Source organism: Ananas comosus, linkage group 5 (genome assembly GCF_001540865.1).
Source record: "Ananas comosus cultivar F153 linkage group 5, ASM154086v1, whole genome shotgun sequence".
In the NCBI taxonomy this organism is placed as follows: Eukaryota; Viridiplantae; Streptophyta; class Magnoliopsida; order Poales; family Bromeliaceae; genus Ananas; species Ananas comosus.
In genome coordinates this window covers 1,930,229-2,070,894 of record NC_033625.1, presented here as the reverse complement: position 1 = coordinate 2,070,894, position 140,666 = coordinate 1,930,229, and the positions used below count along the sequence as shown (strand labels likewise).

Sequence of the window (140,666 nt, the reverse complement as noted above, 5' to 3'; positions counted from 1 at the left end):
TATATATATATATATATATATATATATATATATATATATATATAAAAGCTTATTTCTTGATGGCCTATTATTGAAGGAAGTTTTATAAATCTCTAATTTATTTTATTTTATTTTTTGAAAATCCATCGACATCAACCTAATAAATAGGCGCTCTAATTTTTCTTTGGTTTGCTCCCATTGACCCGAAGAAACGTTGAATGGAAGTTGAATCCACACGCACAACAACAAGACTCACAATAGTTGAGTGGAGAGCTCCAAGCTCCATCAAGAAACTTCCGACATGCTGTGATATATTTATTTATATATGTTTTTTTTAAAAATTAAATTAATATTTTTTGTAAATTTAAATATGTTTTAGATCTGTTGTGAGAAAAATGATCCCCGTGTTAATTTTTTTTTATGTGTGAAGCAGTATATTTTTCTTATTGAGTAACACGAGCCTTGTAACTCAAATAAAATTATGATCTTATAATGTTATTATACAAGGGCCGTCTTTTCTTCGATAATTTTGTCATTTTTTATTTTTTTTAATACAAATACTTAAAATGATTTTTTAAAAGCCTAGAGAAGAAGATTTTAACTCTTGGATGGAAGTTTCTATTCCTTTAATCGTCTTTGGGCTATAGACTTGGCATTTTTTTTTATCTATATTGCTTTTAGTTGGATCATTTCTTTTAGGATAGATCTAAAACGAATTCAAATTTATCGACGGATTATTCAGCTCAACAAAAGTCCCTCCACTCTCTTACCAACTCCTTGATATGGCCGACTACGAAGAGAGGGTCAGTAAAGTGATTTTTAAAAATCACGTTATTTCTTTCCTTCCAGATTAACCACCAACATGCTGCTACGGTAATCAAATTTTACAGAATCTCCCCCGACCTAATAATTCTGGTCATTTTACTCCTCGCTCAAGTTTTCTTCATTATAATTGTCTTAAAAGGGATATTTTCCACAAAATTGGCAGCTCATAATTTTCTTCAGTTGACCTTTTGCCCAAATAAAAACAGTGTAATAGTAAAGTGCTCTATAACTAATTTAAAGATCAAGGGGTTCAAGCTTTCTTCCTATTTATTTAAATGGGCCTACACCTCCGAGCTTAATATTTTGCCTTAATGATTTAGAACTATGGTGTCTAAATACATTTAATTTTATATTTCGAAAGGTTCAAAGAAATTTTGTTTATTTTTAAAATAGTGAACTTAATTGGCTGCCTTCTATTCCTTAGCAAACTGTGGTAAACACGATGGATAAATGGGCCAAATTTATATAACATTATGCATGAGAGGTTACATGATGCCTACTTTTGGAAGACATAACATATAATGTAGAAAATTAGTTTTCTGATTACAAATGTAACTACCCAGCAAGTACAATTACAGGCTTATATACAGAAATTATATTTTTACCTAGGCCCTGACAAAAGAGACGCACGAGGAACAAATGAAGAACCCGCACAATCATCTTTGCTAGGTATTGGAGTACCAGTAGCTACAAAATTATACTCAAGGTTCGTTTCCACGCCCATCGCACCTTCCAAAACCTTCACCACTGTAGACATTGAAGGCCTTCTGTTGCTATCACACTGCAGGCACCACATTGCGAGCTCCATCATTTCAATTATTTCTGCCTTGTGCAATTGTAAATCATTCATGTGACTATCAACTAAATCGAGCAACCGATTTGTTTTCGCCTTTTCTTGCAATAAGGTAATCAAATGAATACTCTCTTCGGGTTGGGAATGATCTAAGTTCTTCCTCCCACAGATAATCTCCGTTACGACAATACCGAAGCTGTAGATATCGACCTTCTCGGTGATTATTGAAGTCAACCATTCCGGCGCTAAGTACCCCGGCGTGCCTCTCATTCGAGTAACTACTTCACTCTGATCTCTATCTATTAGCTTCGCTAATCCAAAATCGGAAACCTTTGCATTGAATTTCTCATCTAGGAGGATGTTTTGCGGCTTGATGTCGAGATGAGCAATTTTTTGCCTGCAATCTTCGTGGAGATACGATAGGCCTCTTGCTATGTCCAGGATAATTCTTCGTCGAGTTTGCCAATCAAGGGGGCTGACTTGGTCTTTGTAGAAGATCCATTTGTCGAGCGATCCATGACACATGTGCTCGTAAACCAAAAGCCTGTGCGTCTTCTCTGCGCAGAATCCGATCATTTTAACGAGATTGATGTGGTGAATGCTGCCGATAGTCTCGACCTCGGCGAAGAACTCTTTCTTACCTTGACCTATACCATCCAAGCGTTTGATGGCAACCTTTACGTCGTTTATTTTGCCCTCGAAAACGGATCCGAATCCTCCCTCTCCGAGCTTCTCGGAGAAGTTGCCAGTTGCTTCTTTCAGCTCCTTGAACGAAAATATTCTCAGCATTCCTGGTACTTGATAGAAAATTGGTTCCTCCTCTTCCTCTTTCTTACATTTTCGTACAAGGCGCACAAGAAAAATGGCGAGAAACATTAAACAAAATCCAACTCCTAGCGCACTCCCTAATAGAGTTCTTTTTCTGGAACTTGTCCTGGGAACGGCAGCCCTTTCCGCTGGAGAAGAACCTGGGGATTTCGGGACGTTTTGAACTTTAATATATGCAGAAGAGTTGTAATACTGTACAAATTCGTGTGTCTGCAATGAAAAGAGTTCTGAGGGCAAGTAGCAGGAGCCGTAATAAGAATTATTACCGTACCTAAACAGAGCAGCCTTGCAAGAACAGTTCTTCAAACAGGCCTGCTTGCAACTCTCTTCACTGACACCCTGCAACGTCGGCGCGTCGATGTAATTGAAGTAAGTAATATTGTTAAGAGGTAATAGCTCATGATCCTGCATTGATTGGCAAGTCAGAGGAGTCGACGGCGCACAACCGAGATCAGGTAGCCAATTGTCGGCTAGCTCAAAGTAGGCTGTGAAAGGGCAGATGCACTGGCCGGCATCCGAGCAAACGCCGTAATCACCGCATACAGTAGGGTACTCGCATTTCTCCTTACCCATCACATCATCTACAATCACCGCCTCATCATAGTTCCATTCGTAAAGCCGTAAGTGCCCGTCGGACTCCAACCTCATAAACTGAATAGACTCTGCAGCACTGGGCGCAGGTATGGAGATCACCTTGCTGAGATCCGTTAATGAAGTGAAGATTGCAAGGCTGCCATTCTGGAAGGTTACGTAGGTTGAGTTCTTGTCTCCTGGCTTAGGTCTCCAGATTAGATTTGCATAGTAGAGCTGCGGGGGATGGGAGTCGGCATAGGCACGGAGGCCATCAGAGGAGACGGTGAGGTAGAGGCGGCCTTGGGTGTCATTCGCGGCGGAGAGGTTCGCGGTGAGACGCATGCCCTCGGCCAGCGACTGGCCGATGACGAGCGTGTCGGTGGGGTGGTCGAAGGACTGCCAGACGGAGGCGTTGGCGCGATCGGAGAGCACCAAGTTTCCCGCCGCTGTGAGGCTTAGACCTGCCACGTTTTTGTTCGACGTGTTTGCGGACCACACTAGAGTGCCGTCAGCATCCCGGAGAATCAAGTCGCCGGTTTCGGTGAGCTGGAGCGTGGCGTTCTCGCGGACGGGGCGGTCGCGGTTGGCGGTCCAGACGACCCGCGGCGATGGAACGGGGACGTAGCCATAGCCGTGGGCGGCGCTGTAGCCGATGAATACGGAGAAGAGGAAGGCGTCGCAAGCGGCGGTGCAGAAGAAGCCGCAGGCGAAGGAGGGGCCGAATCCGGCTGGGTTGGCGCGGAGAAGGATGGTGCGTATTCCAATAGTGGAGTCCAAGCTCACGTACATTACGGTGTAGTCATGGGGAAGGGAATCGTTGTTGACCCAGGTGGTGGAGAGATTGGTGGTCCTGTACCAGAAGGGCGGCTTCTCGGCGCGGAGGGTACACAGCTGGGGAAAGAACAAGGCCGAGAGGAGGAGGAGGAGGACGCCATGGGGAACTCGCATAGGCGCCATTGATCGTGTCCCTCTAATGAAGCTCACCGTATAATATTTCTCATTCTTTGTTTCCCAGCTGCTTGGACCTTGGGGAAGTCCGCATATCCCCTCATATGATGATGGTCAAAGAATCCAAACGAGGAATGGTCTAATAGACAAGAATATGATTGACACACTTATGGGCACCATACGTTTTTAAGTTTAAGATTTAGATCAGTTTAGTATGCTTAATTACACTTTATTTGCTATCAAGGCCAACATTGTATTATTTATATTTTATCAATTTTTATACTGTATTTTAGATTTATTTTTTTTTTATTTTATATTATTTTCTTTGTTCATATATATTGCTATTTTTTTTTCTTATCAATTTCTACATTATAGTTAGTAATTAACAACTCCATTATTTTAGATGAAATCTACTAACTTTAATGAGAAACATTGGTTAAATAGTAGAAAAAATATAAAATGAATAGGGATGCAAATGGATCCGGGTTGGTGGAGCTCCGCCCCGATCCTCCCCCAATGGGGTGGTAAGTGGGAACAAAAAATATAAAAAAATATAACCCGTCCCGATCCGCCAAGTAAATGGAGCGGGAGGTGGGAGACTCTTTTCTTCCTTCAATCCGTCCCGATCCGTCAAAAATCCGGCTCCCGCCCCGATCCGCCCCGAATGGAGCGGTAATGGGGCCAAAAATAAAATGAAAAGTAACACGCCCCGAATCCGCCCCGCTCGATAAGAAATGGAGCGGGAGGTGGGGAACTCTCCCGCCCCCGGATCCGCCCCGTTTGCATTCCTAAAATGAATCTCTGATGGGCTCATTAATTCTCTTTTTTTTTTTATCAAGTTATCTTTGATTTTTTTTTATTATTTTTATGTCAAAATGAGTTGAATATGATTTGTCACTTTTAACAAGTATTTATTAGCAACTTTATACAAAATTATAGATTTATTGTAATAGTTGAGTGTACTCTTCAAAAGAAGAAACAAATTATATAATAAGAACGAGAAATTTTTTTATAAATTACAGTATAGTATATGTGTAATTAAGCCACATAAAAATGGATAGTATTTGATTGAAGAACCAAAAAAAAAAAAAAAAAAGCACAAATGTTTCAATGCTAACCTTTATGTTTCATAGATAGAACATATTTAATTAACTAAATCTTTTGCTTTAAAATTTTTAATGAAATTTTGGACTCAGTTACATGGTCCTGCACGTGATGCCTTTATGCCAATATAAACAAGAATTTTCAGATCAAATATATGAAAATTAAGATAGTGTCAATAGACAAGAGATAAATAAATAAAACAATCTTAATGGCCTATAATTGAAGGAAGATTTATAAATCTCTAATTTTTTTTATTTTATTTTTTGAAATTCCATCGACATCAACCTAATAAATAGGCGCTCCAATTTTTCTTTGGTTTGCTCCAATTGACCCGAAGAAACGTTGAATGGAAGTTGGATCCACGCGCACAATTATAGGCCCCACAAAACGTTTGAGTGGAGCTCCATACTCCGTTAGGAAATTTTCGAATTGCCGTGACATATTGAATTTTATATATATATTTAAAATTTTAATTTAACATTTTTTTTGTAAATTAAAATATGTTTTAGATCTGCTGCGAAAAAAATGATCTACGTGCTAGTTTTTTTATGTACGAAGCAATATATTTTTCTTATTGAGTAATATTAGCCTTATAACTCGAATGAAATTATAAAAAGCCGGCCGTCCCTAAAGCAAGTGGCAAAGAGTTTCGTGGTTGGTACTCGAAATCCAAGTTCGAATCCTAGTTAATTCATATTTCTAGCTAAGTTTATTTCAAAATAAAATAAACGAAACAGATAGCGTGCTACCTATCTCTCAAAAAACTTTATTATGCTCTTTTCTCTTATAATCTTGTCATTGTTTATTTTTTTAATATTACAATTCAAAAATTATAAGCCCAGAAGAAAAGATTTTAACTCTGGGATGGAACCTCTTTGGATCATAGACTTAACAGGTATAGAATGTATTGTTTGAATAATTTGGCATATAAATAATTTGAATTTTCTCCAGATTAGTGAATTTTCAGTATTTAGCTTAAAATAAAAATAGGAGTAATGCTTCTATACTTTTTTTTTTTGATTACCGTTCATTCACGCGTATTCAACGGCTCAGATTTAGTTTTTTTAAAATTGTGACCTGCAATAGTAGGTCACTTTAAGAGAGGTACCGGTTACCAGGTACCTCAAAAAAGGATATTTTTGTTTTTTAATATATGAACAATTTAGTCATTTTACATCTATTATATTTTCAAAATTTTTATTTTTTTTTTGTTTCCTTTTTCTCTCTCTATCTTTCCTTTCATAATTTGGCATTTCATATAAGAAAAATTTCAAATAATTTGACAATATGATCATTGAATTTAAACTTTAAATAGTAATATGAAATTCCTCTAATTTAAATTTCACTTTTAAATTTAAAATTTAATATTATATTCAAATTTATATTTTAAAAATTTAAGTTTCATATAAATACTTTGAAATATGGTAAACAGAAATAATTGTTTGAATTCTAGTCTTCTGGTTTAGGTTTGGTTTTGGGTTTCGAAAAATTGGTCAGTTTTGAATTTGGATATGGATTTTTGAAATCCGTCGAGTTCGGAAATAAGTTTTGTGATTGTTAGTCAGATTCGAATTCAAATTCCTAACTATTTTTTTTCTCACCAATAATTCTAATCTTTTTAATTTATATGTTTAAAATTATATTTAAAATATTTATTAGCTCTAACAGTTAAATTATCATTCTATTTAAAATATTTATTATCTTTACCGGTTCGAAATTGTTCTTAGTGTTATTCAGTTCAATAGGTTAAAATCAGATTCTTGATAGAATAGGTCAAAGTCTGATCAGTCAAATCAATCGGTTCAATCTAGTTTTTAAATCATTGAATTTAAAATTTAAATAGTAATATGAAATTCCTCTAGAGAAATCTAGTTGTAGAAATCTTACTCTCTAAGTTTTTTATGCATTACGTTTTAAACTGGTGCGAATAAACTGTATTTTAAATCTTGGTAGAATTTTAGTTTTTAAATAGTAATATAAAATTCCTCTAATTTAAATTTCACTTTTAAATTTTAAATATTTAATTTTTAAAATTTAAATTCATCATATTTAGAAATAAAACTATTTCTAAAATTTCTATAATTTAAATTAATGTATAATTTGAGAAACACTAAAACATTTAAAGTAGATTCCTAAATTAATGCCTAATAATTGCATAAATTTGGTTAATCAATTAATTTCCTAAATTAGTGCTAATTAATGCATAAATTTAGGACCTCAAATAAAAGTTTCTTTAAATATTGTATTATTTAATTACCAAACTAACCTTGAATAAAATAATTTTTTTACCTGCTAAGTATTAAAGTTACATTTTTACCCTCTATTAATCAACGGTTAAGATCTTTTTTATTTTTTTTTTAAAAAAGTACCGAATCATTTCTCTAAAAATAGATGCACAAAATTTTGAATTCTAATCTTCCTTAAGTTTTATTTAACATTTCTAATTAACTAAGTTTTTTTGCTTTACATTTTAAAACTTATCTAATTAGCTAAATTTTTTGCTTTAATTTTTTTAACGTAAATTTTCTTAATAATTTTTTGGGCTTGGCCTAGATATGATGTCACATCAAGGAAGAGTAAACTGCACGCCCGCCCACAACTTTTTTTTTTTATTCCTTGCAATTAGTTTTTTTTTTAAGAAAAATGTAGATGATTATCTGCTTTATTCATTAAAAATATGAACTAAACTATAATAGTGAGGTAATAGATCTCAAATGAGACAAATGAGAAACGAAAAAATAAAACAAAACACTAAGTAGCTAGTTTGCCGATGTGAATTCCTCCCACGAGTTCTTCAAATAACTGATCTTATTGATCGCTAGAAAAGGATTAGCGTTTATCTTTCTAAAAATCGTATTGTTTCTGATCTTCTAAATAACCCACCAACAGGCTATTAGTCTGGTCAGCTTAGAACGAGCGGACTGATTTCTAAATCTTGAAATCCACTTATCCCAGATGTGAGACACTTCGTCATTTATTCACGCAATGCGTATTTAGTAAATTCCTTATAGTAACAGTCTTGGAGGGGATTCAATCGATAGACCTGATCTTGCAATTAAATTCTTAATTTACTATGTTTGTCAGAAAAGCTCTACCTTTAAGATTACTATTAATTCTAATAAAAATGGCCACATATTAAGGATTGTTGATTACTTGGCAAATAATTTAGCAAAAAATAGTGAAGAGATAGTTTTATTAAAGTTAGCAGTATTTTTAGTGGCGAGACTTGAGTACAATAAACACACACAAAAAAAAAGAGAAAAAAAAGAAATCTGATTGGAAAAAGAAAAAGTAAAAAAATCTAAAATAGAATATGGATAAAAGTTGGAGATTCTAAAATGGTTCGGTTAACCCCATCCAAGAAAGAGAGTTATTATTTCTAGAGGCTTTTTTTTTTACATTATGAGGACAAATGTGTCGCATTTAAGAATGTGGGCATCTAACTTACTCTTGTAACACTAAACCTTGATTAAGAAACACTAGTTCTCTAAACACGTGTGGATTTTTTATTGTTGAGAATGCGTTATCACTCCTTAACTTTGTTATGTTGAAATTGGCCCGAACATTATTTTTTTAAGCTAAATCTTTGAAATCATTCCTAAACCGCTGTCTCAATTATCCCTGTATAATACTTATGTTGATTATTTATACACGAAAGATATTGAGAAAAAGGCTAAATTGCTTTTTTTTTTGGCTCATTAATAGCAACTTTTAACTTTTATATATCTTGATTTTAAATATTCATTTTATAACTTTAATTACTTGTTAGCTAAAAACCGCAGTTTTCGTTTAAAATTAATAACTAGTAGTTAAAAAACTGTTTATTTTGATACAATTTAATTCAATTGATTAAAATATTCAGAACAAAATATATGAAAACTCGGATATTGCCCATTAAAAAAAGAAAAAAAGAACCTTTGTAACTCTTTTCTTTTTTTTTTTGAGAAATAGGTAGCAAGCTACCTGCTTCATTCATTAAGTCAAATGAACTGAGCATACAGATTGGAAGCAGCTTAGGCCTCCGAGGAGCCGGCAAAAGGAGAAAATTAAAATAAGAGCAAAAAGGAAGAGAAAAGAAGGACAAAGTCACGACAGAAAGAGAAATAGAGGGGGGGTACAAGGGGCTTCAGAGCAATGTGGTCCAATTGCTGATCAGTAGTTTGAGACGTTCTAGAGATCCGGAAACATTGGGCGGCTTTCCGTTGAAAACATAGTTGTTTCTATCCGTCCAGATTACCCACCAAGTCGCAGCCAGAACGATCAAGCGTTGTTTTCTCGACGATTCGACAGGGATATCTGTACTTTCGGCCCAGAGGCCTCTAGCGTTAGCTACACCGTCATTGTTTGTGTCTACTCCTCCGATACTGAGAAGAAGATACCGAACGTAAACACAATCGTTGAAAAGGTGGTCGCAGCTTTCCAACAGGGCTGCGCAGAAAGCACAGTTCTGGTCTACATGCATGCCTCGGGTGAGCAATCTGTCGGCAGTGGGTAGTCTCTTTCGAAGGAGCAGCCAGATGAAGACTTTAATTTTAACAGGGATTTTTAGCTTCCAGATGTGCTGATTCGTTGGGGCACGCAGCCCTGCGTCCGTGATGAACTGGTAAAGGGATTTAACCGTGAATAGTTGATTGGAGGTCCATCGCCATTTGACCAAGTCCGGTCTGTCGCTTGGGCGGAGGTCTCGGAGCAAGTCTTTAAGCATGAAAAACTGTCTACGTCTTTCGGTAGAACGAGAGGTCGTGAAGCCACGACAGATAAATCGCCATCTCCAGCCGCCCTGGTTCCAGCATTTGGAGATCCGGACTTCCTTATTCCTGATGTTCGAGAAGATAGTCGGGAATAGGGTACTAAGAGGGGTCTCTCCTATCCAGATGTCGGACCACATTCTGATGTTTCTTCCGTCGCCGAGCACGTAGGTTACTCCACAGGAAAACACGTCTCGACAGTGGAGCACGCTCTTCCACCACTGCGAATAGGGGACAAAGGCTCTTCCCTCCTGCAGTGGCTTTCGTCTGACATAGTAGAGGGATCTAATCAAATTACACCAAAGGAGGTCTGGGTTGGTAAAGTAACGCCACCACCATTTGGTTATGAGTGCCAGATTCATGGATTTTAAATCTAAGATTCCGAGACCACCTTCTGTTTTACTCTTGCATACCGAATTCCAGTTAACAAAGCAAGCACCACCGGTGATTTTAGAGCACCCCTTCCAGAAGAAGGCTCTTCTGAGCCCCTCCAACCGATTTAGCACCCACTTTGGCGCCTTAAAGATGGAAAAGTAGAATAGTGGTAGGTTGGTGAGGACCGAGTTGACGAGCGTGAGTCTTCCCCCTAGCGAGAGTAGTTTGGCCTTCCAGCCTTCTATTCTCGCCTCAACGCGATTGATGACCACCGCCCAGTCTTCCTTGCGAAGTTGCTTATTGTGGAGTGGTAAACCCAAATAACGAAGCGGTAATTGTCCGACTTGGCATCCCAAAATGTTCGCAAGTCTTGTGGCCTTACTAGGGTTGGGTCCCAAGTAGTACAGTTCCGATTTCTCCTTGTTGATGCTGAGGCCGGAGGCCCATTCGAACATATTCCAAAGGAACAGCAGGTTGTGCATAAAACGTTTTCTTGGTTCACAGAAGAAGATGGTGTCGTCGGCATATTGTAAGAGCACCGTTTGGCAGTCAGTGGATGGTCCGATGCCTTGTAGCTGGTTGTTTCTCCTTGCGGTTTCAGTGAGTCTGGCTAAACAGTCGGCAACAAATAAGAAGAGGTACGGAGAGAGGGGGTCCCCCTGCCGGAGCCCCTTCTTAGGTTTCAACCATTGGGTCGGGACATCGTTTACTAGAATGGCTACTTTGGCGTTGCAGATATATTGCTCGATCCACTCCCACCATATGTCACTGAAACCTAGCCAGTGTAGAATACATTTGAGGAAAGACCATCGGACGTTGTCGAAAGCTTTCTCGAAGTCAACCTTGATGCTTGTGCATTCCCTGCCAGATTTAGAGCACCAGTTTACAAGTTCGCTTGCAGTGACGAACGAGTCTGTCAACAGTCGTTCTTTGAGGAAGGCCGATTGCGTTGAGGAGATAATGGACGGTAGTTTAAGTGCTAATCTGTTGGCCAAGACCTTAGAGATAATTTTTTGAATACCATTGATGAGGCTTATGGGTCGAAAGTCCCTAGCTTTGCGCGCGCCTTAATGGACTAAAGTTGAGGGGTCTTTTATAAATCTCTATCTTTGTGACTTCTATTGACCCGAAGAGACGACGAACCCAAGTTGGGCCCACAGGCACAATTACGAGACCCTCATACTTGTCTTAGTTGGGGATTTCACACTAAATTGGCCACTTGGATTTTATTTTAGTTGACCTTTATTGACTCAAACAATAACAGCACAACAATTTAGATAAAAAATGCATAACTTATATAAACTATAGATTATTTTGAATCGACTATTCAATTTTTAAAAACTTTATTTTACATCTGATCTTTTAACCTGAGAACCAAAAGTATAATTTACTAAGACTCTCTAACAACCACAATCCTAAAAACACAATGATAAGTAAAAGAAAAGGAATGAAACAGTTACAAGAGCAATGCTAGTTTTATAATCACTGTTTGTTCTAATCCTATTAACTCTCTTATTTAACGACCTATATATATATATATATATATATATATATGTATGTTTTTACTAATCTTACGATTTATTTTGTTATTACTAAAATTCACAAAAAAAAAAAAAACCAATCTGGAGGATAGGATTATGATCCTTTGATTAAAAATTGTAATTTCATAAATTTTTTAATTATCGACTTAGTATATCTCTAGTTCCGAACTAATTTCTTTTTATATTGGCGAGAAAATAATAATAAAAAGACCCATAGTCAAACACCTAATCCCGAATCCAGATCTAGAACAACGCGGTTTATCGACCAACCAGTCATTACTTTTTGCCAATTGCAGAAGCAAACTGTTGCTAGACCCGGTCTACAGGATGCACCTTTCAGCTTTAACAGGCTGTTACGGGCACATGTTCAAACCGTTGGAGAGGAAGTTTACTGTATACACTTGTTTCGTGTTATCAATAATAAGTTAATTCTATATTTTTTTAAAAAATATATAAAATATATTTTTTTATTAATCATAATGTGAAGGGCGAACTCAAGGAGAGCAACCTTATTGGTTGGGCATTTCGCGTTTTTAATATTACTGGTGCATTTTCGACTTTTTTTCAATCATTGGGCTCGCAGTTGACGCGGCAGACCCGGTGTAAATAAAAAGCTACGTGATGCGTCAACTTTCCAAATCGGCGGCTTCCACCCATTTGTCGGTTGCATCCAGCACACCACCGACGACATATATGCCTACATCGGGTCCATTATTTATTTCATATTTTTTATTTATCTTACTTTATATTTTAGATGAAATTAAAATATAGGGTAATTTTCAAATATCACTCATGTCACGCTTTTCTTATTTTAATATTCTATAATTTAAAGTATATCAAATTAGTATTTGTAGTTTTATTTTTATCTTTTCATCATTTTTTCATTAATATTTTATTAAATTATATACAAAAAAACTTCAGATACCTACCTAAATTTATCGAATATTTACTTCAGTATCATTTAGTTTTAACTCTGCCACTGATTTAATAAAAAAAATTAGTAGAATCGATGATAAAAAATAAAATTGAAATCACAGAGTACTAAATTGATACACTTTTAAACCACAAGATAATAAAGTTAGTAAGTGTAAAATCATTGAATTTTTTTTCTAAAGTATACGATGAAACAAGTAGCTGGTGTAGAGCAGAAGATTGATACCAGATATGTGCGCGTGAATGCACCGAGAGCAGGCAATGACCATTCTAGCTAGTGTGAATATTCTAATAAAGCAATGTATAGATCGGCTCATGGATCTTGAATTTTCCACCCCACCCACTAATCCACCACCACCACCACCACCACCATGTGGCTTCTCCGGCGCCGCTGCCTCTCCCTCCTCGCGATCGCCTCTTGCTTTCTCCTCAGCTTTCTCCGCGCGCACGCCAATCCCTACGACTATCCGACCGCCAACCTCTCTACCGTGTGGACCAACAACCCCTCCGTCCTCCACCACAACGTCACCTTCGCCGACGGCTCCTCCGTCCGCGCCATCCTTCTCCGCCTCAACCCCGCCGGATTCGGCCCCTCCTTCGCCTGCGGCTTCTTCTGCGTCGCCGCTTGCGACGCCTTCCTCTTCTCCGTATTCATCGGCTACAGCGCCGCCCACGGCTATGGCTACGTCCCCGTTCCATCGCACCGACAGGTCGTCTGGTCCGCCAACCGCGCCCGCCCCGTCCGCGAGAACGCCACGCTCCAGCTCACCCAAGCCGGCGACTTGATTCTCCGCGACGTCGACGACTCCCTCGTGTGGTCCACGAACACGTCGAACAAACGCGTGGCAGGTCTCAACCTCACAGAGGCCGGAAACTTGCTGCTCTTCGATCGCGCCAACGCGCCTGTCTGGCAGTCCTTCGACCACCCCACCGACACGCTCGTCATCGGCCAGTCGCTTGCCGAAGGGATGCGCCTCACCGCCAACGTCTCCGCCGTAAATTTCACCCAGAGTAGACTCTACCTCGCCGTCTTCCGCGACGGTTTCCGCGCCTACGTCGACTCCGATCCCCCGCAGCTCTACTACGAGTACGGCATCACCGGAGCGAAAGCCGTGAACAAGTCGGCGTCCGTCACCTTCACCAACGGTAGCCTGTCCGTCTTCGTTCCCTTCACACAACCAGGCGAGCCCAGTGCGTCGATCTCGCTACCCCCGGCGAAGTTGGCTCAGTACATGAGGTTCGAGTCCGACGGGCACCTGAGGCTCTACGACTACAGCATCGCCGGGTGGAGGGTGGTGCAGGACGTGCTCGATGTGTACCCCGACAACTGCGCTTATCCGACGGTGTGCGGCGATTACGGCATTTGCACGGGCGGCGGACAATGCAGCTGCCCTTCGACTGACTATTTCCAGCAAGTCAACGACCGGGAAGCTAATCTCGGTTGCGAGCCGTTGACTCCTTTATCTTGTGAATTTTCATATGATCATGAATTGTTGCCTCTCACTAACGTCTCTTACTTCAATTATGTCGACCCCGATGCGGCCGCGTTTCAGAGTATGGTCAGCGAAGAGAGTTGCAGGACGGCTTGTTTGAAGAATTGTTCGTGCAAAGCCGCGTTTTTTCAGTTCGGTGGGGGAAATACTACTCATGGTAGCTGCTACTTGCCGTCGGAGATCTTCTCGATGCAGACGAATCAACCGGCGATAAGTCATTACAGTTCTTCTGCATACGTTAAGGTGCAGAGAGTCCTCTCACCCCCTGCTTCTGCCCCTTCGAAAAGCCCGGATTTTACTAAGAAGCAGTCTAAAACAGGAATTGTGCTGGGTATCGTGCTACCTGGAGTTTTCATAGTGTTAATTATCATTGCAATTGTGCTTGGGCTAAGGAGATGCAGCAAAGAGGAAGAGGAGGAGGAGGAACTTTTGGATCGAGTCCCGGGAATGCCAAGGCGGTTTTCATACAAGGAATTGAAAGAGGCTACCGAGAACTTCTCTAGGAAGCTCGGAGAGGGAGGATTTGGGTCGGTTTTCGAGGGGAAAATTGGCGACGAAAAGATCGCCGTGAAGCGTTTGGATGGGATAGGCCAAGGGAGGAAAGAATTTTTAGCCGAGGTTGAGACTATTGGTAGCATTCACCACATTAACCTAGCAAAGATGGTTGGATTTTGTGCTGAGAAAACGCATAGGCTTCTTGTTTACGAATTCATGTGCAACGGCTCGCTTGATAAATGGATCTTCAATGCGGATCGAATCTCCCTTCTTGATTGGCATACTCGGCGCAAAATCATCTTAGACATAGCAAGGGGTCTTTCGTATCTTCACGAAGAGTGCAGGCAAAAGATTGCCCACTTAGACATCAAGCCGCAAAATATCCTCTTGGACCAAAATCTCAATGCTAAAGTATCCGATTTTGGATTATCGAAGCTAATCGACAGAGATCAAAGCCAGGTAATGACTCGAATGAGAGGCACGCCGGGGTACCTAGCGCCGGAGTGGTTGACTTCGAAGATCACAGAAAAGGTCGACATCTATAGCTTTGGTATCGTCGTAATGGAGATTTTGTGTGGGAGAAAGAACTTGGATTATTCTCAGCCTGAAGAGAGTATTCATCTAATTAGCTTGTTGCAAGAGAAAGTTAAAGCCGGTCGGTTGTTGGATATAGTCGATTGTTCCAACAAAGATATAAAGTTGCCCGAAGAAGAAGTGATTGAAATGATGAAACTCGCGATGTGGTGCCTGCAGATCGATAGTAGTAGAAGGCCTCCGATGTCTACAGTAGTGAAGGTTCTGGAAGGAGCGACCGGTGTGGAAACTAGTCTTGAATACGATTTTGTAGCTACTAGTACAGTAATGTCTAGCGGAGACGATCGTCCAGGCTCTTTGTTTGTTCCTCCTGCATCAGTTTTATCAGAACCTAGGTGAATAAAATAATTTATGTGAGCCTGCAATTGCGGTTCCATAGCATTTACATTTAATGCACAAGAAATTGTTCTATAGGCCAAGCAGTATTTTCCAAGCTAATTGTACCATAGAGGTTTTGATTCAATTAATGTGTCCAGTTTCTCAATTTGCTTTTGTATGATTTATACGTTAAACTATATTGTGGAATTTGATTATAACAATATAAAAAATCGAGGTAAAAAAGTATGGTAAATTAAGGTTTGAAGATTAAATATGACGTACCATCTACTTGGAGGACCAAAACTGTAATTTATTCCTAAAAATCATATTTTACTAACCGTTTCTAACGCAAGCGGTAAGGAACTTGGTAGTTGGTATCTAAAAGTCTCAAGTTCAAATCCTAATTGATTCACATTTTCAGCTAAATTTATTTCTAAATGAAGTAAACGAAGTGGGTATATTGCTACCTATCTCTCAAAAAAATAAATATCACAATAAAAAAAATGAATAAAAGTTGGTGGTTGTAAAATAGTTCACTTAACCGCATGGAAGAAACAGAATTGATCTTCTTTTTTTTTTTTTTTATAAGCCCAGGGGATTAAGCCTTCTTATGTATTTAAATTTGGGTCTAAGGATTTAGGCTTAATTTGAAATTTTATATCTTAAAATGTTTTAAAAATTTTGAAATTTTTAAAATTTTTCTCATTCAATATTGAGAAAAAGTGATGAAATTTGCCATGAAAATTTTTTTGTAATCTTCCCAATTGATAGTTGATGAATATGGGCTGCATATCCAACAATCAATCCCACAATCCCTAGGGATAACTAGCAAACAAGATCAGTGCAAATGGTTTTTTTGACTAGACAACATTTTTGGTTTTCAAAGCGTGTGAGATGGTAGTGCTCAAACTTTAATTTATTTATTATTTTTTACTTAAATTTTTTTATTTTAATGCAATCAAACTTATGGTCCAATTAAGTATGTAATAGTGTTATGGTTGATGATTGATAGTAATTAAGATACAATATCACTATCAGACTTAAAACGTATCGATATTTAGTAAATAAATTAATTTAAACTGTGAGACTGCTTCACTATAATAATTCAGAATTGTTTTTTTTAAGAGATAGATAGGATGCTATCCGATTCGTTTATTTCATTTAAGAATAAACTTAGCTAGAAATATAAATCAATTAGTATTCAAACTAAACACCGGGTATCAACCATCAAATCTTTTGTCATTTACGTTAGGAACGGTCTGTATAATTTTAAAAAATTTAAGCTAAAAATTATAATGAATTAAATTTTACTAGTAAAATAATCAGTATCTCATAATTTGAGAACTAAAAGTGTAATTTACTAAAAGTACGGTCACAATTTCTCTGCTCCGGACCATTTACGCCCACCGCTTGCGATCCCAAAAAAGACAGTGAGAAGTAAGAGAAATGGAACGAAACAGTTCCTTTTATAATCAACTTTTTGTTTCTAATCCTATAACTCTCTTATTGACCGACTCATATTTTTTTTTCACTAATCTTATTAATTTCATTTTTGTTATTACTAAAATTCACACAAAAAAAAAAACTACAGGATAGGATTANCATCCAGCACACCACCGACGACATATATGCCTACATCGGGTCCATTATTTATTTCATATTTTTTATTTATCTTACTTTATATTTTAGATGAAATTAAAATATAGGGTAATTTTCAAATATCACTCATGTCACGCTTTTCTTATTTTAATATTCTATAATTTAAAGTATATCAAATTAGTATTTGTAGTTTTATTTTTATCTTTTCATCATTTTTTCATTAATATTTTATTAAATTATATACAAAAAAACTTCAGATACCTACCTAAATTTATCGAATATTTACTTCAGTATCATTTAGTTTTAACTCTGCCACTGATTTAATAAAAAAAATTAGTAGAATCGATGATAAAAAATAAAATTGAAATCACAGAGTACTAAATTGATACACTTTTAAACCACAAGATAATAAAGTTAGTAAGTGTAAAATCATTGAATTTTTTTTCTAAAGTATACGATGAAACAAGTAGCTGGTGTAGAGCAGAAGATTGATACCAGATATGTGCGCGTGAATGCACCGAGAGCAGGCAATGACCATTCTAGCTAGTGTGAATATTCTAATAAAGCAATGTATAGATCGGCTCATGGATCTTGAATTTTCCACCCCACCCACTAATCCACCACCACCACCACCACCACCATGTGGCTTCTCCGGCGCCGTTGCCTCTTCCTCCTCGAGATTGCCTCCTGCTTTCTCCTCAGCTTTCTCCGCGCACACGCCAATCCCTACGACTATCCGACCGCCAACCTCTCCACCGTGTGGACCAACAACCCCTCCGCCCTCCGCGACTACTTCACCTACGCCGACGGCTCCTCCGTCCGCACCATCCTTCTCCGCATGGAACCCTCCGGATACAGCCCATCCTTCGCCTGCGGCTTCTTCTGCGTCGCCCCTTGCGACGCCTTCCTCTTCTCCGTATTCATCGTCGACACCGACAGCGGCGGCTTCCTCAGCAACCCCCCCAATGCTGCCCCGCAGGTCGTCTGGTCCGCCAACCGCGCCCGCCCCGTCCGCGAGAACGCCACGCTCCAGCTCACCCAAGCCGGCGACTTGATTCTCCGCGACGTCGACAACTCCCTCGTATGGTCCACGAACACGTCGAACGAACGCGTTACAGGTCTTAACCTCACGGAAGCCGGAAACTTGCTGCTCTTCGATCGCGCCAACGGCCCTGTCTGGCAGTCCTTCGACCACCCCACCGACACGCTCGTCATCGGCCAGTCACTTTCCGAAGGGATGCGCCTCACTGCCAACGTCTCCGCCACGAATTTCACCGAAAACAGACTCTACCTCGCCGTCTTCCGCGACGGTTTCCGCGCCTACGTCGACTCCGATCCCCCGCAGCTCTACTACGAGTACGGCATCACCGGAGCGAAAGCCGTGAACAAGTCGGCGTCCGTCACCTTCACCAACGGTAGCCTGTCGGTCTTTGTTCCCTTCACACAACCAGGCGTGCCCAACACGTCGATCTCGCTACCCCCGGCGAACCTGGCTCAGTACATGAGGTTCGATTCTGACGGGCACTTGAGGCTCTACGATAATAGCATCGCTGGGTGGAGGGCGGTGCAGGACGTGCTCGATGTGTACCCCGACAACTGCGCTTATCCGACGGTGTGCGGTGATTACGGCATTTGCACGGATGGCGGACAATGCAGCTGCCCTTCGACTGACTATTTCCGGCAAGTCAACGACCGGGAAGCTAATCTCGGTTGCGAGCCGTTGACTCCTTTATCTTGTGAATTTTCATATGATCATGAATTGTTGCCTCTCACTAACGTCTCTTACTTCAATTATGTCGACCCCGATGCGGCCGCGTTTCAGAGTATGGTCAGCGAAGAGAGTTGCAGGACGGCTTGTTTGAAGAATTGTTCGTGCAAAGCCGCGTTTTTTCAGTTCGGTGGGGGAAATACTTCTCATGGTAGCTGCTTCTTGCCGTCGGAGATTTTCTCGATGCAGACGAATCAGCCGGCGATAAGTCATTACAGTTCTTCTGCATACGTTAAGGTGCAGAGAATCCCCTCACCCCCTGCTTCTGCCCCTTCAAAAAGCCCGGATTTTACTAAGAAGCAGTCTAAAACAGGAATTGTGCTGGGTATCGTGCTACCTGGAGTTTTCATAGTGTTAATTATCATTGCAATTGTGCTCGGGCTAAGGAGATGCAATAAAGAGGAAGGGGACGAGGAGGAACTTTTGGATCGAGTCCCGGGAATGCCAAAGCGGTTCTCATACAAGGAATTGAAAGAGGCTACTGAGAACTTCTCTAGGAAGCTCGGAGAGGGGGGATTTGGGTCGGTTTTCGAGGGGAAAATTGGCGACGAAAAGATCGCCGTGAAGCGTTTGGATGGGATAGGCCAAGGGAAGAAAGAATTTTTAGCCGAGGTTGAGACTATTGGTAGCATTCACCACATTAACCTAGCAAAGATGGTTGGATTTTGTGCTGAGAAAACGCATAGGCTTCTTGTTTACGAATTCATGTGCAACGGCTCGCTTGATAAATGGATCTTCAATGCGGATCGAATCTCCCTTCTTGATTGGCATACTCGGCGCAAAATTATCTTAGACATAGCAAGGGGTCTTTCGTATCTCCACGAAGAGTGTAGGCAAAAGATTGCTCACTTAGACATCAAGCCGCAAAATATCCTCTTGAACGAAAATCTCAATGCTAAAGTATCTGATTTTGGATTAGCGAAGCTAATCGACAGAGATCAAAGCCAGGTAATGACTCGAATGAGAGGCACACCCGGGTACTTAGCACCGGAATGGTTGACTTCGAAGATCACAGAAAAGGTCGACATCTATAGCTTTGGTATTGTTGTAATGGAGATTTTGTGTGGGAGAAAGAACTTGGATTACTCTCAGCCTGAAGAGAGTATACATCTAATTAGCTTGTTGCAAGAGAAAGCTAAAGCCGGTCGGTTGTTAGATATAGTCGATTGTTCCAACGAAGATATAAAGTGGCCTGAAGATGAAGTTATCGAAATGATGAAACTTGCGATGTGGTGCCTGCAGATCGATAGTAGTAGAAGGCCTCCAATGTCTACAGTAGTGAAGGTTCTGGAAGGAGCGACCGGTGTGGAAACTAGTCTTAAATACGATTTTGTAGCTACTAGTACAGTAACGTCTAGCGGAGATGATCGTCTACACTCTTTGTTTGTTCCTTCTGCATCAGTTTTATCAGGACCTAGGTGAAAAAATAATTTATGTGAGCTTGCAATTGCGGTTCCATATCATTTACATTTAATGCACAAGAAATTGTTCTATAGGCTATGTTCAATTTTCCAAGCTAATTGTACTATATAGGTTTTGATTTTATTTCTCAATCTGAATTTGTATGACTTATATGCTGAGCTGAGTTAAGACGAAATCAATTTTCCTTTTGTCACTGCTTGTCATTGATTGGATAAAAATAAAATCGAAATCAAACATCTTTCCACATATTGCCTGTTTGGGGATATTGTGAAACAACCGTTGTACTCTAAAAACTTAAACTGTTAGAGAACGGTGTTTAAACATTTTTATATTTAATACTCCCCCTCACGTCTGGGCTCGAGACTTTTTAATCGGCCCATAACGTGGACTTGAATTAAATGAGAGGAAATTAATATGCTAGAAGTCTGACGTGACTCGAACTCAGGACCTCCTGCTCTGATACCATGTGAAACAACCGTTGTACTCTAAAAGCTTAAACGGTTAGAGAACGGTGTTTAAACATTTTTATATTTAACATATATAACGGAAGTTAATAATTGTAGGGAGAGAAACAGTAGGAAACAGAAGAAGGTGATGTACGATATCGACGGAGGTGTATTATGAGGTGCAGTTCTAACTTCATATTTTTCTGATTCATGCTTCAATTTATTGATTATTTTCGATTTATTCCGAGATAAAGCATATTATTATTGCTTAACAAGGAGGAAATTTGAAGATGCGCCAAACATTGATGAGAAGCTAACTACGTAAGTAAGAAATTTAAAAATTTAGCTATAAAAATATTAATTTTGAAAGTTTTAAAAACCAACTATATAGTAGGAAGATATTTTAAAATTTAGGTCTGTGCGACTAAGTAGTAGGAATAATAAATGAATGAAATGATTAGAGGGTAAGAAAAATAAATGATGTGGTGTTAGGATGGGTGGATGAGTGAAATGTCCTAAATACCCTCAAATAAAAAAAAATGGATGGTTAAGAAACTTTTTGACAAAATAAAAAATAGCCGGCCTGGTCCTCAGACTCACAAAGATTACAATAGAATATAGATACCTAAGTACATTGAATTCAAGTGTAGAGTTATTATATTTTTGAAAAAATAAATAAATTGATACTTTCGATTTTTTAATTATTATATTAAAAATTATAGAGTTGAGATGATAGTGTTTCCTTTCTAGAGATTAGTATATAGTTTTTTCAAAATTATAGTATTAACCAAAGAACTAGAAATAATCAAAATATTAATTTCAGGGTTAAAAAATTCAAAGCACCACATGAATGGTACTTCCGAAAGTACCAAATTAGTCGGACTCTTCGATTCATTAATGCTTTAATATTCAACTAGTAGAAAAAAAAAAAAAAAACCAAGCGTCCTTAGCACAAATGGCAAAGAGTTTAGTTGTTGGTATTGATCGGGTTCAAAGTTTAAAGTCTAATTGTTTTATATTTTTAACTAAAATTTATTTTTTAAAAAATAAACGAAATGAATAATATGTTATTTTTATTCTCTTTAAAAAAATAGACAAAAAAAAAATAATGGTTAAAATTTGCAAATCTGCCTTAGCTGCCACGTAAGAGATCTAATTAACAAAACCGCGTGCCGCATGACGAACATTGGAACGAGGTTTGACATCGAATGATGTTAGCAACGTAGGACAAGGAATTTCTTTTTTCCTTTTTTTTTTTTTTTTTTTTTTTATTTTTTCTGAGTACGGGACCAAAAAGAAATCGTTATCTTCAAATCATCATGTATCTGAAAAGTCAAACATGTCCATGCCTGAGTTGTTTTTTTTTTTTTTTTTTTTTGAAAGATAGGTAGTACGTTATTCGTTTTGTTTATTTAATTTAGAAATAAATTTAGCTGAAAATATGAATCAACTAAGATTCGAACTTGGGTCTCGGATACCAACCATTAAATTTTTTGCCACTTGCTCTAAGGACAGTTGATCACGCCTGAGTTGTTTAACTCAAATGAGGAGTGATTGATGTTTAAATGACAAACAATACAACAAGTTTGCAATATAGAAACAAATGATATTCGATTTATAAAAAAACTGCGCACTATTTTTTTAATGCTAATCTTTATGTTTCATAAAGCATATATATCTAATTAACTCTTTTCTGATTTAAATTTCTTTAATAAAATTTTGGACGTGGGTCCTCCACATGATGCTTTTATGCCAACAAAATGCGGCAGCAAGCTACAGTTAATCGCACCACTAGCCGGCAACTTTTTATCCTATATAATTAAAATTTTAAGTTTACTATGTATTTAAATTAAATTTTATTGCTCAATTTTTTGTTAAATATAATAAAAACTATCTGTATACTAAGATTTGGTAATGATTGGGCCAATAATACAGCAAATATACTGACGAAATAATTTTCATTAAAGTCAATAATATTTTTAGTGGCAAAACTTGACTAAAATAACAAATTAAAATTAAAAATATGACCATATATAGTTTAACCGTACATTTCTTTTGAGGTATATATCATATATCCATTTTATGAGTAGAATGATTTTTTCCGCTATATTGAGATAATGAATAGAAAAACTTCACTTTTTTTTTTTTTTTAAGAGAAAAATAGCATGCTACCCACTTTATTTATTTATCAGATAAATTTAGCTATAGTGCTTGAGACAACGCGGTCTTAGAAAACATAAAAGGCAACCAAAATAAAAAAGACAAATAGAAATTAAAATAAAAAACTATACAAATATCACAAAATTGATACTTGTACTCCTCACCGAAAAACTTCACCTGTTGATGGGATAAGATGTATGACTCACTCAAAAACTTCACCTGTTGATGGGATAAGATGTATGATTTACCTTCATTTTCTAGTGTAGTGAATAATATTGATAAAGAAAAAGCTAAATTATGCTTTCCATCCTTAAACTACAAGACACCTAACATTTTTGTTTTCAAACTAATTTATTGTAATTTGTGATTTAAAAATTTAAATTATTATANGATGTATGACTCACTCAAAAACTTCACCTGTTGATGGGATAAGATGTATGATTTACCTTCATTTTCTAGTGTAGTGAATAATATTGATAAAGAAAAAGCTAAATTATGCTTTCCATCCTTAAACTACAAGACACCTAACATTTTTGTTTTCAAACTAATTTATTGTAATTTGTGATTTAAAAATTTAAATTATTATAATAAAGTCTCGCAAGCTAATATGATTGGTTAAATATTAATAAATTATTAATGTAGAAGTAATATAATATTTTTTTAACTATCGTATTATTGATTCTATTTTTTACACATCATTTATATGTTAATAATTTATTAATATTTATCCAACTAAATTATATCATAAAATTTTATTATAATAATTAAAATTTAAAATTATAAATTAAAATAAGTTAAAGCTTGATGATCAAAATGTCCCGTGAGCCATAGTTAGAGGATAAAAAATGTAACATACCCAGTAAGAAATGACCGGCGAAAATGAAAAGGGAGTAATGAGAGAGATATAAATAAGTAATATATTTATTCAACGTAGACCGGGTCTGCCACACATCAGAACTTGATCATCTAAGACCGGGTCCGTCGCTGTTTAGACTTTTTCCTCATTTTACCTGCCCCGTACATCATAGTATCATACAACCCCAACGGAGACTATTGCTTGCACAGAAAAATCAGTACATCACCACGCATATTATCTTATTATTTACAGTCCATTTCACTGTATCTTTCACACGTACCTCTAATACTCCGGACGCTACAATCAGAATGCAACGTCTAACCTACTTGGCGGCAATCTGGTGGGTCATCTGGACGGAACGCAACGACACTATTTTCCGTGAGTACCTCCCTAATGCTACCAGGGCTCTTGAGCGCGTATCTAACTTGATGATTGCTTGGACTTCTATATTTTAAAGTCTCACTTGTTCGACCTATACTTTCTACATTCGCTCTTGTTTCCTTTCTTCTCCTTTTCCTTCTTCTTTTTTGCTTTTTTTAGGAGGCCCTGGCTGCTTCCAATATGTAAGCCTAGTTCATTTCGCTTGATGAATGAAGCGGGTAGCTTGCTACCTCATTCTCAAAAAAAAAAAAAAACAAAAAAAAACAAAAATATAAAAAAATTTTAAGTACTATCTACGTGATTTTATATTTTTTTATTTTAGTATTCTATAATTTAATTTAAAGTGTATCAATTTAATATTTTATAATTATAATTATAATTTTATTTTTTATTATTAATTTTATTAATTTTTTTTATTAAATCAGTAATAATATTAAAACTAAATGGTACTACAATGAATATTCGATAAATCTAAATAGAGTATCTCAAGATTTTTGTATATAATTTAATAAAATATTAACGGAGAAGCTGAAAAAAAAAATACTAACTTGATACACTTTAAATCATATTGTACTAAATTAAGAAAAATATAAAACTACATAAATAATATTTGAACTGTACCCTAAAATATATAATGATGAATCAATAGCTGCTGTAGAGTAATGTCAAAAAAAAAAAAAAAAAAAAAAAAAACTGTATAAATCACCGAGCTAGAACAGGTAATAACCGTTTTACAGATCAGCTCGATCGTTGCTCCATTTTCCCCACCAGTTGAGAACTACCATGAGGCTTCTCCGGCGCCGCTGCCTCTCCCTCCTTGCGATCGCCTCCTGCTTTCTCCTCAGCTTTCTCCGCCCGCATGCCAATCCCTGCGACTACCCCACCGCCGGCCTCTCCACCGTGTGGACCAACAACCCTTCCATCCTCCGCCAAAGCGTCGCCTTCCCCGACGGCGCCTCCGTCCGCGCCATCCTTCTCCGCATCGACCCCTCCGGATTCGGCCCATCCTTCGCCTGCGGCTTCTTCCGCGTCGCCTCTTGCGACGCATTCGTCTTCTCCATATTCATCGTGCACAGCCATGACGGCAGCTTTATCACCAACTCTGCTATCGCATCCCCGCAGGTCGTCTGGACAGCCAACCGCGACCGCCCCGTCGGCGACAACGCCACGCTCCAGCTCACCGAAACCGGCGACTTAGTTCTCCGCGACGTCGATGACACCCTCGTGTGGTCCACGAACACGTCGAACAAACACGCGGCGGGTCTAAACCTCACGGAAGCGGGAAACTTACTGCTCTTTGATCGCGCCAACGCTTCCGTCTGGCAGTCCTTCGACCACCCCACCGACACGCTCGTCATCGGCCAGTCACTTTCCGAAGGGATGCGACTCACTGCCGACGTCTCCGCCGCGAATTACACCAGAAGCAGATTCTACCTCACCGTCTTCCCCGACGGTCTCCGCGCCTACGTCGACTCCGATCCGCCGCAGCTCTACTACCGGAAAGGCATCACCACAGTGAAAGCCGGGAGCAAGCCGACGTATGTTACCTTCACGAACGGCAGCCTATCAGTCTTTGTTTCCTTCAAGCAACCCGGCAAGCCCGACATAACGATTCCGCTAACCCCGGCGGAGTCGGCTCAGTACATGAGATTCGAGTCCGACGGGCACTTGAGGCTCTACGACTGGAGCGCCGCCGGGTGGAGGATGGTGAAGGACCTGCTCGAAGTGTACCCTGACGACTGCGCGTATCCGACGGTGTGCGGCGATTACGGCGTTTGCACGAAGGGTAAACAATGCAGCTGCCCTTCGACGGACTATTTCCGGCAAGTCAACGACCGGGAAGCTAAGCTCGGTTGTGAGCCGTTGACTCCTTTATCTTGTGAATTTTCACATGATCATGATTTGTTAACTCTCAATAATGTCTCTTATTTCAATTACATCGACACCGATGCGACCGCGTTTCGGAGTATCAGTGAAGAGAGTTGCAGGACGGCTTGTTTGAGGAATTGTTCGTGTAAAGCCGCGTTTTTTCAGTTCGGTGGGGGAAATGCTTCTGATGGGAACTGCTTCTTGCCCTCGGAGATTTTCTCGTTGCAGACGAATCAACTGGCGATAAGTTATTACAGTTCTTCTGCGCATGTTAAGGTGCAGAGAATCCCCTTATCCCCTGCTTCTGCTCCTGCGAAAAGCCCGCCTCCAATTACGAAGGACATTGATGCAGGAGTTCCAGTAGTTGTTATTCTAGGAGTTGGAGTTTCCTTAGCGTTTGTTATCATTGTAATTGTGTTTGGGGTAAGGAGATGGAAGAGAGCGGAAGAGGATGGGGAACTTTTCGATCTAGTCCCAGGAATGCCGAAACGGTTTTCATACAAAGAATTGAAAGAGGCTACAGGGAACTTCTCCAAGAAGCTCGGAGAAGGAGGATTTGGGTCGGTTTTTGAGGGGAAAATAGGCGACGAAAAGATTGCCGTGAAGCGTTTGGATTGGATCGGTCAAGGAAAGAAAGAATTTTTAGCTGAGGTCGAGACGATCGGTAGTATTCACCACCTTAATCTTGTAAAACTGGTTGGATTCTGCGTGGAGCGAACGCATAGGCTTCTTGTTTACGAATTCATGTGCAACGGCTCGCTTGATAAATGGATCTTTAGTGCGAATCGAACTCCCGTTCTTGATTGGCATACGCGGCGGAAAATTATCTTAGACATAGCAAGGGGTCTTTCGTATCTTCACGAAGAGTGCAGGCAAAAGATTGCCCACTTAGACATCAAGCCGCAAAATATTCTCTTAGACAAAAAGCTCAATGCTAAGGTTTCCGATTTTGGACTATCGAAACTCATAGATAGAGATCAAAGCCAAGTAATGACTCGAATAAGAGGCACGCCGGGGTACTTAGCGCCAGAATGGTTGACTTTGAAAATAACAGAAAAGGTTGATATCTATAGCTTTGGTGTTGTTATAATGGAGATTGTGTGCGGGAGAAAGAACTTGGATTACTCTCAGCCCGAAGAGAGTGTTCATCTGATTAGCTTATTGCAAGAGAAAGTTAAAGCCAATCGGTTGCTAGATGTAGTCGATTGTTACGACGACGATATAAAATTGAATGAGGGAGAAGTGATTGAAATGATCAAGCTTGCGATGTGGTGCCTGCAAATCGATAGTAGCGTAAGGCCTCCGATGTCTACAGTAGTGAGGGTTTTGGAAGGCACGGTGGGTGTAGAAACTAGTCTTGCATACAATTTCGTAGCTACTAGTACAGCAATGTCTAGCAAAGATGATACTTTGGATTCTTTGTTTGTGCCTTCTGCATCAGTTTTATCAGGACCTAGGTGACAACCTGATCTGTATGGTCTCGTAATTGTTGTTTCGTGGCGTTCATATATAATGCACGATGTAATGTAACCGCTTTTGATTTGTATCTATACTCCAGCTTTAATACATACTACTAGGCTCAGCTATTAGCCACCTCTGCAAATTCTTATAACCTTTAATGGAACTTATAGGGCTGAGGCAGCACAACTTTATCCAAAAAGAAAAATAAAAGAAAATTGTACTGCACCCTCTCGGTTCTAGGTTTTGATTAAATTGATTAGTTCAAATTCTCATTCTGAATTTGTATGATTTATATGCCGAGCGGAGTTTAAAATAGGGTCAAAATCAAACATGTCTTGTGTTAAAACATTTTTAGGTGTAAAATTTGAACAATGAACAAGGCGATGAAGTCACATCTTTCCATTGCCCCGTTAAGGGATATAATGGAAGTTATTGTAGGGAGAGCACCTGATAAAACAGAAACGATGATGTACAATATGTTGGTAAAGATGTATTTCGAGATGACTTGTCAACTCCATATTTTCTGATTCATATCTCAAGTTTTTGTTGCTAATGATCGGCTCGGAGGAATTAATTGGCTCGCTTATTTTCCTTACAAATAAGAACTTACAAAAATATGCAGATATCCACAAATCTAAAATCTAAAATCCAAATATGCCCAAGATTCAAAAAAGAAGAAAGGGAAGGAAATCCAAACAGGCCCTAGAGATTTTGAAGTTATAAATGAATTGTTTTTTTTTTTTTCCTGAGAAAAATAAATTTACATGGGCTTATCCTACTTATTGGGCCTCCCTCCGGCCCACATGCACCAACGAGCTAGCCCAAGTCCACGTAGTACGCCACACGTTTCGGACTCGCACGCACCGTGCCGATATTCGTGCGTGCTCTTAGGACGCCCCTCGCCCCCCTCGATCGAAGCGACGATACCCTCGCACTCGTGCGAGAACGCCACCATAAAAGGCCCCAGCAAAAAAGGCTAAGGGCACCGAAGAAAAAGGCGGGAAACGAAGCCCTCTCCGCTCGAAATTTCTCCCCATCTTTCCCGCGCCCCGCCCTCCTCTCTTCGATCGGGGCTCAGATCCCGACCTTTGTTGCCCTAATCCATGGCGGAAGGTGTAGATCTCGATCTTCTACCCCAGATCCTCTCCCTCGCCTCCGATCGACTCCAAGTGGTGAGTTGATCCCTGTTACAGGAGGTTTCTAGTTGATATTTCCTTGATTTTGATTCGTATTCTATGATTTATGGTCCTATTCTTGTGTATAATCCTATGCATAGGAATGTGTATTTGAAGAATTAGGGTTTGATTCATGCAATTTTAGGGATATTGAAGTGATTCTAAAATGGAATATTAGGATTCTGTTTGGGGAGTGAGATGGGAATCGTGTTCGTGATGACTTGCTAGTATGAGAATTGGATTCGCAGCATTGTTCTTCGTAATTGTTCTTTATTCCAAAATTTTAGATTTCTGTTAAGGTTTCTTTGCCTTCGAACGGCTTATTATTGTCAATTCAGCTGGCAAGCGGAATCTGGTTGGTTGAACGACATGTTTTCAAGTTGAAAGGAGAAATTTTGCATGTTTTAATATCCTGTGATCAGGAAAGAACCTTATAATGTCTTTCACTCCTTACTTGTATACTGTGTGACTTTCTGTTGTTATTACTGTGACTTCACTTTTTATTCTTCTTGCGGTGGACGCCTGTAGGCAATTAATGTGAAGACCTTGGCTCCTCGATCTTTCCTTAATGCTGTAGATGTTATCTATTTGCCTTCAGTAACCAGTGAATTTGATTTGATTTCCTGTGTTTTGCTCTAAGCTTTCGCCATTATGTTGCAGATTACGTATAAGTGGCTCAGTCGCAACTTTTCAATTTCCTCAAATTGCGCCAAGGGGTACACATTTTTTTTATTTTTCACACTCTAGATGTTGTTGTATGTAATATGGTCAGTAATTTCCTCAGTCATTGCTTTCAGGCTGCTTCAGGAATTCGTTAAGAAACATGGGGAAGAGTTAGAAGTGATATACACATTGTCTGGATGGTTAAAGAGCAACCCTCAAACCTACTGTGTCAAGCTTGCTTCAGGTCTTAAACTTGAGGGTAATATGAACTTGTGAGAACAACTTCAACACAAGGCATCTCTCATTTCTAGTCTAGCTTCTAGAACATTCTTCATTCGTGGCTCCATAATTTGAATTTCCTTATAGGCTTTCTTTTTTCCTTAAGCATAATAAGAAGAAAAGAAAAGAAGGATGTCCTCTTGAACTGGTTGATTGCTATCACCTTTGATTGGCAAGTTTTTTTCTTTCACTCTTATATGGAACTTGCTTCTTCGGATTTTGGCCAGGTGAATTTGCAATTGGGAGCACATGTACTGCTCCTAATGGGGCCAAGTCAAAATAAATTGGATATTAGTATCTGTGCTAGTTAATATTGTTCCTTATATTGTACTTATTGGCATTGTTCATGGTCTAAGAATTGACATTGTTTATTGTATTTAGAAAAGATTGCATTTTCATATTGTTCAATAACACCGATTCTCTTTAACAAAAGCTATGGAGAGAAAAGTGTAATCTTATATGTTTAACAAAACAATACAAAATTTGAATTCCTAGCAACTTCGATGCAAAAGTGAGAGGAAAAGTATATAAAAAGTGAAATGGAAGTCAAGCTACATGAATGGAAATCCAACCCTTATTGATGTTTTGCGCTGCGATTGTGGGTTAGCATAGCATGTCACTTATAATCTTCTGAGATATTGAACTCTTTATTTGCTTGCAGATGTGAGGAAGGAATTTAAAGATACCTGTTCAATTCAGGTTTATAGCGTCCAGGCTTGCATCCCAAAGGATGTTGCAGTGCTTTGGAGTGCGGAGTTTGTGCAAGCAGAAGAGCTCTTTAATGAGCCCTCGAATGAAGAAAATTGCTTGAGGGATAATAGGTAAATTATTCCTCTCTTGTTTAGTTATTTATTATAGAAAACCTATAGTCAATAGGTTTTTCATAGCACTTTGATATTTACAAATGTATGTGCATTTTGCACTTATAGCATATATAACCCTCATACGTACATATTCTCATTGGAAATTCCAAATTTCTGTATATAAACCTAAAGTAGGTCTTGTTCTTCTGATATAGGCATTCTAGTTATGCCTTCTTTGAATTTATTTTTAAGTGTAGGTGAAATCAGAACACCTAGAAACTTCTGAAATTTAAAAACCTGCAGCCATAAATTCACTCCAATATTGTGTACGGTCGGTCTATCTTGATTTTTAGATTAATCTTTGTGAAATGTACATAAAATACTTGAAAGAACTTAGTTAAAGAAGTATGATGGTTCAATTCTAATTTGGTGATGTCGCCAAGTTGAAAATCTGACCATTGGAAGAATATGATGTGATTTTGGGTTTAAAAATAAATAGGCAAGGGCTTATGTGCAAAAACTCCTCCATGTCATTGAACGTATTGTTAGCTTTATCATAGTTTCATCTCCGCTTTATTGATCTCTGTGGAATCTTAATTTAGGTTTTGTGGTGTTTCAAATTCCTTTGTCAAGCGTACTGTCAATGGGAAACACGTCAGCCCCACCCCACCAAAGCCTGTGATAGCTACAGGAGCAGCTTGGCAATCTAAATCTAGTAGTATTCTAAAAGACCAGACTGTTCATGTTCAACCTCCACAACAAGGACTATCAGGACAATCGAGTTCAAAGCATGAGTCAACTGACAAAAGTGATATCGCCACTTCAGCAAATATTAACACAGCAAATAAGCTGCCTCCTGTTAAAGAACCAACTGTTGCTGTTCTGACTAGCAAGCAAAAAGACCAAAACGGGAAGGACTCATTAGGAAATACTGGATCGCTAGCTAGTCTGTGGGGTCGTGCATCAGCAAAATCAAAGCCACCAAATTCTGCTACAGAAACTACTAATGATATTCCCAGTGTTTCTGGTAAACAAAGTGGTGTTGCCATATCCTGCCTTGTACTATTCTGTTTTGATTGAATATGAAGTGGTTTCTATGCAAATCTAAAGCTAGCTTGTTATATACTTGCTGATTTTCTTCCTGTTTTTGCCTACTGCTATATTCAGTGACAGCTGAAGCTCAAATACGTGCAAAAGAAGCAGCAAATGCTGCTAGCAGTGATGATGAACATGATGCGAATTTGAGGAGGGAATCAAATCATGCAAGTGGTAGAAAGAGGAGGGTTGTTTTTGATTTTTCAGATGATGATGATGAGGAAAATGTAGTTAGCCTTGCATCTCCAGATTCTCCTAAAAAGCATGTAGCAGCTGCCTCGACTAATGCTGAGAACTTGACTCTGAAGGAAACAAGTTTAGCACAGAAAAGAGAGACTCTGGAGAAAAGGCAAGAGAATGTTAAGGGCCTGAATTCAGACTTGTCATCAAAAGCTAACATGAGTAGTGGGGGCAATAGTAGCAATGGAGGCATTACCTTAAAATTGAAGAATCAGAGTGACAACTCAGAACCAAATGCAAATGAAAATAATACAGATCAGACCACCAATGCTGCTTCTGCCTCACCCAAGAGGAGGAAAGTGTTGAAGACACGGATTGATGAGCGAGGAAGAGAAGGTGCTTTATTATACTCTTTTTTCATGATCAGTTACTTTATCATACTTACCTCTTCAATTGTCTAAGGAATGCTTGTCAGTGGTGTTCCTTGCTCAGGCCTGTATTCTTTCCACTGTGGATATTTCCCTCAAGGAACTTTCATGACTGCCCACAAAAGCATGTAATTCTATCTTATTGCGTACAAGAACCTTGAGCTCATAGGATGCAAAATGATATACTACATTTGGTGTGGGCATGATATCGTTTAAGTATTTCAATGGTGAATTGGTGATTACAATTTAGCATTCATTAAAGCAATTTTATATGAAGCGTGCAGTCATTCAACAGTATCTTTTTAAGGAATCATTCATTCCACAATATGTTGTTTTAGGATGTTTAAGAATATAGATATTGCTTACTAGTTGATATTTGGTATAAGAGAACAGTATGAGGTACCCTTCTTCTGTCATCTGAACTTTATTTTACTTGTCTGCTGAATACTACCTTTTTCATGTCTAGCATCAGTTATCGAAAGATAGTTTGTTAACAATGTCCAGGAAATCTATACTGGAAGTGTTCTTTTTTGTGCCAAGTCATGGACCACTATGAGTTGGAGTGCGAACTTGAATTTAGCTTGTAGATATCTGTGTTCTTCATGATAAAATAAAGTATTTTATGGATTTGTTGGTTCTGGTTTTTGTATGGTGCTTAAATATATTGCTTGTCTTTTTGGGGTGATAGATGCTTTCCTCTTTATCTCTGTGCAAAATGCTGGATTCTTCTTACTGCTGCTAGTTATCTGAAAGAGTGAAGAGAAACTTGAGCAAATTATCCTTTTGTTTGACCAGTTGCTTGCTCTAGGTACTAGACCTGCATATTGATTTGGGTGGTCGTTTCTTGCCACCTCGTGAAGCTTAGGCCATTTAACTGTTTGTGTTTTGTAACACATGTTCAGCCCCATTTATTGGAGTAACAAGCTTCTGCATTCTATTCTGTTATTTTCTGCCTCTATCTAAACATTTCTGGTGTTATGAATCTGAATTATTTCAGTAACCGAGGTTGTTTGGGAGGGTGAATTAGCTCCAAGCGAGAAAACAGATAAGCATACTGCAACCGATAATGCTGGGAACAGGTACTTGTTGAGAAATGCAATATGTAATTTGAGGATATCTTTATATGCTGCTGACATGTATCGCCTCTTATCTTAGAAAGCAAATTTATAAACGTATTCAGCAAATCCATTTAAATTTCCAGTTACCAATCCTTAATACGAAATTTTCTGCCAAAAATTTAATTTTTCTCAGATGTTAATAGATAGGAGCAGGACAGAGAAGTATATGTGATAATCAACTTGTGGTCTAATTATGTTTGCTGTGCTACATATTATTTTACTCTATTTTGAGTCATTTGGATAAACTAAACTTCGTAAGTTCACCTTTTCTTTTCTTAAGGAGAAATTACCTTGTTTCTATCTCTCATGACGGCACCATCTCAACATCCTGAACCTATAACATCATATTTGAAAGGCTTTAATTGTCCTTTGGAATGAAAAAGTTTAAACAGGTGAAATCAGATTTCACCGAGTAATTACCTTATGTTTTTTACTACTACGTAGCAATATCTCTCTTTCAATTTGTTGAACTATCACTATAATTTACATCTTTCACAAACTGTCATTATCAGGCCTACGGCCGCTAATAAACGGCAGGCAGCTGTGAGCAGTAATCTGCCGAGCAAGACTGCTGGTAACAAGAAGCCAGCAAAGGCGGGCGGGAAGGATCCCAAGCAAGGGAACATCTTGTCCTTCTTCAGGAAAATCTGAGTGTATCTGTATGAAGTATCTTCCATAGCTTCAGCAGTCATAATTAATGTGCGGCACTGGAAAATTTTGTGGGGGTGTGTGTGAGGTGCTGCCATAAAGAGGTTGGAGCTTTGGCTTGCGGGAAATAGAGAATCTGCTGTAAGTCGACAGTCGACACTGTTTGAGATAATCTTGTTCTCCAGTGAGATCTTAATGATGATTATTATTATAACAAATCGTGCAGCATATCCATGGCGACTCAATGTTTGTTTTTGCATGACAAAAATATTATGAAATTGTGATATTGTATGGTCGTACTTATACCGACAACTGCTAACAGTTCCACTGTGATTATCAAATAGAGCGTGATCTGAGAATGCATGATATCTACTTGTCATATGATAACACCTAAAAACGTGAACGAGGAAGAAGTCGCAAAGGCTAAGGGCCTGTTTGGTTTGATGTAAAACTGTGAAAAAAAAAATTTCGTGGAAAAAATTTTTTTGGAGGAAAATAAATTTTACGCTCTCTAGCGTTTGGTTTATAAAAAAAAAAAAGAAGTATTTTTTTGTTATGGTTGTTTAGTTGTTTGTTGAAAGGAAAAAAAATTTATAAATAAAAATTATTATATATATATATATATATATATATATTATTGATATATAATAATGATCATATGAATTGAGCTGGAATATTTCTAAAAGCATCAACCTTTTGATACTTTTAAGGGCGTGTTTGGTTCGCTTCTTTTTCACCCTAGAATCGGAATCGGAATGGATTAATCCGTTTGTAAGTGTTTGGTATGCAGGAGTTCCATTCTGATTCCGACTCCCGAGTGGAACGGGGATTTTCCAATCACCCCTTTTTTCAATCCGGCCTAAGAGGCCGGATTGAAAGTTGAATCCGGACGGAATGGATATTTCTTCGGATTAAATTTATTTTTTCAATTTTTTTAATTAAAATATGAGTTTAAATTTAGAATTTTAATTTTAAAATTTAAATTTTAATTTGAACTTGAATTAAAAATTAAAATTTAATCAAGTATTTCGAATCTAACTTATGAATTTGAATTTAAATTAAATTTTAATTTATATAAAGTTTTATTCAAATTTTATTTAAAACTTAAATTAAATTTATTGATTCAAATTAAAATTTAAATTGTAATTTTAAGTTTGAATTTGAATAAATCGAAATTTAGTTTTATATTTCGAATTATCCACTCTCTTCAAAGTTTAATTTTTTTTAAAAAATAAATTTAAAATTTTGACATCATTTCAAAATTTTGATGTAAAACTTTAATATTTAATATTTAATTTAAATTTAAATTAATATATTATAAAGATAGAGTTAATATATTAATCTGATTACGTTTTTTATATTTATCTGAAACAAACACTGACAATGAAAATGATTTATTCTGATTCCGATTCAGGTGATAAACCAAGAATTAGATAATGAGTCATTCCGATTCCTATTCCAGTTTATTTCGATTCCGATTCCGATTCCGACTTCGAACCAAACACGCTCTAAGTTTCTAGCCCTTGGATCTACTCTTTAATTATTAATACTTCTTGGATCAAACACTATTTCACTTACCACCATCTACCACCATCATCTCAACCCTACATCTCTCCATCCAATGGTTAAAAATTCAAAAGCACCACCCCCTTGGTGCTTTTGAGAGTATTCTAGCTCAACTTATGATCATATTACATATATTGATATTATAATTTATACTTATAAAAAATATTTAAAATATATTATACATTAATTAAATATATAATANTTATCTTTATAATATATGAATTTAAATTTAAATTAAATATTAAATATTAAAAAATTACATCAAAATTTTGAAATAATGTCAAAATTTTAAATCCATTTTTTTTAAAAAAATAAACTTTAAAGTTGAGTGGATAATTTAAAATATGAAACTAAATTTTGATTTATTTAAATTCAAACTTAAAATCACAATCTAAATTTTAATTTGAATTTGAATAAATCGAAATTTAGTTTTATATTTCGAATTATCCACTCAACTTCGAAGTTTAATTTTTTTTAAAAAAACATAGATTTAAAATTTTGATATTATTTCAAAATTTTGATGTAAAATTTTAATATTTAATTTTTGGTTTGCATTTAAATTAATATATTATAAAGATAAAGTTAATATATTAATCTGATTACGTTTTTTATATTTATCTGAAACAAACACTGACAATGAAAATGATTTATTCTGATTCCGATTCAGGTGATAAACCAAGAATTAGATAATGAGTCATTCCGATTCCTATTCCAGTTTATTTCGATTCCGATTCCGATTCCGACTTCGAACCAAACACGCTCTAAGTTTCTAGCCCTTGGATCTACTCTTTAATTATTAATACTTCTTGGATCAAACACTATTTCACTTACCACCATCTACCACCATCATCTCAACCCTACATCTCTCCATCCAATGGTTAAAAATTCAAAAGCACCACCCCCTTGGTGCTTTTGAGAGTATTCTAGCTCAACTTATGATCATATTACATATATTGATATTATAATTTATACTTATAAAAAATATTTAAAATATATTATACATTAATTAAATATATAATATAATATATAATAATATATATTTAATACTAAAAAAATAAATTACTAGATATTTATAAATAATATTTATAAATAAAATATTATAAAATAAATATATTTATAAAATCAAAAATAAAATACTATATATATATATATGAGTGGAGGTAGAATATTTTTAGAAGTACCAAGTGGGTGGTGCTTTAAAGTTTTTAGCCCTTGGATAGAGAGATGTGAGGTTGAGATGATGGTGGTAGGTGGTGGTAGGTGGAATAGTGTTTGATCCAAGGGATATTAGTAATTATGGAGTGGATCCAAGGGTTAGAAACTTAGAAGCACCAAGTGGGTGGTGCTTCTAAAAGTATCCTAGCTCAACTTATATATATATATATATGTATATATATATAGAGAGAGAGAGAGAGAGAGAGAGAGAGAGAGAGAGAGAGAGTATTATGCTTCTGGAAGCACGGAGCCTTCTGTGCTTCCAGGTCGTTTTTGATGTTGCGACTTTCGAATTGTAGATCGGTTCCGTTAAATTTGATCTAGAGTATTTGAAGTACCTAAAAAATAAATTATGCGATTTTTCGATATTATTTGCCTAGTGAACGAAGGGGCTCAAAATCAACGGCTGAAAATAAAAATTTTACAAAACGTGATAATATGATATTAAAATTTTAGATTAAAGATATTGATCTTGTTTTATATAGTATAAAGAATTTTTTATCAAAATTTCACGTGATTTGGATATTTCTACATCGTTAAACTTACAAACGGCTCACTACGGCCATTAAAATTATTGATTTTGAGCCCTTTCGATCACTAGGCAAATGATATTGAAAAATCATAAAATTTATTTTTTAAGGTACTTCAAATACTCTAGATCAAGTTTAACGGAGCCGACCAACTATTCGAAAGTCGCAATATCGAAAACAACTTAGAAGCAAAGTAGCCTCACTCTCCCCTCTCTCTCTCTCTCTCTCTCTCTCTCTCTCTCTCTCTCTCTCTCTCTCTCTCTCTCTCTCTCTCTCTCTCTCTCTCTCTCTCTCTCTCTCTCTCTCTCTCTCTCTCTCTCTCTCTCTCTCTCTCTCTCTCTCTCTCTCTCTCTCTCTCTCTCTCTCTCTCTCTCTCTCTCTCTCTCTCTCTCTCTCTCTCTCTCTCTCTCTCTCTCTCTCTCTCTCTCTCTCTCTCTCTCTCTCTCTCTCTCTCTCTCTCTCTCTCTCTCTNGCACCTCGTGGACCGCGCACAAAGAAGCCTCCTGAGCCGCGATGGTTTTCGTTTTCCGCTCGCTGCGAGCGGAAAATGAAAACTTGGGATTTTCATAGAACACGTGAAAGATTTTTTCCTAACAACCAAACATCAATATGTAAAATTTTACATGGAAAGTGAAATTGACATTTGTGTAATCATCCGTAAGCTTAAACCACATTAATCAAGCCTCATCCAGAATACTGTCTAATCAAAACAACGAAATTTTGGAGAGAAATCAACAATATAAATAAAAACAAAGAACAAAAAACCAGTCTCTGCTGAAAAGTAGATGATGTCTAGAACCTGACATAGGCTCCCTGACATACATTCAGTCGCCGCCTCATACATATATATATATATATATATATATATATATATATTCATATCAAAGTTACCACAGACTCTTAAAACAACTTCAAGCCAAACTTCAACTTAGACATCTAATTATGTGCATGTATATACATTTAAAACAGAATGTCCAACAAAATAGCAAAGTATTCATTCATTTGGATTCATATTTATAATTCTATACCCCTTTCACCGAGCACAAATCAAAGAATTCAAGACATACTTACTGCTTAAAAATTTTGAGAGAACAGAACAGACCAGACCTATGGCACCGGCACTGATATGGCTGTCGAAACCGTCAATTCCCCGCTCTCAAAGCTCGAAACCCTTCTCAAGGAACTATTTCTTGCTAGCGTTTGGTCAATCACCCAACTACTACCTAACAACATCATTGTCGGTGCCTCACACTTCTGGCACATTTTAGTGAGCAATGCCGCCTTCCGCTTCGCCCTTTTTGTTCCTGTAAGGAAGATGTTCTGCAGCAGCCCACAAAACCCTGGCATTCGCGCCACCCTGCGAATCATCATTGACCCACCGCGGCGGCACAATTCGTGCAAAGCTGCCACCGCGTTCTCCTTTCCCTTTGGACTCCCCCTCCTCATTAGTCCCACGAGGCTTGTCACCGACCTGTCCACGGAAACCACTGCCTTGGCCACCCTCTGCTGCTTTAATAGCAGCGCCAGTGCCCCCGCCGCCTCCTCGGCCACCAACTCATTTTCAAGTGCCCCGGCCAACACAGTAACTGCCCCGAATTCCAACAAACCGACCCAGCACTCAGGGTGGGTGGAAAGATTGAAGAGAGCCATTACTGCATCCTTCCTCCCTCTCGTAGTGCCTTCCTTTAATAAATTAGCCAGTGATTCTACCGCACCCGGCTCTTCGACGATCCTTTTCTTGTACTCGTGAACCACTGACAAACTAAACAGCGTGGCGGCAGCATTCTCCCTCGCCTCCACCGTCCAACCGTTCTTCAAAACATAGACGATTAGATTCAAGCACCCTTCCTCTTCAATAATTCGGCTCTTGTTCACATCATATATCGACAAGTTGAGGAGCGCGGTCACCGCGTTCTCTTGCGCGACGGAGTTCGAAGATCGGAGTAAGCGGCAAAGGGGAGGGATGGCACCTAATTCGGCAATTGAAGCCCTATTCTCCCTTCCTGTCTTGGCCAGCAATCTGATCTCACGCGCAGCAATGGCTTTCAGCTCATCCGTTCCATCGAACAGTTGGCGAACCAACATCCGAGAGGTCAGTCTATTCATTTCGATCGAGGCCTTACTACTGCACGCAGCGGCGATGCTCTCAGCTGATCCCTCGGTGCCGTCGTGAGATTCGTAAGGTATTCCATAGGCGGCGCACCACTGAGCAATCAAGCTGCGGAGGGCTCGATTAGGAACGAGGCGAGTATGCGTGAGAATCTGGCCGGAATTAGGGCAAGTGTAGTGGCCTTCATCCATCCATTGAATAATCGAAGCACGATCATAAGTCTGACCGGTGGAGACGACCACCGGATCCCTCATCAGATCGAGCGAGATCGGGCAGCACAAGTCCTTCGGTATGGCGAAGGACGAATCGCCGCCACTGCTGAGCAACCTCGTCGTCGTCTTCAGTTTCACGGAGTCATCGCCCGAAGGCTTGATCTTCGGCTCGCCGAAGCCGAAGAGCAGGAACCTACAATACCGGGCGAGAGCGACGGCACCGCCGAGGAGGGGCAAATCGGTGTCCTCCTCAGAATTAAGAATCTGCTCCTCCAAGAACTCGATCTCGCTGCGGCACGCATCGGCGTCCCGAACCCCTAACTGGTCGACGAAGAGCGAGCGGAGATCGTCGGGGTCGGGGGCGTCGCCCCGCGCGAATTCGTCGAGGAGGGAGAAGATGCTGCGGCGGAGCTCCTCGCCGCGGGGGTCGGCGCGGAGATCGGAGTCGTGGCACTGCCTCCGGAGGAGCTCGAGCTGCTCGCGCACGTCGGCGGAGAGGCGGAGGGCGCCGAGGGGGAGCACGTCGAGGAGCGTGGCGATCTCCTGGTCCAGGTCGCGGAAGTAGCCCGAGATCTGGTTGTTGCGCACCACGACCCACAGCCGCGCGGACTGGGAGCAGTAGTCGAGGAGCATCCGGGCGCGGTATAGGAAAATGTAGAGCTCCCTCAAGCAGAGCGTGGCGGAATCGGGCGATCCGCGCGGGAACGGGGACGAGGACGAGGACGACGCGCCGTAGGACTCGCTCAGGAAATCGAAGAGGACGAGCATGACGCTCACCTTGCGGACGAGGGATCGGGCGTTCCTCCTCTGCAACGGGGGGGCCGCCGCCGCCGCCGCCGCCAAGTAGGAGGCGACGAGGCTGCGCGCGGCGGCGGAGAGGGTGCCGATAAGGGCGGCGCCGCCGAGGTCCGCCGGAGCGAAGTAGGCGCCGCCGAGGGGCGATCGCCGCCGCTGATGGGAGAGGAAATCGAAAGGCGACGACATCTGCGAGAGCTAGGATTTCGATCCCTCTCCTTCTCTCCTCTTCCTCCTCCTCGTCTTCGTCTTCCTCGGTCGAGATTAGGGTTTGGTGAAGGATTCGATCAGCGTTTACGCTTTAAAAAAAAAAAAAAAAGGGTTCGTGAATTTTTCGATCGATTAGGTTTTCGGATCTGAATCTCCTCCGCGTTGGTTGTGTGTGCTCGTGCAAATTTTTCTAACGCGAGGAAGAAAATAAGGAAGAGAACAAAAAAAAGAGAGAGGCGGTTTTCCACGGGGCGAACCTTCTTCCGGTACGTAATCTCTGCACTTAAGTAGGCAAATAAACTCAATTTGGCCTTAATATGGTTTAATTAACCATATTGGTAAAGTTCATTTGGCCTTAAAATGGTTTTAATCAACAATGTAGGTTAAATTGTACGGGCACCCTCCAAATACACGCGGTTTCGAAGTTTACATTTTTTTTTTTCCCATCAAACTATATATATATATATATATATATATATATATATATATATATATATTACTTTTAATTAATTTTTTTTTTTCTCTCGGAGCCTGGTTGTCCCACACTTGTAACTTAATTCATCAATCCAATAAATAAAGCGGGTAGCGTGCTGCCTATTTCTCAAAATAAAATTATGTCTTTGTAAAATACTTTCACAGATTAAAAAATTAGAGGACTTCGTTTTCTTTACTTACTTCTGGGGCCAACAGTCCGTGTTCTTTCTACTTTTATATCAAACTTGAGAGCACAATCTATATAAAAGTAATAGATAAAATGATATTAAGGTAGAAGTATAATCTAATATATTTTTATATTTTTAGATCAGACAGAAAAAAAAATTATAATCAATTAATTGTGCTATACAAAATATAAAATTATGTATAAAAATAAATATTATATTTTTTTAATTATTCACTCACGATTGTACGTGATGATCTAGCTCACATTCTTGAGAAATGACTAAAACAATCAAATTGTTTTGCATACATACTGCGACCAACTCAATCTAGAAAGCTTAAAAAAACTAATATTTTAAACAAATAAAATAAAATTTTCTCTATGTTACGATTTGAACAACAGCATTGTCTAGCTCAATCAAGTATTAGATCATAAATTTCTATCACTATATATTCACTACTACATCCCGACAATAAATTAAAATTTCTTATACGAATTATAGATTAAATAAATAACCACAACTGAATAGCTCAGTTAATAGATATTCTCGTTGCTCAAAATAATTATTCACACCAGCACTTAAAAAAAAAAAAAAATAATAATAATAATAATAATAAAGCAAAAGCCAATGAATGGCAGGGGTAATTTGGTAATTTCGGAGAATCATGCTTGGGTAGGTAACGTACGGTGTGGAGTGGTAATTTCGCCGGCCACGTGGAAATGGTGTAAGATAAAAGTCAACGGCTGCGCATGGCGTGTCGTTCGATGCACACGTCTTGTTTTGTTTTGGTTTGGCTTGTTTCACTGCGACCTCTCTTCTTTTATTTATTTATTTATATTATGTTTGAAAAAAACTTTAAATATTATTTTTATAGTTCATATTTTTTCACTATAGTATTATATGATTCAAAGTATATCAATTTAGTATCATATAATTTTTTTTAAATTTTTTTATTATTGATTTTACTAAATTTTTTTATTAAATCAGTAACAAAATTAAAATAAAAGAGTACTAAAGTGAATATTCTATAAAATTAGGTAGGGTATTTAAAATTTTTTGTATATAATTTAACGAAATATTAACAAAAAAACTGACAAAAAAAATAAAAATAAAATCATGTGATACTAATTTGATACACTTTAAATTACGTGATATTAAAATAAAAAAATTTAAAATTACAGAAGTGGCATTTGAAATTTGTCCTTTTTTTTTTATTGACTGTGAATAGAACTAGTAGAATACTAGAATGGCTGTGGGCTGTAGCTGTAACGCATTAGGAGTCGGTAGGAGTCAATTATTAATAAATAAATAAATAAATGAGAGGTAAAGCCATATAAATTTTAATATATCTTCATATAATTAATAAATTTATTTTTATTTTTTACAAGAAATTAAAATTAGTATTTTTTTATTTTTAATATTTTGTTTTTTTAATGAAAATACTATTTGAAAATTGGACGTCGAAATTTAACTCTTTATAGTAAGAAGGATTAAAGGCAAAAATCGAAATTAATGAAGAGGAATCTGATTCTTGGCTCTTCCTTTTGTCCATCCCAAGGTATATATCTTTTGACCAAGCAAAATTAAGATTTATTACTCTAAAAAACATAGAAGGGATAGTCCAAGATTTTTTATTTTTTATTTTTTTAATAAAGGTCGTTCGTTAACAACGTAATTTGTGCCATGTGTAAGTAAGTATCGAATCTATGAACTTAAAATGTGTGAGTAGTCCCTGCACTATCCACATATTGCAATTCCGTTCATATATTTTTCACCAAAAAACTATAAGTTTTAATTTTTTTTTTTTTCAAATATAGCATATAATATTTATTATGTAAGTAGATTTTGTGTTATATCAAGAGTAAAGAATAAATTGTTAATTTTGTGATAAAAATTAGATTTCTATTTCGAACATGTGTAAAGTGCGCTAAATGTGAAAATTAAAGCACATAAATGAATAGTATTCATGTATTTAAAATCGTTTTATTTAGAGATGATGAGAATTTGAAGGATTAGGTAGACACAGTGGAATTGGTTCACCAAATTACTTCTTCGCAACTTGATTAGTGAACGAATATGATAAATAATTTTTATTTGATTATTTATTTATTTATTTATTTTGTATGTATATGCGTGTATGTTGAGAACTGGTCCAATAGAATCTTTCCATCTAGCATTGGCTTTACTTGGAAGATAGTAGTTCCTCTTAAGCACACATTGAAATTAATTATTTTCTCTCTTTAGTAAATCTATATGTCACTAGTTCGCAGGAGCATTCTCAAGTATCGTTGAATATAAATATTAAAAATATCATTTGAGCTGAATCGAATATAATAAAATTTATTGAATATAAATTTTAAAAATATCATTCTCTGTTAACTTAAGATTTTGAAGAATAACGATTGTTTCACCTAATTTAACATAGTATTAGAACTGAAGTTCTTGAGTTTGAGTTTTGTGAAACTCCTACATGTGAGAGAACGTGTGGAATACAAATTTTTAAAACTACTACTCTCTAATAGCTTAAATTTCTGAAAAATAACGACTGTTTCACATAATTTAACAGTTATTTAATTACCTCCGCCCTAGAGTTGATTCTGAGCCATTGGGTGTATGTTTAAAGTTGACCAACCATACAAATGACACAGACATGAGGTTTTATTTATAAGGATTTATCTCGTCAAGTATTAGACTAAAAGGTTTGGACTTTATTAATTTACTTATCAGAGTTCATCTATGATACTTTTACAAGTATCATCCCCATGTTGCTATCACGTTTTTAACCATTGGATCTGCTTTTTGATTACAAATAGCCCTTGGATCAAACATTATTCCACCTACCACCACCTACTCCCATCATCTCAACTTCACATCTTTCCATCCAAGGGCTAAAAACACACAAGTATCACTTGGGTGATACTTGTAAAAGTATTCTAGCCCTACTCTACTTATCATATGTATTTGTACATAATCTTTTTACAGAAGAATTAATATTCTTGGTTGCACTTACCTTTTAATGTTTTATATGAAACCCTTTTGACTAGTACTGTTGCATTCTTAATGAACCGTACAAATTAACTAAGTTTTAAACTGATCTTGAAATGAACAATTTATATATATCTCTGTAATCGTAGCAAATATTTATTATTTTTATTAAAGACAAGTTTGTTCAACCACTAAACCAACAACTGAATCAGTACTCCTACTTAATAAGTTACTGCTATTGTGCATGCATGCTCGGACCGGTTCCATAGCAACTACAACAGGGAAAAAGAACAAATTAGTGACTTGGTGTGGATGATATATAACGATTCCTTTTTGCTTTAACTATAGATAAGGGCCATTTGGAGATGAAACCTTTTTTCTATAATAAATATTCTCGATAAGAATAATAACATATATATATATATAATAAAAACATTGCCGTCGAAATACGAAGAAAGAAAAATTATTAGACGTTATTTAGATATTGGATTTGTAATATATATTACTCTTATTAATTACACCTTTAATTATCATCTCACTAATATGACAAAAATTAACATGTCATATATATACAAACCAAAAAAAAAAAAACTTCTCTTCTTGGAGATCGAATATCTGCATTGCAGTTAGTTCTTATGCCAACATAAAATAAAAGAAGTTTATAAAAAATCAATAATGTAACATCAATTGTAGTCCTTTTCACTGGACCATTCGTTGATAAGTTGATGTATTATTTATTATTATTTTTTTATTAGCATCGTGCTAATGCTGGACAACAACCCTAATTTAAACAATTAGAGAGATTAAATTAATTAGATCTAAATTTCTGATCACACCATCTTCCGGAATAAAACAAAGAACACCGCAAATGCTCGAGCAATTCCCTTTTTCCACGTACTATATATGTCCATGTTTTCTGTTATTTCCTCTCATGTGTAATGCCATGTGTATCTCAAAATACTCGAAAAAAATTAGAGAGGTTCACAATAAAAATCGAAATCCCAATAGAAATAGAAATATAAAGAGAAAAAGAAATAGGCTGAAATTGAAAATGAAATGGTGAAAACTCATAAAATTATTTTGGTTCGTAAGAGAAATTGAAATCAAAATAATATCCAAATTAAAATACAAAAAATTAATTAAATGTTAAATTTAATTTACTCTCCGAATTTGTAATCAAAATTTGAACTCGTAATTTAAACTTAAAATTTAAATTTGAAGTCAAAAGTTAAATTTAGAAGTACATCAACATATCAAACTTATATTAGAATTTGAATTTAAATTCAAAATTTTAAAAATTAAATTTTAAGTTCATACTTCAAATTTATTTTTAAATGTATAATCTATTCTCAAATTAAATATGGACTAATACTTGAATTTAAATAATTATTTATGAAAAAATAGTTCTCAATTTCTTTCCGAATTAAAGTTAATTCTCATTTTCATGATGAAGATTCATTTTGGGATAATTCATTTTTTCTTGGAATAAAAATTAAAATGCTAATCCCTCAATTAATCATTATGATTTCCAATCTAAACCTTAAATTCATTCATATCAAATATGTCTCTATTGACTGACCGTTTCTAGCGCAAGTGGCAAAGAACTTAATAGTTGATATCCGAGACCTAAATTCGAATTCTAGTTGATTCACATTTCCAACTAAATTTATTTCTAAATGAAATAAACGAAGCGAAATATTTGTTTTTAACAGCATCCATCGTAGCGAGCAAATTCTAGTAGGAAACTAAATTGTAATATTGTGACCCAAAATCAAATATTTAAATTTAAAACACTTGATTCTTAATTGCTAAAGAGAATTTTAAGTGCAATGCCACTACAAGCTAAGACACCGTAAAGCAGTGGCCTTTTTCTTCACGTTGCGTTACTTTTTCAAATAATAATAAAATTCATGTTATTTGACACGTCTCTGGTGAGTCACCCCGACCGATTTTCTAACCAAAAACCTGCAGGCTAGAAGAACAATTTGGAAAGGGGTAATTTGCGCTTTGGTCCTCGGGCTATAAGACGCGTGATATTTTGCGCCTTAAATTTTAATTTATTATAAATTTTACGTTGTGAAATTTAATTATAATAATTTAAAAAGTTTGAACAAAATGTTAAATAATAAATTAAAATTTTAGGACTAAAATATCATACGTGCAATAGTTTGGGGATCAAAAGTGTAATTTACCCCCTTTGAAAGCTACGTAATTAGTTTCAGAAGGTTTAGAACGGTGCGCGTACGTTGCTCAATTTGAACCGGCCGACCAAAACCCGCGTGTCTCCATCCACCGTCAAATATTTCGGTTACCATCGTTATCATCGATTCATTTATCACAGATTTAATGCACAGGAAATTATTTATTTAGACCTTATTTGACAATATGATAGTCACAATTATCATGTTTGTACTAGGAAAGATTCAAAAAGTCTTAAAATGTTTACAATTTTTTCTTCTTTAATATGTTGAAATTACGGTTGCAGTCGTCACAACATGTTTTTTCTGATAACAGTTGCAACTGCAATCGCAACTTTACAATATAAAAATAATGTGTTTTTGGCCATTACATTACTAAACTAGGTTTTTAATTGATAATGAAATCGCTAACAATGGTCGATATGTTCCCCATATTTTGAATAGATGGTTAAGATTACTGGTGTGCATGAATCTTCTGTGCCACGGATTACCGGCGACAGTGACTTTGTGTGGGTATTAGATGCTTTCCATGTAATCAATACTTTTTATTTCTACATTTTAATACATTATATTTTTTTTTCTAACTTAATATTATGTTTTAAAAAAGAATGATGCCGTGACCGAAACATCTTACCTGTTATAGTTTAATATTCCCTAAAACAAAATTTTTGCACGCACGGAATATAGCTTGCGATTGTTTTACATCTGGCACACAATATGCAATCCAAAGATGACATTACATGATTCTTTGCTCTTTTATTCCAATTTTCTAAGTATATGCAAACTCAGCAGAAGAAACAAAGGAAAAAAAAGGAAAGGAAAAAAAGAAAAAAAGCACTCTTGAGTTGCAAACTTCTTCGTAGATCACTCAAAGAACAGCTATAGGATAGCGACGCAGATCAGAAAACAATAGTCAAATTGTTTGATAATGTGGGGCTTCTTGCGTTAGACCACTGCTTTGCATTAAAATCAGTGTACGCGTCTTACATGACCTCAGATCAACAAGATTAGTATGTGGTCTTGCACGTGGATCTGATCAGGCCAAAGCCAATTTGGCTTCAAAAAGTGTTATTTGAATAGAGCAGATTAAAAAAGCGCACCGTTTTTGGTGTTAGATTCATATTGTACTTGAAGCAACCCATAAACTATGAAAAATGGAAACTATAATGTCAAAAATGTTAATAAGAATGACACATCACATGCAATAGAACTAGCTTCCTCATTGAGAAAGCTTATATCTGGAAAAATATTAAAAAAATAAAAAAAAAACAACCAAGTAAGCAACTAGACAATTGAGACAACAATTCACGCAAAATCTTTACTAGGCCAATGCAATCGCCAGCTGCTTGAAGATTAAGAAAAGTGAGACAATGCATTAGCACTAAATAAGTGTTTGGTGGTCTTGATATTGCTAATATGCAGTTTTGCATCCACACTCAGTCAAAAAGCATGACATGCAAGATGAAAAAGAGATTCATATTGGTGGCTAAACTAACAACCTTAGTACCTGTAGGCACCCTCTGCACCGCCATATTTGCTCCTAATGTTGTAATGGTCAAACTTGGAAGGATCACCGTAATCCACCGACTTCATCAACTTTGGCTCCGCACCACCACCTGTTCCTAAACCAACCTCTCCACTCTTTTCTCGATAGCGATGCCTCACTCTATCCTTCTGGCCCTTCGAACTTAGCTGAGTCGTGTCTCCGGACGCACCATAAAACTCCCCAAAATCTTGTCTCTTTGAGGATCTATGCTTGCTCGGGAGAGAGGAATCCTTGAATTTGGGTGTTTTGGTACTTTTTTGGGGCTTCGGAGTAGGTTCATTGATAGTATTAGGGGCATGGATAGATTCTGACATAGCTGGAGTGGTCTTTAGCTTATGAGTTACTGGAGTTTCTTCTCTGTCCTCGGGCATGACCAGGCGGTCTTTGAGAGGGGTGAGGTTTGCTTTTGTTTTATTTCGTCGTAGGAAGGGGATGACATTGAGAAGCAAATTACCAATTGCTTCGAGGGTAAATTTGAAGAGATCTGTGAGAAGTGTTCCAACTGACGGCCATCCTGCACCCGGTTCCTCTTTTAGGCTTTCGACGATTAGAGGAGGCTTTTCATCGGTGCTATGCTCCCGTTGTTCATCCTCAGTCACTTGTTTCTGAATTATTAGCAGTTAGTGTGAATAAATATTAGTAGTCAGAGACATATATTAGGTTAAGGATATATAGTTATCCAAATTACTTCTCATATAATCCATAGAAAGTTGATAAGAAGACAGAAACTTGCATAAAACAAGTTCCCATTCAAAATGGAAACTACTTGTCAAAGAGCACCTTGCGGAAAATTGAAGGCCCAAACCCCTGCTGCAGCAAACAAGATACATATCCAGCCAAGACTGCACCAATTACCATTGTCATATCTGGCAAAAGGAGTAAAACAACAGATGAATTAGTCATTAAAATTTAAACCAGGAAGGTTCAAGAAAAAAAAAATTATACCTATCAGGAAGAAGCACAAAGAGATCATTTTTGGCACAAATATAAAGTCTCATCAGAATGTATAACGACAAGAAAATTTTTTTAAGAGATCATGACTAAAAGAATACTTGTTTGTGCATCTGCCCCGAGATGAATCTTTATGCTCATTCAAGTTCCGACTGTATAGAATTCTCCCTCTGATGAACATGAGAAGCATATAGTATCTTACTAGTTCAATTAATATAGGTTGCAACTTACTTGATTCATCCATTAATGCTGCAAACAAAGAAAATAGCTCTACCTTTTGGAAGTAGAAAAGATTTAACTACTTGTTTACAGTGTAAACAGATTGAAGAAAAGAAGCACCAAAGATAGGATGATATCTTTTGATAGTAACCGACGCTTGACCACCAATGAATGGCACATATAGTTGATTTAAGTAGCAAGTAATGTAATGAAGTATACAGGAAAGTAAACTACGGTTGTCTGGTATTGTTATAACAACATGCCACTAATTTCAAGTTTTGTACCGCAAAATGATATCGTTTAATTTACTACTCAATACAACGAACATCTGCTGATATGGGAATTAGTCCTTGAAAAATATATATTGTGAAATATCGAACAAGGATATGATCCATACCTGACGGAGCAATCGAGCTATATTGATAGTCGCAATCCTCTTGCTGAAGGGAGATTTGGCGAAGAGCCGCGTTTCCACGGTCGATAACCAACAAAGAGCAGGTTTTTCTCATATATACCACATCAAAATCGGTAGAGAACTTAGCATCCTCACTCGGCCCATCTCTATATCCCGCGACATTTGATTTTCCTCCAGCAATAGTTGTCACTCCTGCACGAGAGTTTTTTCTTCTTTTTTTTTTTTTTGCACTTAATGCAAAACCAAACTAAACTTGGTTCTATAATTCAAAATAGCACACCTGCTTCCCCGATCTTACGAATGGCGAGATTTGCAGTATCAGCGACATAGACATTCCCCTTATCATCCATAGTGACACCTTTAGGATGCTTGAATCGGGCATCACTCGGTTTACCATCTACATGTCCTGAATATCCTTGAAATGACCCTGCAACCAGTCTTCCTCTGCTATCTACAAAAATTCCCATATCAGTCCACAGAATTGTGTACGGAGATTTTGGAGAAAATAAAATATTTTTATTTTGGCATGTCAAGATTACTTTTCACAGTTGAAACTTTAACTTGCTTTCAACTTTTCCGGACAAAAACATTCTCGATTCATTCTCTCGCTTTCATACATTTTGTTTGTGAGACAGATTTACATTTTTAAATTAAAGTGTAAGGGCATTCCAATTTAAAGATTAAAAGGAGACTAAAGTTGCCAAAATGAAACGGAAAAGATGATCCAAAGTCACAAAAGCTAAAAAAAAGTGGCCTACTTATGCAAAACCCTGTCATATTAGTGTATCAAAGTATGTAAACGAAAAGAGAACATAGCTTTAAACAACATAAAGCAGGTTATGAAGAAGCTTAATTTTTCTCACACTACTACAACTAAACAAGGTATGCAAGCATCCTAGGCAAAAGAACAAACAGGTTACATACAATTAAGCAATGTTATCATAAGCCATGCTAATTCACAAAAAGAAACCTATACAAAGGTAAAGGAAACAACTCATACCTAATCCATGAAACAGGCAATAAAGAAACCACCAAAACAGATACTCAATGGACAGAAACAAAATAAAAACCAAAAACTCACCTCTAATGACTAAAACAAGTAGGACAATAAATACACTTATAAGAAGGGAAAAAGCTGTTAAAAGAACCTACATTGGGAGAGAGGGGGAGTAATCCGCACAATGTTATTGTTCACAGAGTCCACAGCAAAAAGCTCGCCCTCGGGCGAAACCCGAATAGTGTAGGGAACCACCCCCAGCTTGTCCCCCTCCACAAGGGTCTCCACAAAATACCCATTCTCGAACTGTAGAACATTCCCATCTACAAAAAGATCAAACTTTTAAGCAAATTACTCCAAAATCACGAATAACCATAAAAAATTTCGATCAAATCATCACAAAAACAACAGAAAAAAAAAGAGAGAGCTCAAATGCTCGTTACTGCTTACGAGTGCCGCAAATTACCGTTTTGGGATATCTTCGGAGAAGTTCTCGGCCATTTGACCACTGTGGAGAGTTGCTTCAGAATAGCTCCTGCGATCAAACGAGAGCATAAAAACGAGAAAAAGCGAGGGTTTTGATTAGAAGCGAGGAGGGGCGAAATGCGGGAGAAAGGAGACGCGGGTATCTCTCAAATCACCTGTGGGAGAAGGGGCCGCTGCGGATTCGAGGAGGGAGGTGGCGATAAAGACGAGGAGGATGAGGGATCTTCTCCTACTCATGGCGCTTTCGCAGTAGAGCAAAGCAAAGAGAAACGCAAAGGCTCCTTTTCTTCTTTTTTTTTTCTTCTGCCTTTTTTTTTTTTNTTTTTTTTTTTTTTTTTTTTTTTTTTGTGGGCTTCTGAGGAGGCGAGGGTTCAGAGTATGTGTAGTGAGTGTAGGAGTGTAATGGGAACAAAGAAGAGAAGAATCATTTGGGAAAGCGAAGGTAATAATAATAAAAATAAATAATAAATGCCTGCTTGATGGGATGTTTGGGGTCGCGACAAACTTTGGCTTACTTTAGCCCCCGTTTGGTTCGGAGTTAAGAAAAAGTAGCTATTTTAGGAATAGAGTTAAGTTCATGGTTAAAATGGTGTTAAAATTTTTTTGTGTTTAGTTGGAGGTTGGAATTAGTCTAGAATAGTAAAAAAATGTGTTTGGTTGAAGTAGGTGGGATAAAAAGATAATGATTGATAAAGAAGAAAAAGTTGAGCGCTCGGGATGCGTGCGGGGTTAAAGTTGGGAGGGGGAGTGGGGTTAATGATTGATAAAGAAGAAAAAGGTGATGCTCGGCGATGCGTCGGGGTTAAAGTTGGTAGGGAGGGTATAACACCCACTAACCCTTGGGGTGGGGTTTACATAACCCCACCCCAAAAGATATTGTTTGGTATAAATTGGGGGTTAAGCTTTTGGTTATCCAGCCCCTTAACCCCCCACCAAACGGTGGCCTTAGGGTTTTGCTGTAAAACTGTAAAAAAAAAAATCGTCAAAAAAAATTTGGAAAAAAAATTACTTATGTAATTTGTTTGTAGAAAAAAAAAAAATTGGATGATGGTTGTTTGGTTGAAGAGAAAGAAAAATAATTAAAACCTATATAATATATTTTTATTATATATTATTATTATAATAATTAATATACTATATATATTATATATTATAATTTTATATATTATTCTATAAATATATTAATATATTAATAATTAATATATTACATATATTAATATTATAATTTAATATTTAATATATAAAATATATTTAAAATACATTATAAATAGTATATATAATATAATATATATATAGTACATATATTTAAATACTATAAAAATAATTATTATATATTTAATAAATAAATATTACATAAAATATTATATTAATTTGCATATTTATATAAAAATAATATATATATCTATATAATAAATTTATATGAGGTGGATATAATATATATATATATATATATATATATATATATATATCTTATACTATCTATACTATATATAAAAGACAGTATATTCAATTTGGGTCTGTCGACAGACCCATTTTTCGGCGGAAAAATTAGCCCCCATTTTTCTCTTTCCGTACGAAAAATTTTAAATATAAGAAAAAAATAGAAATAGAACAGCAATGAATACATAAGTTCTCTATAACAGATTACTGATGTGAAAATCCTAAAATATAAATTTTTCTATTTAATTTCAAAAGTAAGTTTTCTATAACAGATTACGGGTGTGAAAATCCTATAAAAAATATATTCCCATTTTATTTTAAAATATCTTTTTAGATATTATCTATTTAATTTCAAAATTATATTTTCTTTTTATAATAACGGATTTTATTTTTCGATTTAATTTCAAAAATTTATTTCCTAACATATTTTATTTTTCTATTTATTTTCAAAAGTAATTTTTGCATTAGAGATATGTTAATTATTTTCATTTAAAGCATATCTTTCTTAATAGCGTGATTTATTATTTTAAATTTTTTAGATACATATTTGCAAATCATATAAAATATGGCCTAAAATTAAAAATAATTTAAAAAATTATAATTTTTTCTAATAATATATTATGTGCATTTGCACGTACATTTTACTAGTATAATATATATATATATAAACACGCTATATTTAAATTTGGTCTGTCGACAGACCCATACGTATATTTAAATTTGGGTCTGTCGACAGACCCATTTTGGGCGGAAAAATTAGCGCCCATTTTCTCTTTCCATACGAAAATTTTAAATATTAAGAATAAGAATAGAAATAGAAACAGCAATGAATACGTAAGTTCTCTATAACATATTACTGATGTGAAAATCTAAAATATAAATTTCTATTTAATTTCAAAGTAAGTTTTCTATAACAGATTACGGGTGTGAAAATCCTAAAAGATATTTTTTTATTTATTTTAAAATATTTTTTAGATTTTATCTATTTAATTTCAAAATATATTTTCTTTTCAAGATAACGGATTTTATTTTCTATTTAATTTCAAAAATTTATTTCCTAACAGATTTTATTTTCTATTTAATTTCAAAAGTAATTTTTGCATTAGAGATTATTGTTAATTATTTATCATTTAAACCATATCTTTCTTAATAGCGTGTTATTATTTTAAATTTTTAGATATATATTTGGCAATCATATAAAATATGGCCTTAAAATCAAAAAATAATTTAAAAAATTTATAACTTCTTCTAATAATTATATGTGCTGCACGTACATTTTACTAGATATATATTATATATATTATATATATATATATATATATATATATATATATATATATAGAGAGAGAAAGAGAGGAGAGAGAAGAGAGGTGAGAGGGGTCTACGGACCTCTCTCTTCACGCGCCTCTCTGCGCGGTCCACGAGGGCTGCTCGACCTCGTGGACCGCGCGCTTTTCTCCCCGGCATTGCGCGCGCGTTTTTGTTTTCCACAGAAATTTTTTTTTCAGTGTGCTTTTACACCCTTAGCCAAAATAATGCACGAACATATCTCCAATTAAAAATCTCCTTCCTTCGGAAAGAAAAAAAAAAAAACTTCATATTGATTATAAATTAAAATAATAAATCAAACATAAATCTTTTATATATGTTGTGTGGTTACGGATGTTATCGATGTGTTAATAAATTTGCATGATGTTTTAAAATTCTTGTACGAATTAATTAGAGCATTCGGATAATATATGCCAACTCATTGGCAATACGCTAGTCCAACATTCTAAATGGTCTGCAGCATTATAATATCCGTAGAAATGGTACGGATATCATACAATTACTATTCTTACAAAGGATATCATATAAAGAATTTTGATTGGTTCATGCATATATTTTAAAAATATCATATGAATTTGCAATACATTAATATCCATAAAGAGCTCTTGTGATTAGAAATCAAAACACTAGGAAGCTTTCTAGTGCAGTAGAAAGGAGATGCAAGCTTTTCAACCCTAAGCATAAAAAAAAAATCCAATTTTAGAGCTTATCACAAGTTTATTATAGTGCTTCTTGTTAGTTTTTTATTGTTGGGTTAAAATAGGTCTAACTTTTTACTCCGTAACAATAGACCCATAAGACTAATAAATTGAGTGGCTGTGTGGTCCACAAGAGATCTAATAGCAAGAGACCAACTTTCAGATGAATTGAGTCATGTCGAAACCTGCGAGCGTTGTGACTGAGCTCTTAAGTGCGATGGATGCGTCTTTTCTATCAACACGTGTTTTTGAGATAGTTGGTTAGCGATTGCGATTCACAAGTGGCATCAGAGCCATTCTAATAGGTCGAGCTTTTGACATCTTAGATAACGATTTATCTACCGCACTGCATGATCTGCATCGTGCCGCAGTGCTAAACATACTGTAAGAACTCCTAATAGGTTTTCACTGCAGCAATGGCCCACAATTTTGGGCCAGCAAATGCTTTTTAATACTAATGGGCCATTGCACTGCTTGTCGTAAAATGGGCGCAAATCAACTGTGCAAACTTTGAGACAAAGTCGCGAGCTCCAACCGTACGAAGCTGGCAGCAACCTTGTCTCACCAGCGCCGCCCATTGCAGCGAGTTCCGTCTCCTGCTTTGCAGCGCCAAACTCTGAATCTTTAGAGGCAGCGCGAATTTGTCGAGCACGGCTCGAGTTCATCTCACATGCCAGCTGAAGTTTAGAACAATGGCCCTCCCATATGCTAAAACGAAAGCAGGAATCATGCTTTTCTATATTGAGTGCCTCACGGCCCTCACCCGATCTGAACCGGATTAATGGACCATCCTAATACGATCTAACGTTAGCAAAACATTCACCAAACCAAATAGTTTATTAGTAGGGAGTGGCCCAGGGAGAGAGAACAGAACTAGGATGTAATAATATATCTCGAAACTTTCCCGTGCAAACGACGCGGGTGCCCATAAATTAAACGTAGAGTCAAATAAATAGGTAGATCCTCTGCCGTTTCCGCATTACAGTTTGGTCCTCGCACACTTCAGCAACTTAACTTCAACATGTGATCACTGATGAAAATTTGCTTTTTTACATAACTACTACTACTTTTCTTTGAAATGACTCGATTATTTCAATTTACTTCAAGTGGAGACAAAAATCAAAAACATATAAGTTGTAATAGGATTATAGTTTTATTTTACAGTGAGCATGTGAAAGTTCAGAAACTAACTTGTTTCTCAGATATGAAATATGAACAATATGGGGATACATAAGAATATTTTGCTAGTACAGGGCTACGCTGCAAAGTGATTGATAGGCAAGCTAAGTGGGTTGCAGGTGGGCAAAGAGACGATCTGGTCCACAGCAGTACAGCACCAGTCCCTGCTTTAACTCAATTGGCCTACTCGGCTAAATTAATCATATGTATATTTTTTTAATAAATGGAACCTAATCAGATTAATTTATGACACTTTTTTAAATTTGTAAAACGAATCTAATAACCCCTGACAACCGAGCATGATTTAGGTTCGCTGCCACTGGTCCTGCATTATTCCAAGATTTCTCTACTCCCAATAAACCAAAGCTCATTTCCTTGCTTATTTTAATCCTCTGCTTCATTACCTTTAATGGGGGACATGCTCCTATTAACACGAGAATCCAAATAATGGGGGAATATTGTGCGAAAGTTGGGACCTCGCCACCTCGGTGTTTGCTAGTTTTACTTTTGATTGGTTGTATACTAACTTTTCTAACACTTTTAAATATTATAATAATAGCAAGTACTCGTACTATTGTTTAATCGAATGCAATTTATTCTTAAGTGTTTGTTGAGTAGATTTTGAACATATCATAATTAGTAATTTGTTTTAGCATTTCACATTTCAAATGTAACAACTAATAGGATAAGGGAATTAATACGTCTGTGAGAGCAGAGAAATTTAGATTATGACCATTGAATCACAGATGAAGATTGCGCGGCGCACCTGCAGATCGATGATCCACCAGAGTTTGTAGAGAATCTACCAGCACCTTCTTGCACCTCCTTCCTCCGTTCTTAAAAATTTTTAAAAAAATTAATATCTCCTTCTCTCCGCATTATTATCTTTTTTAAACAAAAGCCAAAACAAAACCTCTGAAAAGCTCGTTTCGAACGGAGCGAAAGATTCTTACCGTTGTCACTACTCTCCATATAATAGCTGGCGAAGCTAAAACCCTCCGTGTAGCCTGCAAGAGAGAACAAATTCCTCAAAGAAGAAGAAGAAGAAGAAGAAGAAGAAGGAGAAGAGAAGCGACAATGGCCATGGAAACGTTGCGCCCAACCCCTCCCACTCACCTCGCCTCCATTAAAAGAACCTTCACCAAGCTCCTCCGCCTCCGCCGCTCCTCCGCCGCCGATGAAGACGACGCCTCCTCCACCATTAGCGCAAAGCTCAAGCTCTACGACGACGAGCTCGAGAGGAAGACGAAGACGAAGAAGAAGAAGAAGAAGAAGCTCCCACCGTTAATGGCGGAGAGGGACGAGGCGGAGTCCCTCCTCGCGGCGCTTTTCGCGAGCGTCTCCGCTATCAAAGCCGCCTACGCGCGGCTCCAGCTCGCGGAGTCGCCCTACGACCCCGACGCGATCCACGCCGCGGACCGCGCAGTGGTCGCCGAGCTCGTGCGCCTCTCCAATCTCAAGCGCTCCTACCGCAGGGACCTCCCCCGACCACGCCCCGATCCCTCCGCCGCCGAGATCGAGGAGCGGCGCCACCTCATCGCCACCTACGAGGTCACCCTCCGAGCCATGGAGAGCGAGATCGAGCTCAAGGACGCCGAGATGGGCTCCCTCAGCTCCGATCTCCTCGGATCGGAGAAGCTTTGCGGAGCCCTAGAGGCGCGGCTCCGCCACGGGCGCTCGATCTCCGCCCTCGACGGCCTCCACCTCTCCGGCCTAAACCCTAGCCACTTCCGCACCGCCCTTCGCTACACCCTCAGGTCCATCCGATCCTTCGCGAAATCCATGGCGACGAAGATGGAATCCGCGGGGTGGGACCTCGACGCCGCCGCGGCCGCCGCTGCCGACGTGCGGCTCCGAAACCCTAGCCACCGCGCCCTCGCCTTCGAATCCTTCGTCTGCCGCGTGATGTTCTCCGGCTTCCACCGCCGCGGCTTCGATCTCCTCCGATCCGAGTGGGATCGCGCCCGCTTCTTCCGCGAGTTCGGGGAGATCAACTCCTCAACGCCGAATCGTGCGCTCGACGAGAGGACCTCGCGATCGCCCCTTGGGCAGTTCTACAAGGCGAAGTACCTAGGGTTAGTGCACCCGAAGATGGAGGCCTCTTTCTCTAAGGGGATGGATCAGAGGGAGATGATGAAGTCGGAGTTCTTCGCCGAGTTCGCAGAGATGGCGAGGAGGGTGTGGCTCCTCCATTGCCTCTTCTTCTCCTTCGACAGGGAAGGAGAGTGCGCGGAGGTGGGGTCGATCTTTAGGGTTAGGAGGGGTGAGAGGTTCTCAGAGGTGTACATGGAGAGCGTCGCGGAGGAGGAGGACGACGACGACGGCGAAGGAGAGGAGGGGAGGTGGCCCACCGTGGGGTTCACGGTGGTCCCGGGGTTCATGATCGGGCGGACCGTTATACAGTGTAAGGTCTACCTACAGTATCGAATCGGACGGTTGTGATTGGAAGCACACGGGGCATCGAACGGCAACGATACGTCTGTGGAAGCAAAGCAACTGGTATGTAATGTAAGGTCCAAATCCAATTGCGTTGGTCCCAACAGCCTGAGTTATGGGTGTAAACAAGCCAAGCTCAAGCGAGCTGATGCGAGATCGCAAGGTTCGATCTCGAGCTAAGAGCTTAGCTCGTCAAACTTTTGAATCAACTCGAGCTCAGCTTGTTGGCTCGTTGGCTCTGTCAAGCCTCCGGTTTCAGGGGTTTGGAACGAGCCAACATTGAGACATATGCTGGTGCGTCTAAGTCAGATTTGGATCAACTGGGCCGATCTGAACCTACTTCCTGTCGCCATCCCTAGCTAAGAAGTGTGTATGATGATGGATAGCACCGTAACACAGTACAATGATATATTTAACCTCTATTCCTTCATATAATATTCTTTTTAGTATGTTATCTATGTTGAGAAATTCTAGCTTTCAAGGGAGAGTTCTTGAGATGATTTTATTAAGATAAGCTTTTGTAATCAGAGAACTCAAATCAAACAGTGCTTGTGCGGAAAATGCTTGTTGAGTCGAATAGACTCAAAATATTTGTAGTTCATAGTATTCTACTTATTTTTCTGTAAATTAGAAATAGCATCTTTTCCGTCGAGGCCGGGCATTAACCGTATCGACTCTCTAATTAGCTTGGCATGCATACCTTCGAGAAAACAAACGATAATAGGAAAGAATAAGTTTATCACATTGATCAGTAATATATATAAATTAAATTAACTAGTTATTTTTGAGAAAGATTGCGGAACTTACAGTGGAATCTTGTAAAAAAAAAAGTCGAGTGGATAAATAGTTTCATGCCTAAAGAGTTTAGCAACAACAACACAGTACAAGGATGAGGATCTTTTGGGATCCCCTTTACGTGCTAGCTGCTCGTATAAATTCAAGGGAAAATAATCTCAGATAATTCGTAATATTAGTGAACTTGGTAATTTTATGTTACTATTATATATCTTATGGTCATTGGAAGTATAAACATTCTGGGCTTCTTTAATGATTTAAAGGTATGGGCTGTGTTCAGAATTCAGCAGAAGTTACGCCGATTTCATATCCTCTTTCCTTTTTTCTCATTTTCAGCTTTCCTGTTCTTTTACCACTCAGGAAGATTTTGTGCACATGCTGAGAACTGGGGAACAAATCAGCTCCGCTTCATTTTAGATGCATATTAGTTCTAGTGTGACATCTTATAGTTCAATACTTGCTGGAGTACAAATCCGAAGGTTAAGTTCTTTCAACAGCAAGTAACATACCAAACTTCGCGCAATGGCTATGTAAGCTTAGTTCATGGTACAGATACTTTGTTGGAATTGTTATGCGCTCTGGGTTACAGGTCAGTTTAGAAGCTGATTACAAGTTTCATGATCTAGACAGATTCATTTCACCAACAACAGCCTGTGATCACCGATGATCTTGACAAGATGATTGAATCAATCCGCTTTCAGACGGGTATCTTCTCAAAATCTTATCCAATCCCGTAAAGAATTTTCAATACCTCTGTAGTCTTTTTTTTGATATTTCTGAAACCATGTTATCCATATCAGCGAGCCACGCACATCTGTGGTATTGTTAGAGCTTCTACAAAGGTGCTATTTTGAGAAGAGCTGTCTGAAATAAGTAGAACACTTTTTTTGATCAACATTGCTTACCAGCTGCGTACTATTTGCGAGCTAGTAAGTGCTAAAATTGAAGCTTCTGTTTCTTTTATTTTCTGCTGAGAGAAGCAGCTGATGCAGAAGCTATATGCCAAATAGCAGCAAATGGAGCAGCAAAAGCAAAGAACCAGAAGGGATTATGTGTTTACAGGTAACAACAAGAGACGAATTATTGCCACTGCCTGATATGAACAATATGAACAAGCTACTTTAATTTCTTATCCTTCAGAAGAAAAGTGGCAACTGATATGAACAAGCTGCTTTTCGTATGTTCTCCTTTTTCTTGACACTGTTGATAACAAACTGATGATGCATGCCACTATATCTTGTGGTTTAGAAATGTTAACTTGAGCATCAGATAGATCAGTTTATGTTTGTTCTAATAGAGTGGTGATCTAGTTTAGTTACTGGTAAAAATGTTAAGACTAAATGGGAAAAATTGATAAATTAGTACCTAACTTGGGTGGCCTAAAACCCCCTTCTTCTCAAATAATTGAACTAACCAAAATTATAAGGCGATCAAAGATTTAAGCCATCATGTTTTGTCAAAAAAGAAGTAATCATAAAAAATCCCTCAAAATTTTATAAATCGGTAGAAAGTGTATACATATTAAAGGGAGTTATCAATAAATAGTTAAGATTTCTGAGTTCCTACTGGATCTGAGACGCGAAGTGCTTAGCGAGGAGAGTGTTTTTTCTATCACAATTACTCTGTAAGTCCATGCGACACGAACCGTTTTTATCGTGCTAGATATCGGCATGACATAGTCTCCGTGCCGATGGTACCGCTCAAGGTCTTCTATTCTTTAAATTAATAAGTAATTTTTTCAGTAAAATTCAAATAATTTGATAAAAATATATAATAAATAGTTAGAATATTTTGTTGCTAAAGAAAATAAATATTTTACGATATTATGTGTTGGCACATATGAATTTTTTGTAACCGGTAAGCATCGGCATAACTTGATATGCATCGTGCCCGTAAGTTTCGTTTCTAGCACGACTTCATGCAGCGGTACTTAAATTCTTACTTTATATGAAAATAATAAAATAATTAGTTTGGATATATTTTTGTGTGGTGTAATTATTGCAATAAAGACTTTTCCCAAGGGAGGATAAGAACGCGGAAATGAAAGAAAGAAAATCCTTTTCAAATAAAAGGATGCCTAAAGTAAGAGAAAACAAAAGGAAAAGAAAGAGAAGAAAGAAGATCATACGCCAAAGACTTATTTAGAAGCATACTTTTAAGCAAGGTCACATCAAGATCTTACACTTCTTTATAAGCAGCTTCAGCAAGATCACTTATCTTTAAACACATTGTGTGGTCCTTGCCATGCAGTAAATACAAATCAAGCTACTTATAATTCTCCTCAGAAGCTCCATATTATAGAATATAAATATCAAAAAATACAATTTTTTTTCAATTTGACAGCTTTACTTTTTAGCAGCAAAACGATTATTTCACATTTTCTAATATCGTTTTGAAATAGAATTTTCCGAGTTTTGAGTTCCCTCAGGTTTGTAATATGTAATAATTTCGTACCTTGAGCCAATATACAAAAATTTGAGCCAATTCAGAAAACTCCTCCGAAAAAAAAAAATAAAGTATAAAATATAGCGGTGACACTGCTTCACCCGTGTCCACGACCAATCAAATTGTGACATTGTAGTTGGCCTATCCCTCAATTTTTTTGTTAAAAAAATATTATATTTTTTCTCAACAAAAATTTGATTGATTGAGATACAAATAATATGATGCCACTACTATATAGAACACCACCTCCCCCAAGTAGTAACCAATTAATTAGTTGATGCACAAATACTATATATATACATGTACTAAAATACTTTTATACTTTTATACAGTTTGAAGTACACCGTACACGTTTGTATGGCGAATAAGTCTCCATATGACAGTTGCAAACTTGATGGCGAATTGCCTCATCATAGGGGAAGTAATAGTCAAAGCCCAAAAAAAAATAAATAAATAAAAAAAGAAAAGAAAAGGCATTTGTGTTATGCACTTGCTTAAAAAGAGTCTAGTGTGGCGCACCCGTGTCGCTCTCGCGGACCAAATTTATGGATTTATGAGTCATAAATGAGCCCGCACTGGACCATGTCATCATCCCCCTTGTCCACCCAACATCTTCTTTATTTTCTTTTCCACGATTAAGACTCAAAATATTTGTCGATACAAGAAATTAATGCCAAGCTTTGTTTCTTTTAATTTATTCCGCACTACGGTGCCTACCAATTGACCTGCACGAAACGCAACTGTTGAGTTATGGTTGGTGATGCTGTACTATGATAATACTTTGATAAAAATCTGCAAAACTTATTTAAATTATGAGTCATTTTAAATTTGCTATCAATTTTTTAAAAGAATTAATTTTATTATCCAGTCTTTTAATTTGTATGAAAATAAACTAATTAAACTTGTAAAGATAAACGACATATGCAATTTATGAAGTCAAATTACTATTGACCGATTTAAAATCAAACAAATTGAAAAATGAGATAGTAAAATTCAAACTTTTCAAAATGATTCATAATTCAGATAAGTTTTATACGTTTTTTTCTAGTACTTTATATATTCTGTATTATCTTAGACTCTTTAAGGCTTACTCTGGTGGAAACCTAATTAGTTTGAGCTTCGAAATCTTAGTTCTAGTTCCTTTCAGAATTTGAAGTTGTTCGTCGTGAAATTTGTGAGACCGAACGAACTCGCACGAATCCGGCCTTCGACTAATGAAATCCGACACGAACTGTCATTCTACGATTAACTCGGATTTCCTGCTGTCCTTTTGCCCAATAAAAAGAATAATTGTGATATCGATACAACCTTTCGAGCACTGCATAAAAAGGAATTCCATGACTATAACATAAGAAAGAGAAAGGAAGCAATAATGTTTGAGCCGTGAGGGCGAAGCAATTATAGTCTTGCTATAATAAACATGAAAGAGACTTGGATATTGCTTCGTTCAATACCAAAGTTCTCTTTAAATTTAGTGCTCAGAAAATTTCTGTACATCGCGCAAGTATTGCTATTATTTACGGAGCAATTCTCAATATTCTCCTATTTGTGTACTAGTTTGTAAGCTCCCAGACATGCATGCACCCATTTTCTAGCGCAATTTCATCAAAGAGTGCTTCAGAGAGGTCTCACTTGAATTGGATTATTTTGGAATGAAAAAGGAACGACGAATCATCTAAAGATATTTGGTTGGTTATTGAAATGGATATCCAATGAAAATCTAAAATTTTTGAGAGAATTAATGTTTTAATTAAGAGAGAGAAAAGTAACGAAAGAAGAGGAGGGAAGATGTTGGTGAAAAAAAAAAAAAATCTAAATAATTAATTTTGGAATGGGCCAATCCAATATTCTAAATGAATTTCACCATTTTCAATCCGGAGTGAAATGAAAGTTGGAAAATTATTCCTTTAAAACAAGCAATAACTACTAATTTCTTAAAATTAATCAATCTCATTCTGATTCCATAATCTAAAAAAAAGAGCTAAACATATTCTTAATATTTGTCTCCGATATTTTAGGCTTTTTTTAAAATTAAAAAAATGGTACATGCTTATGTATTTTTTAAGAACCATTTTTTCATAAAAAATTTACATAATCCTGCGTTACCAAATGTGGGTTGAATATTAGTGATTTATACACAATTTTTTTTATTGGACACCGGTATGTGAAGAGAATCCCAGCTCCCAGCAACTTCCTCTGACCACATGGTGGAAGTTCTTCGGTGTAACGGTTACATACACGAAGATGTGCAGCTGCCACGTGGGGCCCAGTCCACGTGTAGAGGCCGTACGCATTGTGGAAATTTGCCATCGCCCCTTTGGCGTGCGTTTTCCATTGACTTTTTGTGTATGGTTTTTTTTTGCTGTGCTCGAAAGGCTTAAACAAAAAAAATTAAAATTAAAATTGAAATAAAAATTAAAAAAAAAGGTCCACAGGGCATTAGAGTCAAATATTCCACCATATCTTCTCTCTAACCATATTTATTTAGAGTTTATTTTTGATATTAACACTCCTCTAATATTATTTATGACTTATATCACTTTAGAAGAAGACTTCTGGAGGATGGAAGATATTTAATTTATACTTTTCTCCTGTTGGTGGAAGAAAATTTCAAGTCTTAATGAAATTTTCCAATAGGGAGTATCATACGAGCCAGGAAACGGGAGTACTATCGATTTTTAGTCGGATTGTTGGTGCGGGGAAGTCTAACTTTAGTCAGTATTTTCAAATTTGTACGATATGGCAACACGCAAAAATATAAGAGTCGGTGATTGTTTGACGAGTGAAAGGCGGAAATGGACCAAGATTTTAAGATATGACAACATAATTGGATACGGATCTTGGCCTAGCTCTTCAGCGCTTAGGCATAGGATATCCGAATTTACAGTACGACAAAAATCGGACAGAGTATTGTGGCGATGGAGCTCTGATGGTTGATTTATGGTGGAATTAACCTACTCAGCGCTGAGTGATAGAGGTACGAGGGAGCCGAGCAAACAAAATATGGAACCTTCGAATATCGTTAAAAGTAAAAATATTTTGTTGGCTCGTTCTCAAGATGAGGCTTTTGACAGTAGATAACTTGAAGAAGAAAGGGTGGACCGAAAACACAGCCTATGTGCTGTGTGGGATTGAAGAGGAATCAGTGGGCCATTTATTCGCACAATGCGTCTTTACTAGATTCCTAATGGTGATGACCTTAGTAAGTGTACAATCTATGGATTTGGGAAACTATGTGAACCAGGTCCGGAATAGGTGGAAGATTAAAAAAAGACTACAGACACAGTGTAAGGGACTAACTCGACTTAGCATGCTGGTATGTCACTTGGGAGGTCAGGAACGGTGCGATCTTTAAGAAGGCTCAGCCGAACCCCCTACTAGCAGTCTCCAAAGTTAAGCAGTTAATATACCTGAGGGGACAAATCCTCTCACTTTAGCAACCATTCTCTCACTGAACGATGTGATTTTTATTTTTATTTTTTTAGCCCTTCTTACTTGAGACCTTCCATTGCCTCACCACTATAGCTTTGTTCATCCTCCCATTAAATGAAGAGCTAGCGTGCTATTTTTAACTCAAAAAATACATGCATCTAATATTAGTAAATTGGAGCAAAAGTAAAAAAAAGTGTACTTATTGTTTTCTGGTAAAACTGTAAAGAAATATAACTCATTATGATGTATAAAATATATTAGATACTCTTTTTTATTGTATGTATTACAATTTGTTTTTGCAATCTCAAATAAAATCTTAGATATCTATTACTATATACTAAAGTAGAACCCTTTATGAAACTTTTGTGAGAATCTGACACGTAACTTTCTATATGCTTGCCACGTGTAAAACTCTATTTTATTTACTATATTATTAAAAATCAAGTTAAATCAAATTCAAAATTCAAATTTTAATTTTTATCTATTTTAAGATTTAAATTCAAATGTATCAAAATTTAATGGATTATTTGAGATGAATGGTTCAAAATTTTTGGACATGAAAAAATTAGTTAAAAAGATAAAGATCTTTTCGCAATAAAATTCATATTTGATTTAAAATTTAATTTTGAATCACTTTAATATTTAAATTCAAATACGATGATATATTATGTAGGTGATGGATGTGTATGGTAGGTGGATTATTGAGATATTTGAAAAATTCACGGATATTACGTTGCGAAAGAATTGGCGGGTGCATATATTACACTAATATTTAAATTCAAATACGATGATATGTTTAATTCAAAATTATGATAGGTCATATTACTTATGAGAAATTAGTTAAAAAGATAAAGATATTTTCGCAATAAAATTCATATTTGATTTAAAATTTAATTTTGAAATATTTTAATATTTAAATTCAAATACGATGATATGTTTAATTCAAAATTATGATAGGTCATATTACGTATGAGAAATGTTAACTGGATATTATATAGGCGGTGGATGTGTATGGTAGGTGGATTAATGAGATATTTGAAAAATTCACGGATATTACGTTGCGAAAGAATTGGCAGGTGCGGATATTACGCGTGAGAAGGAAAATATTTGAGAAACGCGTAGATAGAAAATATGATATAAATGCGAGGGTATTATTGTCACAAAAAGTGACAGATACTTTTATTTTCAATCATTAGATAAGATCTAATGGCAAAAAATTAATATCTTTATTTTAGAATAAATTATTACTTAGTTAATTATTATATTTAAACCAAATTAAATAAAATTAATTCAAATAAGTTCAAATTAAGTCAAATTATACCAATTAAACAATTATCTAAATCTTAAACTGTAAATACTAATTCAAAATTCAAAATTTAATTTTGATATATTTTAAAATTTAAATTCAAATGCGTTAAAATTTAATATATTATTTGAGATGAATGATTCAAAATTTTTGGACATGAAAAAATTAGTTAAAAAGATAAAGATATTTTCACAATAAAATTCATATTTGATTTAAAATTAAATTTTGAAACATTTTAATATGGCTAAATTATGAAAAACCCCCCTGTTAAAACCCGCTTTTTCACTTTCCCCCATGTCATTTAAAAACCTACACTTTGCCCCATTGTAAAATACAAAATGTTCACAGGGGGGTACGATGTGACAAAATAACCATTTTGCCCTTCGCCATTTTCGTCTTCTCCCTCATCCTCCTCATCCGCGGCGGAGGAGGCCGACCTCGGGCGGGACGCAGGTGGCGAGGCCGTCGTCGAGAAGGACGATCTCGTTGAGAGTGTCGGCCATGCGGCCGATGGAGGGCGGGATGCAGCCGCCGAGTTTGTTGTGGGCGCGGAAGACGATGGAGGCTGGGGAGTCGCCGAGGTTGGCAGGGATGGGGCGGCGGCGGCTGAGGCGGTTGGAGTTGAGGAAGATGGCGTCGAGGGGGCGGTCGAAGAGGAGGTTGAGCTCGTGGATGAGGGTGAGGCCGGCGAGGGCGCCGTCCCGGAAGCCATCGAAGCAACAGGGAATAGGAGCGGAGGGGTATTTTTGGCATAAAAAAATGTTATAACGGAACTCTAATGGTAGGGGGTAAAGTGCACATTTTTTATTTTACAAGGGGTTAAAGTGTAGGTTTTTAAATGACAGGGGGGAAAGTGAAAAATCGAGTTTTGACAGGGGAGTTTTCTGTAATTTAGCCTTTTAATATTTAAATTCAAATACGATGATATGTTTAATTCAAAATTATGATAGGTCATATTACGTATGAGAAAGGTTAACTAGATATTATATAGGCGGTGAATGTGTATGGTAGGTGGATTAATGAGATATTTGAAAAATTCACGGATATTACGTTGCGAAAGAATTGGCGGGTGCGGATATTACGTGTGAGAAGGAAAATATTTGAGAAACGCGTAGATAGAAAATATGATATAAATGCGAAGGTATTATTGTCACAAAAAGTGACAGATACTTTTATTTTTAATCATTAGATAAGATCTAATGGCAAAAAATTAATATCTTTATTTTAGAATAAATTATTACTTAGTTAATTATTATATTTAAACCAAATTAAATAAAATTAATTCAAATAAGTTCAAATTACGTCAAATTATACCAATTAAACAATTATCTAAATCTTAAACCGTAAATACTAATTCAAAATTCAAAATTTAATTTCGATATATTTTAAGATTTAAATTCAAATGCGTCAAAATTTAATGGATTATTTGAGATGAATGGTTCAAAATTTTTGGACATGAAAAAATTAGTTAAAAAGATAAAGATATTTTCGCAATAAAATTCATATTTGATTTAAAATTTAATTTTGAATCATTTTAATATTTAAATTCAAATACGATGATATGTTTAATTCAAAATTATGATAGGTCATATTACGTATGAGAAAGGTTAACTGATATTATGTAGGTGGTGGATGTGTTATGGTATGTGATTATAGAGATATTTGAGAAATTCACGATATTACAGTTGCAGGTGTGGATGTATGGTAGGTGGATTAATGAGATAATTTGATAAATTCACAAAATATTACGTTGCGAAAGAATTGGCGGGTGCGGATATTACGCGTGAGAAGAAAAATATTGAAAAACGCCTAGATAGAAAATATGATATAAATACTAAAGTATTTATTGTACAAAAAGTAACAGATGCTTTTATTTCAATCATTAGATAAGATCTAATGACAAAAAATTAATATTTTATTTGAGAATAAATTTATTACTTAGTTAATTATTTGAAATGATTGTTTGAAAATTATTGATTAAAAATATTAGTAAAAAAGGATAGAGGCATTTTTGAAAGAGGAAAAAATTCAAACTCACCGCTTTTATATATATATTATATATATATAGATATTGCATGTCACTTCCATACTATCACTCATTCTGTAATTTTTACTTCGTAATTTTTTTCCCTACTATCTCCTGGAATTTTCTTAGTTCTTAGATGTCGATCTTTAAAATAGAACATATTATTTTTATTTTATTTTAAATACGAAGCAAATATTAATTTTTTTTCTTGGATGTCTTATTGTTCTCAGGATATGCACTTCGGTATGATTCTATACGTGACACATCTTCTGGAGACAAATGGAAGTCAAGTCAAAGTGATTTGTCTGTATACTATGCCTGAATTTCATCATCCAGAGTGATGAATAGCCTAGAATTAGTTCTTAAATATTAATATTATTTGTAATTTTTCATATCAATTTTAGTTATCATTTTATTTTGCACATCAATATGCAAATGTGAATTGTTTTGCATACCAATTCATAGATAAAAAGTAGGGTTGAATTTTACTTTTTACTTAAGTATTTATTTTGGTCTATATATTTTTTTTCTCTATTTTTTGTACTTTAATATGTTATTATATTATTAAGATTGATAGTATATTTCTTTATTGTGTTAAAAAAATATAATATTAATTAGAAATATTTTTTATCATCACATAATAACTTTTGTTATTTTATATTATTATATTATCCGTTGATCTACGGGTCAAAAACTAGTTAGCTAATAAATTCTTACCTGTAAGGAGATCCCTATCTATTGGGAATTATTTATTATTTTATTGGTCCCAGGCTTGACTTTTAATTTCTTTTTTTTCTTATTGAGTTTTCTTAATTTGTTAAATTAAAAATTCGTAAAATTAAATCGAACGGCTACATAAGCTATTACCCATTAATTGTTATATTTTTATTTAGTAAGTAGTGATTAAAACTTATTAAGAAGAACAAAACGTACTATTGATAAATTTAAGAAATTTCTAATTTTATTCAATAAAATTTTTAAATTTTAAAAACTACAAGTGGAGGAAGTACATAGGAAAAAAAAAAGAAAAAGAGAGGCATTTAGAGAGAGAGAGAGAGAGAGAGAAGGGGGGGTTGTGTGTGTTTATTGTTTACATCATGCTCTACAAAGCGAGGTCCATACATGTCCTTATATTCTTTTTCTTTTATCTCTTTACTTTTTCTTTCTTTAAAAAAAAAAAAATCTTTTTAGTGAGGGCGAAAGGGGAAGGAGACTCAATAGTACCATAAATTTAAGCACCCTTTAGACTTATTAGTTGGCTTTAGATTCTTTACTTGAAAACGAAAAACTCTAAATACTTTATTTCTAAGTTAGATAATGCTTGTTTGTAATTTTTCTCCTCATCCTTAAATTCAAAGAATGACTATAACAAATTTTCTAACAAAATATCACCATATCTTTTACCTTATTGTAATCTTTCTCCTCATCCTTAAATTCAAAAAAAGGCTATAACAAATTTTCTAACAGTATATCACCATATCTTTTACTTAAGGTAAAAGTAAAAATTTGATTCAGGTATCTATTTTGAGAGGAAAAGATCAACTGGTTTTGAGCACCAAATTTTTATGTTAATTTTATATTTCTTTTTTTTTTTGTTGTGAATATACTTAATACAACCGAAAACATCAAATCACACCGGTCACTTTAGTAATAAACTACCTTCATTAAAAATAATAGTTTTATAATCACTAGAAACTAGAATACTGACTTATATATGCATTTCATAAGGACATCTTAATTTATTAGTTTAAGTTTTTGGATTGATTATGCTCTTTAACAACCTTTCTATTTAGGAGAGAACAAGAAAAGCAATTTTTGTGCATCTTGTTCTGAACACTTAGATTATTATTATTATTATTATTATTATTATTATTATTATTATTATTTTGGAAGAAGTAGGAATATATGTGAATAATGTAATTTTTTAGCCAATGAAATAGACCCCAACAACTTTGTTCAATTTGGACATTGCACCAAGTGTAGGTGCAAAATGTCAACAATACAAAAAAAAAAAGAAGCCAAGGAATAGACCCGGGTGGGACCCGAGTTAGAACCATGAAAGTGTTAGCTACTTAACCTATTTTATAACGTGCTAGGACCGGAAACTTAAGTATTCTCATTGATCTCGTGAAGTAAACTTTGGCCTAACGACTTTTATAAATTGCCCCATTATTTAATTTCCCCTCATTACACCCCCCCCCACACCACTTCTTTGAGCATAACCATCAACATGATCACCTTCTTTCTCTCTCCCAGATGCTTCTCCTCGAAGCTCTACTTAGTTCTCTTCTTTCTCTTAGCCATTTCAATTGCCTCGGCTCGGCCCGACCCGCCGTCGGTAACGGTTATTACGGTGCAAAAGAGTTCGCAACTCGTAGATCATGTGAAGCTCAGTCCATTGCATGTCGCACTCGCGAACAGGCATATCCCCCCGTCCGGCCCGAGCGACAAAGGCCACGGCGTGCCGACTACTAAAACACTTCAGTCGTCTTCGTCGCGGCCGTGAATTGTTTGTTGTTGGAATAGACCAGCATGTTGTAGGTGTTCACTAGAATTGGTAGATACTGATTATGTGTATTTATTCTTAGATCTTTTTTCCCCTCAAATTTTGGTCTTCTAAGCTTGGAATTTCTCTCTCCCTTTTGATTTCTTGTTTTATTCTTTATTGTGAGGTTCGTGACAAAATGTAAACATTGTCAAGATGATGCAGAGTAAACGAAAAGAGGTGCAGGGTTGTACATTGATTCTATTCCTTTTTCTTTTATTGGTTACTGTAGTGTTTTTGGGCTTTTAGCAAATGCTCTTAGTTATATAATCAGCAATAAGAAGAAGATACAAATCATTAGTTAAGTCTATATATGTTGTGCAATAATTGGGCTCACAAAGTATCTGGAGGGGTGCTACTGCAATGCGTTTCTATTTATGATGAAATGTGATCATAGGCTTGTGAGGGTATTTTTTTTTCATAAAATAAGAAGCAATATATACTAGGATTTTGCAAGCTGTGGACATTGGATCTCATGCTGGATTGTGCTGCACAAAGCCAAATTTGTAGTAAATGTTTTTTTTTTATTTTTTTATTTTTATTTTTTCTGAGAGAGAGATAGGTAGCATGCTACCGGTTTCGTTTATTTTATTTAGAAATAAACTTAGCTAGAAATGTGAATCAACTAGGATTCGAACTTGGGACCTCAGATACCAATCACTAAGTCTTTTGCCACTTGCGCTAGAGACGGTCAGTAATTTGTAGTAAATGTTAATTTGTTGTTTTTCTGATTGGCTTGAATTAGCTGGGGGGAAATATTTTTTAAGTGGGAAAACTACTTTTGCATTGAAAAAGACAGACATTTTTTCACTTGCTTTTTGTTTTTGCTTTTAGCTATAGTTATTTATAACAGAGCACTTGGTAATTAAAAATGTTTCAAACTTTTGCAGCAGCGAAAAGCAGAAAGCGAATTTTGAGATTCAAAAATGAAAACTCTATACTGAAGGAAGGTGCCTTTCCTAATAACTCTTACAAATAATATTTTGTCGTACAATACTATATCTTACAACTTTATCAAATAGGCGGGTTTAACTTGTAGACTTCTACAAAATTTGGACCACTAGTTGTGTTTTATTATTAGAGAAATGATTTGGTACTTTATTTTATATAAAAAAAAATCTTAACCGTTGATTAATGAAGGTTAAAAATGTTATATAATTATGTAGCAGGTTAAAAGGTTATTTCATGTTAGGGTATTTTTGTAATTATTACTGGGCAAAGTTTTAAGAAAGTTTTGATTAATATCCCAAATTTAGCATTAATTTTGCACTAATTTAACCATTAATTTAAAATTTAATTGATATCCCAAATTTTAGGCATTAATTTTAGAAATTTTAGAATTCTTCTAATTTAGGCATTAATTTAAATTTTAGGAATCGTAAAAATAGTAATATTTCTAAATATGTTGAATTTAAATATTTAATATTTAAATGTAAATATTTAAATAAGAAAATTTTGTGTTACTATTTTAACAAATTTAATGTTGATAATAACAAATTCAACATATTTAATTTGTGTAAGAAACTTTTAAATTTCTCTAGTTTAGATATTAATTTTTTATCAGAAATTAAAAAAAAAAATAAATATAAGTAAAAAAAAATTTAAATTCAATGTTGTAATATTTTTTAATAAAATATCTGTAGATTATGAATATGAAATGATAAAATATATATGGATTACGGATGTCAATGGGTACAGACACCTATAATTTTATCTGAATTTGAATCCAAATTCAAAAGCAAACGCAATCGATTTATTTATACTAAACAGATATAGTTTTGGACATGAATGTCAGAAATGAAAACCTAATGGATTTGAATTCGGATATGGATTTTGATATTTGAATATGTATTTTAAAATTTTAGATTTAATTTAATATATTTTAAAATATTGTAAAGAGAAAATAAATATTTTAGGTTCGGGCTAGGATTCGGGTTTCGCATTTTTAGTTAGGTACGGGTATGGATATGACTTTTTAAAATTCGTTAGATTTGGATTCGGGTTCGGGTTTTTGAAATCCGCCCCGAATCCTACCCTTTTACATCTTTATTGTGGATGAAGAGGAAACACCGAGAGAGAAAAATGAAACAAAGAGAGAATAGAGTTTGATAAAAGAACCAAATACTTTTTTTTGGGGTATCTAGTAACTCGTATCTTTCTCAAAATGACATGTTATTACAGGTCATAATTAAAAAAAAAAAAAAGTAAATCTCAACTGTTGAATAAAAATATGAATAATACAGAAAAATGATAAATACAGAAACAGTACTGTTATTATTAGTGTCAGAACCAAAGAGTGATAGGATGTGAACTGAGAAGTTCACCGCAGCATTAAAGAAGGTGAAACATGCTTCTCTTTTGTCAACAGCATAATGTGTGCCCTGAACGTCAACACAAAATATCCCTTCCTTGCACACGGCTCTTGAATTTTTGCTCACCCTCTCAACCTCTCTCACTGTTTCACACGGCAGCAAGAAATTCCTGCATGGTCACAGATCACCACGTCAGCTGTGGACCGCCCAACCATCTGCCTTTCATCTAAAGAGAAGGATATATGATAGATGACATTGGCGGTCCACGAGCGGAGGTGACGGACACGGTCCAGCCAATAATTTCTCTTCATGAGCAAAGCTTAGTCCACACCAGCTGAGAGAGCGAAGTAAAGCCAATCTCTGTTTCTTTTGGTGCTAGGAATGAATGAATCATCCAGATCAAAGGTGCTGCGGAATTTCTTGTACACTTTCCCTGCATGCTTTATTTTTTTTTAATAGGAAAAAAGAATATAATATTATATATTATTATTTTGTTATATCCTTTAGCCTTAAGGGTGCGTTTGGTTCGAGTTATCCTGACAGGATTACAGGCAATCCTGCCAGGATAACTGTGTTTGGTTAATCCACTATGTAATCTAGTCGTTAATATAGCATTACAAATCGAGCAGGATTACATCAAAAATATTAACGGGAGGGGGGTCGTGTATCTTGCATTACTGAAACCCGTTAATACTACATATTATGTAAAATGACAATTTTACCCTCCAAAAATTCCAAATCTAATTAACAGTATTATTTTCATCTCTCTCTCGCCTTCGTCCCGGCCCTCTCTCTCGCACGCCGCTTTCTCTCGCTCTCTCTCGACGTCTCTCTCTCTCTCNCTTACAACTTTATCAAATAGGCGGGTTTAACTTGTAGACTTCTACAAAATTTGGACCACTAGTTGTGTTTTATTATTAGAGAAATGATTTGGTACTTTATTTTATATAAAAAAAAATCTTAACCGTTGATTAATGAAGGTTAAAAATGTTATATAATTATGTAGCAGGTTAAAAGGTTATTTCATATGAGGGTATTTTTGTAATTATACTAGGCAAAGTTTTAAGAAAGTTTTGATTAATATCCCAAATTTAGCATTAATTTTGCACGAATTTAACCATTAGTTTAAAATTTAATTGATATCCCAAATTTTAGGCATTAATTTTAGAAATTTTAGAATTCTTCTAATTTAGGCATTAATTTAAATTTTAGGAATCGTAAAAATAGTAATATTTCTAAATATGTTGAATTTAAATATTTAATATTTAAATTTAAATAAGAGAAATTTTGTGTTACTATTTTAACAAATTTAATGTTGATAATAACGAATTCAATATATTTAATTTGTTTAAGAAACTTCTAAATTTTTCTAATTTATATATTAATTTTTTACCACAAATTTTTTTAAAAATTTAAATATAGGTAAAAAAAATTTAAATTCAATGTTGTAATATTTTTTAATAAAATATCTGTAGATTACGGATATGAAATGATAAAATATCTGTGGATTACGAATGTCAATGGGTACGGACATCTATAATTTTATTTGAATCTAAATTCAAATTCAAAAGCAAACGCAGTCGATTTATCTGTACTAAACGGATATAGTTTTGAATATGAATGTCAGAAACGAAAACCAGACGGATTTGAATTTGGATATGTATTTTGATTGTATCTGATCAGAATTTGAAACCAACCGGAATCCGAATTTATTTTACGTTATATATAATATATATATAAATATTTGATGTTATATTTGAATATGTATTTTTAAACTTTAGATTTAATTTAATATATTTTAAAATATTGTAAAGAGAAATAAATATTTTAGGTTCGGGCTAGGATTCGGGTTTCGCATTTTTAGTTAGGTACGGGTATGGATATGATTTTTTAAAATTCGTTGGATTTGGATTCGGGTTCGGGTTTTTGAAATTCGCCCCGAATCCTACCCCTTTACATCTTTATTATGGATGAAGAGGAAAGACCGAGAGAGAAAAATGAAACAAAGAGAGAATAGAGTTTGATAAAAGAACCAAATACTTTTTTTTGGGGTATCTAGTAACTCGTACCTTTCTCAAAATGACATGTTATTACATATTAAATTTTTAAAAAATTAAATCTGAACCGTTGAATAAAAATATGAATAATACCGAAAAATAATAAATATAGAAACAGTACTGTTATTATTAGTGTCAGAACCAAAGAGTGATAGGATCTGAATTCTGAACTGAGAAGTTCACCGCAGCATTAAAGAAGGTGAAACATGCTTCTCTTTTGTCAACAGCATAATGTGTGCCCTGAACGTCAACACAAAATATCCCTTCCTTCCACACGGCTCTTGAATTTTTGCTCACCCTCTCAGCCTCTCTCACTGTTTCACACCGCAGAAAGAAATTCCAGCATGGTCACAGATCACCACGTCAGCTGTGGACCGCCCAACCATCTGCCTTTCATCTAAAGAGAAGGATATATGATAGATGACATTGGCGGTCCACGAGCGGAGGTGACGGACACGGTCCAGCCAATAATTTCTCTTCATGAGCAAAGCTTAGTTCACACCAGCTGAGAGAGCGAAGTAAAGCCAATCTCTCTGTCTTTTGGTGCTAGGAATGAATGAATCATCCAGATCAAAGGTGCTGCGGAATTTCTTGTACACTTTCCCTGCATGCTTTATTTTTTTTTAATAGGAAAAAAGAATATAATATTATATATTATTATTTTGTTATATCCTTTAGCCTTAAGGGTGCGTTTGGTTCGAGTTATCCTGACAGGATTACAGGCAATCCTGCCAGGATAACTGTGTTTGGTTAATCCACTATGTAATCTAGTCGTTAATATAGCATTACAAATCGAGCAGGATTACATCAAAAATATTAACGGGAGGGGGGTCGTGTATCTTGCATTACTGAAACCCGTTAATACTACATATTATGTAAAATGACAATTTTACCCTCCAAAAATTCCAAATCTAATTAACAGTATTATTTTCATCTCTCTCTCGCCTTCGTCCCGGCCCTCTCTCTCGCACGCCGCTTTCTCTCGCTCTCTCTCGACGTCTCTCTCTCTCTCTCTCTCTCGCACGAACACCTATCATCTTCTATTGCGTCGTCCTCCCAAGTAATTATCACGATCTCCTTCCCTCCATTCGTCATTTCCGCAAAAAACAATATTCAAATGACTACAAATGGACAATTTTGGAAAAAACTATACTTTTATGTTATGATTACTAAATCTTATAAACTGAACCAAATATATTAATGCTATAAACACTGTAATCTAGTATTACATTACTGTATTAAACCAAACGCTCTAATACAGCATTAGTAGTAATCTCACGCCGAAATCCAACATACCTGGATATGTCGAGATACTTTGTAATATTACATAACTCGAACCAAACGGGCCCTAAATTCCCAGGGAAGTAACGTGAGCTGCGTGGAGATGAAGAGAAGAGATAAGTTTTCTGCGCTCAACTTGCCAAACTCTTTTTCCGCACAATGTGTGTGCATTTTGTTATTCTTAGAAATAGTCTTTTAATAGAACATGAGCAGAGTCCAAGATCCGGTCCAACACGAAATCCACGAGCCCCCACCTAATCAGGACGAATTAATGTCTCGCAAGGTCAAAGTTGGGTATGGGAATGTTATGGTCACGTAACTTTTATTTATACTTATGTACAATTGATATTTATACTTTCATATGTGAGAGTAGTGTTTCCTGTATCCCGTGTAAGTGCCACGAAATATGTATTACTAATATATGTGACAAATTATCTTACTCATCATCATTATCATCATCATCATCATCATCAATTAGTAAAAGAGTGCATCTCACAAGAATTATACACAGGCTCAGAGAACTCCGAAGTGATAATAAATGCACCACTAAATTAAGAATAACTGAATAGAACATATTTGCCCTATTATTTACAGAGAGTTTTATCATTATTTTATGTACACTAGATCCAGAAGAATCATGTTCATAAACCTGTATATGCACCAATGAATGACCTTTTAATAGCAGTCTTTAGAGCCGTACAATTGCTTAATTATAAGCGGTAATCAAGCCAAAGATAAACAGCTCGATCCGAAACAAATCATGCCGGTTCGAAGACTATGACACACGCACGGCGACGAATTCTAAATCAAGGATGATTACTTCTCCAGCTTTTCGAACAGGTCTGATAGGGCGCGATAGAGAATAGTGGCTGCAGGAGGCTTCGGTGTAGAGCCGAGAAGAATGTCCAATGCCTTCATTGGAGCACCATAGAAGCGGGAATTTTCTGAAGACCGGGTTGTAACTACGCTTCCATTAAGAGCACAACCTACAAATGCACCTGCAATCAAAAGCAGCTAGATGAGAGAGAGAGAGAGAGAGAGAGAGAGAGAGAGAGAGAGGAAAATAAATGAGAAGCAGGAATACAAATTCTATAATCTTTTCTTTTGTATCTTCTTTTTCCAGCACACCACTTCCTACCCAAGCCAAACATAAAACGCTATTGAATAACTGAATATTCTCTTTGTTTAGGATATGTTTAACCTAAAAAGAAAAGGTAGCAAAATCACACGCGCCCGCATCCCCTGATTCTGAAGTAACTCATCTGGTAGCCAAATACTTCCCTTATTAAATACTACAGTTAAAATTTTTAGTTGACCATATATATCTCTTATGTGATTTCGATTGAAATAATTTTAATGGAAGTTGCAGCCCGGCCAGATATCAGCATAAGAGAAACGAACAAATTATGATTTTCCCCAAAAGTCTCTATGATGAACATCTGATCGCATACGTTATAGGAGTAGTAAATCAAAGCACACCTTTGCTGCAACTGTAAGTGTAGCATGCGGCATAACCACCGTCACCTGCACGGAGATCAGCCTCAGCTGTTCGTCCAACAATACCAGCAGCAGCACTAACACCAGCCCCAAACGACAAATGTGCATCTCCACTGAAGGTTTTGATGGCATCTTTGTTCCTCAGCACAATTATGAAGTCGGTCAACTCCCCTCCAGCCTAGTAAAACAATTAGCACAAATATGTCATATATTACTACCCTATATTCATGAAAATACAATTCGGTGAATGTAGTTAACCTGAGCTCCCCATCCAAGGCCAAAAGTAGAAATGGCAGAGGGTGCAGACCAGGAACCGTCCTCCCTACGAGCAACAACCAGCCCAGTCCCGATTTTGTATGTTACCATCATCCCAACCTTCACAACAGTAAGTATTGCAAGGCCTTTCGCTTGTTTGAGAATGGAATCAGGGATGGATTTCTCCGGTTTCAACAAGCCCACCTGAATAATGTTAAGCATGTGTTCCATTAAATATAACAAACTCAATTTTAATTCTTTTAAGATCACTCTACTGTCCGTAGAAATTATAGCAGGCAAAAACCTCATCATAGTCATCCAATCTTTTCATTGACAGTAAAGAAATTTTACAAATAACCATTATGAATGACGAATATAATTGAAAATTCAAGAGGCACGAAGACTATCTCTACGGTAGCAATCCTCAGCAAGATTCCAAATCCTTACCAAGGAATAGGCAATCGTCCAACGCAACAGAAATTAGTAGCACAATAAACTCATTCCAGGACACCACCTTCATTACCATTTTTACCTCTAAGTTATAGATTGCATAGAAATGCATCGACCCAAAGAACTAGAGACGTCTAAATCTAGCATTTTTTGGTCATGAGAAGACACAAGTAAATAAACTGTTATGAAATTGAGAAGCCAAAGTAAGAACATTTTCTCGCAAATACTTCATATTTTGAGGGTAACTAACAAGTAGTGTGGTAAAAAGATGTTCTGCAGAATAAGGTCGGTCCATGATTCAATCAACTAAGACATTACATAAGAATATAAGGTTTACCTTACAATAACCACGAATTGTGTTTGCTGCTTTGTATATCTCGTACTCCATCGTCCGTCCCCAAGGGAAGTTCATCCATGATCTTAAGGTGCTGAGGTCAGTCAGATCATGAGTGGGCAGTTGCGATGCACGACTAACCTGATCCATAAGATAAGCCTGCACCCCCTCTAGTCGCACACAGCATACATCACACACCCGCTGAGGCTCGTTAGTTCTAAATTTTGGAGGCAGCAAGCTCCGGCCTTTTGAACACTCGCTGCAAAATAGCCCACCACAAAACCGGCAATGATGCCTAGAGCACATTATGGGATGAAAGCGGACATTACAAAGCATGCAAGAAGTTGACACACTGTCGGGCAACCACTTTGTTGGCTCTGTGTCGAGGATCTCCTTTGCATTACCGAAATTGGCTTCTGACAGTGTCTGGGCCATTTCCTTCCAAGCTTCTGAAAGAAGTTGGGTGGAAACCCACGATATCCCACAATTTGCGAAATCACCAGAAGTGAGAGCCCTTACTTTGCCTCTTGCCGTAAGAATTATTTCAGAAACCACGTCCCACATTGTCATTTCCTTGTCTTCAGCGAAAAATTGGTCCCATCTGATTTCCTCATCAGGAAAGTATCCACCATTAGAACCAAAGCCCCTATGCCACTCCTCATGATCCCTTTCAGTCATTGGTGGGACAGAGACAGGTATCCAAAAGCCGGTTTCTTCATAAAGTGGGGAGTCGTAGTAGAAGTATTTCCCTGGCTTTCCCTTTACAATCTCATGAGCTGTATCTGACTTCGAATTAGAAGCTTGGCCTTCGGCCGTCTCTGAATCACATGATGTATCATTTATCAAAGGAATGTTGTTGGTTTTCTCCTCTGTTATTCTAGGAACCTAGAAAAGTAAGGTCATAGTCAGAGATATTAAAACTGTTTTACCTGCAGTAGAAGCAAATCAACAACTGCCCAAAAAAACTACAACTTAAGTAAACTCAGGTTATAGAAACTACCGTGATTTTCTCATTTTAACTACATCCATGCCTATCATGCTTAAGTAGGAAATGAAAAGAATGGCTTAGCAATGAGAAAAGAAAGTAAAGTGGGCAAAGGACACTTAATTTCGGTACAGAGCTATTGTTTCTGCAATCCACTCCCATACAAACCACTAATTTCGGGAACAACATGTGAACTGAATATGTACTTCAAATCACTAAATTTTTTCCAGTGCTCAGCAGTTAGAATTGCCGCATCTGTGGGAATTCTATAAACAGAGTAGCATCATAACATGCTCCCAATAGAAATCATAAACATAAAAGGGTCATCGAACTTATAAGTCAACTCGATCACTACACAAATCTGTGAATTTTCTTAAACATCAAAACACTAAATTTATACGCTTTGAGAATTTGCACGGGCACAATCAACAGAACACAGTTTTTATGCTTTGAGAATTGACATAAGCATCGCTTCTATTTAACAACAGATATCAAGGGGAATCAAAAGCTACCCAAGGAAATCTACTCACAACCCCAATTCCACGAAATCAACTAGAAATTTAGGCAAATGAATCGGAATTAGAGCCAAGAGAAAGGTAATACGTCACCTCGTCCCCTTCGTCATCGGGAATAGAAGAAGCTCTAGGATCCGCCGCATCCAAGGGATCGGATGGATCCTTCTCCGGCGCCCGTACATCGCAATCTTCGATCACGGGGTAAAGCTTCTCCGATTGCGCCATGAGTTCGCGATTAGGGTTCGACACGACGACGATGGCGATAGCTTAGCTTTGCCCTATCGTCAATGGTGCTCGATCATGGAGGGAGAAGAAGGAGAAGAAGGAGAAGAAGAGCGGATTCTTCGGGATTCGCGCAATTCGAACGAGGGTTTCGATTTGGGGAGGAAGAAACCAACGAAGGAGAGGCGTTCGGTTGAGCAGGAGAGACCCCAAAGACGCAAACTCGGTCGCGGATCGATAAAACCCAGTCGCGGGAGCAACAGTATAATCGAAGCATATTGGGGATCGAACTATTGTGCGGATGGTTTCGCATGCGGTCGCGTGATATCCACCGTTTGATTGTCCAGTGCTCAATCTCTGCTGTTCATTAATGATAATGAACGGAAGAGATTTGCTTGCAGGTGAATCTCACCCTGCCCTAGCGGAAATACTGTAGCTTATAAGAGCCTGGAGATGGTCCACCACGTCATCATGAACCATTTGACAGTTTTCCTCGCGGGGCATAAATAGCTCTACGGTCCACGAATCGCCTAGTGAACTGAGTCCATGCAATGATTTCTACTCGAACACTAAAGTAGGCCCAAGCCCAACACTTGGCCCGGTCTACACCGAGTCTATTGGGCCGGATTAGGCTTCAAGCCTAGCTTTGGTGAGGCTATAGGCCCAAAGCTTAATAGTTGTAGACCGGGTCCATTACCACAACAATAGTTTTCATGGCCCATTGAGGACCAAAAAGGTCACTTATAGGTTCACCCATGTGATCTGAACCTATAAATTGTTCCAGTAGTAGAGATTTGTTAAAAGATCAACATTTATCAATATGTGAATGTTGACTATTTGGTGAAGTAACCGACCGTCCCTAGCGCAAGTGGCAAAGGGCTTGGTGGTTGGTACCCGAGATGCAAGTTCGAATCCTAGTTGATTCACATATTCAGCTAAGTTTATTTCTAAATGAAATAAACGAAGCAGGTAGCAGCGTGCTACCTATCTCTCTCAAAAAAAAAAAAAAAAAAAAAAAGACTATTTGGTGAAGTAGATCATCAATTTGTATATTCCAACCACAGTTTTGTTGCATTAATTATTTTGGAAGATAAAGCAGTAGTTATGCTCACAATCTATAATTAATATGCAATAATGTAAATCACTTGCAAACCCAAATTTTTAAAATTTTAAGAATTTTCATCAATAGTGAACAGTGCTGATTGTTTTCGAATGGGTTTGCATGAATTGTAGAAATTCATGCAAAATTAGTTGTCATTAAGTGGTTGGTATCAAAGAATAGAAAGATATCATGTAGTTAGTTATGAAATGAAAAATAATTTTCCAGTGGACCCTAGAATCAAGGATTCAAAAGGCTAGCACACACCACCCTTATTTGCAAAAGTAAAGTGGAAAAATGTTTGCAAATGCTCTTTTTTGGGATTCCTTTCGCTCTACACTAGTTAAGCGCTCGCACTTCACGACGGATAGACAAATTTGTCTTAAGCATACATCAGTAATTATTAAGCGTTAATAATAACTACACTTGCTTAAATTGAAATATCTTATACACTTAATAATACTTGAGGCAAAAAATCATACCAAAACAACTGCCACTTTGTTAAATTTTAAAATTCAAACCACTTCTAATATTTTTGAATGGAATGATTTTAGTCAAAAAATTAGAGATTTTATCAAATTAATTGATAATTTCATCAAATTTTTAATAATTTCAATCCGTTTTTAATTAGTAAATGAAAATTTGCCAATTAACAATTAATAACTAGTAGAGTTATTAACTTTGATAGAATTTTCAATCTAACTAAGTTAAAAAACTAAAATAGAAAAATAAGAAAAGCCAAAAGGATATTAATAAAAAAAGTTAAAATTGAGGAACCAATTTCAATGGTCCATAATTGAGGGGGTTCCATACATTGTTATCAAAAAGTTAAATTGAAGTATTAATTTCAAATTAATAAAGAGTCGATAGAGTCTTTACCCTTTATAAATGGAATAGAGCAGTTCTATTTATACACCCATAGTGAATAAGTGAGGGAGCGAATTAAGAGAGGAAGAAGGGGCTAAGAGAGAGAAGAAAAATTGGAGTGAGCTTAGGTGTCACTCAACCATGAAATAAGAAAAAAATACCGTGTCGCTAGGATTTAACTCTTTAATATTATTGTATAGATACGTGGCAGTTTAACACTACGAAATAGCTCAACAGAAAAATCAAATATAATCTTTTCCTTGACTATTGTTGAATACAAATATTAAATACACCATTTTCTAAAAACTTAAGTTTTTTAAAGAATAAAATTTATTTTACATTACTTTAACAACGATTAATCCGTAAACAATGAAAAAGAACGGCCTCAAGCATGGATAGAGATGTGCCCTTCTAGAAAAGGAGATCATAGTGCAAAGATTTTCACTTTGACGTGCATACGCCTTAAGTCTTCTTTTTTTCTTTTTTTTCTGTCGATTGATGGAGCATGAGACTACCCCACATTGCCACAATCTTTCTTCATACCATTTTGACGCCGATTAGCCTCCGAAGAAATAGAATTATAGTCTTCTTACATAAAGAAAAGTGTCGTTATTCTTTAAAAAATTAAGCTGATAGAAAATAATTAATATTTTTATATGCTGATATTAATACTTTTCTTCGGGGCTTGAGACTTTACTTTGATACACATCATGTTAAATAATACAAAAGTCATTCTCTAACTAGTGTAGAGACCCGCGCGATACAGCGGGTAGATAATAAAAATAAATTTTTAAAATTTTAATAAAATTTATATTTACAGTTTATAGGAAGTTATATCATATTAAGCACAGTCAATTTGTATGACTAAATTCAATTGTTAAAAAATAAAATTATGGCTAGAAGCATATGAAATACATAAATAATAACTTAACGTTTCTGGCTTAAGAAAATTTTGGGTGGGGTCTCAGGCTCCAGTCTCCACATCATACTTTTTAATCTACGAAAGAAATTTTGCCCACAACAGTGTTTACTCAAAAAAATGGTCATAAGATGAAAATAAAACAAAAAACATCAATCTTAAAAAAACTAATACTTTTTTGGAGCACTTCTCTTACTCATCCAAACCTTGTACATTTTCTTAATTTTCAGCTGGTAGTTGCTTTCCGCGCCGAGTCACTTCTGAATTTTCATTGTAACCTATGAACAAACACCTCATCTGCATCACCAAACTGCGATATCTAAACCGATACAGTCTTGCCATCACATCAACCACAGAAATCCTAATACTTAAACAATTTGATTTACCAAGAAGTCCCTGAGATTCTTGAGAAGCGAGCTCCCGCACAACGTCCCCGCGAAGAGGAGGCTAGGACGCCACTCCCCTCGGCCCAGTGTGGGCGTGCGCGAGCCGCGCGAGGAGGCAGCCGAGNGCGAGCTCCCGCACAACGTCCCCGCGAAGAGGAGGCTAGGACGCCACTCCCCTCGGCCCAGTGTGGGCGTGCGCGAGCCGCGCGAGGAGGCAGCCGAGTGGCGACAGTTCACGGCGAGCGAGGGCTCCAGCGTAGACCGGCCTGCGCGAGCACTTATATGGGCTACGGCTGGACTTTACAGGACAATACTTCTTGAAGGAGACAAAGTTCTTCGTATGCTCTTCTTCTTCATTATCCTGATAATCTTTGTTAACACAATGAGATAGAGAGAAGGAGATGAGTGCGAGGTGAGAGATTAGATGATAATCTTCTTTTTTGCATGGAAAATAACATGTTATGCAAAAAAGAGGGGGTGGGGGGATTAATGGTGGAGGGGAGTGGATTGGAGTTACAAATTAAGCTCACTAATTGATGGAATATGATGAATGTAATTAAATGTAGAGAGGTAAAGGGTTGAGCATTTAGAAATGGAGATGAAACGTAAATTAAAAAAAATGAGAGCTTGTCAAGTCATCATTTCATATTGGGGATTCATATAAGAGTGTAGATAGTTTAAGCTGGAAAAGAAATAGTATTTTTATATTTTAATATTTAGTATATGAAGTAATTATGGTTTGGACTTGTTTCTGTCTATTATTANGCGAGCTCCCGCACAACGTCCCCGCGAAGAGGAGGCTAGGACGCCACTCCCCTCGGCCCAGTGTGGGCGTGCGCGAGCCGCGCGAGGAGGCAGCCGAGGTGGCGACGGTTCACGGCGAGCGAGGGCTTCGGCGCAGACCGGTTTGCGCGAGCACTTATATGGGCCACGGCTGGACTTTACAGGACAATACTTCTTGAAGGAAACAACATTCTTCGCATGCTCTTCTTCTTCATTATCCTCATAATCTTTGTTAACACAATGAGATAGAGAGAAGGAGATGAGTGTGAGGTAAGAGATTAGATGATAATCTTCTTTTTTGCATGGAAAATAACATGTTGTGCAAAAAAGAGGAGGTGGGGGGATTAATGGTGGAGGGGAGTGGATTGGAGTTAAGCTCACTAATTGGTGGAATATGATGCATGTAATTAAATGTAGAGAGGTGAAGGGTTAGCATTTAGAAATGGAGATGAAACGTAAATTAAAAAAAATAAGAGCTTGCCAAGTTATTATTTCATATTGGGGATTCATAACATATCATGCAAAAGAGGGGGTGGGGAGATTAATGGTGGAGGGGAGTGGATTGGAGTTACAAATTAAGCTCACTAATTGATGGAATATAATGAATGTAATTAAATGTGGAGAGGTGAATGGTTGAGCATTTAGAAGTGGAGATGAAACATAAATTAAAAAAAATAAGAATTTGCCACGTCATCATTTCATATTGGGGATTCATATAAGAATATAGAATATAGATAGTTTAAGCTGGAAAAGAAATAGTATTTTTATATTTTAATATTTAGTATATGAAGTAATTATGGTTTGGACTTGTTTCTGTCTATTATTATAATCATCCACTATGGTTATTATGGTAGACTAGATCGACACAATAATCTCTATTTTAGACAAAGGAAGGGTAAGTGACAAATTTTAACGGTCAAAAAAAGAGCGAAGAAGAATAATATAGAAAAAAAATAATATAACAAGCATGCAAAAAGTGAGATCCAAATTTTCCACACTTAGTAACCCCGTATTTATTGGATTGTCGGGTCCCGGTCACGCTTGGCTTTATGATCGTAGGAGATTATGAGGACTTATTGACAAAATTGTCAACACGAATATTAAAGTGTGAAGGCTAAGTTTGCATTTACTGTTATCAACGACAAGTAAAAATGGTGCTACCTCCCCACTACTGAAATAATTAAATGCTCTTTAATTTCCTAAACGAGAAAAAGTAATATGAGAAATTTTTTTTTATTTACTAATATGTGGTAAGCATGATGTCATCTGTGCGTAAGCTAATCTCTCAACTACATATTTAGTCCATTAATTGCTAAAAGAGGTCTCAAATATATAAATATAATAAAATATAATAAAATTAAATCTAAACCGTTGGATATGATCTATTCTACATCAAAACATTTAATAAATTTTGGAGACCTAGATCATATGAATTGAATATTGGCCATTGTTTATAATGTTCGATCGTTGCTTTCTCTGCTTAGCTTCCATGATGTTTGTGAAATAGGTTTTCATAATTTACGATATGTATCTATTTGGCCGCTTTGTTGTAGGTCTAATCTATGATTTTTGAACTCAAAAAATCATAAATATAACTAATTCATCAAATTGCACCTCTCTTATATTTTAAATTGGCTAAAAATTTCCCTCCTTTTATAAGATAAAGATGCAATAATATATAACAAATTAACTTAATTACCAATTCCATAAGTAGTACATGTCACTTATAATATAAATATTAGTTTTCAAAATTTAAGTTGAGATTCTTCAATAAGTATAAGTGTAAGGTGCTGGGTTTGCCCAACTTAAACTCAGCTATTATACCGATCGTTCCTAGCGCAAGTAGTAAAAGGGTTTGGTCGTTGGTATCCGAGACCTAAGTTCGAATTCTAGTTGATTTACATTTTCAGCTAAGTTTATTTCTAAATAAAATAAACGAAACGGGTAACATGCTACCTTTCTCTAAAAAAAAAAAAAAAAAAAAAAAAAAAAAAAAAAAAAAAAAAAAAAAAAAAAAAAACTCAACTATTAGAGGTCAGCATGTTTTCTAAGGTAATGTATACATGGAAAATGACAGGCTAACTGTCCTCGTATGATTAATTTCCAAGGGTTTCCCGTGATTATAGGGTAAACCGTCGCAACGCGACACGGTTAATCTCTACCAAACACTTGTTGAAAAATGCGAAAAAGGATTCTTCTTATAGATCTTCATATTAATTTGAATGGAGTGTGAACATTGTGTGTGTTTGTATTTGCGAGAGTTGAGAAAATATTAAATTCACATTTAAAAAATGAGAGTCAAAGTCCAATTTTTGCAGAATTTTGGAAAATAACAATGCAATTTATCACAAATAATTGACAAGGTTCACCTCTCTTATCAGCGCAACATGCACGTACTGTGTTTAATCATTTTCATCCACGCCAGTTAAAATGTTATATATGTGTACGAAACCATTTCCTAACTAGTACATTATCTAATAGACATTCACTAGTAACCATTACATACATTATCTCTTGGTGATTACATTTTTTCCAAAAAACAAAAGAAAAAAAAGATAGGTCTTTCTCATAAGGACAAAGTAAAAAAGCTACTACATCAAATAAAGTTGAAACAACTTTGGCCTCATTCATATCTCTCAAAAAAAACTTTGGGCTCATTCACACTATAACAACCCTAAGCTATACAAATATTCAGATTACGATCATGAAAAACAGTTTTGCATCACTTTCGTGTAATAGTGTATCTAATTTCTCGGCTATTAATTGCAATGAATTCAATTAGGAAGTGGCGTCCTAGGAATTAATTAATTTTATTTTCTAAATTTCCTCACAAAATTGGATCTACTACGTAGTACGTACACTAAAACAATATTACGTTATCTTATATATGTATCTTCCAATTTCCAATTACCAATACTAACTACCTATATATCCCCAAATTATGACATACATATATATATGTGTCCTACTTTTTAGAAACATTATGTGATCAACACTATAATTTTATCAGAGTTCAATAAAAGCACACCCAAAGCTACATATATATAGTGGGTTATAAGAAAGATGCCCAATTATTTTTATTATTATTATTTTTATATAAAAATGGGGGAGAAAACCTCTCACAGGGGAAAACAAAAACTTCATCGAAGAAATTGGCAAAGGACTTGGTGGTTGGTACCCGAGATCCCAAGTTCGATTCCTAGTTGATTCACATTTTCAGCCAAGTTTATTTCTAAATGAAATAAACAAAGCGGGTAGCGTGCTACCTATCTCTCTCAAAAAAAAAAAAAAAAAAACTTCATCAAAGAAAATTATTTACAAAAGATATATATACAAAATGTTTAGCAAAGAAGCCACGCCAAAATTACTACAAAAAAGTTCTCCTATACCTCCATAGAGAATTTTCACTACTAATTAATCCACCCTTAATAACAAAAACACCAAATTATATATGTTTCATTATGTTTTTTTTTTTTTTGAGAGAGAAAAGTAGCATGCTACTTACTTTATTTATTTCTTTAAAAAACAAACTTAGTTGAAAATGTGTATTAACTAGGATTCGAACTTGAGACCTTAAGTACCAATCATCAAGCCCTTTGTCACTTGTACTAAGGACAGTCGGTATGTTTTATTATGTTTTGAAAGTGATTATTTGTTCTTAGATTAATTCATCTCTTGCCATCAGTTGATAAGCCAAGAATATATAGAACGGCTACGATCTATTCAAATGGCGCGGACCAATTTGCCCATATTCCTGGAGATAATCCCAATGGTAAATTTGGGTAATGGACAAAATTATAACATGTACTTTGAAAATTAAGTAGGTAAAAATTGAGGTGGCAATAAAAGATACGTATGTATCTCGATATATATTGCAACTTGATTTCTCCTACTACACTTTAATGCCCAACAACAATATAGGGTGATTTTTTATGTGATTCATGAAAGATATACAAAAAAAATATACAGTAATTAGATCCCTGTCCAAATAGGTAGCGATTAATCCAATTCAGTATAATTTTAAAAGAAAGTGCTATAAGAGAGTTATTAATTAGTAGAGTTATTAGAGCTACCACACGCATAAACAAAAGAACATAATTATAATATTAATCACTTCAGGACTCGCAGAGCAACCAATCAGAGGTGAAGCAACAAGCAGCAGGACAACAACAACACCAAACCACAACGTTGGATGTTACAAAGATTATCCATACATGCATGCGTTACACTCTAAAACACACATCTACTCAATTAAGTGTGACATGGATATATATAAATATTTCATTCATTATCCTTGCTTCTATGTCTGTTGTGATCGATCTCATTAACTGTGTGTGCATGAAGCTTTAAATATATATCTCTCTCTCTCTGTTTCTCTCTCTTTATATCTCTCTCTCTTTATCTCTCTCTCTCTCTCTCTCTCTCTCTCTCTCTACAAATTTAAAATATTGTGCTGGTGGGTTGTTGGAGCAGCTTTCAATGCCATGCTCTCCCACCACTCGATCTCACTGTTTTTTCTTCTGTGTTGGACGAAGACCAAATTTAGGCCTTCACGCCTTTCAACCATCTCCCATTAAATTCCCCTCTCCATAGTCTATGCCCGTTACATTTCTTACTCATTAGATACTAAATATATATATATACTTTGCTAGTCAATTCAGAGAGTTCGGCTAATATAAGATTTCGACCGTTAGATCTATTCCTTGGACCATCTTTACTCGTTAGATCATACTATTTAATTAACTACCCACTTAATCCTAGAGAATCATTACCATTCTAATCGGAGACCACTATCATTCTAACTGCACATCTCTTTATCCAACGGTTGAAAATTTATAAGTATAAAAAAATTTATACTCATAAAAGTATAGTAGTTCTAACATATATATATATATATGGATGAAAAGAAAAGATAAAAATTAGAAGCTCCGCTTTTTAAGAGATCATTCATTTTAGGATTACTCTAATCTTAGTATATATGCTTAACTTTTTTAATTTTTGGAGGCCAACCACCGCCCAAATATAATCGAGTCAAAAAATTTAGTCACATTATATTTTATATAAAATAATTTTATATTTTAAAGGTGTTACAGAAAATGGATACATGGAGACCCCCTCATTTAATTTTTTTTTTATATGCTAACATTCTGTCAACTTTTGTTGCAGTTTAGTTAATTTAATTAAAATTTTTACGTATAATGGTAGCTCCATTAGCTATTAATTGGTCATTAATCATTAGCGAAGTTCATACTTACTTGAACCGAAGGATAATTATAGCCATAAAATTTGGCGGAATTGCAGGTTACTCATTGTCACAAAATTTTCAGCTCAATTGACTTAAATAGCTTAAAAGAACACAACAAATATATTAATAAAAAAAAAGTTAATTGCATACAGGTTCATGCAAATATAGTGAATTGCAAATATATTACTGTAAAGTTCAACTTTCATAAGTTATTCCTTAAAAAATTCTAATATTTCCAGATATATCCCTCTGGTTTGGTTTGTTACCGTTAGAAAACTATTTATATTTTCAATTTTGCCATTACAGATATGTCCCTCTAAAAATTATAGCAATATAATATAAGAGGGATAAAAATGTCAAAAATTAATCCGGATAAAGTATTTAATCGATGGTTAACTAAACTTTTCTAACGGATTCTAACGGCAGGGATATATCTAAAAATATTAAAACTTTTGTATAAATAATTTATAAAAATTAAACTTTACAGAAATATATCTGTAATTTACTAAATTTGCGGTGATCTTAATTGACCCAAAAAAAAAGAGTTGTAAGGCCTATTTCAAGATAACTTATAGTTGAGGGACTCTCTCTCTCTCTCTTTCTAGCTTATGCCATATTATATTGGGCCATCTCTCTCTCTCTCTCTCTCTCTCTCTCTCTCTACAAATTTAAAATATTGTGCTGGTGGGTTGTTGGAGCAGCTTTCAATGCCATGCTCTCCTCCCACCACTCGATCTCACTGTTTTTTCTTCCGTGTTGGACGAAGACCAAATTTAGGCCTTCACGCCTTTCAACCATCTCCCATTAAATTCCCCTCTCCATAGTCTATGCCCGTTACATTTTTTACTGATACTAAATATATATACTTTGCTAGTCAATTCAGAGAGTTCGGCTAATATAAGATTTCGACCGTTAGATCGATCCCTGGGACCATCTTTACTCGTTAGATCATACTATTTAATTAACTACCCACTTAATCCTAGAAAATCATTACCATTCTAATCGGAGACTATTATCATTCTAACCGCACATCTCTTTATCCAACGATTGAAAATTTATAAATAGAAAAAAATTTATACTCATAAGAGTATAGTAGTTCTAACCTATATATATATATATATATATGGATGAAAAGAAAAGATAAAAATTAGAAGCTCCGCTTTTTAAGAAGTCAAAAAATTTAGTCACATTATATTTTATATAAAATAATTTTATATTTTGAAGGTGTTACAGAAAATGGATACATGGAGACCCCCTCATTTCATTTTTTTTTATATGCTAACATTCTGTCAACTTTTGTTGCAGTTTAGTTAATTTAATTAAAATTTTTACGTATAATGGTAGCTCTATTAGCTATTAATTGGTCATTAATCATTAGCGAAGTTCATACTTACTTGAACCGAAGGATAATTATAGCCATAAAATTTGGCGGAATTGCAGGTTACTCATTGTCACAAAATTTTCAGCTCAATTGACTTAAATAGCTTAAAAGAACACAACAAATATATTAATAAAAAAAAAGTTAATTGCATACAGGTTCATGCAAATATAGTGAATTGCAAATATATTACTGTAAAGTTCAACTTTCATTAGTTATTCCTCCAAAAATTCTAATATTTTCAGATATATCCCTATGGTCTGGTTTGTTACCGTTAGAAAACTATTTATATTTTCAATTTTGCCATTACAGATATGTCCCTCCAAAAATTATAGCAATAGAATATAAGAGGGATAAAAATGTCAAAAATTAATCCGGATAAAGTATTTAATCGATGGTTAACTAAACTTTTCTAACGGATTCTAACGGCAGGGATATATCTAAAAATATTAAAACTTTTGTATAAATAATTTATAAAAATTAAACTTTACAGAAATATATCTGTAATTTACTAAATTTGCGGTGATCTTAATTGACCCAAAAAAAAAGAGTTGTAAGGCCTATTTCAAGATAACTTATAGTTGAGGGACTCTCTCTCTCTCTCTTTCTAGCTTATGCCATATTATATTGGGCCATCTCTCTCTCTCTCTCTCTCTCTCTCTCTCTCTCTCTCTCTCTATAGTTGTTGCCAATATAAATAGAAACCCAAGTTTGAGGCTTTTTCCCTTGCCCTTGGAGTAGCTCTCTTTTGCTAGATCTTATTTTTGGTGTCTTTCTCTCTCTCTCTCTTTGGGTAAAAGTAAGTGTGTGTGTGTGAGAGAGAGAGAGAGAGAGAGAGAGAGAGAAACTAAGATGAGTGGAAATAAAGTTGAGAATGGGTTGGAGGAAGGAAGGGGAGGAGAGGAGGCGGCATATGAGATCTCCACAAGCAAAGGATGTTGCAGCTCAGGCATCTCTGTTCAGTTCATGCAAAAGGTCGGTGAAGCATCTCTCACTCGCATCTTTTTTCTCTTTTTTTTTTCAAAAATTAGGAACTTAAGTCTCAGACCCTTATGAGTTTTAACATAATAATTAATGAGGTTTTTTGTTAGAAAATTAAACAAATTGTCAAAATGTTTTTCTTTTCATTGTTTTTAGAGCTTTGATTAATTGTGATCTCAAATTGTGCAGGTTATTATACATCTCTCCCTCTCTGTATTTGATGAAATATTAGCCGAAATTTTTATATATGTTAAACTACTAATTATTATGTATGCTAATATATACGGTGTATCTATAAAATATTATATATATACTTTTGTGGAGAATTACTATGCTATTCAAAATATAAGACAGTCGGTGCTTTTAATTTTTTAATTTTTGAATTGAAAATTTTAAAATCAGATAATAATAGTCCCTTTAAATTTGACTGGTCCTTCAGAATAATAATATTTATTCAGTGGCCAAAACAAAAGCAAAAAAAATTAAAAATAGGTAATTTCTTGTACTTCCTCAATATAGTATAGTAGTCTTAATCTATATTTTTTTTATTATTTTTTAAGCAATCTATAAATTAATGGGCATTAGAAATTATTATGTATATAATAACGTCACGATAATGCTTTACTTAAAGATACGAGTACGAAAAAAGTTTTTTTTAAAAAAAAAATTTTTTCCTCTCGCGCTCCACACAAAAAAGAGTACAACAATATTTACGAAGTGCATTCAATAAACACGAGAAAAGGTCGTTGGCCGAAAAATTAATAATTAATAAACCCGTCACGTACCATCCAACTACATGATCGGCGCATTTATCACCCTAAAATATATTAATATATTTTTCATTTCATCTTATATTTTCTATTTTTACTATCTTATTTTTTACTTTTTTGGTTTGTAATTTTGTTACTAATATAAACTTACGGGCAATTAATCATTTAATTTTCTCTCGTTTTGTTTTCGCTTTGCGTTTTTTGTTTCTTAGATCATTGCAGAGATATTCGGGACCTATTTCCTGATATTCGCCGGGTGCGGCTCGGTGGCCGTGAATTTGAGCAAGGGAGGCACCATCACCTTCCCCGGCATATCGATCGTGTGGGGGCTCGTCGTCATGGTCATGGTGTACTCCGTCGGGCACATCTCCGGCGCCCATTTCAACCCCGCCGTCACCGTCGCCTTCGCCACTTGCAGAAGGTTCCCGTGGAAACAGGTCCACATACAACTATTGTAGCTAGATTTTGACTTCTGCTTCTCTAGTAGAAAAGTTGGTCAGACATTCTTTCAATTGATGCAGGTGCCTGCGTACATCGTGGCCCAGATGCTGGGCGCGACGCTGGCGAGCGGGACGCTGCGTTTGTTGTTCGGCGGCGGGCACGGGCACTTCTTCGGGACGGTGCCGACGGGGTCCGACGTGCAATCTCTCGTACTCGAGTTCATCATCTCCTTCTACTTGATGTTCGTCATCTCCGGCGTAGCCACCGACAATAGAGCTGTAAGTTACAATTAAGCTAAAGTGATAATTAAGATAATTTTAGATAACTCTTCGTTTGTACGAAACACTTGACGTAACCATTTTTTTTCGAAATTTCAAACTTGTACTTATTCTGTTTCGTGAGCTGCATGATAATTAAACACGATATATCACTTACAATTTTTTTTAAAAAAAAATTAATTGGTTGGGTCATTAATTGGTCAAAGTTAGTTGACTTGGTAGACCAAGTCAAAATTCGTGAGTTAATTTATAGGATATATATATATGTTTAAGGTAATGATGACCTTTTCTCTTGCTCAGATTGGAGAATTAGCTGGGTTGGCCGTGGGAGCCACTATCCTACTCAACGTGCTCTTCGCTGGGTATGAGCATGAACACACAATTTAATTACATCTTCTAATAAAATAATTCATTCATATCTGGGTGAAAAAAGTTCGAAACTAATATGAACTAATTTTTGTTTTAAAATTATGATTAATTTTTTATTTTATTTTAATAGGCCGATATCGGGAGCATCGATGAACCCTGCGAGAAGCCTGGGGCCGGCGATCGTGCTGCACCGATACACCGGAATTTGGGTGTACATCGTAGGCCCCACCGCGGGGACGGTGGCCGGAGCTTGGGCTTACAACCTCATCCGCTTCACCAACAAGCCCCTCCGGGAGATCACCAAGAGTGGCTCATTCCTCAAAAGCATGAGGAAAAACTCTGAATTAAATGGATCCAACTAATTAGGCTAATTAATTAAAACAATTTGCCTTAATCTTAATTATGTGTAGAAATTATTATTATTATTATTATTATTATATATATATATATATATAAAAGGAGAGCTATCAAATAATGGCGTGACGTTATTTGGTACGTCCTAGTAAAAGGGCTTTTGCTTTGTATGAGTGGATGTTTGGTTAAGTATGAGAATTTTTATCTTGTAATAGAGTGTAGTTAATAATGTTGTATGAATTAGTACATGATTATGTTATAGTTTGGGTGCGTTGGTGTGGTTAGGTTAGCTATATCACACGTTGTAATCTGTGCTCTTGTATATTTTAATGTTTAATGCGCATATAAAATAACCATGTAGACACTCTCAAGTTTCAACTCTCAGATGTTGCGGTTGACCACATGATCTTGCCAGATGATGATGTATCTCCACGAGGGGGTGAGAAAAAGTGTTGGATTTAGTTGTATAAAATAAGCAGTAAAGTGTGTGTACTGTTCAACAAACGATTGGGAGAAGAATCTTTCAACTTTTCAAAAAGACCCCAAACAAAGAAAAACATTTTATTCTAGCATGATTATTATTTTCTATTTATTTAATAATCTGAAACAATTTAGCCCGTCAGTTTTAATAATTTGTTGATTCTTAACTACCGCTCTGATATCAAATATAATGATATAATTTATTAGCACTAATAACTTATTGAATTATTAATCATCAGCCTAAAATATTTAAATTCACTTTTTATTACCAGAGCCTTTGATCATTATATTCCTATTCATAATTTCGTTTTTATTCGATATAGAATTATGAAAGTGTAACATACGTGTCGTCAAAAAAGATGCCAAAGTGCTACATATTCAAGGATCACTATTTAACGTTCTCCAAGAACTTAAAATTTTTAAATCAACATGGAGCATGTTTGGGGGGCATCGAACATTCTTGAAACGATCCCAATATACTGGGATGTTAAATCGTCTAGTGAAAAATAAATAAAGAAAATATTTCCATATGATAGGAAACTAGGGAAAAATATTGATTTTAATCAGAGTATATATTTTGAAATATTTATCCAGATTTTTGGATCAATTTTTGGTTGAGACCTTAGCCTTCTTATTAAAAAGCTATGTCAGCTTAAATTAACCAAAAAAGAAAAAGGAAAAAAAAAAAAAAACTCTATTGAAGGCTAAAGCAACAGATTTCTGAGCAAGATAAAGAGTGCAGATTGATGGAACGAAGTCACATGTAGTATGGAACAGATAAATACAATGAGCTTAGATAAATTCCAGTATAACAGGTTAGAGCAAAATACAATATATAATCTGCACCTAGTTGAATACTTCCTACAAAATATCGACGATCTCGTAATTGACGAGCTAAACACCTAGTACTTACAACAATTAATAAACTCATTTTGTAGTTGACACAACCGTTATGAAAAGGATAGAAGACCAACATCGTGGAGCACAGAACAGTTTAGATCATTGAAATAGTATATTTGAGAAGCACCTCACTGTAAAATATCTAAATAATTCTGCAATGTACACTTTGACTCCGTAACGTCGTGAACTGGACAGCTTGACAGCGGTAAGTTGTACTTGTCTTCTGCACATCTTCTCGTTCAAATGTTCGGATGCTTCAAAACCAAAAGTTTTGGGAAGAGATCTACATATTGCAAATGCAAATATTTATCAGTACATTAAAATGAATGAAAATGATAGTTATACTTTTACATCATTAGGCAAGTTGCAGTTCATTATCTTCATGAATATGAAACATAAAATCCCTGGTTGAGGAGACAGGCACGCAATAGCTGAGCATATAAAACATGAAAATTTGAAGATTTATACCTTATCTGAGGTGACTGATGCAGAAGTCAAGTGGAGTAAATCACATCAACGGAAGAAACACTTGTTGATGGAGCGTTGGAAATTTCTTGATAGTTGTATAGGGAGACTGATGAATCAGATGATGGCCCATATCCCGAATCGCCACGCCTTCGGCTGTTCTTGGAGCCGCTGATCCTCGAACATTCGCTTAAATCACTATTTTGTGCAACTTCGACAGGGGTTTGACCAGAAAGCATGCTCACCACAGAGGACATAGTGGGCCTTAGGATAGGAGATGTTTTGGTACAAAGAAGAGCAACCTGTAGTGTTCTTAATGCCTCGTCCTTTGAGTAATCAGAACCTAGGGCTGGGTCAACCATATCGAGAAGCCCATCTTGCTTCTCTAGGGTCTCAGCCTACAACCAAATAAAGGTGCAAAAAAGAAAAGAGACGAGAACATTAGGAAACTAACACAATAGGAGATGTACTTTATCTTGCTAGGTGGTTCTTATGAAATTGGCATTTACAAGAAGACTATCTGCTTAAAACAACAAAGAGTGGGAAAACATACCCAATCAAGTAGATGGACGAACTCGTCATTCTGAATGCAATTAGTGTTGATCTTTCCGCTGACTATCTCCAATGCCACCACTCCAAAACTGTAAACATCTGCTTTATGCGTTAAGCAACCCCTTGTAGCATATTCAGGAGCCATATATCCACTGAAACATAAAGAAGTAGCAAGTAACATGCGAAGACAGTTTTGATTAGTAATACTGGATACCAAATAGTTGCCTCATTGCTTTATTTTGTTCAGTGAATATTAAGAATCAAGTCAGAGAAAAATATCTTACACAGTTCCGGCAATTCGGGAGCTCATGTGGGCACACTCCTCATTAAGCTTAGCCAAACCGAAATCAGATATTTTAGGATTGAGGTTTTTATCAAGAAGAATATTGGACGCCTTGATATCTCTATGAACGATTCTCAGAGCCGATTCTTCATGGAGATAAGCCAGACCCCTTGCTATTCCTAGGCAAATCTTGAACCTTGTTGGCCACTTAAGTTTCAATTGATGTTCCATGCGACCTGCAAAACACTTAATTCTCATAAGTCAAGTGGGACAAATTCGTGGGCACCTTACATAAATATCCCTATAAAAGCATATATTTACATATATTCCCCTACAAAATTTGAATTTTCACATACATTTAAAAAAAAAATCCTTGTCTTTAAGTTGGAAAGCCATTCAGTCATTAGGATAAAATTTGTTCATATTAGAAGGGTTTTAAAGCAACCATTGTAAATAGAAAGGTATGTATGAAAGAAGTAAGTTATTTAAGACTAATTAATATTCAGGATTCATAGGGATATATGCAAAAAGATAATTTTGTAGGAGCATAAAACTGCAGATTATTTAACTCCGATGTGTTTTTTATAGGAGTAGCTATTTAGTACGAAAATACCAAAGTATACAAGAAATGTAATTGGACATTTACCAAATAATGCACGACCAAGGCTATTGTTTTCCATGAATTCATATATGAGCAGCAGCTGATCCTCTTCGATACAACATCCAAAAAGTCTTACGAGATTTGGGTGTCGTACGGCAGAAATAATGCCTATTTCATTTAAAAATTCGCGATTTCCTTGCCTTGATTTGGATGAGAGTTGCTTGACAGCTACTACAGTCCCATCAGCCAGTATACCCTAAAAGAATTCAAGAACGAAAAAATTTCAGCTTACTAGAACTTTCCAAGGAACCACATGATAATTAAGGACTCTACATATATCTTTGCAAATTATCTATTTACACATATAGCCCTTTAAAATCTGAATTTTCAGATATGGCTCTGAAAGTGCAGTTTCTTATAAAAGCTTCCCCAAGTTGTGGAGTCATGCAATTCATGGGGGAAAGATGGTTGTTGTATTACAGAATGTTTTTAAATGAGGAGCATTCTTTTAAATCATCTCAATGTATGCAGTCATGGATTCGTCTTCCAGGTATTCATTATCACATTTTGAATTTCTTCTAGTAATTTCAAAGTGTATGTTGTAGGCAGATTAATCACAAAATTGCCTTATGCAAGTTCTAATTTCTAATTTAAACAAATCAATTGTTCAATAGAGATACTTTAGTGGAAGCAGATTATGTAGTAGAACCAACTATTTTTTTTACCTTGTATACTGGTCCGAAACCACCCTCACCTATCTTGTTTAAGGGGTCGAAGTTCTTGGTGGCAGCTTCAATCTCTTTTAGACTGAAAAGATATTGTGCTCGTGCTTCAAGCTCAGAAAAATGATCATTAAATCCTGTTATCCCTGCAATTATGACCACAATAGAGAGAATTTTATAACCTCAGCAGTATATTAATAATCTGTTTAAACTTCAGATGCATGCAAAAGATAGTTTCGACAGTCAATTAGGTTTCTTGAAAACCCTCTGCCGAGATAAAATAATGGCAGCAATTAAAGTAGAAAATATCCTTTTTGGCTGTGCCAAGTGATCTAAATTCAAAGGCCTACATAAAATGATACCTTTTTACTCCAAAAAATTACAGCAGTAAATTATGCCATGTCAATCACAAAAGAAGTGAAGAATTATGAGAAGTCATAAAATGGATGATGAACTCACACTTTTTTTTGAAGTTCTTTCCTCGCCAGAAATCTTTGGTACAGAAACATAGCACAAGAAGTAGCACCAACAAGAACAATGCTGTTATGATACCAATAATTACTCCAAGAGGGATTCCCTTATGGTGATGTGATCCTTCATTAAGAGAATATACAGTTAAAACAACCACCTATGAGGAAACATAGGAGACTGAAAAAGAAAAATTAAAACCAAAAACATCCTTTTGAAACTTACTAGTAACAGATATGGCTGAGATCAGAGGCCCATATACACCCCGCTCAGGGATAGCTGTGGTACCTTTCCCAGCCCAGTAAAAGTGGATTTCTAAAGTATTATCTGTTACATTGGCAGTAAAGTTCATTATGAGTTTGCGATCAGGACCACCAACCACATCTTCAATATTGAAATCCTTCAAAACCTTATTTCCCTGTGCAAAAATAAAGCAACCGATAATTTAATCCCTCAACATGATGAATATAAAATTTAGAAGTGCATCCAAGAAAGCAGAAAATATTAGAACATGAAAGGTTTATTCTGAAATCATTTCCTTGGTAAATAGAAAGACAGCAAAAATGGCCTGTAGGGATACTAATGAAGCATGATGTCCATGAAATCATGCAAAAATTAAGTAAAATATAATGCAATTTTTTTTGGAATGGAAATTCAGGTCCTAAAACTGAAAGTAGCAAGAAGGACAAACAGAAATATTACTTGAGAACTTCAATGAGATATTCGAGTTTACCGTGAGGATTCTTCCTTTTCCTCCTTTTTTTCCCCTAATTTGTTTTTTTTTTTTTTGGGTACACTTTTAAATCACTGCAGTAGTCAAATTAGAAATGTTTGTTTTAAATCTGAGTGTAGATGAGCTCAAAATTTATTAAATCAAGTATTGTAATTAATTTGTAGTCCCTAAATAGAGATCACATAAAAATTTAAATTATTTAATAATTACCTGTGTCAGGGCATGAACTAGTTACCTGTATCAGGACATCAAACACACGTTTTCCATTGCTGGTAAAGGTTTGATCTGCTGTGAACACGATCTCAGCAAAATGAAGATGCACAGAGTATTCACCATTTTCTAAGCAAAGCCCATAATATTTTAGTGAGAGAGGAGAGAGGCGGGCTTCAGTATATAGCTCTGGATGAGTCATGTTTAGTTTCGATGCGTTTCTAGCAATATAGTCAGCATCTTCATCTCCCACAAAGTCCCCTGTACTGCTATAAGCCCATCTTCCGCTTTCAGAAAGAAGATATGTTGATGTACCTATCTGAGATGAGTCGTCTTCATATTCATTTCCGTCAACGACCACCCTTTTCCCACCACAATTAATGAACAAGGACCAATCTGGAATAAGGGTTATATATAAAATTTCCGATTTTATATAGGGGTCTATGTATGTAAATGGATGATTTTGCAGTGAAGAACATGTAAAAGCACCTATATAAATGACTATCTGATAAAGTGAACTTACACTTTGATTTGTTAGGGCATGGAAGGTTTCTTCTCAAGCATGTTGGTTGTCTGGGAAAAATTTAGAAAAAAAAGAAAAAAAAGAAAAGAATGTACTCCATATTGCTGCCTTTGAAATTGACTAGTGATAAAATCAAGATTACGAGTTTCATCGGAAATTAAACACTAGGATATAGAAACTTACAAATTGTTATTTGAAGATGAAAAGGTGGCCACCATGTTTCTGGAATGATCCAAGAAAGGCACATTAACACTAAGACTGGACACCGAATGGAAGAGCCACTAATGAAAGCCTGACACTTACACATTTGCTTGTTGGCAATCTGTTGGAGGGGAGCCTGTAAAATTATTGTAAGATATGTCCCTGAAAATAAAAATTGTAAAAAAAAGTCATAATGCCTCCTTAAAATTTGATATTTTCATAAAAAAATTCCTTAAGGACGTAATGTGGGCGAAATAAAGTGAAAGAACTTGCTAGAAAATTGGTAGCAAGGAATATCTAGTGCAATATACCTACATGTTTACTTTGTTGCTTGCCTTATTTCTCAGCATCCAATCAGGAATATCTCCAGTTAGCATGTTATTAGTAAGGTACCTATTAAGGAACAAGATCAAGACTGTTATGTAAGTAAATTTATGAAATGGTTTGTTTACCCATGGAGCAAGCAATTAAAACAATGGCATATAATTTGAAAATTTTCCAAATGCACAACTTAATATTCTTAGAGCAATAAATCTCTTACATATATTCTAATGCACCCAGCTGTTCAAAGTTTTGCGGGATTTGACCAGTCAAACTGTTGAAGCTCAGGTCCCTGAAAAAGAATGTTAGGTCAGTATTCTTACAAAAAAGAACATCAGGGAGACTGTAGATATCTTTATTAGGTTAAGTGCTACATCTCAGCATCTCAACTGTATATTGAGCATAAGAAAGAGCTCTTGGAATCCAAGAAGGAGAACAAGGAAAAAGAATGAAATGCAGACAATATATTTGGCAGTTGTTGCAGAGCAGTGACCCCAAATAGATATAAAAGCTTTAAATTGCAATTACAGAAACATTCACCAAAAGGTAACTTACAAGACTTTTAGATACTTCATCTCCCCAAGATATGGAGGAATTTCACCGTATATTAAGCAATTCCTTAGGACCCTGTATCATGCAACAATACCGATTTTTTAAGAAGCATTGGAAGAGGAAAAAAAAGATAAATTGACTTTCTCAAAAGAGAAGCATAAATTATTGAAAAAAAAAATCCATAAATCAGACTCACAATTCTGTAAGGTGCACTGCATTCTGTAAGGGAGGAAATGTCATGCTTGGTGCAATCAAATCAGAAACCCTCCTGATCCATTACAATAAACAAGACTGAGAGGATAAATAGCCAAACTTTTAGAAAGTAAGTAAAAAATGGCATGGAAAATGCTCTTACAGTTCAGTTAAGTTTCTCAACAAAGAGATTTCTGAAGGAATAGGCCCACTCATTGAAGTGCCTTGCATGTCTCTGCAAAATTAAGTTTGCAAGAGGCATAAAAGGTTTTAGTTCTCTAGGTCTTAAGAGTTGCGCTGTATTTAGACTTTACAGACATGGGGAGCTGGCTAAAAAAGAAGATGATGGCACTAACATTCTGTTAACTCGTCTCCAATTCTGTATGAAGCTGGGAATTTTTCCTGAGATACTGGTTCCATCAATTCGACTGCATAGATACAACCAAGCTTCAAATTTTCTGGTGAAGCGAGTAGAAATTGTTAAGTGGACCTGGACCACCAAGTCAACCATGGACCCAACCCATCTGTGCTTTCAATTACCACCATCCGATAAGTTGCAGCCTTTTCTTAATTCATAGTTTTTTTTTTCCTTCACAGAATAATAGGGTGGTTGGGTCAAAAGAACAAGATTGATGGCACACAGTTGGATACATGGTCCATAGATGATGCGACGGACCAAGTCCAAGCAAAAAGCTTTCTGAAATAAAACTGTAGAGCTGTCAAATATAAAGGAGGCATACAAATCTGTCAAATTAGTCAGCTTAGCAAATGTCGAGGGCAACTCTCCTGTGATGTTATTTGCAGAAATGAAACTGTAAGGGAAAAACGAGGAACTTTGTGTAATACATATCAAACAAGTAATATCAGAATTAAACAAGTAATATCAGAATTTAACAAATCATTCTATCCGAGTGCTAATACCTAATACATCAGGGACTCAAAATGGCAACCTTTCAGTTCAACATAACTAGACAACTAGGAAGAGGTATATGATGTGCGTAATTATGGTACAAGAACTGTTGAATTTGATCAAGCGTTATAACATCATGTATGAACACAATATGCATAGCCCATGCAATCACATGATAAAGCAAGCGTTTCTTTAAAGAGAGTTGGATGATGGCTGCATTGACCCGCCAACAAATATTAAACAGCATTTGGGTGCATATTTGCATAGACCAAACATGTCTTTGGCCCAAAGTGCACAGCATTTGTCAAATCTGTTGATAAATCTATAATGCATTCTAAATATGCTAAGCCTTGACTTATTTTTATACTATTTACCACTTTTACTTGTCATGCTGGAAATATTGTTGGTGACCTAACTTTGATTTATTAGTTGAATTTTCTGACATTATATCAACTTGAGCCTACTCATTTGGCCACGGTAATCCAAGTGATTTTCAATAATATATACCCTAACTTCCATTTATTAGTTGAATTTTCCTGAAGTAGATTAAGTTGCAAGTTGAGCCATAACAGTTTCACTGAGAAGAAAGATTGAGGGCCTTACAATCTCTCTAAGCTGAGTATGTTACCAAGCTCTGGTGGAATAGGTCCTTCAAGCTGATTATTTTCTAGTTGTCTGCAAATTCAACTTCCTGTGTCAAAAACTCACAATTATAAGCTCTTTTCTCCATCTATACAACAAACATTCAAAAGAGTTACATTGATTTCAGCACCGGCATCCTCCCAAGCTCCTTGGGTATTTTTCCAGAGAGTTGATTTCCTTGGAGGGACCTACAATGTTGAGAAAATTACAATTCAAACAAATAACTAAAACTATGATATTTCCTATAGGCGATTGGAAATGATATAATAGCAGGAATGGAGGAATACAGATTGAACACAGGAAGGCTTGCCCATGCAGCAGGAATCGGGCCTTTGAGATAGTTCCGGGATAGATCGCTGTTCAACAAGGTGAAATTTAATTCGATAAACTGAAAACAACAAAAGATAATAATATGAATAAAAAGGTTGCAACACTTACAGATACCTCAAAAAGTAAGAGTTGCCTTAATTAAAAAGAAAAACGGTTCAGGGTCAAATTGGCAAATCCAGCAAAGAAGACAGAATAACTTGCAGAAAATGCATTCTCAAGTGTGTCGAACATTCAATAACAAGAAAAATCTACTAGTTAGATAGATTTTCAGCAAACACTTACAGATATCTTAAGTAAGTAAGGTTGACTATTTCTTCCGGTAGCACTCCAGTAAGATTCTCCCGCATTAGCTGCCTACAAGATAACATAAAACGAAAAAAGTATTATGCGCATTTCCATAAAAGGCGAAATATCAAAGAATCTGTGGAATATATAGATGTCAATGCAATATCAATGCAAAGAGTAAAAATAAAGAAACAAGGAGTCCTCTTACAAGCTAATAACATGACAGGTGGTGTAGTTATCGAAGGAGCAGTCACACGTAACATTGCTAATTAGAAGTCCAGTAGTGTTGACCCACCCTCCAGACCCACTGCATGGATCCACATTGAAGTTCCAATCCTTCTTCTTAAGCTTGATTGCTATTTCCCGTAGTGCTTCCACTACAATCAATGGAAAAAGGAAAACGACTAATAAATGGCTAAGCTCTAAAAGTTCAAATCCTACCAGATTCCTAATTTTGTTGAATTTTCTCATATTTAATTCAAGTCCACGTCTTAATCTGTTGTCGAATACAAAATATTAAAACACCATTCTCTTACAAGAACTTGGAATTGAAAAGATCGTTCAGAAAAAAAAAAAAAAAAAGGGATTCTGGAATTGAAAAGCAGAAGCTCGCATGTGTAGTTTAACTTTGCAATAAGCTCTTTAACAGTGCATTATGTGATCTCTGTCGATTTTCTCAGAATATGTGGTCGTCATAGATGTGTCGAAGCGATCTTAACCAATTTTTAGACAACTTACCCTCTATAACATTAAACAAAGCTGCTATATAACCCGTTCTAAACCTTTATTTCTACTAAGCGATCTCACTTCATTGCTCCAGTAACTACTGATCCAGAGAGAGAAGCGCGCACATTTAAATCGCCACTTTAAAAATACAAAACAAAACAAAACAAAACAAAAAATCCTTTTTTTATGATCAAAAAGAAAATAGCACAAAATAACAAGCAAAAACAAATCTTTTTCAAAAAAAACTCCATAAAAAAAAAAAAAAAAAAAAAAAAAAAAAAAAACCAATCTTTTTGCTGGGATTCACCTTCTTCCTGCGGAAGCGACTGAGATTCGGATCGGAACCCACCCAACCAGCTGAAATCGAGCAGCAGGAGCACAAAAAGGAAGCGAGCGTGGAAAGGGCGGCGCCACCACCACCATCCCCGCCGCCGCGGCGGCGTAGCTGCCACACTAGCCCTCATCTCCCTCCTCAATTCTACGCTTCAGCTACAAATGACACAGCTCAAACGCGCCCACCATTGTTAGAACCCTCAAGCGACCAATCACGCAGCTCGAGAAACAGGGGAGGAGTCCTTGTGTAACCTTGTCGGCGAGTGGTTCCGAGCGGAGATCGAAGGGGGTGGGTTCGGAGCGTCCCCACTCCCGAGCCGTGCGATCCGTGGACTCTCTTATTGCATGCTAAAGAATATCTTATCCGGGATTGGGATTAGCATTATTATAATTATAATAATAATAATAATAAAAATCCCCTCTTTGGACCATTTTGTCAAACACCTTAACTGCGGGTAACATCGCAACAAAAAGGAAGTGGGCCTCTCACAGTGTCGCACACTCCCTCTTGAGGTGTGAACGAGAGCTGCGTCCATCAATGATTGCCCCTCTCGTCCGTGTAGCTATCGTAGATATTTACTCGTTTTTTCTTTTTTTGTTAACTGCAGAGGTTGAAAATGGAAAGGGTGGGGTGATAATGTGAGATATGATATCGCGTCATTTGGTATAATATACAATAAAATAGTAATTACTAGTAATTACTATATAGGACCTGATTCTGAAAACAATTTTAGATTAAAATTTTTATTTGATATGATTTCTTTTTTTTCGCCATGTTGTTAAGTAGAATTCAAGAATAATCTGATAATTTTATCCTTTCAATATTTACTTTCCTATATTATAGAATACAGCATTATTTGATAAATATTGATTTTTAATTTTTTATCCTAAGATTTTTTTTTTATTCTTGAAAGAGTACGATTTATTCAACAAATTTCTATTTTTATATCTACTTTTGAGATGATTGAATTTTTCAAAATTTCATATTTATCCGCACAATAACATAAGTTTATCTTATCACACACTTTTAAATTAAAAGTAATAAATATATCAGTAGAAGTACGAAGCACTTTAGATTATACCATAAAATATAATTAATAAGTCAGAATCATTTATTCTAATTAATTATTTAGTCAAATTTAAAAATAAAGTTGAAAGAATATGTTTAAATTTTGACTCAAAATGTGGTTGCTCGGCATCCATATTCCATAAATTTCACCCACCTACGGTCGTAAGTTTTAAATGATTCCCAGCGTGATAATATAAAATATGCTTTGTATGTCAAAGCAATGGGCGTGTCACAATTGAACAATTAATTGGTTATTACATTTAGTCAACGGTCAACTTACTCAGACATTTCAAATCTAAGTAGGCTGGTCATAATAGTCAAAGAAACCATTATTCGCAAAGTTGACTCTTATACGAATGCTAAATGAGCGTAAATTATATATTAGCATGCATAATACAAAGCATTTTTTTTATCTTTTATTTCTCTTTACTAATAAATTTTATGTGTACTTCGGAATATACTCATAATATTATCGATGAGTTAGCTTATAAATGTGACAAAATAGTATGTTATTTATATATATTTTTTTAAGAGAGATAGGTAGTATATTACCCGCTTCATTTATTTTATTTAGAAATAAATTTAGCTGGAAATGTGAATCAACTAGGATTCGAACTTAGGTCTCGGGTATCAACCACCAAATCCTTTGCCACTTGCTCTAGGGACGGTCGATTTTCATGTTATTTATGATTTTGAAATCGATTTTCATGTTGTTGTTAACTTCGAAATTTGAAAAGTATGTCCTTCTGTGTACCGTATTAAATAAAAACTTAATTACATTGTATTATACCGTATTTTAATATCGATTGCTATTTTTTTAAAGATATCACTAAGCTAGTTTTTTTTTACATCAATTTTTACACTCCTATCAATAAATCTAATGTTCTAGATAAAAATTAACAATTATATTAAGGAGTACTAGCTAAATAGTAAGACAAAAACAAAATGATCTTCAAGAGAGATTTATTAAAAGCCTTTATGATTTCTTTTTTTAACTCTCTTTGTTTTCTTACTTCTAGCTTTTTCTTCTTCTTTTTTTTTGTCAAAACAGACCAAATATAGGCCATGCTATTTCTAAACAGTATTTTTTTTTAAACAAAATTTAGTCTAAATTATAGGTTTAGTACCTATAAGCTTATAGATTGACAAAGAAATGATAACTTAATAATGTCTTTGAAACAAATTAATACAGTATAAAAAATAAAAAAAAAATCCCAATGTACAACATGGTGGAGTGTAACTGAACCTTATATAATAAAAAATAGATATATGATACTTACTATCACAGCTAAGTCATTCACAAAGTAGGCATAATTTCCACGTGATATCAAGGGCGTGTTTGGTTCGCTTATTTTTTTACCATTGAATTGGAATCGAAATGAATGAGTCCGTTTGTGGGTGTTTGGTATGGAGGAGTCCCATTCCGATTCTTGATTCCCGAATGAAATGGAATCCCCCAATCACCCTTTTTTTCAATCCGGCCTTTTAGACCGGATTGGAAGTTGAATCTGGACGGAATGAATATTTATTTGGATTAAATTTATTTTTTCAACTTTTTTAATTAAAATATAAGTTTAAATTTAGAAATTAAATTTGTAATTTTAAATTTAATTTGAATTTAAATTAAAATTTAATCAAGTATTTTGAATCAAACTTATAAATTTGAATTTAAATTAAATTTTAATTTTTATGAAGTTTTATTCAAATTTTTATTTAAAACTTAAATTAAATTTANTTATTATTCCTTTTGAACATCTAAAAACAAAAGGAGAATTTTTATTTATTTATTTTTCCCGACTCGTAGAGCCGGCTCGTTCAACAGCATATATCCCGATTTAGCGTGTATAGCACCATCCAAAGTAAAATACTACATGCAAATTTTTTTAAAAAAATTTAGTTAACAAAAGAAAAAGTTGAGAAAACTATTGATCTAAAAATTTCATTTATAGGCTAGGAAAAAGGTACAAGGGCGGCGCAACACTAAAAAATTCATCAAAAGTATTAGTCACATGACAAAATAGTTCATATAAACCCAATGTTTACCCACTGCAATTCCACAACAGTGTAAAAGAAGGAATAGATCAAATTTAAGTTTCTTTGTTCACCGACCGTCCCTAACGCAAGTGGCAAAAAATTTGATGGTTGATACTCGAAATACAAATTTGAATCCTAATTTATTCACATTTCCAGCTAAGTTTATTTCTAAATGAAATAAACAAAAGCGAGTAGTATACAATCTTTCTCTCAAAAAAAAAAAAAAAAATTGTTTCTTTGTTCACGACAATTCCATAGCATCTGGCACAATGAATCATGCCCAATTAGTAGTTCGCTTCAAGTTGACTAAACCAACCAAAGAATAATAAATAGCTCTTCTTTCATTTAACAAGCCAGGACCAATAATTAAGGCACATTTTCACATTTTTAGTACAGAGGCGAAAAAGAAATTTGCATCTTTGATTTTCACTTATTTAAGCAATATAGCAATTATTGGGTAAAAGTTACAGGTTGACAACATCGTCGCTTAATTTATTTTAGATATTATGGCCTTCCTCAAAACCAAAAACACTAAAGGTCTCATTACAGATAAACACATAGTCGACCTCGATTATATATGTAAGAAGGAAGAGAATTTATTTTGTTAAGCTAAAGCTAGATAACTATATACGGGAACCCGCCAGACGCCGCCTTGTAGCATTTGAAACAGCAACCTGCCCAAGCTTGTCCTCATCATTGGATACCGTTCGCTCTTGGAGAGGCGTGTAATGGCGGAGCCATACACCAGTATATACCTAGAAGTCAAAGGAAGCCATTAAGGCATAGTTGTCAGTAAGACTCTGCTCCAACTTGTTAATGTGAGGATTAACGGTCGTGTCGAATCTATAAGGAAATTGATGCAACACTACTTTCGGAGTACAGAAACAAAAGCACATTATGTAGTCTCCAACCCAAGTTGCTATCCACCAAGAACTGGCTAAAGAACCTGCAGCTGAACATTGAGATCAATGCCCATTGTACATATCTAAGCAAAAACTTGCATTGAGATTAATGCTTCTTTCTAGTCAATTAAGGAAACAGTAAGACAATGATAACCACCGTTCTACCTTCCGACCAACATGAAAAAAATCAGACTCTGCATCTAATTAGAGCATCCCTTCTTCAACATCAAGTTTCCACTAATCTGTGGTAATTTTACTAGTAATAATTATTTTATTTGGCCAATCAGGTCCCATCATAAGCAGCTAATACTATAAACATGAAGTCACATAGCTCAATCATGCTTGTCATGTTGAGATTTTTATTATTTATATACTGACCTGTTGTGGCCTCATGATCTTCGTATCAGGATCATCAAGTGATTCTCGCCAATGAGCTAAGTATCCAGCCATTCTAGGGATGGCAAACAGAACAGGAAAGAATTCTGTAGGGAAGCCCATTGCCCTAATCACCAAAACAATTTTGTCAACTCCTGATACAATAGATTCAAAGGATATATACACACTTGTCTTTAATGTGTACCTGTAAATTAGGCCTGAATAGAAGTCCACATTGGGATAAAGCTTCCTCTTAATAAAATACTCATCAGATAGTGCAGCTTTTTCCAATGCAATAGCTACCTAAAACATAGAGAGTTCAATTAATATTTGGAATCACCGACCAGAACTGAACTTATATGGAAGGAAAACGCTTACATTAAGCCAACAATGAAAAACAACAGAAAATTGTTTGCTTCACTATTGCTGACAAAAGAGTATGATGAAAATGATATTTTTTTCTTTGTTGAAGGAAAAAAAAAATGACCTCAATTAAAGGATCTCGTCCAACGATTGAGAAGACTTCCTCTGCTAATTTGCGGATGACTTTGGCACGGGGATCATAGTTTTTGTACACGCGATGACCAAAACCTGACATCTTCCGCTTCCTGGGCGATCCAATAAGCATAGAGTTAGCATCTGACAATATTTGATTCTCTTGGTTTAATCAGGCTTAGCTATATGAAAACTAACAGAGAAAAATTATATGAATCACCTGTTCTTCACTCCTTCAATGAAGTCTGGTATATTCTCAACTGTTCCTATCTCGTTCAGCATTTTGAGGACGGCCTGGCATTTGCAAGGTACATGACATTTATCACACATTCATTGAGACATATGTTTCTAGACTAGAAGTAAACCATGTTACGAAGCCATAATACAAAGTTGATTTTCTTAACATAAAAAAAAAAGAGGCGATAAAAGTTCAGCTACATTATGTCTGTTCACTGATCTTGAAGAAATGTGCTTTCCACTTTTTGATAATATTATATATTTAAAAAAAACGACCAAAAGAAAGGCACATGACCTGGTTTCAACTAGCTATTTATCAACAAGCCATACTCTGATTACAATAATAAAAAAGATAATGAAGAGAACTCAATACCTCATTCGCCCCTCCATGAAGTGGACCATACAAGGCTCCGACAGCTCCCGCAAGAGCAGTAAAGACATCAACACCACTTCAGATGTAATACAGCAAATTAGGCATAAACATGTCACATTTCAAACATTTAAGAGGACAGATAAGATCGCATACCTTGAAGCAAGATGCCTAGCTGCAGCTGTAGAGCAGTTCATCTCATGTTCTGCGTGGAGGATGAAGAGGATATCAAGAACTCTAGCTAGTCGAGTATTCGGTTTGTATGACCTGTTACCCCTGTTAGAAATATGATAAAAAAACTGATCTATGAGACTTAGAACCAAAAGTCTAAACTAACCTATATATCCTCATTGATTATATAACATATGTCCATTAATGCTTCAAAATTCCAATAAACATATTTATGTAAAACACCGCTTACAAGAACTGAACTTACAAAGAGTCCAACATATACAAGAAGTTCTCTGAGTAAGAGAAGTTGTTCGAAGGAAGAACTGGAGGCCTTCCTGCCAACCTCAAGTAGGCTGCAGCTGCTATTGTTGGTACCTGAAGAAATAAGGAAATCCATTAGAGCAACTTTAGAGAAGCAGTCATTGTTTTCTCCAGATATAAATTAAAAAACATGACTCATAATCACATGTTCTCAGAAATTTACAAAGATAATTGAGGCTAGCTAATGCTGAGGCAAATACCCACAAGCTATAATGGAGCAAGGTTTTCCAATTATTTAATTGAGAAAATTATTATTATTTGAGCATCAAAATATGTTCATATACTGCCATGATTAAAGAGAGTAACACAGTTACCTTTCCAAGTATCCGAACAATTTGCTTATCTCTTAATTGCTTCGACTTGTATAGATCTTGGCCCTGCAAAGGTAGAAGAATGTCTGGTCAAGATATACCAAGGTGAGCAAGTGTCACTTTATACGTACTCACACTTCATCAAATGAATCATTAACCTAACATGAATTTCAGGATTTTTGCTTAAGTATCTCAATCTCAAAGCAGTTAAAATGGACACTCAAACCTCCGCTAGAAATTTTCATATTCCAAGAAAAAAGAACTAAAAGCAAAGCATTCAGCAACCTAAATAAACCACAAGAATTTGCTCCTTTCTAGACAATGATCGTTAGCCTATTGTAACTCATTTCTGCACAAATATAATAGCTGACAACGTTAACTTACTGTTATTGGGTGTAATTTAAAAGCTATTAATTTGTTAATCAATAATCATAGGCTGAAAATAGTAAAACAGGCTGCAAAGGCTAAAGGCATAATATAACAACAGCCTTTGTTTCATAGAATCCTTTTCCCACGTTCCAAAAAAAATGAAGTGAGTAGGTTGCTACCTTTCGCTCTCTCTCTCTCACAAAAAAAAAAAGAAAAAAAAGAATCCTGTTGCCACTTATTTGTAGATACTTACTCTAAGAGCAGGATTTGCATCTGGATGAAAGACGGAAAGTGCACTCATTGCACAAACAAGAACACCCATTGGATGTGCATCATGAGGCATCCCCTGTATGATATCCTGACATAGAGAAATTAACAAGGAGCTGGTTACTTTTGACCCAACCTGGAAATGATAATTTTCTAGGGCAAAATGCTCAATGGGTCTTCAACCTTCTTGATGATTTAAGCGAGGTTCTCAACCTTTCAATGTTACAACTGGTACAATTGGTCCTTTAAATTTTCATTAGTTGCAATCTCGCCCATTCTGGTAACATCAACTTGGTTCTGAGTAGGAGACTGGCAATACGCGGCCAATTCAATCCAGTTTTTCCGTCAATGTATTGAAGAGGGGAAGAACGAAAAGAGATTGAAAGATTAGGACCTAATTGAAACAACTTAAAGGTCGGAGCCTCATAGAAAGGTTTGGAACCCTGGTGCACTTCGCCCTAATTTTGTATTATCTGACACAATGGTGAGAAAAAAAAGAGCAATGGAAGGGACAAACCAAAACTCCCTGAGGAACTGCAGAATGCTGAGAAATTGCAAACTCCCAGTCCGCCAACTGGCTCTTCGAAGGCAAATTTCCATACACTGGGAAAAGCATACCAAATTTGTTATTGTAAATGCACCCAATCATCCAAATTAACCAATTATCGAACAACCAAACTTACTCAAGAGATAGGCCACCTCCGGATAAGAGCTGCTTTCCGCTAACTCCTCAATTGGGTAGCCTCTATAACGAAGAATCCCTTCATCTCCATCAATATAACAGATGGATGAACGTACTGGAGCAGTGTTAAGATATCCAGGATCGTAGAGTTTGAGTCCCTTGTCATTTTTGCCCGTTGTGATCTGTGAAATATCAAAAAGATTTTGTTTTCCACAATTTTTTCTTAGAATTAAGCCCATTGAAAAAGTAAAATTGAGTTGATTGAAATATTCAACGAAAAATGCAAACTTTTTGGCAAATTGGAACCAATTACGCCTATGACAGATCACACAACGAAAGTTCATCATTTATTAAACAACGACAGCCAAAAACTGGGGTTCCAATCACATTAAACCAACATCGGAGACTCATTTCCCAATTAACATCTAAAAAAAGATCAAAAGAGGCAACTTTTACCTTCTTAAAATCCGTAGCCCGAACAGTTCCTTCGTCAGATATCTTAAACTCGAACTTCTTCCCGGATCTCCCATCGATCACCGCTAGCGACCCTCCGAGGTTTCTCGGAGGCGGCGGGATCTCCTGCACCGAGACGGGGGACCTCTCCAGCGGCGAAGCACCACCTCCCGCGGCGGAGACGGCGGCGAGGTGGCCGGAGAGGACGGCGAGGCGAGCGCGAGCAAGAGCAGAGTGATCGAACGCGCCTTCCATTCTCCTACGCCGAGAAAGATCGGAAATTGTGCGATCCGAAACCCTAGATTTCGTGTGGGAGAGAAGCGTAGGAGAGTTGGTCAAGTAAAGTGGAGGAGATCGGCGAAGTTGATGTGTTTATTATTTGCTAGTGGAGTTTAGCCGCGTACTTATATACAGGTCAAATTTACTGGTCATGTTAATCGGTCTCTTTGTTTCTAGAAGATACAATCATTCAAGATGGGGATGAGGTTAGGCGGTGGGCCCCAGCTTTTTGGATGGATCGGGTCCTTTTCTCAGTGCGCGTTAAAAATGTGTTCGAGGAAAAAGTTCGTTCTCAAATTAATGGGGTGTTCGGCCTATCTTTTAAAAAACACTTTTTAGTTAAAAAATAATTTTCAGTTTAATAGAGCGGTTGGTAATCTCATTTTTAAAATCTGATTTTACTTCTCAGAATTAGAAAACTGATTTTGAAAGCTCCAGAATCAGAAGCAGAAAAAAAACTGCTTCTTGAAATCTGATTCTGATTTTGAACTCAAACTTTAAATTTNTTCTATTTTTATTTTAAATTCAATATTTATATTTAAATTTAATTTAAAATTTTAATTTTTAGATTTATTTTTTAATTTTTTAATTTTAAATTTTGAAAAATAAATTTCAAACTTTAAAATTTTAATTTTAATTTTAATTTTCAAATATCAAATTTTAGATTTTAAATTTTTAAATTTCAAATTTCAAATTTCAAATTTAAGATAAAATTTAAAATTTGAAATTTTAGATTTTAATTTAAAATTTAAAAATTTAAAAATTTAAAAATTTAAATTTTAAATTACAAGTTTTAATCTACAAATTATAAATTTTAAATTTTTAAAATTTTAAAAGAAAAATTTTAAATATTCAAATTTTAAATTTTATATTTTAAATTTCATAATTATTTTAAATTTTAAATTTTAAATTTTAAATTTTAAATTTAAATTAAAAATTAATATTAAAATTAAAATTCTAAACTAACAAGAAATTAGAATTTTGAATTTAAATTTAAAGCTACAATTTTGATTTAAAGCTAAATTAAAATTATAAATTCAAATTCAAATTTTAAATTTAAATTTTAAATTGAATCTAAATTTTGAATTCAAAGTTAAAATTTTGATTTTGGTTTTGATATTTCAATTTGCATTTGAAATGAAAATTTTGAAATTGAAATTTAAATTTNTAAAAAATTTAATTTTAATTCAAATTTAAATTTAGATTTTAAATTATTTTAAAATAAAATTTAATAAAAATATTAAATTATGCAAACATCAAAAAAATTTTGCCAAACAGTTTTTCAAAATCACTTTTGAAAAATTGATTTTATCTAAACTCAGCCAAACACTCTACAGCTTTTAACTAAAATCACTTCCACAAATCAAAATCACTTTTTCAGAAATCACTTTTTCAGAAGCTAGACCAAACGGGCCCTAAGGGGACGCTTGGATTTACGTATCTATAGCAAGTGCAGTAATATTTAAGTTTTTCTCAAATATAAATAATTTTTTATTATTTATTTTGACATAATTTATATAGTTTGAAAGTTAAATTTATTTTTTTTATTTTTTATGTAATTTAGTGATAATGAAATTAATTTTTTTAGTTTTATTATTTATTTTGATGTAAGTCAATCCCGTTATTTTCTGAATATAGCAATAAACTTATACTTATAAAATTTAACCTATTAAATAATTAAAAATTTTATTTTATTTAAAGATAATTCTAATTTATAATAAATAAGATAATTCTAATTCATTATAAAGAAAGTAGAGTTTAGATTTTACTATTTAATAATTTTTTTAGAAAAATTATTAAATAGTAAAATAAATATCAAGAAAGCCGAAAATAAATATCAAAGTAAGGAAATTTTGAGTTCCACTCCTCCGCTTACATCAAAACAAACTGCTCCTTCCCGCATGGAAAAAATACCTCAAACTAATTACATTATCATATATATTATATATATGCACTCAACTAATAAAAAAATAAATAAAAAATAATATAATAAAACATTATTAATTCTATGTGTGTTATATTCTGATCGGAAAGATTTTGTCGTATTAAATATATTTAATTTAATTATGTAAAATAAGAGTAAAGACTATATTTATTAATAAATTATATAATACTTTGCAAACCAGCATATATATGATAATATTTAATTAGTAAAAAAAGTATAATTACTAGGAGGTAAGAATAATTTATAATGTTTAGATTAATATTCAAAATCATTGAGTTATCTAGTGTGTAAAATATTATAAACTTTTATTTGCAAGCAAAGTATTTTTTTATAAAATAAAATAAAAAGAGATTATTAATAAAAGCATTGTATTTTTAACTATCGCATCAAAATGCCTTTTGGTGGGCGTCCATGGGCAAGCAAAGTAATATAAAAAATAAAAAAAAAAAGGAGGAAAAAAAAATCCATAAAAAGCTCCAATCGGGTCGGATCCAGCAGAAACAGTGACCCGCTAATATTGACTCGCCGACTCGGATAGGGTCGGAGTCCTAGTGCGACTCGGTTTCCAATTCCATGAGCTATATATGACCCACACCACATTATCGATCGAAGGAGACTTTATTCTTCGATTCCAAGCTCTCTTTGCGCAATCTCTCGTTGCGAATCCTCCCTCTCTCTATCGCTCTCTCGAGGTAAAATTTTACATTTATTTTTGTTCTTTTTTATGCTTCTTTTTTTCTTTTTCTCCGATCTAGGGTTTCATCTATGTCGAATTCTTGCCCCTTATATAGTTGCTTTTTATGAAGCGATTCACACGATTAATCGAATTTTTGTTCAAGTGCTCGATTAAAATCAGCTTGTTTGTTTTTAGTTCGATTTGGGACGAATTTAAGGAATTTATCGACGCTATTTTTTTTTTTTTTTCGAAGCCCTGAATCACCTAGGATTTCACAAATTCGTCCTAATTGGGATTCTTGTGTTCATGTAAATGTTATCGTTCGATTAAAGCGATGCAAATGGGATTCTGAACTAGCTAATTTATTTGTTTGATCCTTTATCCGCTTCATATGTTACCGAATTTGTTACTTCCGTACTAGTATCAAGTAAGAAAATATATCAAATAATAAAATTATTTTAGCAGAAAAATTTCTAGTTTTAATTCATTTTATCATTAATAGGTCAATTGCTTATCAAATTGTTTATGAAGAAATTGACTTATTGTTTGCAACAAATTGTTTTGAAACCTGAATTGAAGTGCGGAGCTCCTAATTTGGATTTTAATGTATCAGTGATATTGAGGCTTACGAGTTTTTTAAGTTGAACCATGGGAAAGAGGAAGTCGAGGGCGAAGCCGCCGCCTAAGAAACGAATGGACAAGCTCGATACGGTCTTTTGCTGCCCGTTCTGCAACCACGGGAGTAGCGTCGAGTGTCGCATGTAGGAATCATATTATTCCATGTTTGTACTGAGATTTAAGCTCTGATATTTGGTATATAATTTGTGCTTGACTGTGATTCGATATTCACAATTTGTTTGCAGTGATATGAAGAATCTGATCGGCGAGGCCGCATGCAGAATCTGTCAGGAAAGCTTCAGCACCACTGTTACTGGTAGGTCCATATTTAATTGCCGTAAATCATTTGCACAACACATGCATATGTTGAAAATATAGCCCACAGATGTTAAACCTAGTACATAAAGTATTAAAAATTGAGAACAAACATGAATCGTTATCAATCAGTTAGTTAAAAAAATTGTGAGTATCATAAGTCATATATTTTATGACAACCCCATTTACTTGACCAGTGACAGAAGTTTGACCAAGGGAGATGAGAGTTTTAGGTGTAATCTCGGCTAGAAATTGGGTCTAGAAGTTTCTTACATGGCTTGATTATTGAACCAGGATCTACTACTCCGAACAAGCAATGTGATAGTGTAGTGAAAATGTGACTAACCTGTAGCAGCAAAATACAATCGTCATTTTCTATTGTAGCTAAGTTCAGCTAAATCTTTGTTTACATGTGTGTATTCTAGCTCAGAATATATGGACTATACGGACTTTCTAGCTGAATATGCTCTCTATTATATTTTCTTTATAAACATGGACTTTGCAAGATGGTGTACTGCGGATTGGTACCAGATAAGATGGTAATAGCAGAGAAATCAAGCAGGTGCTACTATTAGAAATCTAGTTTAGAGTACAATGGAACCTGATGTATTTTTTTAATGATCAATATTTCCTTGTAAAAAAGAGTCCAGTCGTGGCAGCTACTAGGGCAATTCCTGGTTAATAGAAAATGATTATTCAGATCGGTGACACATATGGAATGGTGCTCTTCAAGAATTGAAGCCAGATAGTTTAATCATACAAAAGTTACCAAGGAGCCTGTTATTTAGAATAAGCGAGCTTCACCTGTTGCCTCTCTGCATGTATTGCAAGAAGCTATATTAGTCTCTTCTCTGTTTTTACAATTTTAAGTTTTGTTTGGGAATCTCAGTAGCATGCTAACCGAGTTCTCTTCCTCTTTGCAGCACTTACCGAGCCTATTGACATGTAAGTTACTTGACTTGGTAGAGTATATTTTTAACTCTTTGAGAATTAGATAGATATTGATTGTTAAAATTCTTTTCATCTATCAGATACAGCGAATGGATAGATGAATGTGAACGTGTTAACAACCTTGATGAAGACACTGCCTAAGTGCACCTATTTGCCGAAGAGGTTCGTAGTGAGAGTGGACAAGTGATGTGTATGCTTCTAATTTGTACCATATGATCATGTTGTGTATATCTATGTAGTTGACATGATTTATTATCTTGTAGTGAACTAATGGCTGCTTTCCTCTCAGTCAGCATTTTTATGCTATTTAGCAATTAATTGAGCCTACTATAATTGATGTGTTATAAATCTATTAATGGTGGTTGAGCGAGATACTTATATATCTGATGATGGGAAGCTACCGGCTCTTCTCTATGGTAGAGACTTGGCTGATTCTATTGAATCAACTTTCCATAGCAGAGCGTTTCTCGTAAGCAAAGCAACACCGTGGTAATATCTTTAACAGTTACGACCAGCCACGATATATGGTACAGCAAATATTTGGTTCACTTTGCAAAAAATTTTGTAGGTATTCTTCACCAAAAAATCATCTTTGAGAAAGTTCTTTAGGAGTTCCAGCCTGGTCGTGGCCATTCCATGGCCAATCGTATTCAACATTTTCTGGGTTTGAACAGTGTAAAAATTGAAGGATTACAAAGACAAATTGGCTCCAATAAAATAGCCAATATTAACCATAAAGCCTATTTAAAACAAAACCGAAACAAAAAATAAAAACTAGAAAAAACACGGGCCAAAATTCAAGAAGGGAGCACGAATTGAGAAAAAGGCTAGGAGGCCTGCTTGACGCCGAAAGCAATGTAATTGACGCTGATGTCGTCGGAGAGAGACCATTCTCCGGTCAATGGGTTGTAAAAGAACCCCGCCATTTCCTCTACCTGAACAAAAACATCCAATGCTTTAGCTGTCATACATGGAGTTCAGGCAAAGTATTATTATGATTTGAGAACGTCTACAAAAGATAAATGGGGATTACAGAGAATGAAGCTCTCCGCAATATCATGACTAATTCCTCTGGAGTGAGAAATTTGGACCACTCGTGCGTTCCCTTTGGGAGCTGCAAAAAACCAGAAGATCACATTGCACACATCTTGCACAAGTTGTGGTAACAAAATTTGATCCAGACCAGGTGGTCCAAATCCTAAGATAAATGGATCAGGCCACTAAGACTCGTCAGCAATGGTGAGTCCAGAAAAGTTATTTTGCCTAGATTAAAATCCGGGTCCAGGTCCAAGTCCAAACATGAATTCAGATAAACCATGTCATGAAAAACCTGAATTCCAAAAAAATAGTTAACATACCCAAAGTTTAAATAACTTTGTATTTTTTATTTAAATTAAGTTTTGTTAATAATTTTCTTGATGCATATACATCAGGTTAAGAGTAGTGACTGAAGAACTGTTCGAGCAAAAACCATAAAAACCAAGAGCACACGTTGCACTTGGTTTAATATGAAAAAAAAACACAATAGCGCTTTATTTATGATCAAAGAGATAGCATGACTACTCATTATAATTCAGGTGGTATGGTCATGGCTGAACCCAGATTCAAGAACAGGATATTGGTTGCCTTAGTTAAATTGTTATTCTAGTCTAGTAATGGAGAATCCAGATCTGCAACACTACGATCATCTAATAGGAAGCGGATGAAATTAACTACATAAGGAAGAAACAAACCCAATTAAGAATGTGCTCGGCAGTAACTATGGCAGTAGCATATGCTCGCAATGTGCGATTGATGGTAGAGATCACAGTGGCACCACCAGGAGCTGTTAAGGCTCCAAGTGACCTGCAAAAATCTGAGGGGTCTGCAACATGCTCAATCACCTGTGAACAAAATCACATTTAGATTTCTGATACGGCGGGTTTCCTTATCTTAAGTTGATTTAGATCTTGATACAAGTGCGCACATAAGATCGAGTGTCGATTGATACCACACCTCAAGAGCAATTGTTGCATCAAATTGCTTATTCAGTCTGACTAAATCCTCTGTAAACCAAAAACTATGTATCAGCTTTTGTATCAGTCTGACATGTCAAGCTAAAATGCATCAAACTTTAACAATTCTAATCATCAAAGCACGATCGTTAGATTTTGAAATTAGCAATCACCTAGATTAAAACTAAGTAAAGAAGGAGAATTCACCAAAAAAAAAAAAAAAAAAAAAAAAAAAGAGAGGAGAGGAAGAAACTTAGTTAACAGAATATTATGTCACATGGTAACTGCAATATTCATCATCTATTCTAGATAACATTATGGGATGCCACCGAGAAACATGATTCCATAAGTGTTTACACACGTTATGTATTAATATTGATTTGAAATAAGCAAACTATTAATGCACCAATTTTTTGAAGCTCACAGTAGTTGAGGAAGAAAAGAGTACCAGCTGTAGTGCAACAATATTCAATAGATGCAGTCAGGGGATCTGATGCCTGAAACACATATAGACGCAAAAGATCATGACATCAAATTTTTTGAATATTTATGTTCTACTCAAACAGCTTGATACAACAAAATATGCATATTATAGGTCATCTAATCTGTTTATAATTCACCTCTTGATTTCTCACTAGCAAAAGCTTCTTTTAAGTCGAAAATTCGTTGGTGCATATCATATTGAGGTAAACACAGCATATAAGATTTTTATGTTTTCATTCTATCAGCCAGGAAGTGGGAAGAAGAAAGTTCAAGATGGCAAATAATAAACTCAACGCAGGTAGCAGTTCAAATTAACAGAGGCCTTTTGAGATAAGTGGTTGGAGAAAAATAAACATGTAAAGCTAGTTTTTTAGCTTGACAATGAGAATAACCATACAGCATGAATGTGAGCAATCTTAATGTTCTTTTCCACAGCATCAATGCCTGTAACAGCAGCTCCCAACCGAGCTAGCGGCTGAAAGTGGAACAGGAAAAGGTTATACCATAAAATGAGTAGCTTAAATATGAAGATATTCAAAAATTTAAAAATGACAAACTGTGCTAAATATGGTAATCATTCTTCATGTAAGGCAAAAAACATCAAGACAAGCGGTTCATATGCAATGCAAGAACAGAATGAAATGCCTATGGATATCGTCAATGTTCATAATAACTGAAACAACGATCTTGGAAAAACTACAAAATAAAAAGTTTAGGCCTTGTTCGGCATCATTGCTCTTTTCTTCTTTTTTTTTCAAGACACTAATTCTATTATTTCTATATAATTTGATACACCGATGGAAAATTTTTTCTCTTGTTGTCATGGTTTGTTTGCTTGTAACACACTCCGGCCAAGTGGTGGATGACAACTTATTTAACAGCACTTAGGAAGCGAAAAAAAACTGCTTCCAGTCTTAATTTTTGTTGCCAAGTACCTTGAATGTAACAATTGCAAGCAATCTACATCATTTTCTACACTATTTTATATAGAAATTTTATATTAAAAAAAATAGCAACAACACCAAACAGGGCCTTACCTGATCGCTTCTGCCATTAACTGTCAAGAACAAAATATGTCATATATTTCAATTAAACTAACATAAGTTATGGTTCAAAAGATCTCCTTCACATCCCAAGGTGCAGCTCAAGCAAAATCAGAGCACCATTGAGTTGAAATTCTCAAAAACAGCAACACTTAAGGACCTTGAATGACATAGTCTTCACTACAGGGATCTCATGATTATCAGTACTCTGGTCTTTAAATGCAAAAAGAAATTTTCAGCCAGTAAAGAAAAAAATAACTCAACAGCTCTAGCAACATCATCTTGTTATTGTCTTTCTAGCACTCTTCCAGATAGAAGACAGATGTCTGTCAGTTTTTAACAGGTTCATAAATATTCACCTTCTTGTGATCTTCAGGTATATGTCTTGACCATCTTACTCCTTATTGCAAGTAAAACTTAAACGTAAAGACCCCGATTGTCAAAATCTCACCATAAAGATTGGAAAAACAAGAAGGCGGTGCTTTCGCCCAAAGAAATTACCTCTGAAAGAATGCCACCACCACATCCTACATCGATAATTTTTAATCCTTCAAGCGGCCTAGCTNGGGAGAGTAAGGATTAGGGTTTTGGAGAGGGGTGCGGTGAAGGAGACGAAGGGTTTTACAGAGATCGCGAGGGAGACGAAGCGATCTCAACGCCATGATTCTCAGGAGAGTCGAGCAGGGAGAGAGGGAGAGGGAATGAGTTAGAGAAGGGTGAGAGTCGAACTCGTGTTAGTTCATAAACACAAAAAGAATTTTGTTTCAACTTATTATTATTATTATTTACACGATAAAAAGATTAGATATTATTAATCTAATTATAAATGTTAGATTAATCTTAATCATGAATGAATGACCAGATACAATGTATCCACATTGATTATATCAAAATTTACTTTTGACGGTATTAATTTTCTTATCCAAAATTTAATTTACTATTTAATCGCATGTATTTTTTTAATTAAAGAAAACGTTTCGAAAATTCTACCAAGTTTTTAGCCAAATATAAATCATCATAATAATTACACGCTTCGTCACATCGTCATGGCCACCAACGGTAACTAATACATGTATAAAAACATATATAAAATGCTCCTCTAATGGAACAGATCATGGATCTCATCAAACATATATAAAAACAGTACATATTTTGCTTATAATAATGACCTTACTACGTACGCATCCTCTTCTCACCATACGTATAGAAATTCGTACGTTATAAGTAGACGAAATATTTTCCACTCTATCTCACGCTTACTCGTTGCTTACTTCGCTTGCCGTTATAAGTAGACGAAATATTTTCCACTCTATCTCACGCTTACTCGTTGCTTACTTCGCTTGCCGAAACCTCCTACCGCCGGAGCCCGACTCCCTCTGGCAGTTGAAGTACGCAGCCGCGACAGGCGAGCCCAAGTTATGCTGGTGTGCGAAGTTGCTCGTGCAGAAGTTTTCGCGCATCAGAGGGACGAAAGCCATCTGGCGACTGCGCTGCTGGTAGAGCACGAATGCGAGCCTGTGGATCCCCATCGCCGGCTGTGGGCTCTCGTAGCGCACAATCTCCCGGCCTGAGATTGTTGCAATTTGTGATCGATGGGTTATTACTGCTACAAAACTGTACAGCTGTATTTGGAGCTGCGGCCAATTTGATTTCGGTGATTATTGTATTGCTTATAGTTATGTTTCGTTCAAGATTCTGCTAATACGATGGTCAGAGAGTGAACTCATGGTTGCTGATCATGTTTGTGGTTATGTTTTGTAAAATTTGGCCTGACTACAATTTCACAATAGGAATGTTAATTTAAGTGTTTAGTTTTTAGAGTATGATCCTAAACTTAGTTGTTCCCTGTGTAGTAGGAAAAAAGATTATTAATTAATAACCTAAAACATTACTACATCTGCAACACTCAAATATTTCGTTTCTTAGTTTAATGACAAGAGAAAACATTTTCTGGATTAAATAATTTACAATTGGAATTAGAAAGCTTATTTAAACTCTGGTTTGGTTTCAAAGTCTTCAGATTTTTAATTAACCAAATATGTGACTTTTGAAGTTTCTAATTTTTATACAGTAGAGAAGTTATTTTAAAAACTAAACAAAAGTGGCATGTGGGTAATTCTCTTCTTGCCATGCATGCCTTACCCTCATAATTAGTTAATACTCGCAACAAAGTGCATATCATCATCGATCATATTTACCAGAAGCAGAGATGAATTACTCACCAAAGCTTGCATCTGTTGTTGCGGGAATATCAGTCACCATCCTGTAGATATTCAAAAGATTAGTACAACTTGGTCTCGTCTCAATAAAAAGAACACCTGCATTATTACATTCAGAGCTCACCAGTGCAAGTACTCCCTCAGTGTGGGACTGCTGGGGTTCGGGGCATCAGGATCCACCATCACCTTTACAAAATCAAGGAAACAAAATCTAACCATATGTTTTGTGTGTATGTATATTGAGAAAGATTTAAATATTTGAACATGCAATAAAGTAATTAATATTTGCTTACTGTAAGTCACAGGGTGATTTCTTACGCAATTCATTTAAAGGGATAATACAAGTACACAATTTTAACTTGTTTAAAGGGCTTATAGATCTTATGGATGCGTCCACTGAGGAGGGTAGAGAAAAAGCGGATGCCGTAGAATTANTTTTTTTTTGAGAGATATGTAGCACGCTACCTGCTTTATTTATTTTATTTAGAAATAAATTTAGCTGAAAATGTGAATCAATTAGGATTCGAACTTGGGTCTCGGGTGCCAACTGCCAAATCCTTTGCTACTTGCTCTAGGGACGGTTGGCAGGTCAAGCTAATTAATACAGGGCGTTGTGTCGCCGTACGAAGGTAAGAGAGAGACAGCCTCGCATGCGGAATGGAATCAAAGTCCGCAGCGGAGTGAAGGTGCTCGACCATTTATTTGACAGTCCAGATATTTCAAAGCAACGGCATAAAAAATTTGATCAGATATTTTTTATATTTTTCTAATTTAGCCTTCTTAATTATGATTAAAAAAAGAACATATAAGGTGTAAATGTGTATATTTATTTTCTTCGCATACATAATAGATAATTATCAAATCATATAAATTTTTGTTTTTTTTTACATTTTTTTTATGATTTATTTTTTTTTATTTTTCATGCTACTGTAGTAGTAATGCATGAATCTGGTTTCCAGCGGAAAGAAAGCAGAGGGACGAAAAAAGAGGAGAAAAAGTACTAGGGCCGGGAAAGAGAGGGAGAGAGAGAGAGAGAGAGAGAGAGAGAGAGAGAGGAAAAGAAAAGGAAAGGAAAGCAAAGCCAAAGAAAGAAAGATAGGACCTGAGGCATCTCTGCAGCGGCTTGAAAAGTAAGCATCCAAAAGATTCATCAACATCAACAAAGTTCAAGAATCCTCACTGGATGTAGCAAAATAAATTAAAAAGGTTCCAAGAAGAAGAACGGCCGGGGTGTTCGAGGTAGGGGATGGGGCGCAAAATGAGGTTAAAAACAGGACCCAAAAAAATAAAAAAATAAAATACAAAACTGAGAAAAGAACAGAACTTAAAAAATAGATGAAATTATATAAAAATGACTTAAATTTTAGGTCGTTCGGGAATAACTATCCAACTCTTAAAATTTTGGACTTTTATTGCTTGAGTTTTCAAATAACTTGATTTAGCTGCTTTTACAAATAGCTGTTTGCAACAGGTGCATTCAAATATTCGTTACACCATACTTTGAGTTTAATTTTAAGTAAATAAATGCATCTTAATTTTCGTCACGTAAAAAAATTATAATTTATTGGACGGCAGCGATAAACTATCAAATGTGATGAGTGACCAAAAATAGGTGCAGTGTTCGAATGCATAAATGCACTGGATACATGCACGCAATAATTTCTTGCAACTAATAAATAACTAAAATAAGAAAAATAAAAAATAGTTAGTAGAATTAAAATTTTTAAAAATTAGATAGTCGCGTCCGAACAATCTAAAGTTTTTAAAGGTTGACAAATAAAGATGCAGTGTTGGAATGTATGAATGCACCGGATGCCGCGCAATAATTTCTTGCAACTAATAAACAACTAAAATAAAAAAAATAAAAATAGTTAGTGAAATTATTTTTTTTAAAGATTAGATAGTCGCTTCCCACCAATCTAAAATCTCACTGTGGGCATCCCAGTAGACCCAATCTTCTCTTGGTAGCCTCTCTCTCTCTCTCTGTCGCTCTGTCTCTCATGTTTCCCCTTCCTTTCATCCTCCCCACTCCTCCCATCTTCCTACCTTCCTCCATTCTCTATTTTTTCGCCCACAAGAAAGTAGTAAGGTCAAATGTGCGAAATAACTGGCGACTTTAAAAGTTTAAGCTATTAGATAACGGTGTGATAGTATTAATTTTATACTTGATTGTACCAAAATGGATTCTGTAAGATAAACTCACTAGTGTGTAAGACACTCGGAAGCCGGCGCCGCCGATCTCAACCCTAGGTTTGATCGCGACGGCCGACGGTCGAAGGTCCATGCCATTAACCATTGTCCTGTTACTGTAGAAGATCCTAAGAGAAACCGTCCTACGAAATGGCTCCACTACGTCCCCTAGAACATGGTCTAAAGCCAAAGAATCAGTGGTCATTGTGCTAACTCTATATATATATATATATATATATATATATATATATATATCGATATATATATATATATATATAGAGAGAGAGCAATGAAATTAACTAGCTAGTTGAATGAAATTAGAAAAAGGGTTTATATAGAGTGAGTTGGATGATAAGATGATGGGATAACATAGAAGAGCTGCAAGTATTCGCAGCTCAACAGAGTAGAAGAGGAGGGGATGGAGAAGCGAGAGGAGATTGGTGTGCTTTTATCGTAGCTCGACTGAGCACGAGAATCCATACACCGTCAAATTACAGAAATACCCTTTAGCCGGTTTGAAAAGTCGTTGTTAAATTCTTTGAACTCTTTTATTGTGCCCAAAATAGCTCTGCAAGGCCAAGGCCTATGGTATGGAGTGTACTAAGGCTTACTCGAGTATTGAAATTCATATGATACTATTATATAAAATATAGTTGGAATAAAAGTATATAGTAATAAATTTCTATATTTTTCGGTTAGGGGCTGCTTGGTTCCCGTAAAATAGCCCCGAAAAAAAATTTTCAGTGGAAAAGTGCGATTCTAGTGTTTGTTTGTCCATAAAAAAATTTGTTGGGAAAATTTGTTTTCCGAATACAAGGAAAACAAAGGTTTTCGTTTTCCGCTCGCAAAGGGCGAAAAACGAAAACTGGGTTGGGAGGGGCGGGGTTCACAGGGGCGCGGTCCACAAGGGGCACCCCACCTCGTGGACCGCAAGAGAGAGGTCCACTGGTTGCGGTGGACCTCTCTCCCCCATCTTCTTTTTTTTTTATATATAATATATATAATATATATAAAATATATATATATATTTTAAAAATAATATTTTATTTATAAATATATTTATTATATAATATTTTATATGTAGTAATTTATTACTATTATATATTATATTATATATTTAATTATTGCATAATATATTTTAAATATATTTTATTTATAAATATAAACTATAATACTAATATATAGAATATGATAATAATTATATATTAATAATATAAAATATGTAAAATAAAAAATATATATAATAATTTTTATTTATAATTTTTTTCCTTTCAACCAAACAACTTTCTCGGAAAATTACTTTTCTTTTCCTACGAACCAAACATAAACAATGTAAAATATTTTTTCCACCGAAAACTTTTTTTTCACAGAAAATTTTTTTTCCACAGTTTTACGTGGAACCAAACACACCCTTAGATCGCAGAAAATATATTGTAATATGCGAAACATAATATTACGTACAAAAACAATAATGATATTTTTCTTTTGCACTTTTTCACCGTACATAACACAATCTCTTTGCAATTTCAAATGAAGCCTAAGTTGCCATTACAGTGTGAGATTTTTAGAAAAAAGGATAATTGTCCATATATCCTTCAAAACTTCAAAAATATCTAATTTATCCTCTCTCTTTTTTCAAATATGCCCCTCATATGTTCTTCCGTAATTCAAATATATCTCCACAGTTACCATCCGTTAAGTTATCTCGAGTTAAACATGAGTTAAATGTTTATCAGAGTTTAAAAAAAATCAAAATATTTTTTCGCCCTTAATTTAAGGGCAAATAAGAAAAGTCGGTAATGGTAAAATAATATATTTGAAAAGATAAAAAACCAAAGTACTTATTTTGTCTCTAACTTAAGGACAAATGAAAAAAGTTGGTGATGATAGAAGAGTATATTTGAAAAGACAAAATAATTATTTTATAGAGATAACGGTTGTTACTAACCGTGTACTAATAGAAATTTAACTACAGGGTATATTTGAAATAACTTGAAACGTTAAAAAAGTAATTTTAATATTAGTCTTCTAAAAAAGATAAATTAGAAAGTCTGAAACATTTCAGAAATATATAAACAATTGCCCCAAAAATGAATGTACAGAGCTTTATGTGATTTATAAACAATTTCGAATGGGCGATTCAACCTTTTAAAATTTTAGTTTTGCTATTTGATCTTCCAATTTGTTCTTGAACCCACCAATGATATTGTTGGCTTTAGAATTTAAACTAATAACTTTAATTTAATTTATAATAACGGAAATTGCTTGAAGTATATTAACTAAAATGGTAATGATAAATGGTGCATACAAATTTTGAAAAAAGGAAAAAAATCAATGGAAACTCATTTCACTAATATAGCACTTTTCAAATTGGTCCTTGATTTACTTTTTATAACTTAGCTGTCTTAAAATTGCTATTACAGTAAATTTGCGTATGAACTGTGTCTTTAATCTTATTTTGATTGGATTCGAACTCTAAGTATTAACAGATTAATAAAGTTAGATAAAATAAACTACTGTATATTACTGTACAACAAATGTTGATTCAAACTCAAAGATTCTTAGCAAGGCTGACAACCAATGTGAGAGAAAACTACCTGAGCCATTGTGGAATTGTGGAAATGCATTGGAAAAAGATAATGGAGAAACTTCAAATATCCCCCAAGTGGTTTCGTACTTTCTCATTTTAGTACCCTGCGATTTAAAGTGTATCAAGTTAGCACCATGTGGTTTCATACTTTCTCACTTTAGTACCATGTGGTTTCAAGTGTATCAAGTTAGTACTCCGTGGTTTCGCATTTTTTCACTTTAGTACCATGTGGTTTAATATTTCGTTACATTATATACTCCAAAATAGATAATAAAAAAAAAAATTGAAATCACAGGATACTAACTTGATATAAAAATAAAATCACATGGTACTAACTTGATACACTTGAAACCATAGAGTACTAAAATGAGAAAGTACAAAAACACAGGATACTAACTTAAATCACAGGGTACTAAAATAAAAAAATATGAAACCACGTTGGGGGTATTTGAAGTTTTCCGAAAGATAATTGATAAATAGCTTCTGACATAGCTTGCTCAGTAGATTAGTAGTTCTACTGGTGACAGTACGAGATGTTTCTCTTTCCCATTGATGCAGGCAAAAAAAAGTAGGACCCAAATCACATGGGCACTTATGGGGAGTATCATCAATATAAGCTTATGAAAGGGCGATAGGGTTGGAGCCCTCCCCGCGTTTCGCGCTCTCCGCCCTCCGGTACGGCGGCGCTCCCCCCCCCTTTCGTAGCCGCGACGCTAGGGTTGGAGCCCTCTCCGCCCTCCCGTACGGCGGCGCTCCCCTCCCCCCCTTTCGTAGCCGCGACGCCATCGCTTTCCTCACTCGGGAACGCAGCCGCGTTCTTCCGTACGACGCGGCGTTGGCCCCCCTCGCCGTCCTTTCGTCCTCTCCGCCTTCGTGATGGTGCCTTTCCGCCTTCTCTCGCCCTGTTGCCTGTCTCGTCTGACGGATCTCCGCCTTCTCTCACCCTGTTGGCTGTCCCATCCGACGGATCTCCGCCTTCTCTCGTGTTATATAATAATTGTAACTCACTACACCTGATATAAAGGAGCAAGAATATCTCACCACACAAAAAAAAGATTGGCAGGAGGAGCAAAATTACGTGCAATCTATGCGGTTGAATTTAAGATTATAGACCATCTATTCATGAATTATGTTTGTATCAGATACTTATCTTTTCGTTTACTATCTAATCCTGATTCAATATTAAGCAACACGACGATAGGAGATCTGTGGAAAGATTGACGAATACAGGCGGACACTACCAAAAGGAGGAAAGATTTTCTAACGGTTATTTGTGGTCCGGTGGCTCGTGTGGCTGAAAAAACAACAGAATATTTCAGAATTTGAAAATAATATTGATCGTAACCTAAGCGAACTTCGTAAATTAAGAGAGTTTTGGAAAGATCCTTGTAGTAACGAAAGACAGGTGATATATCATTATCCGTAAACTGTAATTTTCATTTTTATTTTTGGTTTTAGTATTTGTTTTTTTTTTTGCTTGTTTTTTTCTTAAGTCCCGTTGTCTTACTAATATAGTCTATTTCATATTTTTATTGAATAAAGCGAATAATACGTTATTTTTTTTCAAAAAAAAATCACACCACACACACTCTCTCCCTCTCTCTCAAATCTTGTCATGGCTTTCCTTAATTTATGCAGTGCCTACTAAACCTCATAATTCAAAATATTATTAATAAATTAGTATTGCATATGTTAAAATTCGATAATAGTTTTATCTTTTTAAACTCTATATGATTTCTAACATAAGTCTATTTAAAAAAAAAAAAAATAGAGCTAATTTTAATACTATCAGAGAAAAATCTATATTATAGCGGGATACAATGTACCTGTTCGAATAATATCAAATTATGAAAATATCAATTCCCTTTTAAATACTCACAACACAAATCTCACAAACTGTAGCATTTCTAAATCTTAAAAAAAACAAGAGCTTCTATCAGATGCGGTGTCACCACCTTAATTTGAGCAGGGCGGGTTGGGGACCATTTTTTTTGTCCCCATTTTCTTTTTCTCCTATTTTCCTCAGCTTGCATAGGAGTCGCAATTCTCTCTGTCTTTGGAGCCTTTCCTATCCCAACAACCTCCAAATTAAAATACTATAATTGCTATTACTACTACTATGTACTAAAGTCCGTAGACTAATATGACTGTACTACCACCTGTCCCTGGCTGCCTTCGGTGAATCTGGCATATATATATATATATATATATATATATATATATATATAGAGTCTGGCTACTATACTATCGATAGTATCAAGCCCTTAGTACTATTGAGTTTTCTACCGTTAGATCTACTCTTTGATTATTTTCACCCGTTAGATTATACTATTAAACCAACCACTGACTCAACCCTAGGAGACCACTATCAATTTAACCGGGGACCACTATCATCCGAACCGCACATTCTTTCATCCAACGGTCGAAAACTCAATAGTATACAAGGGTTTGGTATTATTGATAGTATAGTAGCATAATTCTATATATATATATAGAGAGAGAGAGAGAGAGAGAGAGTATAGCTATTATGCTATCGGAAGCATAAAGTAATTGATACTTCTAATTTTTTAGTCCTTAGATCAAACCTATTGATCATTTTTAATCATTAGATTAATATTATTAACCGATGAGGACCACTCAACCTTAGGGAGACCACTCAACCCTAAGGAGACCGTTATCATTCCAACTGTAGAATTTTGGATTCAAAGGCTAAAAAATCGAAAGTACCAACTACTTTATGCTTTCGATAGTAGTAGTTACAGACACACACGACACAACCCACCAACCAAATATTATATATTGAGTTTCGGCTCCTATACTATTAAGTAGTATCAAACTCTTGGTACTATCGAGTTTTCTGTCGTTAGAAAATTTTTATATGATTTAATTTTTACCGTGGCTTGATTATATATTTCAACCAACCACCCATCAATGCTTAGCAGCGAGGAAGTGGACCATTTTAGTTATAGTAGTGTTTGTCTCTCTCTTCTCTCTCTCGTCTCTCTCTCTCTCTATTAATTATATATATATTTATTATATGTATAGAGGTGACGTAGGATGCTTATGGAAGCACGGGGGGGAGGGGCTCTCGTTTTTTTTGGGCCTATCTACTTTGTTTTTCATGTTCGGGCTTTCGAATCGACGATCGCTCAATTAGACTTGATTTAGAGTATTTGAATACCTAGAAAATAAATTTTGCGATTTTCGATACATTTTGCCTTTATCGAAATGGGCCCTCAAATAACGTTTTGAAAATAAAATCTTCAAATATTGATGATTATGACATTAATTTTAGATCAAAAATTATTGATCTTGTTTGATATGGTATAAAGATTTTCTTCAAGACTTTATTGATATTGGATTATTCTACATAGTGTAAATTTGCCCGGCGCTCCACACGGCCGTTAAAATTATTGATTTGAGCCTTTTCGATCACTTAGGCAAATGATATCGAAAAATCGGCAAATTATTTTTCTAGGTTACTTCAAATACTCTAGGATCACCTAAGTGCGGATGTCGTTCGAATCGACATCGGAAACGCTTGGAAGCAGAGCACAACTATATACTATAATATTATATATAATTATATATATATATATATATATATTATATTATATATATATATTTATTATAAAATTAGGCTGCTTGGAATCTATTACTAGTAACGCTCTTTTGCTATCAGTTTTTTAGCCTGGATGAAAATGTAGGGGTCAGATGATATTGTTCGGTTAGAGTTGAGTGGATTCCCTAGGGTTGATGGTCGCCACTGGGTTAGAGTATTTTATCCAATGGCTTTAGAATATGAAAGAGTTGATCAATGCTAAAAACTGATGCAACATTAGAGGTTTGCTACTAATAGTTAGTCCAGTCCAACTTCTCTCTTCTCTTCTCTTTCCTATTTTCTTCTCTTTTTTTTTTTCTTTTGTTTATCTCCTCTTATATTTATATTTAGGAGGCGCGTTGAGGTGCTTTTGGAGCAGGGCACTCCGTGCTTTCAGTTATTTTCGATGTTGGGACATTTTCGATATCGCGATTGGCTCCGTTGGACTTGATTAGAGATTTGAAGGTATCTAGAAATAATTTCGCGTTTTTCGATATATTTGCCTTAGTGATCGTAAGGGCTCAAAATCAACGGTGAAATAAATCTTACAATATGGATTGATATTGTTTAAAGATTTTAGTCAAGTTATGATCTTGTTTTATATGGTTAAGAATTTTCTATAAATTTCATGTGATTTGGATATTTTACACCTTAATTGCAGACGGCCTCACGGCCCATTAAATATTGATTTTGAGCCCTTCGATTACTAGGAATTATCAAAGAAGTCGCGGAATTTATTTTCTAGGTACTTCAAATACTCTTAGATCAACTCTACGGAGCCGATCGTAATCGATTCGAATACGAACATCGAAAACACTTGAGCAGGATGGCTAGTAGCTTCAGAGCCAATATCGCCAACATAATCATTAATATAGTCAGGTGATGGATACATCGATTAAGCACATGATTGGGTTGCTTCAGTTTTCTTGTTGTAGATTTATATTTGATATTTTCACCCGTTAGATGTTACTATTAAACAAAATCAGTCAACCGTAGGCGGGGCCACAATGCATCCTAACCGTATATTTTTTTTAATCAAGGCGAAAACATATAGCACCAAATGCTTGGTACTATTGATAGTCTTCCGCTAGGTCTATATATGTATATTTACTATATATATATATATATTATATATATATACTTTATAATATATAATAATATATATATTATATATACATGGGTCTGGCTACTATACTATTATGAGTTACGATCGCCTCGTATTATAAGTTGTTTTCGATGAATAAGAGGGGAACGGATTTCGATCGACGATCATACCGTTATAAACGTTATTGTACACATTTAAACTTCTAGAATAAATTTATATAATATAATTATTCGAGCATCATGTTACCTTACGATCAAGAAAGGTACAAATTTGAACAATTTTAATGGCATGTTAGGGAACATGCCTAGTTTACGGTGTAAAAGAATCGGAATTTGTGAATTTTGATAAAATTTCTATTCACTATATAGATAAAGGATCGATAACTCGATCTTGATTGAGGATAACCGATCACTTTTTAGGTGTGTTTCATTTTGATTATTTGACCGTTCTTTATGCCACTTGAATGACTTGTTTGCTGATTTTCGAAAAATTTACGAATTAATGTTCTAGAGTTTTCAATCATCTAGAATTATATTGTAAGGAGTGGATCGTCGATTCGGAAGATCCATCATTGAAACAACTTGATGAGTACATTAGTCCATGGTTTCTAGCGTTTTTAGTCCTGTGAATTCCTATCCTTAATTACTATTAGCCTTTCTTCAAAACAATATTCCCTTACCATCACTTAACCCATTTCTCAACCCTATTCTCTCATCAATTTGGCTAAACTGTTAAAGCATTCACTCCTTTGGTGCTTTTTTGAAAAAGTATTCTGCCTCTTCGTTCGTCTCTCTCTCATCTCTCTCTCTCTCTACTTCATATTATATATATATTAAATAATATCTATAATAAATATAAATAAATAATAATATATATAAAAATAATAAATATCTAAGATTATATATATATTTTAATTTTTGGATATTGAAATTTAAATTTTAATAACGTTAAAATTTATTAAAATGTAATTCACAAATTTTCAACTTAAATTTAATATATATCCTATATTGTACTTTCTTCTGCTTATTTTTTTATATGCTATTAGGTCTTGAAAAGACAAAATTAGAACAAAAAATATTTTATATTATTTATTTGTCTTTATTGGGAAAATAGAAGCTATCCACCGCTAGTGAATTTTTTACTAAATCGTAAACAACATGTACAACATTATAGAAAAGAGTATTATTGAGAATATTGTTTAGTTAGCGACATTTTATTTGCTTTGAGGTTCATTAGGGTGATTTTGCTTCTTTTTTTTTTTTAATTGATAACGTTGCTTGGATTTTTTATCGAATTTATTGCATTATTTTATTTTTATTGTAAAAATAACGAATACTAAGAAAAATTCCTATTAGATATAATATATTAACCAGCATGGAATACACATCAAACCTTAAGGAGACCGCAATAATATCCTAACTGTAGAAATTTCGAATATAAAGGCTCAAAAATCGGACCAGCACCAACAGTTACCTATACTTATCGATAGTGTAGGTGTCTACACGACCAAACACAACACAGATATATATATATGAGTTCGAGCTATATACTATTAATAGTTCAACATCTTTGTATATCGAGTTTATCGTCGTATAGATCTATCTATCTCAATCATTTTAACCGTACATCGCGAGTCTTATTTATCTCAAAACCACCCTCAATGGCTAAGCGCGGAACAACATTATTAGATCGTTAGTAGTGTATGTTTCTTCTCTCTCTACTTTCCTCATTCTATCTACTCTCATATATATATAATATACTATATATACTACGTATACTATTATACTATACTTAAAGGTGCAGGGTTAGGGAAGTAGCTTATGGAGCTACGGAGGCACGCAAAACGACCAACCCACCCCACACCACCCACAGCCCTTCAGTGACTCTACTTCGTTTCGATGTGTCGGATTTTTCCGAAATCGACGATCGAGAATCCTCCCGTGACTTGATCTGCAGTATCTTGACATTTCTAGAATAAATTTTTGCGTTTTTCTCATCACTCATTTGCCTAGTGATCGAGGTCGGCCTCATACAACGGATATTGAAAATAAAAATCATCAACATATGATGATATGATATACAAATTTAAAATGATCAAACGTCTAATTTGTTATGTTTCTATATCCACGGGTAATAAGCAATCTCATTTCTGATTCAATTTCATCATGATTTGGATATTTCCTACCTGTAAACTTGCACGGACCCTCAAACACGGGCAGTTTAAAATTATCTTCGTTTTTGACCACCTCGATCACTAGAGCAATGACACAAATATCGAAAAAATACAAATTTATTTTCATAAGAGTAATTCAAAATACTCTAGAATCAACAATCCTAACAAGAAAAACAACAAAAAAAAAAAAAACACCGATCGTCGATTCGAACGTCACCCACCCGACATCTCGAAAACGACTTGGAAGCACGCGGGCCATCCCTCGTTAATCCCATTAGACTTACCAACACAAACATCTACATCTATCTCTATCTCTAATATAATATATATAAATAATGATTATGGTGGAATACTATTAATAGCTAAAACGCTCTTTTTGGCTATCAAGTTTTTAACCTTAGATGAAAATTGTAGGGTCAGGATGTTATTAGTCCATTATAGTTGAAGGGGTACCCCCCAGACGGCTTGAGTGGTCGCATAATGCGCGTTATAAGGTATTATTAAATCCAATGGCTTAGAATACATGAAAAAGAGTTGATCCAACAGGCTAAAAAAACTGGTAGCAACAATGAGATTTTGTACTAAATAGGCATTGCCCAGTCCCACTCTCTCTCTCTCGAATCTTCTCTCAAATGTTTCTTCTCTCTTCTCTCATATAAAATATATTACTACCCTATATTTACTTAAATATATCTATTATATATATATAATAATATATAGTCGGTTGAGTACCATCGATGCACATGATTATGGTGCTGTATCAAGTTTATTCTTATTGTTAGATTTACCTTTTGGTATTTTCACGTTAGCATTATAATATAAACCAATCAATTATCAACCCTAGAGGGGCCCACAATCTCCTAACAGATATACTTTAATGCAGGGCCGAAAACCTAATAAGACAACATGGCTGGAGTAACTATTGATCAGACTATTCCAGCATGGTCTCTCTCATCGTCTCTTCTCTCCTCTCTCTATCTCTCATTACACCATATATAATATATACTATACTATAAAAATAATACATAATATAAGAATCAAATAATATAATTATAGCGAGTCTGGCCTTAACAAAACATATAACATAATATATGAATACGATCAAAGCCCCTACAGTACTCATTAAGTATATATAATTAATGATAGAGCTAATCCAGAAAATCAGCATCACCACACCCGTATTAAAACGTCTATTTAACCAAAACATTTAAAAAATATATTAGGATAAATTTCAATATAATTTATTCGACAAATCAAATATTACAATTAAACGCTCAGAAGGTCACAAATTAGACAATATAAATTTAAACGGCAAAAGACGCTACAATGAGAGATACTATAGCATAGATAATACAAGGATCAACAATGATAAAAGATCAGGAAATTTGAATGCATTATTTGCATTAGAAAAATTCATAATTCACTAATATAGATAATAGATCATAACTCCGAACTTGATTGAGGATCGCATCATCCTTTTTATAGGATGTTGTTCGATTTTGACGTCATTTTAATGAAACCAACCTTGATGGATTTATGTATGATTTCGAAAATTTACGTCTTTATTTTCTAAAAGTTTCAAATACTCTAGCATTATATTTAACGAGTGGACGGCTCGATTTCGGAAGCTCCATATTGAAAAACATTATATAAGTACGAGGCTCCAACAATACTCGTTATAAGAAATCATAAGTACAAATAACAACAGCCAATATATAAATAACATATAATATATACTATACTAACTATATAAAACACAATATATCACCCACTAATATAATATATATAACTAGAGTTCTACCATTATAAATTTAATAGCTAAACAAGTCATTGTGCTACCAAGATTTTTGGCCCATTGGTAATTAAGAGACATGTGGGTATCCACGCAAAAGCATAATGTTGAAGGACCACACTAAAGAGAGCTTTGAAGTAGAGACAGATGCATGGGATTCTATGAAAAATAATGATAATGACTTACGGAAAGTGAGAATGATCACAAAGGGATGACTGCTAGACGGAACTTAGGTCAGCAACCGTGCTTTGTGCTATTATTAGCCACTTAGTAGGCCCGACTATATTAATATATATAATAATGTATAACTCATATACTATATATATATATGTATATCTATAAATTATATATATTATAATATATACATATGATCTATTATATACGTTATATACACAATATTATATATATATATATAAATATAATATATTTATTTATATTAGATAGATACTTTTAGAAGCGCAACCCTATATGAATGCTTCATAGGTTATTTTAGTCACTTGAATCTACTCTTAAAAATTTATATAGCCCTTTTAGATCCAAACACAAATATATCCACCTCCAATACTTACCGCCAATAAATCTGCAACCCCACTATTGTCCTCTCAAATCAATAGGATAAAGACTCAAAAGCATCGACTCCTTTGGATGCTTTTTGGATATTTAGCTAATCTCATCTTCTTACATCTCTGATTATTTATAATAATATAATATACTAATATAATAAATAATAATATATATATATATATATTATATTAATATAACAACTATCATCATAATATTAAATATACAATATAATACTATATAGTAGGCGCTAGAAATATTGTTTTTTAAAGTATCAATGGGAGAGTGATAATAATGTGTGTTTTTTAGCCTCAATGGATGGTAGAGATGTGAGTGTTTGAGATTGATGGTGTAAAAGGTGGTAGGCAATAGGTGGTGGTAGATGGCAAGAGTGAGTTATATAATCCAAGGGCTATTATAATCAAAAAAGTAGCATCAATGGCTTAAACCAATAGCCCATGATGGTGATACTTGTTAAAAAGTACATAGTCAACTATATTATATATTATGGGTAATAAATATATATAACTATATACTATATATAATTTAGAGTAGAAGATAGAATTACTTTTACAAGTATCCAAGTGATATTGGTGTGTTTTTAGCATTGGATCTAACTTTTTGCCAATTAATAATAGCTTTTGGATCACACTCATTTCAAAACCTTCATCACCTACACACAACCATACCACATACATCTACACCTCAAATCTACTCATTCAAAGGCAAAACACATAGATTCTTTGGGTGATACTTTTTACAAGTAATTTAGCTCTAAATCATTAAATATTATATAATAAATATAATATAATATAAATAAATATATAATATATAATAATAATATTATATTTTAAAATTTGAGATATTAGATATTTAAAATTTTTAAAATCTTAGAATATTATTTTAAAATGTTCCAACAATTTTCAAAACTTCAAAAAATTTAAATTATAATCCTTTTAGTAACTTTCTACTCATCTAAATTTTATTAGATTGTATAGGCTTTTGAAAAAGTTAGAATTTCCTTTATTTTTAATTGATCCTTATGGGAAAATGGCTAGTCCACGCTGGTGAATTTTACTAATCTAACCAACACAAATGTACAAAATTAGATTTTAATTTTGCTATTTGAGGTCATAGTGGTGATTTTGCTAACTTTTTTTTATAAATTGATTTTGCTTCGTTATTATTTATCGATTATGCATTTTATTTAATTTTTATTTATAAAAAACTAAACTGAAAATTAACCAGAAATTAATATTTAGCTTAATCTTCTATTAATTTCTTTCCTTTTTTTTTAAACTTCAAAGGTACCTTCCAACGTATTCACTGATATCCATTTTTTTTTTCATTGATATCTTATATATAAAGAGAATTTTGGTACTCATCAGAGCACGGGAGGCCTTCTGCTCATTCAGTATTTTCGATTATGAATTTTAAATTGAGGTATGCTCGTATAGACTTGAGTATAGCGTATTTTGAAGTTTTTTTCTAAAATTATTTTTGTCATTTTGTCGATGATCATTTACCTATATCAAAAAGAGGTTCAAAAATAATTAATTTTTTAATACGTTGATTTTCTACCGCTTTCAAGTACTTAAGGTATAGAAGTCTTCAAATCACATGAAATTTTGATATCAAAATTCTTTTAATATCTACATAGTGATCAAATTTCTCTAGATCGAAAATTTTAGTGATATATCACCACTTTTTTATATAATTTTTATTTTCTCAGCCGTTTGATGTTAATTCTTTTGTTGTTAGTATATGATATCTAAAAAATAGTAAAATTTATTTTGTACAACTTCAAATATGCTAGATCAGTCTGACGAGCGATGTCGAGTTCGAATTCCATCATTAAAACGGTCAAAGCACGGAAAAGGTTTAAGCTCCTAAAAGGCACTTACGCAGTCTATGCTCAGATATATCATAATATTATAATATAATATATATAGTTGGACTGGTGCTACTAATTAGTGAACAATTTATTGTCTTGTACTTAGTTTTTTGCCTTTGGATAAATAAATTTTCTTATTTCTAACCATTGGGATTAAATACTATAACCAGTGGGGAAACTCAACCCTGGGGAGAAGCCACTCAACTTACCGTAATATAATCTGACCCTAATTTTTCATTTCAGGAGTTAAAAGCTGATAAGCAAAGAGGTTTTATCTTAAGGTATTCCATCTATATTCTATATATATATAAAGTACGTCTCCTATACTTTTGAAAGTACGGAGACCTCCATATTTGTAAGTTGTTTTCGATGATAAGACATTCGATTCGACGATCGGTTCCGTTAAGTATAATCTACCCTATAGAAACTATCTAGAAACCAAATTTTATAATTTTTTGACATCATTTACCAACCGATCAAAAAGTCTCAAAAATGACTATTTTAACGGTCGATGTGGCATGTTTTTAGGTTCAACGGTATAAAAGTATCCAATTTATATAAAAATTTAATAGAAAATTCTACTTAACATTAATAGCAAGATCAATACTTCCGATTTGAAATTTAAGTCATTTATCACTATTTTTTATGAGATTTTTATTTTCAGCCGTTCATTTTGAGGCTACTCGTTCACTAGACAAACGAAGTCAAAAAATTATAAAATTTGGTTTCTAGATAGTTCCAATAGCATAGATCAAGTTTATTGGAACCAATCACCGAATCGAATGTCCCATCATCGAAAACAACTTACAAGCACGGAGGCAACCGTACTTTCGAAAGCATAGTAGCCTAGCTCTATATATGAGTAGGGCTAGAATACTTTTGGGTGATACTTGTGTGTTTTTAGCCCTTGGATGGAGAGATGTGAGGTTGAGATGATGGTGGTAGGTGGTCGTAGGTGGTGGTAGGTGGAATAGTGTTTGATCCAAGGGCTATTTGTATTCAAAAAGTAGATCCAATGGCTAAAAACGTGATAGCAACATGGGGATGATACTTATAAAAGTATTCTAAATCAACTTATCATATAATAATACTATAATATATTTATGTAATATATACTATACTATCATATATATACTACTATATATATACATAATATACTATACAGTACGTAATATATATATATAAGTATTATACTTAACATACATATATACATAATATATAATATATACTATATAATATCACACAAACTTAAATATACCATCTATATTAATATTATATACATAATCATTACATATATAATATACTCTATTAATATACATAGTTATATAACAGTACAATATATATAAAAAAA

General features: G+C 35.2%; 14 protein-coding genes across 15 annotated transcripts in view; 6 read left to right on the top strand and 8 right to left on the bottom strand.

Moving 5' to 3' along the window:
- The window catches only part of LOC109710252, an 8,316-nt gene extending 4,110 nt beyond the window's left edge, over positions 1 to 4,206 (bottom strand). The window contains exon 1 of the mRNA XM_020232761.1: positions 1,410 to 4,206. Within this exon, the coding sequence (XP_020088350.1) occupies positions 1,410 to 3,955 (2,546 nt within the window). The 5' untranslated portion in view covers positions 3,956 to 4,206. The remainder of the gene's footprint in view (positions 1 to 1,409) is intronic.
- On the top strand, positions 12,784 to 20,515 carry LOC109710249. The gene is made up of 2 exons (XM_020232758.1): positions 12,784 to 15,565; positions 17,763 to 20,515. The coding sequence occupies exons 1-2, from the start codon at positions 13,019 to 13,021 to the stop codon at positions 20,334 to 20,336; spliced, it is 5,121 nt and encodes a 1,706-aa protein (XP_020088347.1). The 5' UTR covers positions 12,784 to 13,018; the 3' UTR covers positions 20,337 to 20,515.
- LOC109710248 (G-type lectin S-receptor-like serine/threonine-protein kinase SD2-5) lies at positions 24,963 to 27,509 on the top strand. The gene has a single exon (XM_020232757.1). It carries the CDS (start codon positions 24,963 to 24,965, stop codon positions 27,507 to 27,509), a length of 2,547 nt encoding a protein of 848 aa, XP_020088346.1.
- Positions 28,419 to 34,210, top strand: LOC109710910. 2 transcript variants are annotated; one of them, XM_020233719.1, is made up of 8 exons: positions 28,420 to 28,681; positions 29,345 to 29,400; positions 29,482 to 29,606; positions 30,288 to 30,447; positions 31,032 to 31,456; positions 31,597 to 32,100; positions 33,130 to 33,211; positions 33,763 to 34,210. In XM_020233719.1, the coding sequence occupies exons 1-8, from the start codon at positions 28,613 to 28,615 to the stop codon at positions 33,899 to 33,901; spliced, it is 1,560 nt and encodes a 519-aa protein (XP_020089308.1). In that variant the 5' UTR covers positions 28,420 to 28,612; the 3' UTR covers positions 33,902 to 34,210. The 2 variants fall into 2 exon arrangements, with proteins under 2 accessions (XP_020089309.1, XP_020089308.1); XM_020233720.1 differs by lacking the exons at positions 33,130 to 33,211; positions 33,763 to 34,210 and adding an exon at positions 32,941 to 33,123 and having other exon boundaries at positions 28,419 to 28,681.
- On the bottom strand, positions 38,132 to 40,818 carry LOC109710838 (U-box domain-containing protein 4). Its single transcript, XM_020233620.1, has one exon. The coding sequence runs from the start codon at positions 40,513 to 40,515 to the stop codon at positions 38,317 to 38,319; it is 2,199 nt and encodes a 732-aa protein (XP_020089209.1). The 5' UTR covers positions 40,516 to 40,818; the 3' UTR covers positions 38,132 to 38,316.
- Positions 47,683 to 51,663, bottom strand: LOC109710559. Its single transcript, XM_020233238.1, has 7 exons — positions 51,148 to 51,663; positions 50,973 to 51,041; positions 50,662 to 50,829; positions 49,790 to 49,960; positions 49,492 to 49,701; positions 48,705 to 48,790; positions 47,683 to 48,529 (listed from the first exon to the last, which is right to left on the bottom strand). The coding sequence occupies exons 1-7, from the start codon at positions 51,227 to 51,229 to the stop codon at positions 47,879 to 47,881; spliced, it is 1,437 nt and encodes a 478-aa protein (XP_020088827.1). The 5' UTR covers positions 51,230 to 51,663; the 3' UTR covers positions 47,683 to 47,878.
- LOC109710247 lies at positions 56,716 to 58,633 on the top strand. Its single transcript, XM_020232755.1, has one exon. It carries the CDS (start codon positions 56,716 to 56,718, stop codon positions 58,078 to 58,080), a length of 1,365 nt encoding a protein of 454 aa, XP_020088344.1. The 3' UTR covers positions 58,081 to 58,633.
- Positions 76,803 to 80,769, bottom strand: LOC109710772. Its single transcript, XM_020233523.1, has 5 exons — positions 80,403 to 80,769; positions 78,813 to 79,694; positions 78,029 to 78,229; positions 77,753 to 77,948; positions 76,803 to 77,271 (listed from the first exon to the last, which is right to left on the bottom strand). The coding sequence occupies exons 1-5, from the start codon at positions 80,532 to 80,534 to the stop codon at positions 77,090 to 77,092; spliced, it is 1,593 nt and encodes a 530-aa protein (XP_020089112.1). The 5' UTR covers positions 80,535 to 80,769; the 3' UTR covers positions 76,803 to 77,089.
- Positions 91,960 to 94,779, top strand: LOC109709959 (aquaporin NIP1-1-like). Its single transcript, XM_020232358.1, has 5 exons — positions 91,960 to 92,183; positions 93,172 to 93,396; positions 93,481 to 93,678; positions 93,979 to 94,040; positions 94,178 to 94,779. The coding sequence occupies exons 1-5, from the start codon at positions 92,061 to 92,063 to the stop codon at positions 94,407 to 94,409; spliced, it is 840 nt and encodes a 279-aa protein (XP_020087947.1). The 5' UTR covers positions 91,960 to 92,060; the 3' UTR covers positions 94,410 to 94,779.
- Positions 95,631 to 105,182, bottom strand: LOC109710920 (probable LRR receptor-like serine/threonine-protein kinase At1g53430). The gene is made up of 25 exons (XM_020233732.1): positions 104,805 to 105,182; positions 103,980 to 104,148; positions 103,769 to 103,840; positions 103,444 to 103,512; positions 103,273 to 103,344; positions 103,118 to 103,189; positions 102,345 to 102,416; positions 101,961 to 102,032; positions 101,768 to 101,839; positions 101,609 to 101,680; positions 101,416 to 101,487; positions 101,081 to 101,152; positions 100,855 to 100,932; positions 100,642 to 100,701; positions 100,522 to 100,560; positions 100,339 to 100,388; positions 99,841 to 100,211; positions 99,098 to 99,290; positions 98,864 to 98,998; positions 98,408 to 98,550; positions 97,728 to 97,938; positions 97,083 to 97,317; positions 96,800 to 96,950; positions 96,250 to 96,644; positions 95,631 to 96,064 (listed from the first exon to the last, which is right to left on the bottom strand). The coding sequence occupies exons 1-24, from the start codon at positions 104,959 to 104,961 to the stop codon at positions 96,276 to 96,278; spliced, it is 3,078 nt and encodes a 1,025-aa protein (XP_020089321.1). The 5' UTR covers positions 104,962 to 105,182; the 3' UTR covers positions 95,631 to 96,064; positions 96,250 to 96,275.
- On the bottom strand, positions 108,329 to 113,270 carry LOC109710921 (citrate synthase, glyoxysomal). Its single transcript, XM_020233733.1, has 13 exons — positions 112,890 to 113,270; positions 112,435 to 112,615; positions 112,269 to 112,354; positions 111,738 to 111,842; positions 111,119 to 111,181; positions 110,749 to 110,858; positions 110,469 to 110,588; positions 110,316 to 110,391; positions 109,926 to 109,999; positions 109,698 to 109,818; positions 109,416 to 109,513; positions 109,214 to 109,337; positions 108,329 to 108,688 (listed from the first exon to the last, which is right to left on the bottom strand). Exons 1-13 carry the CDS (start codon positions 113,139 to 113,141, stop codon positions 108,557 to 108,559), a joined length of 1,542 nt encoding a protein of 513 aa, XP_020089322.1. The 5' UTR covers positions 113,142 to 113,270; the 3' UTR covers positions 108,329 to 108,556.
- On the top strand, positions 115,649 to 117,958 carry LOC109710922 (transcription elongation factor 1 homolog). Its single transcript, XM_020233734.1, has 5 exons — positions 115,649 to 115,802; positions 116,400 to 116,547; positions 116,650 to 116,720; positions 117,643 to 117,664; positions 117,751 to 117,958. Exons 2-5 carry the CDS (start codon positions 116,435 to 116,437, stop codon positions 117,809 to 117,811), a joined length of 267 nt encoding a protein of 88 aa, XP_020089323.1. The 5' UTR covers positions 115,649 to 115,802; positions 116,400 to 116,434; the 3' UTR covers positions 117,812 to 117,958.
- On the bottom strand, positions 118,291 to 121,766 carry LOC109710246 (ubiquinone biosynthesis O-methyltransferase, mitochondrial-like; the record flags this gene model as incomplete). The annotated part of the gene is made up of 7 exons (XM_020232754.1): positions 118,291 to 118,605; positions 118,704 to 118,784; positions 119,404 to 119,553; positions 119,666 to 119,715; positions 120,113 to 120,161; positions 120,545 to 120,622; positions 121,692 to 121,766. Coding segments are annotated over 7 exons (591 nt in total), but the record flags the coding sequence as incomplete, so codon positions are not given.
- On the bottom strand, positions 122,190 to 125,804 carry LOC109710790 (protein HEADING DATE 3A-like). Its single transcript, XM_020233550.1, has 5 exons — positions 125,613 to 125,804; positions 123,534 to 123,595; positions 123,413 to 123,453; positions 122,477 to 122,757; positions 122,190 to 122,410 (listed from the first exon to the last, which is right to left on the bottom strand). Exons 1-4 carry the CDS (start codon positions 125,802 to 125,804, stop codon positions 122,522 to 122,524), a joined length of 531 nt encoding a protein of 176 aa, XP_020089139.1. The 3' UTR covers positions 122,190 to 122,410; positions 122,477 to 122,521.

Excerpts from the sequence above, each read along its gene's own strand:
- LOC109710910 (XM_020233719.1), top strand. The coding sequence starts at position 28,613 with ATGGCGGAAGGTGTAGATCTCGATCTTCTACCCCAGATCCTCTCCCTC. Across the intron at positions 32,101-33,129 it reads TGATGAGCGAGGAAGAGAAG|TAACCGAGGTTGTTTGGGAG; the intron begins GTGCTTTATTAT and ends GAATTATTTCAG. Across the intron at positions 33,212-33,762 it reads ACCGATAATGCTGGGAACAG|GCCTACGGCCGCTAATAAAC; the intron begins GTACTTGTTGAG and ends TGTCATTATCAG.
- LOC109710772 (XM_020233523.1), bottom strand. The coding sequence starts at position 80,534 with ATGGCGCAATCGGAGAAGCTTTACCCCGTGATCGAAGATTGCGATGTA. Across the intron at positions 79,695-80,402 it reads CCGATGACGAAGGGGACGAG|GTTCCTAGAATAACAGAGGA; the intron begins GTGACGTATTAC and ends TTACTTTTCTAG. Across the intron at positions 78,230-78,812 it reads CAATTCGTGGTTATTGTAAG|GTGGGCTTGTTGAAACCGGA; the intron begins GTAAACCTTATA and ends AACATTATTCAG.
- LOC109710249 (XM_020232758.1), top strand. The coding sequence starts at position 13,019 with ATGTGGCTTCTCCGGCGCCGCTGCCTCTCCCTCCTCGCGATCGCCTCT. Across the intron at positions 15,566-17,762 it reads CAGTTTTATCAGAACCTAGG|TCCACCACCACCACCACCAC; the intron begins TGAATAAAATAA and ends CCCACCCACTAA.
- LOC109710248 (XM_020232757.1), top strand. The coding sequence starts at position 24,963 with ATGAGGCTTCTCCGGCGCCGCTGCCTCTCCCTCCTTGCGATCGCCTCC.
- LOC109710790 (XM_020233550.1), bottom strand. The coding sequence starts at position 125,804 with ATGACCACTGATTCTTTGGCTTTAGACCATGTTCTAGGGGACGTAGTG. Across the intron at positions 123,596-125,612 it reads TCCGAGTGTCTTACACACTA|GTGATGGTGGATCCTGATGC; the intron begins GTGAGTTTATCT and ends GATTTTGTAAAG. Across the intron at positions 122,758-123,412 it reads AACAACAGATGCAAGCTTTG|GCCGGGAGATTGTGCGCTAC; the intron begins GTGAGTAATTCA and ends CAACAATCTCAG.
- LOC109710838 (XM_020233620.1), bottom strand. The coding sequence starts at position 40,515 with ATGTCGTCGCCTTTCGATTTCCTCTCCCATCAGCGGCGGCGATCGCCC.
- LOC109709959 (XM_020232358.1), top strand. The coding sequence starts at position 92,061 with ATGAGTGGAAATAAAGTTGAGAATGGGTTGGAGGAAGGAAGGGGAGGA. Across the intron at positions 92,184-93,171 it reads CTGTTCAGTTCATGCAAAAG|ATCATTGCAGAGATATTCGG; the intron begins GTCGGTGAAGCA and ends TTTGTTTCTTAG. Across the intron at positions 93,679-93,978 it reads TAGCCACCGACAATAGAGCT|ATTGGAGAATTAGCTGGGTT; the intron begins GTAAGTTACAAT and ends TCTCTTGCTCAG.
- LOC109710921 (XM_020233733.1), bottom strand. The coding sequence starts at position 113,141 with ATGGAAGGCGCGTTCGATCACTCTGCTCTTGCTCGCGCTCGCCTCGCC. Across the intron at positions 110,859-111,118 it reads TTGTTCGGATACTTGGAAAG|GTACCAACAATAGCAGCTGC; the intron begins GTAACTGTGTTA and ends TTATTTCTTCAG. Across the intron at positions 110,000-110,315 it reads TTCATGGAGGGGCGAATGAG|GCCGTCCTCAAAATGCTGAA; the intron begins GTATTGAGTTCT and ends TGCAAATGCCAG.
- LOC109710247 (XM_020232755.1), top strand. The coding sequence starts at position 56,716 with ATGGCCATGGAAACGTTGCGCCCAACCCCTCCCACTCACCTCGCCTCC.
- LOC109710920 (XM_020233732.1), bottom strand. The coding sequence starts at position 104,961 with ATGAGGGCTAGTGTGGCAGCTACGCCGCCGCGGCGGCGGGGATGGTGG. Across the intron at positions 101,153-101,415 it reads ATGAAGTATCTAAAAGTCTT|GGACCTGAGCTTCAACAGTT; the intron begins GTAAGTTACCTT and ends ATTCTTTTTCAG. Across the intron at positions 100,933-101,080 it reads CTGGGTGCATTAGAATATAT|GTACCTTACTAATAACATGC; the intron begins GTAAGAGATTTA and ends GTTCCTTAATAG.
- LOC109710559 (XM_020233238.1), bottom strand. The coding sequence starts at position 51,229 with ATGAGTAGGAGAAGATCCCTCATCCTCCTCGTCTTTATCGCCACCTCC. Across the intron at positions 50,830-50,972 it reads TCCGAAGATATCCCAAAACG|ATGGGAATGTTCTACAGTTC; the intron begins GTAATTTGCGGC and ends ATCTTTTTGTAG. Across the intron at positions 49,702-49,789 it reads TCGTAAGATCGGGGAAGCAG|GAGTGACAACTATTGCTGGA; the intron begins GTGTGCTATTTT and ends ACTCTCGTGCAG.
- LOC109710922 (XM_020233734.1), top strand. The coding sequence starts at position 116,435 with ATGGGAAAGAGGAAGTCGAGGGCGAAGCCGCCGCCTAAGAAACGAATG. Across the intron at positions 116,548-116,649 it reads AGTAGCGTCGAGTGTCGCAT|TGATATGAAGAATCTGATCG; the intron begins GTAGGAATCATA and ends ATTTGTTTGCAG. Across the intron at positions 117,665-117,750 it reads CTTACCGAGCCTATTGACAT|ATACAGCGAATGGATAGATG; the intron begins GTAAGTTACTTG and ends TTCATCTATCAG.